At 37.5% G+C, this 130,736-nt stretch overlaps 3 protein-coding genes and 1 pseudogene across 3 annotated transcripts; 3 read left to right on the top strand and 1 right to left on the bottom strand.

Moving 5' to 3' along the window:
* Positions 1 to 3,029: 3,029 nt before the first annotated feature.
* LOC148203594 (uncharacterized) lies at positions 3,030 to 21,237 on the bottom strand. The gene is made up of 10 exons (XM_088107671.1): positions 21,051 to 21,237; positions 20,794 to 20,979; positions 17,908 to 20,370; positions 17,267 to 17,817; positions 12,055 to 12,360; positions 11,130 to 11,804; positions 10,383 to 11,012; positions 9,989 to 10,280; positions 8,425 to 9,754; positions 3,030 to 3,078 (listed from the first exon to the last, which is right to left on the bottom strand). Exons 1-10 carry the CDS (start codon positions 21,235 to 21,237, stop codon positions 3,030 to 3,032), a joined length of 6,669 nt encoding a protein of 2,222 aa, XP_087963797.1.
* An 11,684-nt stretch (positions 21,238 to 32,921) lies between these two features.
* LOC124841530 (F-box protein At5g39450-like) lies at positions 32,922 to 36,562 on the top strand. The gene is made up of 2 exons (XM_047317820.2): positions 32,922 to 35,244; positions 36,263 to 36,562. The coding sequence occupies exons 1-2, from the start codon at positions 33,371 to 33,373 to the stop codon at positions 36,270 to 36,272; spliced, it is 1,884 nt and encodes a 627-aa protein (XP_047173776.1). The 5' UTR covers positions 32,922 to 33,370; the 3' UTR covers positions 36,273 to 36,562.
* Positions 36,563 to 49,672: 13,110 nt separating this feature from the next.
* TOP3A (topoisomerase 3alpha) lies at positions 49,673 to 113,637 on the top strand. The gene is made up of 24 exons (XM_088106409.1): positions 49,673 to 50,095; positions 50,186 to 50,364; positions 50,449 to 50,521; positions 50,694 to 50,816; positions 50,909 to 51,030; positions 51,125 to 51,197; positions 51,280 to 51,396; positions 51,905 to 51,988; positions 71,090 to 71,269; positions 71,355 to 71,483; positions 77,997 to 78,071; positions 79,256 to 79,345; positions 79,470 to 79,574; positions 80,377 to 80,411; positions 83,666 to 83,795; positions 89,949 to 90,001; positions 90,074 to 90,170; positions 90,853 to 90,891; positions 91,827 to 91,905; positions 110,936 to 111,007; positions 111,182 to 111,253; positions 111,671 to 111,826; positions 112,749 to 112,869; positions 113,193 to 113,637. Exons 1-24 carry the CDS (start codon positions 49,820 to 49,822, stop codon positions 113,434 to 113,436), a joined length of 2,724 nt encoding a protein of 907 aa, XP_087962535.1. The 5' UTR covers positions 49,673 to 49,819; the 3' UTR covers positions 113,437 to 113,637.
* A 15,616-nt stretch (positions 113,638 to 129,253) lies between these two features.
* LOC148203593 (cytochrome P450 94A1 pseudogene) lies at positions 129,254 to 130,024 on the top strand (annotated as a pseudogene).
* Positions 130,025 to 130,736: the final 712 nt, after the last annotated feature.

Genomic DNA, 130,736 nt, shown 5'->3' with positions numbered 1-130,736 from the left:
TATTTATTATTAAATTTTTTTAGAAGAGAAGAAGAAAAGGTTCTAACACAAGGACGATGCGTGCGATCACACATGTGTCTAAACCTTTAAAACATTTATTATAAAATTTTTTAGAAGAGAAGAATAAAAGGTTCTAACACAAGGACGATGTGTGCGATCACACATCTGTCTAAACCTTTAAAATATTTTATTATTATTTTTTTGAAGAGAAGAAGAAAATGTTCTAACACAAGGACGATGCGTGCGATCACGCGTGTGTTTAAACCTTTAAAACATTTATTATTATTTTTTAGAAGAGAAGAAGAAAAGGTTCTAACACAAGGACGATGCGTGCGATCACACATGTGTTTAAACCTTTAAAACATTTATTATTAAAATTTTTTAGAAGAGAAGAAGAAAAAGTTCTGACACAAGGACGATGCGTGCGATCACACGTGTGTCTAAACCTTTAAAACATCTTTTATCGTTTCTTATAAAAGTGCATTTAAAAAAAATAGATAAATGTTTAAAATGGGAACAAAAGAGAGAAAATAAAATAAAATAAAATAAAATAAAAGGATAAATAAATAAATAATGAAAATAAAGTAAAAAGTAAAAGGATAAAATAAAAGTAAAATACTAGGTAAATGAAATAAAATAAAATAAAAAGTGTAGAGGTGCCAAATAAGAAAAAGGGGTGTTTAAACAAAAAAAGCAAAACTGGGCCAAAGCCCAAGCGGGGAGGGGTGCGAAAAAGAGAATAAGGGGTGCAGGAAATAAATTCGTTTTTTGGTCCTTGGGAACAGAACGGGCCTGAGCCAAAGCAAGGAATGGACGTAGGGGTGTAAAGGTGAGAAATGGGGGGTGCGCCTAGGAGAGAATAGATTTTATTTTATTTATTTTTTTTATCAGAAGGCCCAAGGCCCTTTTCACTTCTCAGGTCTGGAAAACCCTAGGGTTTCTCACATCCTAACTCATTTCCAACACACCCAGAGGCTCGAGTTCCTCTCCTTCTTCTCCGTCTACGGCTGCTTCCGCCAAACCGGCCACTGCGAGACGCGACCCAGGGCGTCGCCAACACCGCCGCTCGCCGTCAGGATCGTCGCCGGCCCCGGAATCCGGTTCCTCTCTTCTCGCGCGCAAGAGAGACTATCTTCTTTTTGGTGAATCGCCTCTTGGGCGAGCTCGACCACCGCGTCGGCCAGGGCTCCGCTAGCGTCACCGGTCGTCGCCAGAGACGCCTCCGGTCACCACGTCAACATCCTCCTTCCCTTCTCGCTTGCAAACAGAGGAAGCCCTTTCCCTCTTCTTTTCGCGGCTGCCATCGCCAACAACCCTTTCGAACCACGCCTAGGTTCTCTTCTTCATCTTCTCACTGTAATGGGTCCACTGTAATGGGTTCGGTTGTGATGAAGGAATGAGTTCCTTGTCTCTTACAGATGAATGGTGGCTGTAGCAACATGGATGGATGACGGTTGAAGATTGGGTGAAGGGATGTGCGTGGCGGAGAAATTGACTTAGGTGGGTATGGTTCTATTGAGTGAATGGAAGTCGTGAGAGGCGAAGGATGAGTCCTGTGTTAAGTGTTCAACGTATACGAAAGGGAGACCTTCGTTTTTGTGGTTGGATGAAACGAAGATGGTGACTAACTTGAGAGGCTTTGCATCGCCGACACAAGGAGAGGTGGTGTGTTTCTGAACGTGAGGAGTGAATAGTCATGGCCATTTTGAGTTAACTTGATGAATGTTGCAGTATAACAGTATTGAGAGAGGGGCTGACCGGATGGGTGTTTTGTGTTACAGGCCGAAGGTAGCAGAAATTTAGCGTTTGGTACTGAGGTCATGGGACTTGAGGATGTTGAACTATGCAGTCCGAAGTGTCAATTTGCCATCCTTGTTTGAATGTGTTGTATCCCTGTTTGCTTTTTATCACATGTTTTCTGGGTGCTAAAGGGTATTGAAGCTTTGATATTGGGGAGTATATGCTTATTTTCTATTGTTAACAAAATAGATGAAGTTTGCAGGCACTGAAACTGCATTTTGGGTGCAGTTCGAATGAATAGGGGTTTTGTTATTGTTAACAATATGCATTGATTGAACGCAATTTCATTCGTCTTTCAGCAGGCATAAAGCAGACATACATAGAGCATAGAAACGAACATGACCAAAAGAGGTTGGATGTCTGAAGAATTACCTTCGCAGCTTCAAGAGAAGATAAAACTTTCCTTTTTGTTTTAGTCTCCTTTTCTTTACTGGATTCAATCTCCTTTGCTCCCCTCCGCCGAACTTCTCCTTCAGTAACCAAAATGATCTTGCAGGCAGGCACTGGAAAGTGAAGTGGAGTGGACTGCTAGGTTCCTCCAACACTCGTTGCTTCTCCTCCTTTTTCCCTCCGTCCCCGGTTTCTCCTTTTTCCTTTTTATGAACGTGATGAAAAACCCATACTTCTCTCTGTCCTCCATCCTGTGAGCTCTGGAATATCTTCTGGCATGGGATTTCTCTTTTGTTTTTTTCTTTATTTGATGTTCACTGTATCGGCTATCAGTTGGCAGAAGTTTGCCTTTCAAAAAAAATCATTCTCCTTTTATGTATACTTGCAGTCGTAAGTAGGGAATTATAGGAAGAAGAATCTCTGTCTTTTGTTGCTGCCATTGTAAATGAACATTTCGAGCATTGCTTTTTGCCTGAACACTGCTTACTGCTGTTTTATGTTACAGGAAGGGTTGACCTCGGGTTTTCTCTTTTTCTTTTCCTTTTTTTTTTCGTTTTCTTACAAATAAAATGAAATAACTAATATATATATATATATATATATATATATACATAATAATAATAATAAAATAAATAAATAAGAAGGTAAAAATAAAATATAAACTAAAAATAAAAATGAAAGAAAATAACATAAAGTAAAATAATAAATAAATAAGAAGGTAAGAATAAAGTATAAATTAAAAAATAAAAATGAAAGAAAATAACATAAAATAAAATAAACCTATTATAGTCAATCCGGACGAAATTGGGTGTCGACAGCTGCCCCTCTTTACTTAGATATTACTGGATAATATGAAAATTTGATATTTTCATATTATTGAAGTAAAAGCTAAGTAAAGAAAGAAACACTAATTTCGTTCGGATTTCAAAATGAACAAGAAACAACAGGGAATTCTGAGGGCGTCACGACCCTATGGATAAGGAATGAGGTGTAACAACCTCATGGAGGGTGTAACAACCCTATGGATAAGAAATGAGGTGTAACAACCTCGTGGAGGGTGCAACAACCCTATGGATAAGAAATGAGGTGTAACAACCTCGTGGAGGGTGTAACAACCCTATGGACAAGTGAATGAATGAGGTGTAACAACCTCGTGGAGGGTGTAACAACCCTATGGACAAGAAATGAGGTGTAATAACCTCGTGGAGGGTGTAACAACCCTATGGATAAGGAATGAGGTGTAACAACCTCGCGGAGGGTGTAACAACCCTGTGGATAAGTGAATGAGGTGTAACAACCTCGTGGAGGGTGTAACAACCTCATGGATAAGAAATGAAGTGTGTCGCAACCGGAATCGCGATGGGACGACGATCCAAAAAAGAGAAACGGGGTTTTAGAAAAAAGATTTTGGAGTCGCCACCATAGTTTATTATGGGAAACTACGGGAAAACCATAAAACGATAAAACACAGTCCGCGAAAACCAGATTCTGGGTTCGGGAGTCGGTTACGCGTGGGGAAGGTGTTAGCACCCCACAACGCCTGCCCTAAGGCAGTACCTTTAACTAAATGCACGAATATGATGTGGTTTTCAAAATGTTTAACTATCCCCTAAAATAAAAATTCTGAATAAACAAAACATATTTTTTTATTTTTTTGGGCCCGACAAGGATTGACCTTGCTCCTACGTATTCTCATTCAAAATGAGAAATCAGGGTGACGTAGTTCTTTTTGAAAAAGTTTGAGAGATTTGTTTGAGAAATTGATTGAAAGATTTGTTTGAGAAAATGATTGAAAGATTTATTTGAGAAAATGATTACGGATAAATTTGGATTTTTGGGAAAGTGAACCTGACAAGGGCTAGCCTTGCTCCTACGTATCTCCACTTTCGATGGAGAATCAAGGGTTACGTAGTTCTGGGTAGCAAGACTATTTGTTGTTTAAAATTGTTGATGTTTTCGGGGTTTTTGAAGATTTTATACCTTTTTTTGTATTTTGTTTAAGAAAGAGAAAAGGTTGTTAGCACAAGGACGATGCGTGCGATCACACATGTGCATAAACCTTTAAAACATATTTTTTTGGTTAATTTTACTTAAGGAAAAGAAAAGGTTTTTAGCACAAGGACGATGCGTGCGATCACACATGTGCCTAAACCTTTAAAACATATTCTTTGTAATTTTAATTAAGAAAGCGAAAAGGTTTTTAGCACAAGGACGATGCGTGCGATCACACATGTGCCTAAACCTTTAAAACATTTTTTTGTAATTTCAATTAAGTTGGAAGAGAGACTCTAGGTTTTGCGCTTGAATGAGAAGGTGAGAATCCTGTTCTGAGAAAAAGAAATGGACCTGGGGCCCGGCGTGGGCTGCTTCTTTCTTCCTGCCACCTGCATTCCATTCCCACCCCCATCTCGTTCGGGCTTAAGCCCACTCTTTTTATAAGAAAAAAGGAAAATTGAATCTGGGCAAACATTTCGGGATGCACTCCAAATTTCATGTTTACACCCCTAGCAGATCCAAAGTTGAAGAAGAAGAGTTTTGGGCTCAAACCAAAGAGCTTCATTTCTTTCCACACCTCTGGTTTTTATCTCTACACTTTTATGCTTATTGGTTGCTTTGTTTTATGCTCTTTAATGTTTTTTTGCTTTTACTTGATTGTTTTCTTTTCATATTATTGTATGTGACTATGTATGCATCTTATGTTTTGCCGGGTTTGTTCATAAAAAAATCTAATAAATATAAAAAAAATTAATTAAAATTAAAAGACAAAACAAAAAGGAAAATACAAAATAAAAATAAAAATTAAAAATTACAAAAAATATGTTTTAAAGGGGTTAGGCACATGTGTGATCGCACGCATCGTCCTTGTGCTAAAACCTGTTCTTCTTCTTTTCTCAAATAATAATAAAATATGTTTAAAGGGTTTAGGCACATGTGTGATCGCACGCATCGTCCTTGTGCTAAAAACCTTTTCTCTTTCTTAATTAAAATTACAAAAAAAATATGTTTTAAAGGTTTAGGCACATGTGTGATCGCACGCATCGTCCTTGTGTTAAAAACATTTTCTCTTTCTTTATAATAAAATTACAAAAATATGTTTTAAAGGTTTAGGCACATGTGTGATCGCACGCATCGTCCTTGTGCTAAAAACCTTTTCTCTTTCTTAAATAAAATTACAAAATATGTTTTATAGGTTAAGCACATGTGTGATCGCACGCATCGTCCTTGTGCTAAAAACCTTTTCTCTTTCCTAAATACAAAAAATTCAAAAAATATAAAATCTTCAAAGACTGAAAAAAAACATCCATACGTTCAAACAACAAACAATCTTCCTACCCAGAACTACGTGATCCTTGATTCTCCATCAAAAGTGGAGATACGTAGGAGCAAGGCTAGACCTTGTCAGGTTCACTTTCCCAAAAATCCAAATTTATCCGTAATCATTTTCTCAAACAAATCTTTCAATCATTTTCTCAAACAAATCTTTCAATCAATTTCTCAAACAAATCTCTCAAACTTTTTCAAAAACAACTACGTAACCCTGATTTCTCATTTTGAATGAGAATACGTAGGAGCAAGGTCAATCCTTGTCGGGCCCAAAAAACTAAAAAATATGTTTTGTTTATTTTAGAATTTTATTTTAGGGGATAGTTAAACATTTTGGAAATCACATCATATTCGTGCATTTAGTTAAAGGTACTGCCTTAGGGCAGGCGTTGTGGGGTGCTAACACCTTCCCCACGCGTAACCGACTCCCGAACCCAATCTTTGGTTTTCATGGACCGTGCTTTATCGTTTTATGGTTTTTCCGTAGTTTTTCCAGAATAAACTATGGTGGCGACTCCAAATCTCTTTTTCAAAACCCGCGTTTCTTTTTGGATCGTCGTCCCGTCGCGATTCCGGTTGCGACAAGGTGTAATAACCTCGTGGAGGGTGTAACAACCCTATGGAATAGGAATGAGGTGTAACAACCTCGCGGAGGGTGTAACAACCCTGTGGATAAGTGAATGAGGTGTAACAACCTCGTGGAGGGTGTAACAACCCTATGGATAAGAAATGAGGTGTAATAACCTCGTGGAGGGTGTAACAACCCTATGGATAAGGAATAAGGTGTAACAACCTCGCGGAGGGTGTAACAACCCTGTGGATGAATGAATGAGGTGTAATAACCTCTTTGAGGGTGTAACAACCCTATGGATAAATGAATGAAAGTGATCATAGGTTCGACGATTGTCCTACAGAGGAGCGCCGTCGTAGAAGGAAAACTTGTATTCAAATTTTTGAAACATTGGTAGATACTGATACGAACATTGAAGAGACTTAGAAGCAAAGGTTGTGTTAAACTTTTCACAACTTCTCTTTCCCCTTAAGGATTTTTCAAACATTTTTCCTTGCTTCTCATGAAATGTATGATGTAATGTCACGAGGGTGCACGAATGCATAAACACATGAGACCTTTTATTTCGTTCTCTTCTCTTGCCCTCCTCCTTCTTTTCTTTCTTTCCGTTTTTTCATTATTTGTTATTATTTTTTTGAAAATTCCATGTTTGGAACCCGTTGTCAATATTGTCATCAAACTCGATGTACATTCAAAATGCATTCATTGAAAATAATGTCGAGAAATGGTGAGCCCTTTGATGAAAAGGAAAAGAGTGTAACTATTGGTTCAAATTCCCTTTATCGCTTTTTGCAATCCAAACTAGCTTGAACCCGAGAAAGTGTGAGAAATGGTTATGAAAAGTGGATGGCTGAATGACGGTTTGTGAATGATGGTTTTGTGGATGATGGTTTTGTGGATGTCGTTAATATTTCAACAATCAAGGCTTACAAGTCTGCCCCAACTTTGCTGTGCACAATAAGTGTGATTTGGAGAGGTGGACAGGTCTGGGTAGGGAGGAATGCCCTAGTTTGACGATTCTCTCTTGACGGGAAGACTTCACATTATATTTTTTCATTTTTCCTTTATGCTGCTTTTCTCTTCTTCTAGTGATCGTGTCATTCACCACATCATTTCGTTCCAGAGTTAAGTTCATGAGAAAAATCAGGACAAACATTCTTCAGTCGGCGTGGACTTTAATTGGCTTGTACCGTGGCTAAAGGTCAAAGGGTTTTGAAAGAAACGGATAATGAAGGCCCAAATAAGTGTTTGACGGTCGAATTATCTTAACAAGAATCATCTGCAATGTGTCGAGTCAACTGTCTCTAGGAGTTTGGAACTTCGGACGTCCTTTTATTTTTCATCATTTTTGTTTTGTTTTTTGTTTTTGTTGTTTTTTTTTTCTTCTTCCTTTTTCTTTGGCTTTCTTTTCTTTTCTTTTTTTTTTCTTTTTTTTTCTTCATTCGTCTCGTCGCCTCTACTGTGACCCTTTTTGAAACTTTTCTTTTTTCATTTCTCTTTTTCCACAAATCTTCTCCTTGACTTGGATGCCCCTGACGTTCCTTTGGATTGACATCGATATGCTAATGATTCTTGTTGAGGGTGATGAAGAAAAACAATTATAACTTACGGCTCAAAGGGGGTGCAACTGGATAAATTTCTTTTATCACTTGAGTGAAGAAAAATGGCCACACGTCATTCTGAAGCTTGCTTGCCTTACTTCCCCCAACCTTAAACCTGAAGTGAAACTCTGCAGCGATTGACACATCAACTAATTTTTTTCTTTTTTTTTTTGTCTTTTTTTTTTCTCCCCGATCGACGGATCATTGGGTACGCGTATCCTGATGAAAACTGCCCCAGTATTATATTCATGACAATCCTCTATTTTAAAGGGGAACGAGAAAGCTAGGGGTTCAAGTAGTATGAATGCAGATGCTTCAGTAGGAAAAGAACACTAGTTACTATGAATCAGGAAAAGACTCAACACTAGCATTTTTCAAAACTTTGTTTGCTTTTGCTTTCCGAAAGTACTATGCCCTCGGCAGACTTTATTGACAACGAATTCAACATGTGTCTTTTTTTTATTATTATTTTTTTTTTTACGACATCCCTCAAGAACGAGTTTGTGCTCGATGGATATACCTATGATGCTTTAATTATTATCATTTTCTTTTTTCCTTACTTTACTTTAAAACCCAGTGCGACATGAATCGTGTCGAAAGAAAAATCGTAAAAGTTGAATAATGGATAAAACTGTATGGTATTTATTGAATGAAGTAACACAGAATACAACATAATTCAAAAACAGTGTTAATATCCCTTAGTGGCATCCCCTATCGCGGAATCATCATGCGTAAAACTTTTTTACCGCATCAGAATTAACCGGTAAAGGTAACTCCTCTCCATCCATCCTTGTGAGGATCAGTGCCCCTCTAGAGAATGCCTTTTTTACTACAAATGGTCCTTCATAATTTGGGGTCCACTTGCCTCTGTGATCCTTTTGTATAGGCAAAATCTTCTTTAACACCAGTTCGCCTTCGTGGAACTCCCTTGGGCGGACCTTTTTGTCGAAAGCCTTTTTCATTCTTCTTTGGTACAATTGTCCGTGGCACACCGCTGTTAGTCTCTTTTCTTCGATGAGATTGAGCTGGTCAAACCGAGTTTGAACCCACTCAGCTTCCTCCAATTGGGTTTCCATTAAAACTCGTAGAGATGGGATTTCCACCTCAAACGGAAGTACCGCTTCCATGCCATACACAAGCGAGAAAGGTGTTGCCCCAGTTGACGTTCGTACTGATGTACGATATCCATGCAAAGCAAAAGGAAGCATTTCGTGCCAATCTTTATAGGTGACTACCATCTTTTGCACAATTTTCTTGATATTCTTATTAGCAGCCTCTACTGCCCCATTCATCTTTGGACGGTAAGGGGAAGAATTGAGATGATGAATTTTGAACTCCTCACATAACTCCGCCATCATCTGGTTGTTTAGGTTGGTGGCATTATCAGTGATAATCTGGTTAGGTAACCCGTATCTGCAAATCAACTCCTTTTTTATGAATTTGGTCACCACTTTTCTAGTCACGTTGGCATAAGAAGCAGCCTCAACCCACTTGGTGAAGTAATCGATCGCGACTAGTATGAAACGGTGTCCATTTGACGCTTTTGGCTCTATAGCTCCGATAACATCTATTCCCCACATTGAAAATGGCCACGGTGCAGACAACACGTTCAAGGTCGTGGGCTGCACATTGATATTGTCTGCATACATTTGACATTTCTCGCACTTCCTCACGTGTGTACAACAATCATTTTCCATGGTCAACCAGAAGTAACCAGCTCTCAAGATCTTCCTGGCCATTGAATGCCCATTCATATGTGTGCCAAAGGTACCTTCGTGCACTTCTTTCAGTATCATCTCGGCTTCCTTTGCATCCATGCATCTGAGGAGAACCATGTCATGATTTCTCTTGTATAAAATATCCCCATTTAAAATAAAGCTGCCAGCCAACCTCCTTAACGACCTTTTATCGTTTTCAGATGCCTTCTCAGGATATTCTCGGGTCTTAAGATAGTGCTTGATATCAAAATACCAAGGTTTACCATCTACCTCCTCCTCGATGAAATGGCAATATGCTGGCTCTGCATGGCACTTCATTTCAATCATTGGTAATTCTGCATCTTGGTCAACTTCAAACATCGAAGACAAAGTAGCCAAAGCGTCTGCTAATTGATTATCTTCTCGCGGTATGTGGTTAAATGTGATGGCGACGAAATACTCCATTAATCCCCTGATGTAAGCTTGGTAAGGAATTAATTTCGAATCCCTAGTTTCCCACTCTCCCTTTAACTGGTGGATGACTAAGGCTGAATCTCCATATACATCCAAAATTTTCACTTTGGACTCTATTGCCGCCCGAATACCCATAGCGCAGGCCTCATATTCTGCAATGTTATTTGTGCAATTAAAGCATAATCTTGCCGTCATAGGTATGTACTGATGCTCTGGAGAGATGAGAACTGCCCCTATGCCATGCCCCATCACATTCGAGGCTCCGTCGAATAATAACACCCACGTTTCTTCGTCTCGGTTTTTTCTGCCTTCTTCGAATAGAGCCATGATATCTTCATCGGGAAATTCGGGTTGCATTGGCTGATAATCGCCGATGGGCTGATGAGCCAGGTATTCCGCTAACGCACTACCCTTGACGGATTTCTGAGTAATATACACAATGTCATATTCTGACAATAGCATCTGCCACCGAGCTATCCTTCCAGTAAGAGCAGGCTTTTCAAAAATGAACTTGATAGGGTCCACCTTGGATATCAACCAGGTTGAGTGACTCAACATGTATTGCCTTAAGCGATGAGCAGCCAACGCCAATGCACAACAAGTTCGTTCTAACGACGAATATCTTTGTTCGCAGTCTGTGAATTTCTTGCTCAAGTAGTATATGGCGTGCTCTTTTTTCCCAGCTTCATCGTGTTGACCCAACACACAACCCATCGACTTATCCAACACAGTCAAATACAAAATAAGTGGTCTTCCTGGCTCAGGTGGACGTAATACGGGAGGGTCTTGCAGGTATCGTTTGATTTTTTCAAAAGCGACTTGACAGTCCTCGTTCCAAACCACAGCTTGATCCTTTCGTAACAACTTGAACATTGGTTCACACGTAGCGGTTAATTGGGAGATGAATCTAGCAATGTAGTTCAGTCTACCCAAAAAACGTCGAACCTCCTTTTCTGTTCTAGGCGCGGGCATTTCTATTATCGCTCGCGCCTTATCAGGATCCACTTCTATCCCCTTTTGGCTAACCACAAAACCCAACAATTTCCCAGATTTCACTCCAAAAGTGCATTTGGCGGGGTTTAACCTGAGTTTATACTTTCTCAATCTCTCAAATAATTTCTTCAAGTTGAGAACGTGCTCTTCTTCCGATTCAGACTTTGCAATCATGTCATCCACGTAAACTTCAATTTCCTTGTGCATCATGTCATGAAAAAGTGCCACCATCGCCCTTTGATATGTTGCCCCGGCATTCTTGAGCCCAAAGGACATCACCTTATAACAAAAAGTTCCCCACAGCGTGATAAAGGTTGTCTTTTCCATATCTTCTGGCGCCATTTTGATCTGATTATATCCTGAGAAACCATCCATGAATGAAAATAGCGAAAACTTGGCTGTATTATCGACTAGAGTGTCGATGTGCGGTAGTGGGAAATTGTCTTTTGGACTTGCACGATTCAAATCACGGTAGTCAACGCACATTCGAACTTTACCATCTTTCTTGGGTACTGGTACGATATTCGCCACCCATTGCGGGTATTTCGCCACAGCCAAAAATCCTGCATCAAATTGTTTCTGCACCTCTTCCTTGATTTTCAAAGACATCTCAGGCTTCATTCTCCTTAGTTTCTGTTTGACCGGGAGGCATTCCGGCTTAAGAGGGAGTTTATGCTGCACAATATCGGTATCCAAACCGGGCATATCATTGTACGACCAAGCAAACACGTCCTTAAATTCCTTCAATAGGACACGCAACCTTTCTCTTACTTCCTCTTTCATGGTTGTGCCGATCTTGACTTCTTTTATCTCGTCTTTCTCACCCAAGTTAAGTATTTCGACATCTTCCTGATCGGGTTTTATTTCTTTAGACTCTTGTTCCACTAACCTCATTAGTTCTGGAGAGGGTTCCGAACCATCTTCATAATCATCTTCCGTATCATCGACAGGGTGCTCCAGATTAGGGATACCGACATTGTTATTTTCAAAATATTCATTGTCATATCTGCATTATTTAAGTTTTTGAAAAAAGAATAAATAAACAAAAAAAAACGATGGAGGAGGCTAAATGAGGATAAACACGATTCAAATATCACACTGAAAGCAAAATAAAAGCATCAACCCGTAAGTCATGAATCCTAAAGCTCCGGGTAAAGCGATAGGATCAATTAATATATTACATTTCGTTCGAATTAAACATCACAGGTAAATCCACAGTCTTCCAATTGCTGAGCCGCGCATCTGGTGAGCAAGCCCACACGAAGTTTGAGCTTTCAGATCCAGCTTCCTCTTCCAAGACCGCTATAAGGCTAGTGTTCACCCATCCAGCGCCGCGAAAACTCTCCTTGATATCACAAATGTGAATCTTCCTCGTCCTTGGTTCCCGTCGTTCTATCCGAGCCAGACTACGCTCCCTCCTTTCCTCGATCAGCCTCTTCTTATCCCCCTTGCTGGGCTTGTACCCTAGGCCATACCTGCTTTTGTTCTCGACCACCTCCAATGGGAATGTCTGTTAGCAAAATGATGAAGATGAAGTTTTGATGATGTCCAAATCAAGTCAAGAGAAATCAAGATTCAAGATGTTATGAAGACTTGTATTGCTATGGAAAGCTTTTGTAATAATTGTAGTTTAGTGTCTAGGACTTAGATTTTTAGTGGTTTTGATTCCATGTAATTTTATATTATATAATTAATGTCCAGAGTCAAAATCGCACTGTATTAATCGATTAAAACAAGTATTAATCGATTAAAACAGAGGCTGGCCCTGAAAACCCAAGTGCCACTAGAATAATCGATTAAAGTGTATAATAATCGATTAGCTAATCGATTAATCTTGAGAATAATCGATTAACACTGACCGTTGGGGCTTTCAGATTTGAAAAACTAGCCGTTGTACTCATTTTAATCGATTAGTACTTATGTTAATCGATTAAATGCGTTAGATGGCCCGTTTTCGAAGAATGGAAGGGCATTAGGCTGAGTCTATAAATTGGCTCACTATTTCTCTCAAAAGCAACTCTTCCCTTGTGCTCTAGTACTCAGAAATCATTGAGACTTGTGTGTTCTTGTTCGGCTTGTGAAACTCGTGTCTGTGGAGCTAGTGAAGTGCTGCTACGGTGACAGAGGAAATAGCCGGTTCATCCTTGGTGTGTCTGAGGAGGTGTTCGGAAGAGGAAGTTCATCCTTCGTGAAGTATTCGGAGGAGGTGTTCATCCTTGGTGTGTCCGAGGAAGTGCGTGGAAGAGAATCATCCTTCGTGAAGCATTCGAAGGAGGTGGTCATCCTTTGTGAAGATTCAAAGGAAGTGTAAGTTCGTCTCTTGTGGTTTCAAGAGAGGTGGTATCATCCTTTGTGAAGATTCAAAGGAGGTGTAGGTTCATCTCTTGTGGTTTCAAGAGAGGTGGTATTTCTAAACTCTTACAAATTGTTTTTCTTTGTGACTAATATTTGTAAGTGTTTTGTGTTAGTGAAAAAGGTTTATCTTGTTTGAGATAAGCGACTGGACGTAGGATCCTAGTGATCTGAACCAGGATAAAATCATCTGTGCAAATTTCTCTCAACCTTACTCTCTTTATTTGTCTCTATTATTTGCTTGGTAAGTTTAATTGAGTAGAAATTAAAAGGCACACGTTCGTATTAAAAACCCCCCTCTTGGTTTGTTACCACGCTAATAATTCTGCTGCAGCGATTCTAACAATTGGTATCAGAGCTTGCTTTGATAGTCATTCAAATGGCAAGATCACATCAAACCTTTGCAGAGGGTGCATCAATCAATAGACCCCCACTATTCACAGGTGAGAACTATGCATTCTGGAAGGTAAGAATGCAAATATTTATTGAATCTATTGATTGTGAAATTTGGGATGTTATTGCGTCTGGTTCTTCTGTTCCTACTAACAATATACAGGAACCAAAGCCCCGTGGTCAATGGACCATTGAAGAAAAGAAAAGATGTCAGAATGACGTAAAAGCTCGGAATATCATTGCATCAGCATTGACTGTTGATGAGTTCTACAGGGTTTCTGTCTGCAAAACTGCTCAAGAAATGTGGGATGTGCTCAGAGTGACACATGAAGGAACAGATGACGTAAAGAGGGCAAGAAAGAATTCCCTGATTCAAGAGTATGAAATGTTCCGGATGAAGCAAGGAGAAACAATTTCCGACGTTCAAAAACGCTTCACCAACATTGTCAATCATCTCATTGGACTAGGTAAGTCATTTGATACTGATGAATTAAACATTAAAATCTTGAAGTCTTTAGACAGGTCGTGGCAACCTAAGGTGACTGCAATCTCGGAGTCACAAAATCTCAACACCATGACTATGGCGGCACTTTTTGGAAAGTTGAGGGAACATGAACTTGACCTCGGAAGACTAGATGAAGAAGAAGCAAAAGCAAAAACCAAGAAAAAGAGTCTAGCCTTGAAATCTGAGGTAGAAAGGAGCAAGAGCAAAATGGAAGATGAAGATTCAGAAGATGAAGAAAATTTGAGACTCATGATAAAAAGGCTCAACAGGTTCATGAAATCAAAAGACAAAGGAAGATTAAAATTCGAAAAGAAAGAAAATCAAGGATCTTCCTCACACTATAAATGTTATGGTTGCGGAGAAATGGGGCACTTAAAAGCGGACTGCCCAAATCAAAAAAAGAATGAAGAAATAAAGGAAAAGAAAAACTTCAAGAAAAAGAAAGCCTACATCGCATGGGACGATGACAACGAAACAATTTCCGATTTGAGCGAATCTGATGAAGAAGCAAACATTTGTCTAGTGGTGAACGACGAAGCTGGAAGCCAAGTAAGTACATCTAGCGATTCTGATAATTATAGTCAAATTAGTGAAGATGAATTGCATGAAACTTATGCTGCTTTAATAGTAGAATCTGAAAAATTAGATAAAGCTCATAAGAAATTGAAAAAGGATTTCAAAAATTTGAAATCAGACTTTGAAAATATTCTTGAAGAAAATAAAAATTTAAAATTAGATTTTGAAAATATTTTTGAAGAAAATAAAGATTTGAAAAATAAAGTTTTATTTTTTGAAAAGGGTAAATTTACTAGTAGTGATGAATGTGCTTCTTGTGAAAATTTTAAGAAACTACTAGAACACACAACCTTAGGAGAATGTAGTAAAAATAACGAAAATAAGGTTGTTAAAAATAAGTATGTTCCTAAAATTAAAAATAAACATAATAATAGAACCCGTAGAACATGGGTAGAAAAAGGAACAACTTATAGGAACACAAACTTTGTATCATGCTTTTATTGTATGAAAAAGGGTCATACTTCAAATAAATGTAAAATTAAGCATTATGGTGTTCCAAGTGGTAGATATGTTTGGGTTGTAAAATGATTTTTTTTTTTCTAAATCTAACCCAAAGGACCCATACAAGTAGTTGGGTACCTATTGTTTAATATTTAGAATTTCTTTAAAACAAAGAAAATTTTATTCCAAGGCCGATGAAACTATTTTTTTGGATATCTTCTAATATACAAAGCATATATAGTTTTCAATCGGAAAAATTTTTATGTGTGCATGTTGTCTTTGATGAAATTGTAGACCTTGAGGCAAAACCTCTTGAGTCAGTTGAATTACATGCAGGCAATGATGAAAATTTGTAGAAGACAACAAATGAAGCAAAGAATGATGACAATCCTCAAAATGAAGATCTAAACAAAATGTGGAAACAACCTAGAGGATTATCATTACGAAGTTGGAGGCATATCTACAGGGGTAAACATTAGAAGAGATCTAGGAATTTTTTAGAAATATCTTAGGATTGTTTTTTTTTAAAAAAAAATTCCTATCTTATATAATTCAATATATGATTAAACAATGTTTTATAAGTTCTTTATCCTAAAAATATTTGCTTTATATATCCTTTTGTGCATGTTTGAATGAATCTTTAAATTTAAAATATTTTTAGCTCATATGCATACTTGCTTTTATTAAGGGGGAGTATTATCTTAGGAGGAGAACATCAAACACAACTTTTTAATTATGATCAAAAAGGGGGAGAAAATGTTTAAAGCTTATTTGCCTATTTGTGCTATTTGTGCTTATTCACTAATGCACTTTTTCTTCCGTAAGTTGTGTTTTATCCAGATTATTACTAAAAGCTTTAAATCAAAGGAGTTTTTGATCATCATCAAAAAGGGGGAGAATGTTAGCAAAATGATGAAGATGAAGTTTTGATGATGTCCAAATCAAGTCAAGAGAAATCAAGATTCAAGATGTTATGAAGACTTGTATTGCTATGGAAAGCTTTTGTAATAATTGTAGTTTAGTGTCTAGGACTTAGATTTTTAGTGGTTTTGATTCCATGTAATTTTATATTATATAATTAATGTCCAGAGTCAAAATCGCACTGTATTAATCGATTAAAACAAGTATTAATCGATTAAAACAGAGGCTGGCCCTGAAAACCCAAGTGCCACTAGAATAATCGATTAAAGTGTATAATAATCGATTAGCTAATCGATTAATCTTGAGAATAATCGATTAACACTGACCGTTGGGGCTTTCAGATTTGAAAAACTAGCCGTTGTACTCATTTTAATCGATTAGTACTTATGTTAATCGATTAAATGCGTTAGATGGCCCGTTTTCGAAGAATGGAAGGGCATTAGGCTGAGTCTATAAATTGGCTCACTATTTCTCTCAAAAGCAACTCTTCCCTTGTGCTCTAGTACTCAGAAATCATTGAGACTTGTGTGTTCTTGTTCGGCTTGTGAAACTCGTGTCTGTGGAGCTGGTGAAGTGCTGCTACGGTGACAGAGGAAATAGCCGGTTCATCCTTGGTGTGTCTGAGGAGGTGTTCGGAAGAGGAAGTTCATCCTTCGTGAAGTATTCGGAGGAGGTGTTCATCCTTGGTGTGTCCGAGGAAGTGCGTGGAAGAGAATCATCCTTCGTGAAGCATTCGAAGGAGGTGGTCATCCTTTGTGAAGATTCAAAGGAAGTGTAAGTTCGTCTCTTGTGGTTTCAAGAGAGGTGGTATCATCCTTTGTGAAGATTCAAAGGAGGTGTAGGTTCATCTCTTGTGGTTTCAAGAGAGGTGGTATTTCTAAACTCTTACAAATTGTTTTTCTTTGTGACTAATATTTGTAAGTGTTTTGTGTTAGTGAAAAAGGTTTATCTTGTTTGAGATAAGCGACTGGACGTAGGATCCTAGTGATCTGAACCAGGATAAAATCATCTGTGCAAATTTCTCTCAACCTTACTCTCTTTATTTGTCTCTATTATTTGCTTGGTAAGTTTAATTGAGTAGAAATTAAAAGGCACACGTTCGTATTAAAAACCCCCCTCTTGGTTTGTTACCACGCTAATAATTCCGCTGCAGCGATTCTAACAATGTCCGCCCCTGTCCGTGCTTGCCTAAACCGCTCCCGTACTTATAGCCTTCTTTCAGCATGACCTTGGCCGCCATGATAGAGGCACATGACAGATATGGGTTTACTGGAAATGGTTCCACATAGGTGTTTCCCACGATCTCCAATGATTGGAAAGCTGTCTCGAGAGCTTCCTCGGCTGCCTCTATATAACGGGCAGAGGATGGCCCACTCACAAGGAGATCCTCCTCTCCAGAAACTATCACTAGCTTATCTCCCATGACATATTTCAGTTTCTGGTGTAGTGTGGAAGGTACAACTCCCGCAGAATGGATCCACGGGCGACCCAATAAACAACTATAGGCTGGGAGGATATCCATGACCTGGAAGGTTATTTGAAACACACATGGGCCAATCTGGACCGGCAACTCTATTTCGCCCATGACTTCCCTCTTGCTGCCGTTAAACGCCCTCACAATCATTGAGCTTGGCCTCATATGCATTCCGTCACAGGGTAGCTTCTCCAATGTTGACTTTGGCATGACGTTCAAAGAGGAGCCATTGTCCACCAAGACACGCGCTATGACGTGATCCAGGCATTTCACAGAGACATGAAGAGCCTTGTTATGCCCTCTGCCTTCAGTAGGTATCTCCTCATCGGTAAAGGTGAGGTAATTATTAGCAACGATATTGCCAACAATGCCCTCAAACTTGTTCAGAGAAATACCTTGCTCCACATGGGCCTCACTAAGTATCTTCATTAACAACTTCCTGTGAGATGCAGAATGCATGAGCAGTTCTAGCAAGGAGATCCGGGCAGGCATGCGGTTTAGCTGTTCCACCACCTTGTACTCGCTCTGTTGTATGAACTTTAAAAACTCGCAAGCCTCTTCTTCGGATATCTCTCTCTTCTCTCCTTCGTCAGGGGTCTCTTTTTCTTGTACACCCTTCCCTTTCAAGAACTCCTTAGCTTTTGCGGCCATTGTTGCTTCCTTATTGTTGGCTCCCTCTCTTGTCAGCTCTGGTGGTGTAAAGATTCGACCACTTCTCGTCATTCCCCCGATGCCTGATATGTTTTCAATGGCCGGGTCAGCACCCTTTCCTTCTCCTAACGCAAATGCCCCATATCTCCAAGGGACAGCTTTCTCATTTTTGTAAGGAAAGGGGGATGGGACACAGATAACCACAGACGGTTTTTCTTCAGTCATCGGTGCAGGAGTGGTTCTAGTGAAACGTATCACCAGCGGTTCCGGTAGAGTTACATCAGATTCCCCACCAGTTTGTGCAAACACTTCTTCCTCTTTATCCTCGCGGCATACTTGCATCAAACTTCTGTCAAGCAGGTCTTGCAGAATATCTTCTAATTCAACACACTCTTCAATAGAGTGCTCAGCATCTGGATGAAGTGCACATGATGTACCCATATCATAATCACCTTGCACTAGGCCCACTTTTAACAACGCCTCGAAAATAAACCTCCTAGAACTCCGGATTTCACTCACATCCCTTATCAACTCCTGTTTTTCGACCTCGATGGCGTTCGTCGAGGTACTCCCATGCCCGGACAATGGGTTATCCTCGATGCTAGGCTTATCTTCTTGAAACTTTAGCCAACCAGAGTCGATTAGAGCCTGTATCTTATACTTGAAAGCCACACATCGCTCGGTTGAGTGACCAATGCCTCCTCCATGGTAACTACACTTGGCATCTGCATCATAACCCCTTGGGTATGGAGGTTGTACAGGCTTCATCGGGCAAATGGCAACCAAACCCTTTTTTACAAGTTGAGGCAACAACTCCGTGTAAGTCATAGGGATGGGGGTGAAATTAACAAATTGATTCCTTCTCGGGTTGGTGTTTTGACCCGCATTGATATTTGGATCCGCGTTTGCCCCGGCCCTCCACGCTTCAGTTGGGACTCGCGGTGGTTGATAATACCCTTGTTGTTGTTGTGGCCTAGTTTGATGATCGAACGAGGCGTTAGCTGCATAGGGGGGTTGGCCTAAGTATGGTCGATAACTATGAGTGGGAGCCTGACCTCTCCACGCAGGCATTATCGAGGCTGCATGCACCTCCCCTTCCTTCTTCTTTCCCGGATTGAAACCGGGTTTTTTGTAGTTTGTAGCTGCGGGCGGGCCATACACAATTTTCCCGTTTTTCAGCCCAATTTCTATCCTTTCGCCAATTATGATGACATCCGCGAAATTGACGGACACGTTCCCCACCATATGTTCATAAAACGGCGGCTGAAGAGTATTTACAAACATTGCCACCATCTCTCTGTCAAACAAAGGTGGCTCAACTTGCGCGGCCAATTCTCTCCACCGTTGGGCATATTCCTTGAAAGTTTCATTGTCTCTCTTCCCCATATTTTGCAACTGCAGACGGTCCGGTGCAACATGCGTGTTGTATACGTATTGTTTCACAAAAGCGTCAGCTAGATCCGTCCAACAACGAATTCTAGAGGGCTCTAAATGGGTATACCAGTTTAACGCCACCCCAGCCAAACTGTCTTGGAAAACGTGGATGAGTAGCGGGTCATCATAGGCGTACGCAGCCATCTTTCTACAATACATGGTCAGATGGCTTTTAGGGCATGTACTACCCTTGTACTTCTCAAACTCCGGCGCCTTGAACTTATGCGGTATTTTCACACCAGGGGCCAAGCTTAGTCTTGCAACATCTCCAAAGTCGTAGCTTTCCACCCCTTCAATGGCCCTCAATCTTTCCTCAAGAATCTCCAGCCTGCCTTTAGCTCCTTCAAGGTCACTGATTCTCCCATGCACTGTGGTTTGCGATGCGGCCCTAGCTGAAGATTCATGATTAGCGACCACGTACGGCATTGCAGTTACTCGTGTCCCTTCAACTGTGTTTGTTTCGTTCCCCTGTGCACTCACCATGGGAGCTGACACGGAGACGGGTCCCAAAGTGCCGATTGGCGGTACATTGACAGTTGTGGGAAAGGAGAAAGATGCATGCTCTGTTTCTAAGTACTCTCCTACGGGAGGAGTGTAACCTGGGGGTAACCCATATGGCGGGAAAGGTATCGATTGGCTGGCGGTGTTCAACAACGGGGGATAAAAATGGGCATTTCCTCCGATCTGTGCGGACGACGACTCTGCAGTAGTCTTCAAGGATTCAAGGGCAGCCAAGATCTGGCCAACCTGGTCTTTCAACTGGCTAACTTCGGCTTTGATGGATTCTTGCGACTCCTCTCAGCTTTCCATGATCCTTGAATTGGCTCGAGTCCTGTAGGGATGTCGCGGAAAATTGGCCGTTGTTTTCCTCACTTGTACTGTTTTATTATTTGATTAACTTTAAATTAGATGAGAACGAAATAAAGAAAACATGATGCATGTTGGTAACAGGTGGAAATCACAAGATCACGATGACATTACTGATGGAAATCAATACAAGTTGATACCAGACAAACCTTCCATATCTTTCATTAAAATACTCAGTTCAATACATCGCATAAAGAAAACGAGACACAAGGATCTCAAAATACATCACGCTCGAGCTCGAGCGATAAAGGATTTCATCTCGCCTACCAACCATTTACAATGATTAATAAAAAGTTTTATCTCTTCCGGCGGGCTATAAAAATGAATACTCGCTTCGGCGTCCAACACCATCTTGGGGATGTCTTCAATTGCTTCGTTTGCCAAGGCTGCCAATCGGGAGAAACTTTCCTTCCAATGTCTCACAACCACTTCCTGCTCGGCGATGTGATCCTCCATTCGCTTTACCAAAGCTGATGCCTTTCTTCGAACTCCGTCGACCTCCACCTTTCCTCTTGCTCCTCAATGTACTCCTCCATTTGTTTTATCATGGTTCGATGCTCTTCTTCTGCTTCTGTTAGCTTCCAACGCTCCTGGCTCATTTCTGACTCAAAAGACACGGCCATTTCTTTCATCTCGTGCCCCACTTTTTCTACCTGAACCTGCGCTTCTCTTAGTCTTTTCAGGGCCTCTCGCTTATCTCTTTTGGCTTCTTCGTAGAGGTGCTTCCACTGTTTTCCCTCTTCTAACGCCGCATTCTTCTCCTTCACTTTCATGGCGAGCTCCTTGCTTGCAGCTGCAAGATCTTATTTCAGTCGGAATGTATAATCTCTTTCGGCTTTCTGACTTCTGACAATTTCTTCATAGGCCTGTGCTTTTTCTTCTTTACCATTCCTCATATCAACGAAATCATTGCGCACAGCTTGTAATTCCTTTCTCAACCTAGCATTCTTCTCCCTCAGTTTTTCCATCTCTAGTTTCAACCCCTTCACCTCTCCGCTCTCTAGGTCTTGGGAGGACCCTTCATTAACCGGCTGATCGCTGATTGGCTTGAAAGGCAGTTTGACTTCCTTTACCCTTTCCAGGATCCAGGTATGATAACTAACTTTGCCATCCACCACTCCCAACCTTAAATCCTTTTCAGCTCGCATAACGTTTTCCCAAGCACTTCTAACTTTTCCTCAACGTTTCGGTGAGGTGCCCATCCTCATAATAGACGAACAATGTCGTAAGGTAGTCCGGTGAAGGTGCCCCTTTCATGGGATTTCCGAATTGCCTTTGAACCAAGACGGGGTTATAATTGATGCAATATCGGGTACCTATGAGGGGTACATTGGGAAAGTTGCCACAATGATGGATGGAGGGCTTAATCCCAAGCCAAGGAAGACGCCATTTTACTTTTCCACCATTCAAGCCAGCAAAGAATTGGGCCCACTCGTTTCCTCCTTTGTCCTTGGGCCCTTGGTGTGAAGGATCTCCAAATAGACACCTGACACTAACCGCCCCCTTACATACGCGCGCAGTCATCCACTCATACAGTGCCGGCAAACAACAAAGAATTTTCTTCCCCTTTCTTTCATGGCAAAAACTCATGGTCCCATAAACATCTGCGAGGACTGCCGTCACAGGGTTTTCTGATCTTGTCTTTCTTGCCACGAAGACATCTATCGCGGCATAATCCACAAAGTCCTCTACTTTGGGAAACAACATGACGCCATACACGGTAAGGGCTAACACGTCCATAAAAGTCTCCCACTCTTCCCCATCAGCTAAATGGTGCAAGTACTGTTCCAAATATCCTTGCGTCAGTCCGCGCACTTGATTCCTAGTTACCAACCTGTCTTCAAGTTCCTTGGGATGTACCTTCATTATGGCGGCGATGGTAGGGATGGAGGCCTGATGCTCCAAGTGTTGATACGGAGTGGTACCCTCTAGCGGCAATCCCAAGATGTGCTCAAACTCCTCTATAGTTAGCGCCAGTTGGAAATCTTGAAAGGTGAAGCATCTTAGCGGAGAGTCGTAATACTGTGCCAGGGCTGTGATAGCAGGCAACTGTACTTCTACCTCCATTAAATCCAACAGATTCCCATACTTCTTCTTGAAGTTTTCTCTCTTTATGGTCTTTAACCTTTTGCCTAAGTCTATCAACCCTGTCAAGTTCCCACTATGAGTCCTCAGGCGAGATTTTTTTCTTAACACGGCAGAGTCGGTCTGTTGTGTAGCACCAGATCTTGCATCAACTTCCATCTTGTACGAGATCAAGCGAATGCCTGTGATTTCCCCCTAAAACCAACATGTTACCAAATGACGAATGAACATGATGCATGAAAATATAATGAAGTAAAACAACATGACCAACAAAAATGTATGCATGGTATGAGAATGCAAAGTCATTATTTTCAAAAAAAGAACAAACAGAGTGAGGGTTACAGGAATGCACATTTCTCCCTTTGTGCCCTAATAAAGGTTCAGCGCTTCAGATTGAAAGTCAAGTACATGCAACCTCACAAGGATGGCTCTCTGAACCTAAAGGTCGATGGTCACTAGAGCTATGGCCCTTTTCATTGCTTCTCCACAACAGTCAGAGTAATCAACTAGATGTGGAGACACAAATGAAGAGAACAGACTCTAGCTGGAGTTCTCACGATAGCCAGACAGGAAGTACATCCCAGAATGACACCGCTACACAACTCCTCTAATTCTAAGTTACGCTCAGACCCGGGTATAGGGCCCCACTCATGACATGCACAAAGTGTGTGTGAAGGGAGAATGCAATGCATACCTAAACCCTCACCTGCAAAACAACCAGAAAAATTCCCAGGCAGATATAAACATGTTTTCTACCCTAGGGTTCCATGTTCAACAATTCACATGCAGTTATTCCAACTATCAAACACAGATAAAGAAAAAAAAACAGGGAAACAAAAACATAAAGAAAACATGTCAAATTCGCGCATCTAATTAAATGGCCTGACTCTCGACGTCCCCAGCGGAGTCGCCATCTGTCGCAACCGGAATCGCGACGGGACGACGATCCAAAAAGAAACGGGTTTTGAAAAGAGATTTGGAGTCACCACCATAGTTTATTATGGAAAACTACGGAAAAACCTCAAAACGATAAAGCACGGTCCACGAAAACCAAAGATTGGGTTCGGGAGTCGGTTACGCGTGGGGAAGGTGTTAGCACCCCACAACGCCTGCCCTAAGGCAGTACCTTTAACTAAATGCACGAATATGATGTGGTTTTCAAAATGTTTAACTATCCCCTAAAAAAAATTCTAAATAAACAAAATATATTTTTTAGTTTTTTGAGCCCGACAAGGATTAACCTTGCTCCTACGTATTCTCATTCAAAATGAGAAATCAGGGTTACGTAGTTCTTTTGAATCTGTTTGAGAAATTTGTTTGGAAATTGTTTGAAAATTTGTTTTGAAAATGATTTTGGATAAATTTGGATCTTTGGGGAAGTGAAAGAGGAGAGGTTTTTGGCACAAGGACGATGCGTGCGATCACACATATGCCTAAACCTTTAAAACATTTTTATTATTTTTTAGAAGAGAAGAAGAAGAGGTTCTAACACAAGGACGATGCGTGGGATCACACATGTGTCTAAACCTTTAAAATATTTATTATTAAATTGTTTTAGAAGAGAAGAAGAAAAGGTTCTAACACAAGGACGATGCGTGCGATCACACATGTGTCTAAACCTTTAAAACATTTATTATAAAATTTTTTAGAAGAGAAGAATAAAAGGTTCTAACACAAGGACGATGCGTGCGATCACACATCTGTCTAAACCTTTAAAATATTTTATTATTATTTTTTTGAAGAGAAGAAGAAAAGGTTCTAACACAAGGACGATGCGTGCGATCACACATGTGTTTAAACCTTTAAAACATTTATTATTATTTTTTAGAAGAGAAGAAGAAAAGGTTCTAACACAAGGACGATGCGTGCGATCACACATGTGTTTAAACCTTTAAAACATTTATTATTAAAATTTTTTAGAAGAGAAGAAGAAAAAGTTCTGACACAAGGACGATGCGTGCGATCACACGTGTGTCTAAACCTTTAAAACATCTTTTATCGTTTCTTATAAAAGTGCATTTTAAAAAATAGATAAATGTTTAAAATGGGAACAAATGAGAGAAAATAAAATAAAATAAAATAAAATAAAAGGATGAATAAATAAATAATGAAAATAAAGTAAAAAGTAAAAGGATAAAATAAAAGTAAAATACTAGGTAAATGAAATAAAATAAAAAAAAAAGTGTAGAGGTGCCAAATAAGAAAAAGGGGTGTTTAAACAAAAAAAGCAAAACTGGGCCAAAGCCCAAGCGGGGAGGGGTGCGAAAATGAGAATAAGGGGCGCAGGAAATAAATTCGTTTTTTGGTCCTTGGGAACAGAACGGGCCTGAGCCAAAGCAAGGAATGGACGTAGGGGTGTAAAGGTGAGAAATGGGGGGTGCGCGTAGGAGAGAATAGATTTTATTTTATTTATTTTTTTTATCAGAAGGCCCAAGGCCCTTTTCACTTCTCAGGTCTGGAAAACCCTAGGGGTTCTCACATCCTAACTCATTTCCAACACACCCAGAGGCTCGAGTTCCTCTCCTTCTTCTCCGTCTACGGCTGCTTCCGCCAAACCGGCCACTGCGAGACGCGACCCAGGGCGTCGCCAGCACCGCCGCTCGCCGTCAGGATCGTCGCCGGCCCCGGAATCCGGTTCCTCTCTTCTCGCGCGCAAGAGAGACTATCTTCTCTTTCGTGAATCGCCTCTTGGGCGAGCTCGACCACCGCGTCGGCCAGGGCTCCGCTAGCGTCACCGGTCGTCGCCAGAGACGCCTCCGGTCACCACGTCAACATCCTCCTTCCCTCCTCGCTTGCAAACAGAGGAAGCTCTTTCCCTCTTCTTTTCGCGGCTGCCATCGCCAACAACCCTTTCGAACCACGCCTAGGTTCTCTTCTTCATCTTCTCACTGTAATGGGTCCACTGTAATGGGTTCGGTTGTGATGAAGGAATGAGTTCCTTGTCTCTTACAGATGAATGGTGGCTGTAGCAACATGGATGGATGACGGTTGAAGATTGGGTGAAGGGATGTGCGTGGCGGAGAAATTGACTTAGGTGGGTATGGTTCTATTGAGTGAATGGAAGTCGTGAGAGGCGAAGGATGAGTCCTGTGTTAAGTGTTCAACGTATACGAAAGGGAGACCTTCGTTTTTGTGGTTGGATGAAACGAAGATGGTGACTAACTTTAGAGGCTTTGCATCGCCGACACAAGGAGAGGTGGTGTGTTTCTGAACGTGAGGAGTGAATAGTCATGGCCATTTTGAGTTAACTTGATGAATGTTGCAGCATAACAGTATTGAGAGAGGGGCTGACCGGATGGGTGTTTTGTGTTACAGGCCGAAGGTAGCAGAAATTTAGCGTTTGGTACTGAGGTCATGGGACTTGAGGATGTTGAACTATGCAGTCCGAAGTGTCAATTTGCCATCCTTGTTTGAATGTGTTGTATCCCTGTTTGCTTTTTATCACATGTTTTCTGGGTGCTAAAGGGTATTGAAGCTTTGATATTGGGGAGTATATGCTTATTTTCTATTGTTAACAAAATAGATGAAGTTTGCAGGCACTGAAATTGCATTTTGGGTCCAGTTCGAATGAACAGGGGTTTTGTTATTGTTAACAATATGCATTGATTGAACGCAATTTCATTCGTCTTTCAGCAGGCATAAAGCAGACATACATAGAGCATATAAACGAACATGACCAAAAGAGGTTGGATGTCTGAAGAATTACCTTCGCAGCTTCAAGAGAAGATAAAACTTTCCTTTTTGTTTTAGTCTCCTTTTCTTTACTGGATTCAATCTCCTTTGCTCCCCTCCGCCGAACTTCTCCTTCAGTAACCAAAATGATCTTGCAGGCAGGCACTGGAAAGTGAAGTGGAGTGGACTGCTAGGTTCCTCCAACACTCGTTGCTTCTCCTCCTTTTTCCCTCCGTCCCCGGTTTCTCCTTTTTTCCTTTTTATGACCGTGATGAAAAACCCAAACTTCTCTCTGTCCTCCATCCTGTGAGCTCTGGAATATCTTCTGTCATGGGATTTCTCTTTTGTTTTTTTCTTTATTTGATGTTCACTGTATCGGCTATCAGTTGGCAGAAGTTTGCCTTTCAAAAAAAATCATTCTCCTTTTATGTATACTTGCAGTCGTAAGTAGGGAATTATAGGAAGAAGAGTCTCTGCCTTTTGTTGCTGCCATTGTAAATGAACATTTCGAGCATTGCTTTTTGCCTGAACACTGCTTACTGCTGTTTTATGTTAAGGAAGGGTTGACCTCGGGTTTTCTCTTTTTCTTTTCCTTTTTTTTCGTTTTCTTACAAATAAAATGAAATAACTAATATATATATATATATATATATATATATATATATATATATATATATATATATACATAATAATAATAAAATAAATAAATAAGAAGGTAAAAATAAAATATAAACTAAAAATAAAAATGAAAGAAAATAACATAAAGTAAAATAATAAATAAATAAGAAGGTAAGAATAAAGTATAAATTAAAAAATAAAAATGAAAGAAAATAACATAAAATAAAATAAACCTATTATAGTCAATCCGGACGAAATTGGGTGTCGACAACAGTCAACAACAAATCTTTCAAAATTGGTTTTCAGGGAAGAAGTTGGTGCGGTCTTCATTTAGTGTAGGTGTGCTTCCAGAACTTTGAACCATATTCTCTTCATCCTTGAAGCACCATCCCTTTGTGGTCTTACAAGGCCAATGGAAGTCAAGGTGTTTTGATTTATCACATTTGAGCAGTTACAAGAGCATTTCTTTTCACCACTAACATTCACACCTTCAAGGATCAGGATTTTGCTGATAAACACAACATATGGTAGATGTCGTGCATGTTTGGTTCATGCATCAATCATATGATCTTTTATTACTTCCACCCAATTGGTAGGAACATCATTCTTGATGGCATACAGCAGGAAAACATCTTCAATTATCATTCTGTCTTGTCCAGGTCTAGCAGGTAAAATCACCCAAGCAAGAATGTGTGTTGTTATCTGTTCTTCTTTATTCATTCCCTCATGCACATATAATCTTTCAATTGTGTATCTCCAGGAAACCTTAACCAGTTATTGTACACGTCCTTTTTCTTCAACCATCTGTTTGTTTCTAAGTACCGTAAGTGCGAGAATAACCCTTCGGCTTTTAATCCTGCAACTTGAAACCATACATCATTGTTAATGTGAACATTTACTCCTTTTACTCGAGAATGAAGGACACCATCTATGTTTCTCATATTATTGTAGAAGACCCTTACTAAGTCAGGGTATCAATCACCCTTCATCTGGACAAGTGTAGAGAGACCTTCAGTTTCAATCCATTCCTGGAAGTGAAATCCCTCTTTTTCAAATAAGTCGAGGTTCAGATATTTGTGACAAACAATATGTTTAGACTTCTCATCCATATTTATCCTCCCTTGGTCTTGGCCCCATTACATCCATAAAAGACCTTTTGATTTGAACATGCATATGTTTTTTAGTGTTGATATTAGAGGCTTGCCAAGTCTGTGTGTGCTTGCTTTCTTGAGTGCATCGAGTTGGCATTATTTACCCTAGACACTTGAGAGATACAGTGATAGTTCATCTGTGAGGTTCTGTTGCTTTTGATTCACCTCTTGAACTGATTGATCATTTTACCATGCTTGAAATTGCTTGGATGATTTCATAAGTATCTGCTTTCTCATATTCATTATGTGTTGGATATTGTCTACTTCTTTTCTTTGTCGAGATTCCTTGAGGACTGTGTAATTCTGTTTATGTCCTTGTTAGTCTTTGTTTTCTGTGTGTTGAGTTTGTGTCGTACCCTTGATGTCCTCTGAACTATTCCTTGATCTGTGTCTTGATTTTGCCCAGGAGTGCAAAAGACTAAGTGTGGTCTATTTTGATGAGTCAATATTTTCTTCACTTCACTTAGCTTATTGTGCTAGATTTAATTAGGGAATTGTGCTTGAATGTTCATTATTTTCCCATTTTTCTTAATTGTGCTTAATTCGATCAGAAATTCTTATTTTAATTAATTTGAATTATCTGAGGCTAATTATTTGCATTATTAATTGCAGGAAAATTGTTGGATAATATTTTGGAACATTTGGAGGGCTGTCACATATTTCTAAAGTCTCCACAAAAGCAGTATGCACAGTAAAGAGTGCACTTTTGGGCTTATGAGAAAGGGGTGCACACGGAGGGTTGGAATGGTATAACCGCCAGGGAGATAGTAATTTCTAAATTCAATTGGAAATGAAGTGTGAAAGGCTCATATGGATTTTTAAGGGGTTATGTGCTGCAAGATGTTGTGTTTAAATTGGAAGAAGTGGACTGCCACGTTTTTGAAGGCTAGAGCAGCATGTCACGGCCCACAAAATAAAAGGTTTTTTGGTTTCTTTATTGGATGCAAGTAGGGACATCCAGGGGTGCTTTAAGAAGTGCAGCAGCCGTCCAACATTTCATTAATTTGGGCTGCATTCACACGGCCTGTCACGTCCCGCAAAATTGGAGAGGCATCTTTCTATTTCTTCTAGACAGAAGCACACGTCGGCCCAGCAGCTTGGAAGAAAGTTCAGCGCGTCCAGTAGGGGAATGGGAAGCACACACGCAGCAGCCATGAGAGGGTGATTCATTCACTTTAGAAAGCTTGGTAACAGCAGCAGTGGCACACGTGAAGGAAGCGCTGAATCACTTGGGCTAGAGGAAAAAGGCTTTAATTGGAAGATCCACGTTGCCTTGGTCCAGCAAGTAGGTCCAGCAGGTGTGTGTTTGGAGAGAATGGAAGGTGCACACGGAAGAAAGCAGAGGCTGCTGGCTGGAAGGAAGGAAAAGCACGTGGAAGTGAAGCTCACGGCCTGCACCACAGCAGGAACACGCGTCCAAGGAGGGCCCAATAGACTGCTTGCACACGGAGGGCTTCACCACGGTCCAGCAAGCAAAGAGAGGGTTGTGTCCAACAAGAAGTGAAGCAGCGTGCACAAAAGCGAATCACGTAGCATCATCTAGGGAGAAGGTTCAGCCGCCACTTGGGAAAGGAGGGAGAGAGGTGCTTCATTTTTGGCTTTGATTCTCGGCTACAGTAGCAAGCAATGTAGTGTACGGTTCTTCTTCCTTCTTAAGTGGGGGGGGGGGGGGGGGGGCAGCTGCACGGTATTGGATGAAGCGGAGCAGTGTTGGGAAGCACACGTTTCTTTTCATTTTATTCCACCAGCAGGATGCTTTCAACTTTCTTTCTAGGCGCAAACGGTGATTAATGATGATGGAATTGCATTCAGCAGCTAGTGTCCCAGGAGGTGCACAAAGATCGAGAAAGAAGTGGTGATTTATTTTAGAAGAGCACGGAGATTGATTTTTCTTTAATTGGGTGCAACACAGATTTCTTGCTTGCTTTCTTAGTTGTTCCGAATTTCATTTATTAGATAAGGCATAGCTTCTTTTATTCCAGTAGTAATGATGCATTTGGTCATTTATTTATTGCATTTCCACTTGTCACACACTTTGGCATTTCGTTTATATCCGCTACATTTCAATTAGTTCCAACCCTTTTAAATTGAATTTTTATTAGCTTAAGTGTAGCAATTGTTTATTCCAAGATGCAATGTGTGTTTTCTGATGTATCAATTTTTATTCAAGTGAGTCAAGCAAGTTATCCTTAATTTAGTTGTGATGTTAGTTTAAGTTAGTTGGAAAATTTGTGTTGGAAAAGACGCTAGAGTAGCACTTGATTTTGTTAATCTATGATTGAAGGTATTGTAATTGAGTTAATGACCAACCGTTTTTATTTTGTGTTTACATCCGTGTTTATATTCGGGTTTTAATTTAGTTCATTTGCATTTACAAAACTCTTCACCAACCCCCCCCCCCCCCCACTACGTGTCTGACCTATTACCTGAACCACATTTGGTCCTTGAGAGACGACCTAGGAGTCACTTCCTAGCACTATACTGCATTCTTTAATGCACATCAAATTTGATGGGCCGCGACAGCCGCATCACCAACCCCAGCTAGTTCGACGTTCTATATTGTTTTAAACGTCGACCCCATAAAGTGTGGGACGTTCTGTTTGGTTTATAAGAGAAAAGAAATAAAGAATAAAAAAGGGATTACCTCTTTGGCTTCATGCTGGCATATAAAACGTCAAATATTTGTCATGGTTGACATCAAATGTGGGTAGGAATAATAATGCTGGAAGCAAACCACTATTTCGTTATTTTTTTATTTTAAATTGAACGTTAGATGTTTCTTAAGTTGACGTTATGAGATTCTAAGGTCATTGTTTTACGTCGATCTGGGCCTTATTTGACGTTAATACATTTTAGATTACGTCGATATGCTTCTTGTTTGACGTTCATACATTTTAGTCAGCGCACTATTTTATTAATTAACGTGGAGCGATTCAATTTATTTACGAAAATGCCACTAGTCATTTTTAACGTTGGATATTGAGTGCTACGACGTTGAATACGTGACGTTATACGTTGTTTTTCCACTAGTGTATCCTCATTTAGTCTTTAATATAAAATTCTTAATTGATTTTTGTGTTTTAAAATATTATTTTAAGGCTTAATACCCTATTTTGTCCCCAGTTTCGCTCAACAATGTCAAATTAGTCCATTTTTTAAAACGTGCGTCAATTACGTCCCTACTTAATAAAATTTATATCAATGAAATCCCTTCCGTTAAATTCGTACAAACGGCACATTGATATAAATTTTATTAAGTAAGGACGTAATTGACGCACGTTTTAAAGGATGGACTAATTTGACATTGTCGAGCGAAACTGGAGACAAAATAGGGTATTAAGCCTTATTTTAATTAAGATGTACTAGAATTGAGTTTATTGATAATAAAATATATTGAACATGAGATACAAAGTCATATTAAAAATAAATTTTTAATTGAATAAATATTTTTTTGTATATTTTGAGTTATTTTAATGCAGTTGTGTCATTGATGAATATGTAAAAATAAATTAACTAAAGTTTCATGACACGTTAAAACTAAATCAAAGAATAACAAATAATCAAAATCACAAAAATTAAAGTCAAACATTACATAAAAAAATAAAAGAAAATATGAAAAAATGAAGAAATTTCATAGTCAAGAATAAAAAACAAACATCAAAATCGAGCTTTCTCTATCTTTTCTTTTTCAATAAAAGGCTTCGATAATTCAAAAACCTTTATGATAAATGATAATTTGGGACAAATATATTTTTAAATATTTTATATGATATTTTTAAATAATTATTTTATTTAATTATATCAGTAAATATTAAAGATAATATTTGTAAAAAAATTTAATATTGTAAAGTCTTCTCAAAATTTTGTAGATTTTTACAAAAATCAAATATATTTTAAATTTATGTTATTATTTAGAAAATAATGGAAGAATATTACATTATCAAAAAAAAGTATTACAACAATATAAAAAATTCTAAAATAAAATCTAATCTAACTTTTATAAAAAAACCTTACACATTAGTAAAACTTAAGAATCCTTTATAGAAACCTAATTTCATCCAATTTTTCATCTTTCACACTCTCCATCCTCTTTTATCTTTTGTATTTTTTTCGCAGATGGGGGGCAATAATGGATTGTTTGGGGAATTATGTTATCTTTTAAATATTAGTAGGTGGGGCTCACATATTTTTTTTTGCTAAGATAGAATTATAGAAATTGAAGAGAAAATTAGTTAAAATATTGTGTTATCATGTTACTCTTCCTATTCTGGTAACCCTTTCGTTTATGTGTGAGGTATCATTTATTCTCAAAACCAATTTCTGAAAAGAACGAACCATAACTTTGTTTGACATTGTTATTATTCTTCAAGGAGCTATCCTTGTGTTTGTCTAAGTCAAAATCAATTTTAATAAAGAGAACCTGTTGAAATAAATTATCAATTGGAGAAATGAAAGAATATATCATGGATTTAATTATTTATAAATCGTAATTTATACTTCAAGTCATAATATTTATTTGCAATTTTGTATTTGATTGTTATGAATATGACGTTAATATTTGATTAGAATTAATTATTATTATATTTGAAATACTTTTTTCTTTAAATATCAGATGATTTTGTTCTCAAAAAAATTGAAAGGTAAAAAAATATTTAAATTATTTGTAGTTTTGATTATGAAATGATGTAGATGGTTATATATATGAGAAGAACTTACGTGATAAAGAAAGAAGAAAAATAAGTATAGGTGGAATAAAAGGTAAAATAAAATATTATTATTTTCTTTCAAACTAGCTACGTTCTGGTTTTGTTATCTTAGGTAATGGTAAATAGTCTCTATTTTCACTTTCAATTTTTTTTTTTTTTTTTTACTTTCTTCCTTCATTCTCTCCCTGTATTTATTCTCCGCTGCCAAACATTGCGTATGCTTGGTTTTGTTTTGAACATTGAAGGAAGAAAGAAACCGAAAAAAGACAAGACAACGAAGCAATCAAGGCTTTCTCTCTTGGACTCTTCCTCTCTTCCACTCCTTTGTATTTACCATCATCTTCATTGGAGAATCCAAAACACCAACAACCTTCCTTGCTTTTTCACTCCCCAATTTCGACCGTCTCTTTTTCACTCTCTCCATTTCTGTCAAACTGTCTCTGTCACAGACTCAATAATTGAACCCAACCTACCAAACCCTTCTCAATCACCGAACAGGAAGAATCACAGTACACCTATCAAGTGCAGGGTTCTTCCACGTGCTGCCTGAAAAAAAATACCAATTTTCAGGGTTTGTTCTTCGTTCACCCCAACCCTGTAGTTTTGTTCGCTATTTTGATTTTTGGGCATGCGCTGAAGCGTGCAAGTTTTGATTTTTATTTTGTCGGATCGGCATGGAACCCGAACATTCTGATTCGAACTTGCTGTTGTTTCTGCCGGACGATGTTTTCGCCGTTGTTTCTCGCTTCCTGTCGCCGAGAGACGTGTGCAATCTGTGTCTGTGTTGCAAGAGTTTGAACGCTCTTGTGGCCTCTGAGAAACTATGGCTCACGCAATGTGACGATTTGGGCATAGTGACCCACAAGGATCTTGTGGAATGGAGAAAGGGTGTGGCTTCTTACAAGGCGCTTTGTCGGTTTCTGGTGGGTGTGAAACCATTGATTGGAATATGGGTTCACCAGAATCCTGAGCTTGGGAACGTGGTGTATGTGATGCCTGGTTTCGTCTCTGTTGTTGGGTGCAGGATAATTCCCCAGGAGCTTGGTCCTTTGGGGATTGAAGAGGGTCCCATACTGTGGGCTTCTGTGTTTGAGGTTGTTAGTGATTATGATGGTTCCATGATGTTTTTTCTTCATGGGAGGGAGAAGGGGGTGAATTATGTTTATCCCGGTTCGGTCAAGCTTACAGATAAGTCCTGTAATGTACTGTTGCTTGAGGTTGAACCTGGGGGGTGTGGCAGTGTTAGTGCTTTGTTGCAGAGTAAGAGCTTTGTGCATTACTCGGGCTTGGAGTCTTCATCGTCGAGGAAGGTTTGTAGGTCAATTAGCGATGTTTCTAGTTCACAAAGGGTGGTTGGAAATGCTGAAGGGATGGTTGGTTTTGGGAAGTTAGCTTTTAGTGATAGGAGAAAGTTGCTTGAGGTTACTACTAGCCATGTTCGACAAAAGGTTCCGGATAAGATGATTGGGCCGTTGTTTCCTAGGTTGAGGGATGATGAGGAGAATTTTCAGAAGGATTTGGCGCTTTTGTGGGAAAGAAGATCACTCCTTTGTCAAATGTATAAGGCTGGTAGTGGTGAGGTTGATGAGTATAATAAGTTGAGTTCTCAAGAGGCAGTTGATCCAACCCAGTTGGAATTGGGTGATGTTAGGGCGAGATTTGACCTAAGGTCTATCTCTCATCCTCTGCCCGAGGAGGATGGTAACACCCAGTGCATCAAGAGGAAAGGCCTTAGGGGATATTTCTGGAATGGCATTAAGCAAATGCTTGGAAGATCAAATTCAATGAATGGCAATCATTCAGTTTCCAAGAAGAAGCTTATGTCAAGCGGTGAGATTAGGCATGCACGGCTTCAAGAATTCCTTAGATCGAGTGACACAGTAAGGCTAACGTTAAAAGCATCAACTGTGAAGCTATCTTCTTACCGGGCATGGCCAAATATGCACGACAGTAGGTTTGCGCTTTACAAGTTGCCATTGCGAGTTCCTAGAGATGACCAAGAATATGCTGGTTTATGGGGAGGAACTTTTGGTTGGCCTCCTGGAAAACCTTCTGAAGACAAACCTGGAAAGGCTTTGTTCTTTCTCCTGCTCTCTTATGAGGAGTTCCAGGGACAACAGCTTCTCATTGCAACCAAGATTTTGGAAGGCACACACTATGTTTTGCATCCTAATGGTTCAGCAATGTTCACAGCAAATATCAATGAACCTTCGTCCGAACCCTTTCCCTGGGATACCGATGCAGATTTGGTTCCTGTGAATGTCGACCATGCTTTTGTGGGAGAGGGTATTGCAAGTGGTTATGGGTTCAGATACCCTGGATCAAAGCCTGGTTCCCTCTTTGTGTTTCAAAATGGCATCCTTGCTTTCATGTGGAAGGAGTCAAGAGTTGTTTTGACCTTGCAAAGACTTAACTTACAAGAACTTTTGAAGAAGGGTGAAAGGGTATCTTCTCTGCCTCCGGTTACCAATTTTTCATATCTGACAAAGTCCTACTCGAATGTGTTTGCTGGCCTCCCCAGCTCTTCCAATTTTTTGTCTTCACCAAGGTTTGCCTTAACCCTGACATTTCACCTTTTATTTAAACTTTCCCCTCAATCCGGCGTATCGTATTAATTTGTGTGGTTTGCTAATATTTTTTGGAATTTGGAATTTTTTGGACTTGTCATTTGAAGTATTGATAGGATGCCATTATACTTCCTTGTCTTCTGAGTATCATTCTTAAAGTTGGTAAAATTTAATATACTAATACCTGTCATCTGTTCTATTGTTATTATATTGATCTTGAAAAAGGACTTGTTCTGAAATTTTATTAAATTTATGTTGGCTTTTGGGCTTACAAGAAAATCAGAAGTCTGTTGATGATTCTGGCAAAATATTAAAAGAACTGTTGTCAACAGACTCCTTGCCTTAGTTCACTACAGGCATATATTATCCTGCTTTGGTAGCATGATCATATTGTCCAGAGTTGCGAATGGATTATCAATTCATTAGTTCGCTTTTTGGATGTGACACTATTTTAAGGTGTGTTGTTGTCTTGTTGATTAATATATATGCAGTAATCTTCATAATCTAGGAATGTTAGTAGAATAGGGATCCACAAATTACTAAAACTATTGAAGTTTAGAAACGTATCAGCGCAGCAACAATTTTGGAATCTTAGTTTATATGTCTACATCAATACGATCAATCTGGTAAGGAAAGAATGATGTCCACAAAATCTGACGGCAGGGTCAGCACCAATATACCGTTCCCTCATTCAATGTAATGAATGCACTGTAACATTACTACTTAGTATTAGAAAAATGCAACTATTGTATCTCGATTAGAGATAGTGTCTCGCAAAACAGAAGCTAGAAGATCATTACATATCTATGCCTCTTTTGTTATAAGATCGCCCTAGTTTGGTTCACTGTTTTGTTATCTCCCTTTATAGTGCTAGAAAATCTGAGATGTATGCAATTGAAATAATTGGAAAACTGATCCTAAATGGTAGTTACAATTTACCAGTTCACACCATTCCCTTTTTAACATAAATCTAAGCCATGATTTCATGTTTCTGTACAGGAATGGATAGTAGTATTAAGGACCCTTTTGATGTGGGACCAGATCATGATTAACAATGAATATATTCTACAAGCTTCCTAGCTGTTGGTGACTGAGGGAATTACATTGCTTGTGGATGTCACAGAGTAAATTTTCCCTGCTATGATGTTTTCATGTTACTGCTTCTTGTGATTTGACAAGTAATGTATTATGAATGGCTTTTGTTGTGAGTTAGCATCCCATGTTCTATAGGAATATCAGGCTGTTTATTGTGCTATATACTGAAGAATGAAATGAGGATCTTCATAGTCTTTCTCTCTACACATGATGTTGAACACCCATGGTTGCATATCCTGTCATCATGCAAAACATAATTTTACCAATTAGCTTTAAAACATTTTTTTCTTTAATTCTAATTTGTAAATTATGAAAACTAAACTGATTTCATATCAGTTTGCAGATAGCCCCAGTTTTTTTAGTTATTTTTTACTGCACTGGGTAACTAGTTTCACGAATTCTAATGAAATTTATTATATGAGAGCTTATTTATAATTTCACCTAAAAGTTTACCAACATTGGATGAAAGAAATTTGATAACTCTTTCTGAAATATATTGAAAAAAAAAACATTAATATAAAGTTGTTATTGAATTCTCAGTCAATGGTCGTAGTGAGAAGCAAAACAACTTTAGTGGCTTCACCAATATAAAGATAACTCAGAAAAATGAGCAAAGGATAAATTTATGCTATCTTCAATTTTTCCCGTTAATCCCAAAAAGAAAAAAAAAAAAGTAGTTAGTAATTTATTAAGTATTATAATTTACAGCAAAAAATTATAAATTTCTTAAGCATTATTATTTACAGCAAAATACTATAAGCAGTTAACTAGTCATAGTTTGATAACTTTTTTACATAAATTTTTAACTAAATTCGATTTCATGTTTTTTAAAGTAATTTTATCTGCAGAACAGAATATATTTTTGTATGGAAGTAAAATGCAATGATCCAATTATAATAGATAATTTTACCAAATAGGTTACCACATTATTTGTATCAAGAGCACAATTCAAATAGTATAATATTATGTCATGTACAATCCTCAATTACAAAGTATATTTATATAAACATAGACTATACACTAGCTCCACACACTCTAATGTATTATTTTATGTGAAATATACTGTCATCCCAAATGGATAGCTACAACCAAACACTAAGATAGAATGAATTTAAATCATATTACTTCGAAATTAACATCAACATATGAGAATCATTCATCCTTTCATAAATCACATATCATATTCAAAATATCAAATGTCTAAAGCATTTCACACTAACAAAGTCCTCATGACTCATTTATAGACGATAAAGACACCTAACTCTACCTCATTACTCACTTTTGATTCTTCTAGTAAAGATACTCTATTGAGATTACTCCAGACTTTTCTCCTTCAAAAGTCACGGCCAAAGAGAGAGTGCAACCTCCTCTAGCGACCTTCCCTAGCTAGGCATCTTACTAGGAATTGAAATCACATCATACACCAACAGATGATAAATAGGCCACATAAGGATTTGCGAATCTTATTTTAGGCCATATGAGGATTTGCGAAGACGACTACGAGGAAAGGAACTACGAATATGTTTTCCTAATTAACACGACTTATAAACCAAATTGGACAACTTGGATAAGATAGGAACAAGTTGTTGCAATTTGGCAAGACTGGGATGACCTAACTGAGCATGAAGAAGAGATGGAGACTCCATAACTGCACCAATATGTGTAGAGGGACGAAGATGATAAAGACTATGAGGCTCATATCTGATGTCAATCACCTGTCACGAACTCCGGTCGTATAAACAAACAGAATCTTTGTTAAAAGAAATATAACAATCAAGAGAACGAGTTAGATAATTAACAGCTAATAAGTTAAAAGGAGACCTAGGGACATAAAGAACACTATCAATGGATAAAAAAGGAAAAATGTTAACAGTCCCAACACCATGAGCAAAAACTCTAGATCCATCAGTCATTGTAACAGAAGATAAAGGATTCATAGAGGACAAAGAGGCTAACAAAGATTTGTTACTAATAATGTGATTTATGGCTCCCGAGTCAAGAATCCAAGAGCCAAGAGAAGAAGATGGAGTCAGACAATAAAAGATATATTTGTGCGTGCTACAGATGCAGTGAAACTAGAAGGTTGTTGATCCTTCTACCATTTGATAATAATAGAGTCACCAATATTATCAAATGAAGGAGGATTCTTAGTAGGTGATTGTGACGGAGAAGTAGTCTGAACAATAGCAGCAGATCTACGAGGCCGACCATGTAATGCATAACACTTGTCAATCATGTGGCCTAGCTTGCCACAATGGTTACACTTGAGATGTCATTTTCCTGGTTTGCGAGAGTGATTGTGATCATGACGTTTGATAACAGTTGAAAATATCGTTATCTGTGATATAATTTTGATACTAAATGTACCCTTTTTGACTTAGAAACTTGCTTTAACTCATGTTTTTTCTTTAGTTTTGTGAATAAGAGAGTTGAGGTTATACTTGATAATTTTATTACTAAATTCCTTTGATTTTGTAGGCTATTGGAATGATTTGAAAGAATAGTTAAAGTACCAAATAGTTGGAATGCAGAAAAGTCAACCAGAATGTAGAAAAGTCAACCAGAATGTAGAAAAGTCAACCAGAATGTAGAAAAGTCAACCAGAATGTAGAAAAGTCAACCAGAGTATATTATAAATGCTTTACTTCATTAATTGTTAGGGTTTTTCCTCTACGCTTTATGCATGCTTTGTTTAACTCATTCAATTGCATGAGTACTGATGTTGTCGATATGGAAACATATGGGGAAATCTAGAACTGGGGAAATTCTCCCAAAAGCAATATTACCTAGACATAAGGATAGGAGGGTTGGTTACCTTTAAGCTTCTGTGAGAATGTAATGCATAATTAATTGTTGGGGATACAAGATATTGTGATCTAGTAATTAAGAGTAAACTTTCTTCACCGAGACATAGGGTTTAAGGTAAATTAGAAAGTGGCATTAACATTAATGAAGAAGATGAATTCATAAATACATGAGAGTGGATAGGATAAGTCGGAAACCCCAACAACATAATCATTCCATATTTTATACACCAATCACCTGTGGATTCTTCAAGTCAATTGATCAACACTTGCATTCATATTTATTTTCTGTATTATAAACACCATGATTTTGTTTACAAGTCTTAATTAATCAAGAAACCACATGAATGTCTAAGCAGTGAGTCTCTTGGGAAACGATACTTGATCTTACCATTTATTATTACTTGATACAATTCGGTACACTTGCTGGAGTGTTAACAATAGCAACAGATCTTGGAGGACGACCATGTAATGCATAACACTTGTCAATCATGTGGCCTAGCTTGCCACAATGGTTACACTTGAGACGTCATTTTCCTGGTTTGCAAGAGTGATTGCGATCATGACATTGAAATGCCAACATAGAGAAAACATATGTATCATTGATGGGTTTACTAGGTACATGCGAAAGAGTGACACAAGTAGAAGTCAAAGTGGGAACAATAGGTGAACCCAAAATCTGATCACGAATATGAGAATACTCATCAACAAGGCCATGCAATGCTAGTAGCATGAAGAGCTTTGACCGTTGATCTATTTCTTTGGCAAGAGTAGAGGCAGGAGGCAATAATTCATTAAATTCATGAAAAGGAACATGAATTTTACCCATATAATTAGTCATAGAATCCTGATGCTGAGGAGCAAGAACATTGAGAAGATCATGACAAACACCATAAGGACATTGAGTATTGATGAGTCAATATTTTCTTCACTTCACTTAGTTTATTGTACTAGAATTAATCGGGGAATTGTGCTTAAATGTCTAGTATTTTCCCATTTTTCTTAATTGTGCTTAATTCGATCAGAAATTCTTGTTTTAATTAATTTGAATTATCTGAGACTAATTATTTACATTACTGAGTGCAGGGAAATTATTGGAGAATATTTTGGGAATAAAAGAGAAATTTTTCATTAATTAAATTTTAAATTAAAATGAGAAACGAAAGTGAAAATTCATTTCCATTTAGCTGGATATGCACACGGGAATAGCTCATGAGAACCGTCCAACGAGTTATGCTACATCCACATAGAAAAGCTTTTAAAAAAAATATATATTTTGGTTGGAATGTTGCAGTGCTGTTTTCAATTTGGGAAAATGATTTTATGTGGTAGAATAAAAGAGAAAGTGGGCTGCCACAATTTCCAAGTAAATGTCACGACCTATGGGGTCCATCCACCACCAACAAAGTCATTTCTTTATCTGGAAAAGAGAAGCATATTCACGGTGAAGGCTGGAAGCTTAGAGGCGCTGGTTCCATTTGAAGAGAGTGGTGTGCACGGTGACATGGCTGGCTGGAAGAAAAGTGAGGTGCTGCACGTAGATGGAAAAGAAGCTCACGGTCCAGCTGGAGGTGCACAAAGGCAGCAGCCACCATATATAAGGAGGGGCTCTCACGGAAGAAGCAAGGGGCTGGAACGTGTGAAAGGAGTCACGGTCAGCAAGCTTCGTCCAGCAGCAGAGAAGATGGCAGCAAGGGACTGGTCCACGTAAAGGGTGAGTGGTGCTCTTGGACGGCTGGAAGAAGATCCCGCATAGAGACAAACACGGCTGAATAGAATGGAGAAGAGTAGCAAGCAGCTGAACTGCAAAAAGCACAAGCTGCACTGATTTACTTTTGGAAGCAGAGAGGAGAACACGATGATTATTCTGGAGAAAAGAAAGCAAGACATGGAGGGCCCAACAACACAACAACACGTCCACGTAAAAGACCCCATGCTGGTCCAACACGTGAAGAGTTGCAGCCATTTATTTTCATACGATCCAGCAGCAGAAGAAAGGGGTGACGACAGCATGTGGTGGCAACAAAAGAAGTTGTCCAGCAAAGAAGTGTTGATCCACTTGGGGCTGAATGAAAGCAAGCAGGTGGCAAAAAGTAGAAGCGGTCCAGCACACGCATTATACTTGGAGAGGTCTCTCGGTCCAGCACACGTTCGCACGAAGAAGGGGCAGTAGGCCCAACTATCTTCATTCATGCAATGGAGGGTGTTTCGGCTTGGAGCTGGTGGTGACGTCTAGCAATAGGAAGCCCTCAGATCCAACATTCCAGCTTAGAAGCACAGAGGCATACACGTCCAGCAACACGGCCCAACTAGTCCAGCAGAGGTGACGTACAACAGCAAAGCCTTGGAGCTCCCGTCCAGCAACACCACGTCAGCAGCGGATGTGCACAAAGAAGCCACGACCCAAATGGGGAGCGTCTAGTAGCCTTCAAGCATCCAACAGCTTGGAGAGATGTGCGTCCAGCAGCAAGCGGTGCATCCAGCAGCTAAGGGGTGCACATCCAGCATCCAACACGCAAGAGCAATGGGCTGATTCAACTGGGGGCTTCATGCGGAGAATGGGAAGCACAGAGGAGGGCGTTCAACAATTCCTTTGGCTACAACATCCAGCTTGGATTTTAGGGAGGTTACGGATGGAGAGGTGTCGAAAGCAAAGCGGTCCAGCATCCAAGGGGCAGCTCCCATCCAGCTCAGCAGCAACGTGAACCAGGTCCAGAGGCACACAGCTGAAGGGATTTGAGGGGGTGGATTTAAAGCTCCAGCCGCCACTTGTTTCAAGGGGAGAGTTTTTATTGGCTTAGAAGAATGTATGGGGATAGACGAGTGTCTCGGCCTGGACCTGGTGCAGCCACCATCCTCACGTAGTTTATTTTGCTGGGAACGTTTTTATTTAGGAAAAAATGTGAACGCTGGTTTTCATTGCTGATTTTACACACTGCCATTTTCATTTGGTTGCATTTCTTTCCACCCCTTTCATTTTCGGAACAACATTTGAGATCTTTTTTTTTATTTTAAATATAGTGCTTTTCATTTTGAGAGGTAACGCTGTTACAGGGGGACATCTTTTCTTTTCTTTTTGAGAATGAAGCGGATTGATAACTTTGCCTTCTTTTAGATATGTCTGGATGATAATTTTATTTTAGAAATGTTGATTCATTTTGCTGGAAGCTAGCACACAGCTCACGGATGGAGAAAAGGTGTGCACGCTGTGGATGGTGCTTTATTATTGGTAGCATAGATTTGTTTTTGGCTGGGAAGAACACGCTGCCACGGCTTGTGAGAGGTCACACGTGGAGTAATTCTGGAACGCTGCTAAGGGGAGATGGTGATTGATTTTATTCCAGCACACGGGTGAAATTTTTATTCAATTAGAATAGGCATTCGGTTATGTCCAGGGAAGGAAAGAAAGTTCCAAAGGTTTTCTCTTTACACTGTGTTGATGCTTGAACCGGTGGTGGTTTTGTTTTACAATTTTCATACTTTATTCCAATGTGCATTTAATGTGTTAGCTCAATATTGCAATTTAATTTAAGAGCATTGAATGAGTTTTTTTTATTTATTTATTGCATTGCACTTAGTTCACGCACTTTGACATTGAATGTTTTATTTTAGTGCTTTCATTTAATTTAGTTGTAATGTTAACTTTAGTGATCAACCGTTTTAATTCTCTATTTACATTTGTGTTTATATTCGTGTTTTAATTTAGTTCATTTGCATTCACAAACTCTTTCACAACGCCCCCCCCACTTCGTGTTTGACTTAAGCCACGAACCACATTTGGTCCTTGAGAGACGACCTAGGAGTCACTTCCTAGCATTGTACTGCATTCTTTTATGCAATCAATTTTTGTGTGAGGTGCGACCCTCTCAACAAGTATCATTGGTGCATAATAATTTAGCGTGTTCCTAGATTTCAAAACATGTTTCATATGAATGAAAAATTTGTTTTAAAGAGGAATGAAGGGTACCCTTGAGAATAATGCATAACTAAGCATCAAATTTCAAGCAATGGGTAAGTACAGCGGAATCAATAGTTGTCACGTTCTGGAGATATCAAGACTAAGTTCGTCAATTCAAGTGATAAATTAACATATATGTTCACTAAGTCTTTACAAGGACCGAGAATTTATTATATTTGTAACAAGCTTGGTACCTACGAGTTATATGCATGAACTTTAGGGGGAGTGTTAGATAAATTATTTTTATTTTATATTTATCTTTTATCTTTAGTTAGTTTGTTATTATTTCTTATTTGTATTTTGAGCTTAGCCCATATTTCTTCTGTTATAAATAAAGGGCCCTATGTGTATATTCAACACAAGGGAGATTAATATCATATATAGTTTTTCACTATATTTAACATGGTACCAGAACTATGGTTAGAGTCTATCCTAGCGATATTTGTTGTTTGTTGGGCATGTTGTTTCACCCGTTACCGGGTCGTTATCGAACCACCTATTAATGTCTAGTCTCATGCTCGAGATGATGTCTACACCTCGGTGTGAGAGAATGTGTTGGAAGTCTCATATCCACTAGAGATAAGACCAATTTAAATTATACAAGTGGATGCAAACCTCACCTTAAAAATCAATTTTGTGGATTGAATAGGCTTAAAGTAAGAATTAGAAATTTCTATTGAAATTAATACCTCTTTTCTATAATTTCTTTTTTACTCAAATGTTGGTTGAAGCAATCATCTACTTTATTAAGATTTAAAACAATATTTTATTGTAATAATCTTAACATTTGTTTTCCAATAAATGTTTGAGAAAGTTTCTTTCATATTAAAGTTAGATAGTTTTTATTTTTCGAATTATATCATTCAGATGGTTTTATTCTATGGTAAAAAAAATATTTAACAGCTAAAATTAATCAAGATTTTTAGTTGATGTTAACAATGTTTTAAGTACAATGTCAAACAAAATTTACTCAATGTGTGTGTAAACTAAAATTGTTTTTAATGAATGTCAGTATAAGCTTTTTAACCTATATCAATCAAAAGTTATTTCCTTTTAGAACATTAATTAATATTATTTAAAAATTTCATAATCAATATTGAGAATATCACTTCTTGGCAGATGTTCACTATATTGTTACTCTGGACAATTATTATTTTTGGTTCAGTTAAAATTTTATGAATTTATATAAAAGAAAATTACTTTTCATTATCTATATGTATATACAAAAGATTTTTTTTTAATGTTCATATTTATTTTTCAATTTTATCATTTAAATACAAATTTTTAACTAAACTAATTATTTTATTAATTTTACTTTTTTTAATAGTCGTTTCCCTTTATTTAATATTTTTTAAAACTTAACATTTTTTAAATTGTAAAACTATTTACAATGTAAAATAGAATTACAAAAGTTATTTTAATTTTATAATTATAATAATAATAATTTTATTATTTTGTATTATCTTAAAATATATATATATATATATGAGTTTTCACTAATATATAAATTAGATTTTTTTAAATATTTATTGAAAGTATTTTTGTAGGTTAAATATGTTTTTAGTCCCTAAACTATTGGTCGTTTCTGATTTTCGTCCATCTTTCAAAGTAAGGTACAATTTGGTCCTCATTCTTTTCGGAACGTTCGTTTTAGTCCTCGGAATTTTGGTTTTAGTCCTCATTTGTTGCTAAATGAGGACCAAATTTTTAAACAGTATTTAGTTTTCGAGGACTAAAACGAACGTTTCGAAAAGAATGAGGACCAAATTGTACCTTACTTTGAAAGAGGGACGAAAACCAGAAACGGCCAATAGTTTAGGGACTAAAAACATATTTAACCCTATTTTTGTTAGTGTTCATAATTTTTTTTTACAATATCAATGTTATTGTTTCACTTTGATTTTTTTTAGGAAAACTTTTAATTCATGTCAATGAATAATTATAACACCATTTAATAATGTAAAATTACTAAATAAAATATTATAATATGATAATCAATAAACGAAGAAGACTAACATATAATTGTTATATTAAAGTCATTTATATAAATATGTATTATATATAGATAGCCATGTTACTAAACTAACATAAGTATAATTTTGTCAAAGAAAGAGATTATACAAAACAAGACTATCTTAAAATTATCATCCTCGTTTTATATTACATCAATTGCAGCATCTTGATATGCTTACATTATTAAGGAGATCACTACAAACAAAAAGAACAAATAGACAAAACAAACACAAAAGAAAAGATAAGCTAATGTGAAAAAGAGAAATCATAGAATAGTCTAGAGATATTATTACATATAAATCATTCATAACCACAAACATATCACATACAAAAGACTCATATAGACTCGACAATCGAGACACATGTAATGATATCAGACTTTGGCGAGTTTTTGTAGTGATTTTTACTGCTCTATAGAGTCATTACCAATGATTTTCATCCTATCACATCCATTAACATCTTTGGCCAACATAAAGCCCTTAGAGTAGGACCTTATACATCTCTCACCACATACCCCATCATTCTCTATTTGAGATTGGCTGGCTATTAGAGTGATAGGATAACTCCTAATATGAAATCCACCAGATATATTATTTTAACCACTACTAATCCTCTTTGGATTAGTACTAACCATTATAAAATTACATTATAAACCAATCATCATTTTAACATCCACAAAATATTACACACATTTAAACATACCATAAGAGACATATGAAAATGTTAGTTAAACTCTGATGCTTTCGCTCAGTGAGAATATCTACTTGCTTGACGAGTAGTGCCTGAAAGCATACTTGCCCAATGACCAGATAGCTCATCTAACGAGAGTATCACTTAAATTTATAAACATAAATTCTCACAAAAGTTGCCCAAGGAGACTTCTCACCCAATTATTGTCAAGTTAGTGAATTCTATGACTTTGGTTGCATTTAATGACATTATTCTTACCTAAGGACTACCAAGTCAATAAATATCTAACTTTAACCTTACTCAGTAAGTATATTCTCGCCTATCGACTATCAATCAGATAACTCTTTGATTTTGGTTCTGCCTAGCAAGATTGTTCTCGTCCAATAACCACCAAGTTAGTAAGTCTCTAACTTTAACATCGCCCGAGTATGAATAATTTTGTAGAACATAATTCTACAAATTTATGTCATTCCAACCCTACAATTCAGTCCAACAACAATCACAAAAGCCAAAACATACCAACTATCAAGTTATACACAACTCACTAACTCAATTAATCTCAATTGCAATATCAACCATACAACATACCAAATTTCAAAGTACAATTCATGTGAGCCAAATTGAATCCTAACTCAACTCCACCCATCATATTTCATCAGATCACACAAACCAAATATCATACAATCATGATGTACGACTCGAGAAACATGTAGTAATTAGGGAATAAAGTGGTTTTGAGACTTTAGTATTATTGTTTGATAATTGGTGTTTAATGTTTAGATGTTTCTTAGAATTATAATTGTTATGTTAATTATTTAGTGTTATTATTGATAAAGTGCAATACATGTTTGTATGTTATTAATTTGGTGATTTGGTGATTTGTGTGTGTGTGGCATTACCATTGTGATGTGTTGGTTTGTTGGTAGAGATGTTGTTTAAGAATGAATGGATGAGGGTTCAATTCTTAGGGAGAAGAGTTTAATAGAAATTTAGATTTTAATTATATTTTTGGCCTAGGGACAAAAGGTTCTTTTTATCTTTATTAAATGCTGCAAAAATTATCTTAGGGGATAGAAAGTAAAAGGACACAAATAATAGAAAATCTAAAACGTAAATGAGAGATAAAAAAGGATATGAAGAAAAAGGTGTTGCACATTGGTACCCTAATTCTAAAATGAAAAAGAGAGAGAGGGAGAGAGAGGCATTTCTGGGAGAGAAAAGAAAGAGCTATAGAAAACCTTAGTACAAGGAAAGATTTGTGGTGTTTTGGAGTTGTAGATAAAGCCTTAGGTTTGGCTAAGGTATGGGGAAGCTTACCTTTGTTTGCTTGTTGTTGTATGTTATATGTTCTTGATTATCTTGATTGATAATCCTTGTTTTGATGCATGTTGCACATGATTTTGGTTATAGTTATATGTGGTTATTGTTGTGTAAGGGTTTGTGTATGCATGAGGATATGGTTTATGTAATATTTGTGTTGAGTTTTTCCTATGAAAGTATGAATGGTTTTGTTGGATTGTCCCATAATAGGTATTGATGCAAAGGGGGAACAAAGCTATGATGCTTGGGGGTTTACCATCCAAATATATGTTATAAAGATGCTATGATAATCTGTATGTAAAATATTGGGTTGTTTTCGTTATAATATGTGTAATGATGAGTTTTGGATGATTCAAGTGATGTAATGAATGTATTAGGGTCTGTTCATAAGGGTATATGAGGTCTGAATACGTGCATAATGTATTGGTGTTTGCTCGTGGTTTAGAGTTGATGTATGTGTGTTTTGAACACTTGAATTATGTCCAGGATGTGTTTCGATTCGGCAATAATCGATTATTACTAGTTATAATCAATTATTTGCGCATTGGTTTAGAGTTTTGTTTCGAGAATAATCGATTATCTGAGATTTTGGATGGTATTGTGGATGCTCATGGTAATGCTCATGTTAGGATTAATCATGATGGTGGTACATGTGTTAATGATCGTAATGCTTCAGAGGATGTTATGTTGATAGTGATGGTATCACGTGGAGTAGTTAGCATAGGTGTTAATGTATAGATAAACCGGTAGTCTAGGCTTAGCATCGTGGATTAAGAATCAAGTAATTTATTATGATTGAATTGTTATGTTAAAGGATTATAAACTCTATTGTTACTATTGTGTATGAGGTGATTGTTTATGGTTATAATCCGTATGTTTATAGCTTGTTATTATAATTGTTTATTGGTAGCTTACCCCATACATTTTTGTGTTGTGTGTTTATGAACGAAATTATCAACGATGATCATATAATGTATCATACATGAATAGATGATGTTGTAGATGTTCCAGATGTTGCTAAGGCATGATAAAATCGAGATATGATGGGGGAACAAACTTGAGACTTTTATTTAAAGTTATTTCATTTGTTATTTTCATTATCTTGAATAATGTAATTGGACAAGTCTTTTGGAACTCATAAGCTTTGAATAAAGTATGCATGCTTAAATGATAAGATTTTGAAAAATACGTTTCCGTGCTATGATAGAAAGTTGAAATTTTTGGATTTTTGAATAATTTGTGACACCCTAAAATTTGGGGCGTTACACATGCAATTAGTAATTACAAGTTGTCTATCACAATGCAATTAACTTCCCTTGCTTGAAAGATAAACCAAATTGTTCAAAAATCTTATAAACATCTCCAAATGCATAGAAAGCTCTTTTTGCCCCTATGAACAACACAAACATGATCAAGACACACCATTATGATTAATGATCAACAAAGACTTTTATAGAAGACTCATACACAACATGCAAACCAAGATTGTCCACGTGCACAAAAAGAACATACCAATCAAGAAAATGGACAGAAAACCAACTTACTCTATTTGAGAAATTTATCCGACAGAAGTGGAGAGTTCACCTCAAAGATTACCCTAGTAATCTCCGATCTTCAAACATATGAACTTACATTAAGAAAACCTAAAGAGAAGAGAAAAAGTTTTAGAAGAAAAGAGTTTAAAAATGACATACTTTTAAAATAATGAAACTCGTTCATAAGTGTTCTATTTATGTTTTAAATTTTTATTATTAAAATAATTGAGTTTATAATTTGAAAAATACTATCAATTTTAAAACATGATTTTATAGACTCTTACAATAATCCAAAAAAAATTAGACAATTCCAATAAAAATCTTTTAAAAAATTTCATATAAAACAATATAAACTAATATTCACTAAAAATATATTAAATATTAATATTTTAAAATTTAAATAATGATTTAAATTTTACATACATTTATTGAAATGTTTTGTAAGCGAGAATTTAATATTTAAAATTAACAAATTTGAAGTATTTAATCTAGATAAAACATTTTAAAAACAAAATAATTACAAATAATATCAACTTAAATTTAGTATAAGTAAATATTTTAAAATTTTTATAAATTCTTACCACCTAGAAGTTAAAGTTGTTATCATTAACATTTGGTTTCTTAAAAACTTTTTTATGCAGGTATTTTAATTGTAATACATGTTACAATTTTCAAAATATTTATTGATTATAAACTAAAATTATATAAAATAAATATTTATTGTGTATAATACGCAATCTAAAATATTTGTTATTCCTGTAATAATTCACACACATAATTTTGTTTGCATATAATTTTTCTAATACAGTTAAAGTTTGGTTTTCATGGTCGAAAAATAAAATAAAAGATTAGTATTTTGTCTTAATTTTTCTAATACGGTTAAAAGTTTGGTTTTCATGGTGGAAAAATAAAAATGATTAGCACTTTATCTTGACAGAACAAATGACCAACAATAAACAATTAATTACTATTGTTATTTATTTTATATTTTTTCCCGCTAACCCAGAATCATTCTGAAGAAACTTCAAAATGTGACCTCTCCTCGCCGGAGCTCGCACTAGCTGGTAACACTTATTCATCGGGGCGTAACCGCCGAAACCCTAATATTCTTTTCACGAACCAACCCGTGGGTGAGCGCAGCATGAACGTTCTGAACGTGGCGGAGAAGCCCTCTGTGGCGAAGTCCGTATCCACCATCCTCTCCCGGAACCAGGGCATGAGAATGCGGGAGGGGCGTTCCCGCTACAATAAGATCTTTGAGTTCAACTACACCATTCGCGGCCAACCCTGCCACATGCTCTTCACCTCCGTCACCGGCCATCTCATGGAGCTCGAGTTCGACGAGCGTTACCGCAAGTGGCACGCGTGTAATCCCGCCGACCTCTTCCGCGCCCCTGTCCATAAATCCGTCCCGGAGGTTCGCATCGAAGAACAGCGTTGCTCTTTATCTTTCTATGTTTTGGGCGTTTAATTTTCCGTTGCAATTTGTTTGCGTTGTTTACCCTAGGACAAAAAGGATATCAAGAGGACGCTGGAGGAGGAAGCGAGGAGGTGCCAGTGGCTTGTTTTGTGGCTCGATTGCGATAGAGAGGGTGAGAACATTGCGTTTGAAGTGATTGACGTCTGTACTGCGGTGAATCCTCATCTTACTATAAAACGGGCTCGGTTTTCTGCATTGATTGAGAGGTTCAGCTTTGCTTTGTGTCCTGTTGTAGTGGTTGTATTTTTCTTTTATTTTTGTTGTTGTTTGATTGCTGCTGCTTTTCATAGAGAGATCCATCTTTCTGTTCAGAATCTTGAGGAGCCCAAGAAAAGTCTTGCTGATGCCGTCGATGCTAGGCAGGTGAATAGTCACTCTTTTCTGACTTAGAAGGAGCTGATTTTATCGTGGATATGTTTGTTTCAAATTAAAACTAGGGTTTGACGCTATTGCCTTTTTGTTTTATATATTAACTATTACACGATTTTTCTATTTTGTGGGTGGTGAGGATGATTGTCTAGCTTTTTTTTTGTAGGAAATAGATCTCCGTATAGGCGCTTCTTTCACGAGGTTCCAGACCATGTTGATGAAAGATGCTTTTGCCATTGACACTGCTACAGATGGCAGAAATCTTGTCCTAAGTTACGGCCCTTGCCAGGTATGCTTCTATTGAAAATAGCACCGAGATTTTTGTGCTTAAAACGTTATTGATTCGTATTGTAAATTTTAGCTGTATTTTTTTTACTACAGTTTCCTACACTTGGATTTGTCGTGGAAAGATATTGGGAGATACAAGCACATGAGCCAGAAGAGTTTTGGTCTATCAACTGCGCTCATGATTCGGATGGACGCATTGCTAAGTTCAGCTGGATGTAAGATACGAAAGCTTTAAGGTTTTGATATATTCATGGTTCTTGTTGTTTCACTGACTGCAGGCTAAGATTTAATCTAAAATTCATTTGGCAGGCGGGGCCACTTGTTTGATTATACATGTGCAGTTATAATATATGAGATGTGTGTTGAGGAACTGACAGCAACAGTGAGTCTTTTTTAAAACATCTGGTGGGGCATATGCTGAATGCAGAGTAATTCTTTCATTACACGTATTGATTACCTTTCAGGTGACAAACGTTAGACAACAGGAAAAACTGAAGTATCCTCCACATCCTTTGAATACCATTGAGCTAGAAAAACGTGCTTCAAGATACTTCAGGATGAGTTCTGAGCACACAATGAAGGTGACCGGAGATTACCATTTGTTTGTGTGCTTTCAAGCTGTCAGCTTTATAAAAAATGATTTGTAATAAGTAGTAATTGTTGTGTATAAAAGAAGAAACAGTATACTTCTAGATGATGCCAAGTAAAACATAAAAGACTTTCACATCAATGGGAAGAAGTTTAACTATCAAACATTTTATCCATAATTCTCTATACATATCATCATATGTGATATTTATGTGTGCATGCTATGCCATTCAAAGGCATGTGCTGTTTGCTAGTGTTCCTAAAAGCTTTTGTGCTGGTGTCATTGTTATCTGGAGTTCTGAATAATATCTCACCATTTATGTGTATGTCTGATTGTATAGTGACGGCGATGAATTAAAAGATTTACATAAACAACTATTTTGTAGACAAGTTCAAAGTGGCAAATACTTGTTATTTTATTCCAATTCTATTTTTGCATAGATTTACAGATTTTTTGTTTTTATATGCAACTATGCTTACAACTTATTTAAATATTTATAGGTGGCGGAAGAACTTTACCAAGCTGGTTTCATCAGTTACCCCCGTACAGAGACTGATAGCTTTTCTTCAAGGACTGACTTGCATGTGGGTTGGCTTTTCATCTATCTAAACATGAATAATTATCACAGTTGTGGTCTACTGGATAGTTGGGCTTCAAAGATACAAGAATTTTGCTAATTTGCATGTGATAATACTTGAGATTAAACAGAATATATTTCTAGAGGGCTTAGTTGATCGCTTTCACAATCTTCTATTTATAATAAAGAACTGATACAAGAGTACATGGAAGATTAAGGGACTGCTCTAGACACTTAGGTGCAAAACTAGGTACTACTATAGATACAACTCATAAAAGCTAGCACACTACACCCTAAGTAGGCTTAATGATGATATATAGATGTAATTATCCTAACAATAATCAACCTGAATTGTGATTTTAGAAGCTACTATAGATACAACTCATAAAAGCTAGCACACTACATCCTAAGTAGGCTTAATGATGATATATAGATGTAATTATCCTAACAATAATCAACCTGAATTGTGATTTTAGAAGGGGAGGCCTTCACTTTTATGGTTATGGAGAACATGCTATTTGGCATGGATGCTGTTTGATTCTTTTTTATTTTTGTAAGAAAATATTGTATGCATCACTTGAGAATTTTAATTGTTTTACATAGATGTAGTTATATGCATGTTTTTTGGTGTCTTATAATACACAAAAAGGAAAGGGACTTAGTGTTGACATTTTGGCATAGATTGAACCATGGAGGAAATTAAATATAGTATACTTGAGAAAGATACAAAGGAATTAGAATGAATTTGAGAGTGTGTTTCCCTCCCTTAGGATTTCATATTTATAATCATTTTGGATACATTAGATACAATGTATAGAGTGAAGAGAGGAGAATTCCAAGAGATACATTTAGGATATAGGTTCAACATAAAGCACACATTATCTTATAATAACTCCTTTTTGAGACTATTTATTCTAATACCTCCTCTAGCTGGATCATACAAATTGTACGTGCCAAGCTTAAAACAAATAAATTCAATCCAAGGACCTCTTAAGGATTTTATTAAAACATCTTTAAGTTGATTATTTGATCTGACAAACTCAATGCAAATTTTGTTGGACAACAACTTTTCTTGAATTAAACGACAATCAATTTCAATGTGTTTGGTTCTCTCATGGAATATGGATTGGAAGCAATGTGGAGAACAACTTGATTATCACAATACATCGTCAGGTTGAATGTCACAAAAACCTAATTCTTGTAGGAATGGTTTTACCCATATGAGCTCACGAGTAAGGGATGCCATTGTTGTATACTCATTGCTTTATGCTCAACTTCAATAGATGATTTGACAACAACATTTTGCTTATTTCTTTTCAACGAGATAATATTTCTTCCAAAAAAAAAACACAATATCTAGTAGTAAAGCGTTTATCCAAAGGAAAACTAGCTCAATCAACATCACTATCCAAAAATTTGGGTATTCCCTTTATTTTTATAAAGTAGTGTTAGGTTCCTAGATAGAGGAACCCAAGAACACCACTACAAAGCACCTAAAGTCATTGAAAAGATCTTGTATTATTGATTCTAGGCACAAAGAACAACAAGAATGCCTCCAAGGGACAGTGTTCCCTTCGCATAAGATGCCAATGATCCTGTCAACAATTTTCTGAAACATCTAGAACATCCCTGACCGTTAGGTTTCTTGGTGACAAGGAACTTATATTCTATCTCAAAATGAACAATCTCAACTGATAAATGAATCCTCATTGTGATGAAAACAACTTTATTGAAGGGAAAACACTGAAAACAATCAATTGCAATAAAGGGAAAATATTCCCTTTCATAGGACAAACCTTGTTTTTCTAATAAAACACTCAATACCCACCCAAATATACGCCCCCCTCCTTAAAAGACATAAATGAAATAGATCATCAAAGGAAACTGTCAACTATCAATGGAAACTACGCATAGTTGCTGTGAGAAATAGAGAAGATTGGGAGAAAATATCCCTTGTGTCTTTTGCATACACATAGGGTAGTTTATTTATAATATAAGATATGGGCCAATGCCCTTAATACAGAATGGGCCGAGTCCAATTAACAGAAACACACATCTTAACATCTAACACTCCCCCTCAAGCTGGAGCATATAAATCATATGTTCCAAGCTTGTTACAAAGATAATCAATTCTAGGTCCTCGTAAGGACTTAGTGAATATGTCTGCCAACTAGTTGCTTGAGTTAACAAACTTAGTCTTGATATCTCCGGATATGATTTTTTCTCGAATAAAATGACAATCAACTTCAATGTGTTTGGTTCTCTCATGGAAGACAGGTTAGAGCTAATATGGAGAGCAGCTTGATTATCACATATAAGTGTCATGTGAGTGACATCTCCAAATTTCAATTCACTAAGTAATTGTTTAAGCCACACAAGCTCGTAAGTAGCTGATGCCATAGCTCTATATTCTGCTTCTGCGCTGGACCTTGCCACAACACTTTGCTTCTTACTTTTCCAAGATATTAGGTTGCCACCAATAGAGACACAATATCTAGAAGTAGACCTCCTATCAGAAGGGGAACCAGCCCAATCAGCATCTGAATAGCAAACAATTTTTGTATCATTGTTAGGATCATATAGCAAACCTTTTCCAGGTGATCCTTTAATATACTTCAGTACGCGAACAACTGCATCCCAATGGTCTTCACATGGGGAGTTTAGGAATTGACTCACCACGCTAACTGCGAAGGAAATATCGGTGTTGGATTGTGCTACTTCAATACCCAAAAAGTATCGGAGTTTGCCAAGATCTTTGGTTTGAAAATGATGACAAAGGTGTTGTTTCATCTGAGAGATGCTAAGATAGTCGCTTCCTATGAGAACAATATCATCGACATACACTATTAAGTAGATACATCCAACACTTGAGTGACGATAGAACACTGAATGATCCGCTTCATTGCGAGACATACCAAATTGTTGAACACCACAGTTGAATTTACCAAACCAGGCCCAAGGAGACTGTTTTAGGCCATATAAGGATTTGCGAAGACGACATACCAATCCAGATGAATCCCTCTGAGCAACAAAGCCAGGCGGTTGCTCCATATAAATTTCTTCATGCAAATCACCTTTAAGGAAAGCATTTTTGACATCAAGTTGGTAAAGAGGCCATTGTCGAAGAGCGGCCATGGCAATGAATAGGCGAAACAGAGGTCATTTTTGCCACTGGAGAAAAAGTATCACCATAATCCAAACCAAAAATCTGTGTGTAGCCTTTGGCAACCAGTCGAGCTTTCAGACGATCAATTGTGCCATCAGGGCCAACCTTGATAGCATACACCCACTTGCAACCAACAACAAACTTTCCAGATGGTAATTGGACAAGCTCCCAAGTTCCACTTTTCTGTAAAGCACTTAATTCATCCAGCATAGCTTGACGCCAGCCAGGATGAGCTAAGGCATCACCCACAAACTTGGGAATTGACACAGAAGAAATGGAGAAGAGACATGTGTAAAAAAATGGAGATAATCTGTGGTAACTAAGAACACTATAATGGGGGGAAGGGTTACGGGTAGAGCGTATACCTTTACGGAGGGCAATAGGCAAGTCAGACTCATTTGCTAGAGCCGGAGGAGACACAGGAGGCGGCACTGGAAGTGAGTCATGAGGGAGACAATTGCGACGACTATAAACCTGAAGGGGTGGTGGTGAAGGACGATCCTGTGGTGAATGAGAGTCTAAAGAAGGAGGAGACAAAACTAGAAGATAGATGTGAAAAGTAAAAAGAAGATTCATCAAAAGTGACATCAGTAGAGATAAAATGACGATTGAGGGTAGGGGAAAAACACTTATAACCCTTTTGTGACCGTGGAAATCTTAAGAAGACACATTTGTGAGACCTAGGAGATAACTTATCAAGACTAGGACTAAAATCATGAACAAAACATGTAGACCCAAAAACTCTAAGAGGTAATGGATGTAGAGGGTCTTGAAGAAATAAGATAGAATGAGGTATTTGTTATCTAGGACGAAAGATGACATGCAGTTTATAAGATAACATGCCGTGAGAACTGCATCACCCCTAAAACGTGAGGGTACTTGACCATGAATTAGAAGTGTAGGAGTTGTTTCAATAAGGTGTCTATTGTTGCGCTCAGCCACTCCATTTTGTTGAGGGGTATAAGCACATGAGGTTTGGTGAAGAAGGCCATGAGAAGCCATAAAATGTTTAAATGGTTGAGAAAGGTATTCACGACTATTATCACTGCGTAAATTTCGAATAGAAACCCCAAACTGTGTTTTTATTTCATCGAAAAATGATTGGAAAATAGGAAATAACTCAGAACGATTCTTCATTAAAATCAATCAAGTACATCTGGAATAGTCATCAATAAAGGTAACAAAATACTAAAAACCTAAAGTGGACTTAACACGACTAGGTCCCCAAATGTCAGAATGAACCAATGAAAAGGGGGACGACGCCCGTTGTGAGACACTACGAGGAAAGGAACTACCAGTATGCTTTCCTAACTGACAAGACTCACACGACAAACTTGATAATTTTGACAACCTCGGGACAAGTTGTTGCAGTTCGGCAAGACTAGAATGACTTAACTGAGCATGAAGAAGGGATGGTGACTCCATGATTACGCCAACATGTGAAGAAGGGCGGAGATGGTATTGGCCATGAGACTCACATCCTGTGCCAATCATGTGTTTCGAACTCCGGTCCTCTAACCAAACAAAATCTTTAGTAAATGAAATAACACAATTAAGGGTACGAGTTAGACGACTTATGGACAATAAGTTGAAGGGAGACCAAGGGACATAAAGTACATGATCAATGGATATGGACGGAAAAATATGAACAGTACCAACACCATGAGATGAGACTCTAGACCCATCAGCCATTGTTACCGAGGGTAAATTATCTGGACATGACAAGGAAGAAAACAAGGACTTGTTACCAGTGATATGATCGGTGGCGCCTGAGTCAAGGATCCAAGGTTCGAGGGAGTGAAAGTGAGTCAGACCAACAAAAGGTGTACCTATACGTGCAACAAATGCAGATGTAGTGGAACTAGAGTGCTGACAATCCTCATACCATCTGAGAAATTCGTTAAAGATTGCAGGTTTTTCTACGGTATTAGATGAAGTAGGATGGTCTGCAGACGGTGATCGGGGAGGTGAATCAGAATTAGCCATTGCTACAGGTCGAGGAGGACGCCCATGAAGCGCATAACATCTATCAATTTTGTGGCCTAACTTGCCACAGTGGTCACATTTTGGACGTCCTTTACTTGGCTTGAGAGACCGGCTTCGATCATCACGTTGGGCAGGCATAACTGAGGAATCATCAGTATGAGGAGATGTCTCAGTGACTGGTTTGGTCGATATACGCAAAAGAGCAGAACAAGTAGAAGTAAAGTTGGGTATGACAGGAGAACCCAAAATCTGATCACGGACATGAGAGACATCATCAGAGAGTCCGTATAATGCCAACAACATGAAGAACTTTGATCGTTGTTCCAGTTCTTCAACAGGAGTGGAAGCAAGAGGTAATATATCATTAAAATCATGAAGAAGGGCATGAATTTTACCCAAATATTCTGCCATGGGACCATGATTGCGCGGACCAATAACAGTTAATAGGTCCTGACAAACACCATAAAGACGCTGAGTGTCATTTGTGTATAACAACTTCGCTTGTGCCAATACTTCTGAACATGTTTCATGTGATCGAAACATTTGTTTCAGTGAGGAGTGAATGGTGGACTTTATAACAATGCATAACTGAGCATCAATTTTTCATCCAGTGGGAAGTGTCATCTGTGGTAGCAGTAGTCACATTTTGAGTAAGGTGATCTAAGTACCCCTGACTCTTCAACCAAAGTTTGATGTCGGACGCCCGTGTTGCATAATTTGGCCATCTAACTTGTCAATGGACAAGTGTACATTCACATAATTGGTGTATATTGAGGGATCAGAAGATGAGCCACCAACAGACGTGTTTGTAAACGAGGAAGACGCCATGGAGAGGGAGAAACCCTAAAAATCCAAAGTGCTCCGATTGACGCAACGACCACAGATCCAAAAAGAGGACGAGGAGGCGATCACGACGGTTCTGATAGGCGGCGGAACTCTCCGGCGACGCGCCGGTACGCGCGGCAGGAAGCGGCGGCGCGTGGAGGCGCGTGGGTGGTTCGTTTGCCGCGATCTTTGTACCACGGTGGTCGCCGGGCCGAGACGATTCCGATGGTGTGGTCGTCGGTCGATTCTGGAACTCCAGCGACGGTGGTGGCGATGGTGGTGGCGATGGCGGCAGCGACGAAGGCAACAACAACGGTGATGTGTGCCGGAGACCGTGGAGTTGGCTGAAACTAATCCTATGCTGTAGATACCATGTGAGCAATAGAGAAGATTGGGAGAAAATATCCCTTGTGTCTTTTGCATACACATAGGGTAGTTTATTTATAATATATGGGCCAATGCCCTTAATACAGAATGGGCTGAGTCCAATTAACAGAAACACACATCTTAACATCTAACAGTTGCTATTAAACTCCTGCTAACTCCCCTAACTACCACATTTTAACTTCTATGTTTATTTTTCCTAACGTTAACCTTCCAAGACCTATCACCTGCCTATAAAGACCCCCCCACTATATAAAGGAAGTCTCACTCAAACAAACAACTAATTTTTAATCTATTTCCTCTTGTCATACACATTATATCCTATCATTACACGCTACTGCTAAAGAACATCCTTGTCCTCAAGGTTGGAATAGTGAAGCTTGATCCCATGGCTCATTTTCATCAATGTGTTATCATAGGAAGGGAACCCACTGGCTACTGCCTGCCAATTCAGGTTTGGAGAGGCTTGGGTGGTGGTTGATATGAGAGAATTGTTGACTCATTATGTTCCATTAATGATGTTAGATGTTAAGTTGTGTGTTTCTGTTAATTGGGCGTAGCCCATTTTGTATTTAGGGTTTAACCCTTATCTTACATTATAAATAAACTACCCTATGTGTATGCTAAACACATAAGGGGGATTTCTCCTAATCTTCTTCACTATATTCAATATGGTATCTAGAGCACAGGAATAGTTCCAGTCAACTCCACGGTCTCCGGCACTCATCACTGTCGCCGTTGTTGCAGTCGCCGTCGCCGTCGCCGCTGGAGTTCCAGAATCGACCGGCGACCACACCATCGGAATCGTCTCGACCGGGCGACCACCGTGGTACGAAGATCGCGGCGAACGGACCACCCACGCGTCGCGGCAAGAGTCACCGCTGCCGCCGCGCGTGCCGGCGCGTCGCCAGAGCTTTCCGCCGCCGATCAGCACCGCCGTGATCGCCTCCTCGCCCTCTTTCTGGATCTGTGGTCGTTGCGTCAATTGGAGCACTTTGAATTTTTAGGGTTTCTCCCTCTCCATGGCTGCCCAACTTGATGATCGGAGTCGGTCTCGCCAACCAGGTAAAAGACGTCCAAAATGTGACCACTGTGGCAAGCTAGGCCACAAAATTGATAGATGTTATGCACTTCATGGACGTCCTCCTCGACCTATAGTAATGGCTAATTCTGATCCACCTCCCCGATCACCGTCTGCAGACCATCCTACTTCATCAAATACCATAAATAACCCTTTACTCTTTCAGGAATTTCTCAAATGGTATGAGGACCGTCAGCACTCTAGTTCCACTACATCTGCTTCTGTTATATGCACAGGTACTCCTTTTGTTGGTTTGACTCACTCTCTCGGATCTTGGGTCCTTGACTCAGGTGCCACCGATCATATCACTGGTAACAAGTCCTTGTTTTCTTCCTTGTCATGTCTGGTTAATTTACCCTCGATAACGATGGCTGATGGGTCTAGAGTCTCATCTCATGGTATTGGTACTGTTCATATTTTTCCATCCATATCCATTGATAATGTACTTTATGTCCCTGGGTCTCCTTTTAACTTATTGTCTGTAAGTCGTCTAACTCGTTCCCTTAATTGTGTTATTTCATTTACCAAAGATTCTGTTTGGTTGCAGGACCGGAGTTCGAAACACATGATTGGCACAGGATGTGAGTCTCATGGCCTATATCATCCCAGTCTTGCCAAACTGCAGCAACTTGTTCCGACTCTGTCCAAATTATCAAGTTTGTCGTTTGAGTCTTGTCAGTTAGGTAAACATACTCGTAGTTCCTTTCCTCGTAGTGCTTCACAACGAGCGTCATCCCCCTTTTCATTGGTTCATTCTGATATTTGGGGACCTAGTCGTGTTAAGTCAACTTTAGGATTTCAGTATTTTGTTACCTTTATTGATGACTATTCCAGGTGTACTTGGTTGTTTCTCATGAAGAATCGTTCTGAGTTGTTTTCTATTTTTCAAACTTTTTTCAATGAAATAAAAACTCAGTTTGGGGTTTCTATTTGCACTTTACGTAGTGATAATGGCCGTGAATACCTTTCTCAACAGTTTAAACATTTTATGGCTTCTCATGACATTCTTCACCAAACCTCATGTGCTTATACCCCTCAACAAAATGGGGTGGCTGAGCGCAAGAATAGACATCTTATTGAAACAACTCGTACCCTTCTCATTCATGGTCAAGTACCCTCACGTTTTTGGGGTGATGCTGTTCTCACGGCATGTTATCTTATCAACCGCATGCCATCTTCCGTCCTAGCGAACAAAATCCCTCATTCTATCTTATTTCCTCAAGACCCTCTACATCCATTACCTCTTAGAGTTTTTAGGTCTACATGTTTTGTTCATGATTTTAGTCCTGGTCTTGATAAGTTATCTCCTAGGTCTCACAAATGTGTCTTCTTAGGATTTCCACGGTCACAAAAGGGCTATAAGTGTTTTTCCCCTTCCCTCAATCGTCATTTTATCTCTGCTGATGTCACTTTTGATGAATCTTCTTTTTACTTTACACATTTATCTTCTAGTTCTGTACCTCTCCCTGTTACTGTTGATATTCCTCTTCTCTGTGATCCTCCTGGTGATGCTCCACCCATTTTGTCTCCTCCTTTAGACTCTCATTCACCACAGGATCGTCCTTCACCACCACCCCTTCAGGTTTATAGTCGCCGCAATTGTCTCCCTCATGACTCACTTCTAGTGCTGCCTCCTGTGTCTCCTCCGGCTCCAGCAAATGAGTCTGACTTGCCTATTGCCCTCCGTAAAGGTATACGCTCTACCCGTAACCCTTCCCCCCATTATACTATTCTTAGTTACCACAAATTATCTCCATCTTTTTACACTTGTCTCTCATCCATTTCTTCTGTGTCAATTCCTAAATCTGTGGGTGATGCCTTAACTCATCCTGGCTGGCGTCAGGCTATGCTGGATGAATTAAGTGCTTTACAGAAAAGTGGAACTTGGGAGCTTGTCCAATTACCATCTGGAAAGTCTGTTGTTGGTTGCAGGTGGGTGTATGCTATCAAGGTTGGCCCTGATGGCACAATTGATCGTCTGAAAGCTCGACTGGTTGCCAAAGGCTACACACAGATTTTTGGTTTGAATTATGGTGATACTTTTTCTCTAGTAGCAAAAATGACCTCTGTTCGGCTATTCATTGCCATGGCCGCTCTTCGACAATGGCCTCTTTACCAACTTGATGTCAAAAATGCTTTCCTAAATGGTGATTTGCATGAAGAAATTTATATGGAGCAACCGCCTGGCTTTGTTGCTCAGGGGGAGTCATCTGGATTGGTATGTCGTCTTCGCAAATCCTTATATGGCCTAAAACAATATCCTCGGGCCTGGTTTGGTAAATTCAGCTGTGTTGTTCAACAATTTGGTATGTCTCGTAGTGAAGCGGATCATTCAGTGTTCTATCGCCACTCAAGTGCTGAATGTATTTACTTAATAGTGTATGTTGATGATATTGTTCTCACAGGAAGTGACTATCTCGGCATCTCTCAGATGAAACAACACCTTTGTCATCATTTTCAAACCAAAGATCTTGGCAAACTCCGGTACTTTTTGGGTATTGAAGTAGCACAATCCAATGATGGTATTGTCATATCTCAGAGGAAGTATGCGTTAGACATTTGGAAGAAACAGGGTTAATGAACTGTAAATCTGTTGAGACACCTATGGACCCTAACATCAAACTCTTACCAAATCAGGGGGAGCCTTTCTCAGATCCTGAACGATACAGAAGATTAGTTGGTAAATTAAACTATCTTACTGTTACGCGTCCTGACATTTCCTTCGCAGTTAGTGTGATGAGTCGGTTTCTAAACTCCCCATGTGAAGACCATTGGGATGTAGTTGTTCGCATTCTGAAGTATATTAAAGGATCACTTGGAAAAGGTTTGCTATATGGCCCTAACAATAATACATAAATCGTTTGCTATTCAGATGCTGATTGGGCTGGTTCCCCTTCTAATAGGAGGTCTACTTCTGGATATTGTGTCTCTATTGGTGGCAACCTGATATCTTGGAAAAGTAAGAAGCAAAGTGTTGTGGCAAGGTCCAGCGCAGAAGCAGAATATAGAGCTATGGCATCTGCTACTTGCGAGCTTGTGTGGCTTAAACAATTACTTAATGAATTGAAATTTGGAGATGCCACTCACATGACACTTATATGTGATAATCAAGCTGCTCTTCATATTAGCTCTAACCCTGTCTTCCATGAGAGAACCAAGCACATTGAAGTTGATTGTCATTTTATTAGAGAAAAAATCATATCCGGAGATATCAAGACTGAGTTCGTTAACTCAAACAACTAGTTGGCAGACATATTCACCAAGTCCTTACGAGGACCTAGAATTGACTATCTTTGTAACAAGCTTGGAACATATGATTTATATGCTCCAGCTTGAGGGGGAGTGTTAGATGTTAAGTTGTGTGTTTCTGTTAATTGGGCTTAGCCCATTCTGTATTTAGGGTTTAACCCTTATCTTACATTATAAATAAACTACCCTATGTGTATGCTAAACACATAAGGGAGATTTCTCCTAATCTTCTTTACTATATTCAATAAATGATAAGAACTGCTTCAAACCAAAAGACCTGGAAAACCAATGACTTTTTGCACAACTCAAATTCTATAGCATATCTTCCCGACAATTGCCGTTTTCTCATTTCTACTTCTAGTTCTTCCAAAATTACTTGGCCATCCCCATCCCTATCCAACTCCTCAAAGTACCTCCTCCCTTTAGCTTCTGTGTATCTAAAAAAATCATGCACCGAAATGAGTTTCTTCTTATCAGGATGGTCTTTAGAAGTTTTTCCTAGTTGTGGTAATAGTTCAACTAATTCTGTTAATGAAATTGTGAACTTCTTGCAAGAACTCGTCTTATCTTCATCACACACTTTATGACACTTCTTCACCTCCTAAATCTGAAATTCACTACCTTCCCAGACAATCAGCAAACACCCTTGACCTTGTTCTTTGGAGCTGCCAAACAATGCTCAAGATCCTTCGCCTCCTTCCAAAATCCCTCTTCCAGTGGCAACAACGATTCATTCACAACCTGAACAAAATCTAGATATTGAACCATGGACTTCACCGGTGAAAGGGTCTTTTGGAACCTTGCTTCACTTTATTTCTTTCCTTCCTTGAGAAAATCATAATCATCCTCTTTCTTAGCAGCCGTACTCATTTTTCCCTCTTTATTTCCTTTCATGACAAATTTCTCACTTCCTTCCACCTGAGCCCCAGATAGGATATAATATGATAGGTTATAATGGGTAATAGGTGCAGGACAGAGAAAACAGTTTAGGAATTAATTGTTGTTGGGTAGTTAGAAGAGGGTTGCCTTTATATGAAGGCAAAGGGGGGGTCTGGTAGAGGAGAGCTTTTTGATATTTAGTGTATTGACAGGAGGTTGTTCCTGTGGAAGGGAGAGTGCTCCCTTGGGTAAAGATTGTAAAAACTTGGCTTAATACCCTCTTTGGTCCCCAATTTCAGTGGTTAATGTCAATTAAGTCCCCATTTTTTAAAGTGTTTTGAATATGTCAAAAGTTATTCAAAATTGTGTCAAATTTGTCCCTTCCGTTAACTAGTAGCAAACGGAGTTAATGCGTTGATGATGTGGCAGTAATTATTGGCAACGTGTGAATAGATTGTTGTGTGCATGGTGACGTGTATCTTAGTAATAGCAGAAACGGTGTTGTAATAAAGATTGGGTAGGGCACTGATTTAGGGCACAGAAAAAACCAAAAAGGGTCTTCTTCTCCATTACGGCACAAGTACAGTGGTAGATCTTGTTCTTCAAATTTGTCTTCTTCTACTCTGTTTTATCTTCTCAACATATTTCTCAGACCATTAAGGAAAATGAAGCATAAAATATGATGATTATCAACATTAGAATGCTTTTCCCTTACAGAATCACATATACAATTATGTCACAGGGGCACACTTGGGCCCTCATGTCTTGATCTGAGTAAAACATTTAGAAATTTATTAATCTTTTCCAAACCGAACCCTCACTTTGCAGTGCCACAAACTAGAAGACTGTCAATACAAGATGAAAAATCATGTACTCTGATTATTCTATGCTTTTTTCTCACACGGTCAAGTTTTCACAGTTTCAACAATATTTTCCTCTTCTGCAACACATCCACTGGGAGAATTCAGACACTTTCAATGTTAAACAACAGAAAACCTCCGATGCAGAAAAATATAGGTCGCATTCAATGAGGTTGGAACAGTTAAAAAGATGTCAGGAGCAAGAGGAGGAAGTTGGAAGAAAAGTGACAACCAAAAGGTTCATGCTCAAGGAACAAAGTTATTGGCTAATCATGTCACACCTACAATTTTACTTGCTCCACACCCTAGCTCTGATGCACATTTCTAAGACTTCACATTCCCAAAAGCCCCAACATCCTCAAAACACAAAACATAAACCCCAAAACAAGGTTTCAAAATCACCACTTGAACTGCATCTAGAGGACTTCGAAAGGAAAAAAAACAAACGGAAATGAAATTCTAACGACCCAAATCATTAATCGATAATGAAAGCACCAACCCACAGGCATAACATCACACAAGCACCAACCACAGACCCCCACAATAGGATCTGAACAGAAAGTATTGAAATTGAGAAGAATTCACATAAAGATCTGTTTTGTTTAAGATAAAATTCCCAATTGTCGAACTCCCAATTCGCGCAGAACAGAAATGAATGCTTACCATGTGGTAGCCCTTCCCCACCCAAAAATTAGGGTTTCAGATTGGGGAACAGTGGCACGAGGTGATGGCGGTGGTGAGGTCGCACTTGGGTTCGCGATCTTGTAGGGAGAGGTTCGCTCTGCGGCAGCGGCGACATGACAATTTAGGGTTTTGCTTGGTGTGGTGAGTGGGTACTGTGAGGAGTGAAAGATTGGTTTCTCCCTCTTTCTTGATGTCTAGCAAACTATCTTGCACAACATTTTTAAACATTGAATGACTTTATTTTCAAAACTGATGCTTTTGCTTGATGCTTTTGTTGATCATGTTAGCTCATCCTTTTATTTTGGTGGATAGAATTAGAATCTTGTGTAGCATGAGGGAATAAAGGAGTTGGTTGAAAAAAAGTGACATTGGTAGACATGTGTTAGTTCTTGAGAGTAATATCAATATCTTTTTTAAGTTGAGAATAGCCTAAGAAGACAACTTGATGACTCTAATTGAGAGTTTATGTAAAATTGGAGATATATCATGGGCCAAACATACACAATCAAAAACCCATGGAGCAATATGAAACAGAGTTCTTTTGGAAATAGAATGGAGTAAAGAACTTTATTTTGAAGAGAAGACAATTTGTTAATGAGGTAAAAGGAATTCAGGATAGCATCATCCCAATATTGAACAAACATATTTGCACCAAACTATAAGGTATGAGTAGTTTCAATCATATGTCTATTTTTCCTTATTGCTATTCCATTTTGCTTAGGTGTATAAGGACAAGTAGACTAATGCAAAATGATGTGAGTTTAGAAGTTTGGATAATTAAGAGGGAAAATGTCTTTTAGCATTATAGCATCTTAAGATTTTGATTAATGGTAGGTTGTCGTTGAAGCTATCAAATTAATACTACTTTTCAAGGAAACTTCAGTATTGCCGAGTAGTATTCAAGAAAGTAGATAGGATTAAAGTAATCCTAAGTCGTCTCCCAATGAATACGGAATTGTTTTTCAATATTTGACTCTTATAAATGTTATGCAATGCTCAAGAATAAAAGTGAGAAACTATGCTAATGAAGTTAATGTATGAAGCATGTTTGAAGAACAAATAGGAAACTTAGAAACAATTATGATGAAATAGTCTAATTCACTACTTTTCCAAGATAGATTCATCATTGACTATCCACAGATCATTGTTCAATTGATTATTGTTCAAGTTTCAAATTTATTAAAGTACATTTTTAATTAATTTGAGGGTGATCAGGTAGTTAACCAAAGTAGATTCTCAATCAAATGCAAAACCTTTCTAGATTATTTACAATGAATTCAACCAAAGTATATTCTCAATCAAATCCTATTGTGTTTAATCATGTCTATTTTTAAATCTCCTAACCAAATTAAAAGCTAATTAATCAAAGTAAATTCTCAATTAATTATAGTTGAAATTATTACCACCAATCAAAGTACATTCTCAAGTGATAGCAAAATTTCATTTAATCATATGAAAGTTCCTAAATTCAATTAAAGTAGATTCTCAATCAAACCTAGAAACCCTTGAACTCATATGATTAATATGCATGTAGATTCAAACACCTTATGATGCAAAAATCATTGCTTTTAATATGATTGAGAGATGAAAGACATAAAAGAAGAATAACGCAAATCAATAATCAAAAGAAACAAATGCATTAATTCAACTTAACCTCAGAATCCATAATGAAATTACAGTGGAAAAAAATTCATTAATTCAACTTAACCTCATAATCCATAATGAGATTACAGTGGAATAGTCTTAGAAGCTTAGCCCTTCATGAATGTAGTGAAACACATGGTAAAATAAAAGTGAGAGGAGTGGTGGATGATGGCTTCCAGTGGAGAAGTCTGAGAGAATGAATGAGTTATGATTTCTACCTCCCCTGAGCCTCTTTATATAAGCTTGATTGGGCTTCAACTCTGAATCTTCTGTTGATAAGATCTTTTATCTTATATCTAATATCTTCCAAATATTCAACAAATTTAATTGGTTTTTGAGAATATTTGATAATATGTTTTCTAGATTCAAAAAGATTTGGCAAATATTATCTTTTGATATTTATTGATATAGTTAAATAAGGTAATTATTTAACAATATCAAATAAAATATCTTAAGATATATTTTCTCCAAATTATCTTAAAAATATCTAATAGATTTAAACTTGTCCAAAATTATATTTCAACCCTTTTTATTTTATTCAAAATTGCACATAAGTCTAGAAATTTCCTTTAATTGCACTTTAGCCTTTTCTTTCTTTTCAAAATTGCAATTCAAACTTTAGTTCCAGCTCTATCAACAAATATTAGACTATCCAAAATAATTCATGCAACTAAAATCACATTTTAAACCTCTTTAATTCCCAAACCCGATAAAGTCAATAATTACAAATCTTATTCAAATCAATCATTTAAGCACAATTATTCCACTAAAATTTTGAAATTAAATCTAAAATATAGGCATAAATTTGCCCTCATCAATTACTTTTCCAAATTGATTATTGATTTCATTAAAGAAAGACAAGAAATTTGATAGAAGTTCAGAATGATCTTTCATTAGATAAACCTAATTACATGTAGAAAAGTCATCAATAAAAGTAACAAAATATGTAAAACCACAAGATGACATACTACTTAGTTTCCAAATGTCAGAATGGGTAATGGAAAAAGCATAGTCACTTTTAGATTCAAAATGATTAGGAAAATAATACCTAACCATTTTTCCTAATTGATATGATTCACATTCCAAAGTTTGGAGACTATTAAGTTTAGGCACTATCTTTAGTTTGTACAAAGAAGGAGAAAGAGCAACTTGAACAACCAATTCCTCTGGAAGTTACTTTAGATCTATTGGCAATGGTTATGAAATGAGATATTATAGGTATGGAGAGACAAGAGAAAGAAAAGATATTACCAAAAATATGATTAGATGCATCTGAGTCAACAATCCATGGATTTTGACTCTCGATTGTAAAGTGCAAGTTATTGACAAATTGGGAGATGTAGATGATTGGGCTTGGTTGTTAGATTTCAACCTTAAATATTCCTGATATTTTTCATTAAAGAACTTTGGTTCAAAACCTTTAGATTTGGAAATATCGGTTAGGGAAGCCATGTAATAAGTGACAATTATCTTGGGTGTAACCCACTCTTTTACAATATGTGCATTGATGACGTCTTCTACCACCACGCCGTCCTCTAGATGACTTCCTTTTCCTCAAGTAGAAACCATGGTAGAAGACTTAACAAATTCTTGAATATTTCTATTCTTAAGTGTTGGAACACGAAAGAGCCATGTTATCAAGTTTTTCATTGAAGGAACTTCTTGACCAATCAAAGTTTGATCTCTAACATGATCAAATCTGGATTCATTGCTTAGAGGATCTGTATAAAATTTTGCCAATTTCTTTCTTTGTTTTTTTATCTCATCTAGTGAATCAACTTCCAAGAACATCTTTAATTCCTTAACTTTTGATTGAGCTTCAACAATAAAAGTCATCATGTCATTATTGGGCTACTTGAGAGAAGCCAATTAATAGTCTAATTGTAGAGGTCTTGGGTATAGTTCACAAAAACATTTTGGGCTTTATTTTTGAAAAAAATTACATGTTTTGAGGGATATGAGAGTACTCAAAATATTTGGCTCTACTAATTGCCAAAGTAGAGCACAAAGCTATTGAATTTGATTCGGAGGTACCAAACTCATCTTCTTCCAAGTGATCAGGGAAACCTTGGCCAAGGAACCAAAGTTCCACTTAGGCAGACCATGACAACTAATTTTCCAAAAGTTATGGAAGGAGTCTCGAAAAAAAGATGATATAGCTCTTGAAGATATGATGAGCATCATGAAGGCAAAGATATAGTCTAGTAATACAATAGAGAAAAACAAAATGTAACTAGGGTTTCAGGATAGGAAAACCTAGGGTTTCAGGGGAGATAATTCTAGAAGACCCATCAATTGATCCTGAAACAAGGAACATAGGGTGGAAAAAGGCTTAGGCTACTTTGATGAGCATAACAATGGTGGTCCACAAAGATTCTAACCATTGGAAGGTGTCGTGTGAGACACATACGCATAGGGCAGTAGTGGCTTGCGTAACCATTGGGATTGGGTTGCACTCTTCTAGGCACCTCAGACCCAAGTGTTTGAAGAGGAAACTTTGGTGACTGACGATTGCGATGGTAGCTGATAACAAGGACAATGACCAAATGACATTCCTTTAACAAATTGAGATCAGCTGAGCAAGGTTGACTTGTTGTGATACCAACTTGAGAAATATATAGAGGAATTGGAATGAATTTGAGAGAGGGTATTTCCCTCTCTTAGGATTTCATATTTATAATAGTTTTGAATATATTAGATATTATTAGAAGTCCTACATTGATTAGAGATAAGGCCAATTTAGTGTATATAAGTGGGTGCAAACCTCATCTTACAAGTCAGGTTTGTGGGGTTGATTTAGGCTTAAAGTCCACTTCTTAATATGGTATCAGGGCTATGGTTAGAGCCTATCTTAGCGATATATGTTGTTTGTTGGGCATGTTGTTCTACCCGCTATCGGGCCGTTATCGGATCACTCGTTAATGTTTAGTCTCATGCTCGAGAAGATGTCTATACCTCGGCGTGAGGGGGATATATTGGAAGTTCCACATCGACTAGAGATAAGGCCAATTTAGTGTATATAAGTGGGTGCAAACCTTACCTTATAAGCCGGTTTTGTAGGGTTGAGTTAGGCTTAAAGTCCACTTCTTAACAGATATAATTATGAGAAGGAAGTGAAAGGAATTTGATCAGATACATCTAGTAACTAGGTTTATGACAAAACACAAATCATCTTACAGGAAGTCCTATTTAACACTATTTATTCTAAAAGTTATACTTATTGATTTGAATGTTATTGGAAGTGTTGGGTTTGTTATAACTTTAATGTATTAGCGGTTGTGGCTAGTTAATATACTAGCCTTTGGAGTCTAGGTAGTTAATGAGTTAGTCGCTTTTAGTCGCTCTTTTTTGTTGAGTACAACAATCATAAAATTGTAGGTCTATAAATTGTATTGTTGATTGCATGAATAATACAAGAGGTGAATCAAGTTTTTTCACAAGAGAGGTTTGTTTTCTTCAAAGTAGTATTAAGAGTCAATGACCTTGATTGTTTGAGTGAAAAAAAGAGAAAGCTAGAGAGCTTAAGTGTTTGAAAAAGAAGAGAGAGTGAGATGGTCAGTTTTATAAACAGTGTGTCCCTGTCTAAGTTGACAAAGACGGTCCAATCTCTTAAAATGAGTTGGACCTTTTGACAAAAACTTAGTTAATGACAAGTTGGCCATAGAGATAAAAATGAACCCAATTAAGGACAAGTCGGCCATGAAGAAAGGTAAGAACCCAATTATTTATGAAATGAGCAAACATGGTGTGAAAGGAGTTAATGCACGTGGAAAGCCGGGATGAAGAATAAAAAAATGGAGATAAAGAATAAAAGAAACATTTAAGTTTATAGGAGAGTTTTGTTTGGTTTTTTATGAACTTGTATTAGCTGGGTAATTAGCCATTATGGGTAGTTAATGTACTAGCTGTTGGAGTCTAGGCAGTTAATGAGCTAGCCGTTTATAGCCGTTTTTGTCTGTTTTGAGTACAATAGTAAAAAAATTGTAGGTCTATAAATTGTATTGTTGATTGCATGAATAATACAATAACAAGAGGTGAATCAAGTTTTTTATAAAGGAGGTTTGTTGTCTACAGGAAGCACTTAACATTTTAATATATGGTGATGTTATGCACGTCAGGTACTTTTCTTTTGTAATATATGGTAGTAGAGATTAAAATATATTCTTTTATGCAGGTAAAGAAGATCTGGCTTTTACAGCCACCATACTAAATTATTGTGCTTAAAGATTTTGACTTGTGTTTTTCAACCTGTCTTGTTTTAACAATATTGTTGTTTCACCCTTAATCCTTGGTAAAGCTTTTTTCCTGAATGACTGATCTTTCATTTTTCTTTTTTATTTCCAATTGTAGACAATTGTGCAAGAACAACAAGGGCATCCAGAGTGGGGAGTATATGCGCAACGGTTGTTGGACCCTGGGACAGGGCTTTGGAGAAACCCTAGAGGTGGTGGACATGATGACAAGGCTCATCCACCCATTCACCCAACAAAATTTTCTACTGGAGAATCTGGATGGAGCCAAGACCACCGTGTCAGACATGATTCCAATACCACTCTTTTTACTTTAAGAATTGCATTTTGCTTGGACATTCATATTATTTCTTAAATTGACACAGAAACTGTATGAGCTGGTTGTTCGCCACTTTTTGGCGTGTGTCTCAAAGCCTGCTGTAGGAGCTGAAACCACCGTTGAAATTGGTATTGCTGGTGAACTATTTTCTGCATGTGGGAGGGTGATTCTAGAGGTGAGATGTTTGTTGTGCATGATGCGGATGGCCCATATTGGGATGTAAGACAAATATTGGATCTATTTTGAAGCATTTGGATTATGAGGAAGGATGAATATATATTTTCTGATCAGTCGAACTATAAAGATTACTATTTATACAACTTTCATTGTAATGCTAGAATTATGGACATCAAATCATACCTGATAATTACAAATTAGGAAACCTTCATCAATCAATACTAACAAACGAATAAATCTAATTATATCTGATAGGTACCCAAAATTGAAAACAGACAAAAGAGTAATATTCTTTATTGTATAGACGGTAAAAAACACAAAGAATAGGAGAGCACTCTTTCCTCCAAGGGTTTGCCCTTCACAAAGAGCCAAAGCTCAATCTACAAGATTATCCAATAGTGTCCTGACACAAGAGCTCCCTGCCTTCTTATAAAGGTCCCCCAACCAACTAACCAAACTCACAACTAATTCCTAAGCTGTTTCCTTTTATTCTGCACACATTATCCATTATAACCTATAACATTATATCCTATCATTACACCCTGCTGCTAAATAACCTTGTCCTCAAGGTTGGAATCATGAAACTTGATCTCATGGGTCATCTTCATCAACTTTTATCATATGAAGGGAACCCACTGGCTACTGCTTGCAAGATCTTGAGGCTTGGGTGGTGGTTGATATGAGAGTGGTTTTTGCATACCAAGTCTGAACCCAGTAATTTGGAATCCCAAAATTCCAATGTCATCGATTGTTGCTTGGTTGCATCTCCACCTTCAGCTCTCTTTATTGTTGCATCCCCTTCCTCCTCCATCATACTATATTTTTATGTTCCCAATTTCCCTTCTGTTTTGGTTTTTTCTTCCCTACATAGAGTGTGATTCTTCATTGCTGGCCTTTCTCCCACAATTAGAGCACTTTGTGAATCTCTCATCAAGTTCTTTAGATCCTGTTGCGGCAACCAATTGTGAATGTTAGATTGCAGCCCTGCAAAGAAAAATTTCTGCAATTGATCTTCTGGTGTTTTACTTGCTTGTGACACCAATATCTTAAATTCTTGGATGAATTTTTCCCCACTCCCAGACCATGTTACTGCTGCCAAACTCTCAAGTAAAACTCTCCGTGCATTTTCCCCTACCTCCTCAAGAATGCCAATATCTTTATGGATATAAAGAATATCCATATCCCATAAACCATGATGTTGCGTATTATTACTAGGCAGCACATCAATAGCATAATAAAATTCACTCCTATTGTTTTTTTCCTCTTCAAAATCTTGAATGTAATCTTCCACCCCGTTCTTGTTTAATTGTTGCCCATTTTCCAGCAATAGCACTCTGTTTTCTACTCTCACACTTTTCAAAAGTGTTGCTGCATTCTCTGCCCCTGCAACTCCTACAGAGGCCTTTTGGAAGATCTTCCCAAGAAAGGTTCTTGGATTTTTGTTGCTCGGTCTTGAACCCTTGGACTGCATTTTCTTCCATGTTATTACTGTTGGGTGTACTTTTGGTGATCCTTTGATGTTCTCAACTTCAAAAACATACTTTGCCCTTGTTGTTTGACCCTGGGTGCCATTCCTTTCAATTTTGGACAACTCCACTCCTTCAACCCATGGGTCATCTTCATCATTAGCCAAGTACTCTCCTTCTTTAGGAATTTCTTGCCTTTCTTGATGTTTTGCAGACTGCCTTTCACAACATCCCTACTTGTTTTTCCCTCTTTCTTTCCTTTCAAGACATCTTGAAGAAATTCCTCTCTCTTTCCTATATTTCCTCCGTTAACAGAATCTTGATCTCCATCTACAGACCCTGGACTGCCTTCTAATCCTTTTTCCTAGTTACGTGCCCTTTGTTACGTATCCGTGTAGGAAACGTAATTAAATACGATCACAATAGGTAGAAAAGACAATGAACGAATGATAATTGGATGAATGAATCTCTTTTATTGATGGTAATATCTGAATAAACAAAGGTAAACAAAGATAATTGGGAGCATAACCTCCCTCATAGGACTCTAGCTGCCTGTTAACAAAACTCAATAATCAAAAGAATGCCTTCAATGATAGCGTCTAGGCTTTATTTATATTAATTATTTCCCTAGAATATAGTTCTATTTACTATAATTAACTTGTGCTGAATATTTCCCTAGGATATTGCTCTAATTGCTGTAATTAACTTGTACTGAATATTTCCCTAGGATATAGCTCTAATTACCGTAATTATCTTGTTCCCTAGGCAATTCTACTTTTTTCATCCACCCCCGCTGGTTTTCTCTTTTTTCTTCCTCCCATTTTTCATCCACCTCTTCTCTTCTTCCTACTCTATCCCCATTTACAAAATCTTTGATTCCTTCAGAACCCTTTTCAATATTCTTAAGTCTGCACATCACATCCTCCATGATCTTGCCAAGCCTTTGAAAATTGGCTTTGGATTCTTCCCTCGTCTCCTCCATTGTCCTCTCTAAAATATGTTCATTCTACGCTCCATGATTCTCTCGGTGTTGTTGGATCTGGCAGGTCGGACCAAATTGATAGGTTTCTTGGAAACAAGAAATCAGTTTTCTGATCTAATATAAGAATTAAACACTCAGATGTTACAATGCAACTTAAATTAACACTTGAATTAAGGAAATACGAAACTGAGAAAGTATTCAATAGCATCCAAGGGAAGTAAATCCCTTTCTACAAGAAACACCATGTCCAAAATAACCAAATTACCCACACTGCCAGCAGAAACCCATACTACATAAAAACTACCTTACTAACCACTCCCCTAAACCGTCCAACCCATCTTAATTGTCATGTAACTTCTTATTTTAATTCTTCCTCTTAACATAAACCTTTAAAGTCCTATCACCATAGCATATCTATTTTTACTTAAAAGTGTAGTACCCTAAGCGTGATGATTCAATTATGACTTATGTAATGAGACAACTAATCCAACTCAACAATCTTACCGTCAACAATTCTCTTGCTGAGGATTGAACTTGTGACTTTGATTTTGATACCAATTGTTGGACAGAGTGCTTACCTTTAAGCTAAAAGCTATAATTAGAGATTATATTGGTCTGAGGAGCCATTAGACCAATACATAAGTGTTTTGGATATTTAGCAATCTTTATCTTAAGGTAATAAGCAAGTCACGAGGAATAAATATCAATATGAGCGCTTGTCTCTAGCTCAGATGATTCAGGATATTTTAGGTCAGGTCTTATTGATTACATTCTGAATTTGTTCAAAGGCTTTTGATTTGGTGTGAGCGATAGTTTCAAAGCAAAATGTTATTTTTGGGCAAGGAAGAGAGACAAAGGTAAGAGGAAATTACTCACTGGACTTAGGATTCAATTAGAGACTCAACTTCTATATATCCCTTCCATTTGCAACTGAGCTATAGTTTTCTGAAACTATCATTTCTAATGACTTACCCTGCAACCCCTCCTCCCATTTGGCTAGGCTGGTACTTTCAACTATAACATACTAATTGATTCCTACAATGTATTCAATTCTCTAACTTCTTGGGTCCTACATATTATAATACTTTATGGTGGAATTTTCTTGCTACCAATTTGAAGCCATCTTTCTATCTTCCTTCCTATTCCTTCTCAAGCTTAAAATTTTGTTTCCTAAACATGGCATGTTGAAATTGTTGGAGATTCCACATTGACTCTTAGAGATAATAATGATTTATTGTGTATAAGTGGGTGTAAACCTTATCTAACAAGTTGGTGTTGTAGAGTTGAGTTAGACTTATAATCCACTTTTAAAGATGGTATCATAACTATGTAAGTCTATCATAGCAAGATTTGTTGTTTGTTAAGCCTACTGTGTCATCTGTTTTCGGACCTCTCTCAAATATCTAGAGTCTTTCTACAATGAAATTAAAACTCAATTTGGAGTTTCTTTTTGAACTTTTTGAAGTGATAATGCTTGCGAGTATCTTTCTCCTTCCTTTTAAAATTTTATGGTTTCTCACGACATTTTTCATGAAACCTCATGTGCACTTATGCATCTCAACAAAATGAGGCGATTGAGTGCAAGAATAGACATCTCGGTGAATCAACTTGCACAATTTTAGTACATGATGAGGTCCCTCAACGTTTTTGTGGTATTTTTTAGTGAATGTTATCTCATTAATTGTATGCCATCTTTGATTTTAGATAATAAAATTTGTCATTTTATTTGATTTCCTCATGAACTGCTACATCCCTTACCACTTAGTATTTGGGTCCACATGCTTTGTTTACAATCTTGGTCTTAGTCTGAGAAATTATCTACTACATTGCATAAATGTGTCTTTTTTTTAGGATTTACCAGATCACAATAAGGGTATAAATGTTTCTCTCCTTCTCTTAATTTAGTAGATGTCACCTTTATTGAGTCTTCCCTCTACTTTAGGTCTAATCTTTCTCTTGCTGTGTCTCCATTTGATCAAGTCATTATCCCAATTGTTTGTGATCCTCCTATCGTGTCAAGTGTATCTCCAGATCCCCCACCTCCACCAGCTCTTCGGGTGTATTGTCACCATCAGAGTACCCATTGTCCATTAGATGACTCTCTTCTAGTGCCAACTACTTCATTCCCTTTGGCTTTAACAATTGAATCTAATCTTCTCATTGTCCATTAAATGACTCTCTTATAGTGCCAACTACTTCATTCCCTTTGGCTTTAACAATTGAATCTAATCTTCTCAGTGTCCTCCGTAAAGGTATACACTCTACTTGTAACCCATCCCTCATTGTATTGCTTTGAGTTATCATAGGTTATCTTCCTCACTTCATACTTGTCTTTTTATCTATTTCTTTTATGTCAATTCCATAATTTGTAGGTGAGGTCTTAGTCTGTCCTAGTTGGGGTCAAGCCATTCTTTATGAAATAGTACTCTTTGGAGTAGTGAAACTTGGGAACTTGTTACTTTACCTGGGAAATCTGTTGGTGGTTGAGGTGGATTTTTGTTATCAAAGTTGGTCTTGATGATACTATTGATTGTCTCAAACCATATCTTACAAGTTAGTTTTGTAGGTTGAGTTAAACTTAAAGTCCATTGTATCAGAGCCGTTTAGAGTCTAAACTTAAAGTCCATTGTATCAGGCCTCCAAAAAATATATAGTTTCATGCTTGAGATGTAGATGCCTTGACATGAGGTTTGTGTTGGATATCCCTTATAGAATCTTAGATATAAGGACAATTTATTGTATAAGTGGATGCACTTGAAGAGTTGAGAGAAGATGAAGAGTCTTATATTTTTCACTTAGAAAGCCTAATACAACTTATTACTGTATTTATAGGAGACAATAGTTCTGAAAAGTAAAAGGGCAGGAAACCCCTAACAAAGCCCTAACAAAGCCCTAACATAAATATTAATAATAATAAAGGCACTATACTTCAACACTCCCCCTCAAGCTAGAGCATATAGATCATATGCACCAAGCTTGGAACATATAAATTGAATTCTAGGCCCCCTTGTAGGATTGAATTAAGTTTAAAATCTACTTGTTAAAAAATGGACTTTAAGCCTAACTCAACCTCACAAAACCGGCTTGTAAGGTGAGGTTTGCACCTACTTATATATTATAAATTGACCTTATCTCTAGTCGATGTGGGACTTCCAACACACCTCGTCAAGTCGAGGTATAGACATCATCACAGGCATGAGACTAGACATTAATAGGTAGTCCGATAACAGCCCGATAGCGGGTGGAACAACATGTCCAACAAACAATAAATATCGATAGGATAAGCTCTAACCATAACTCTGATAGCATATTAAGAAGTTGACTTTAAGCCTAATTCAACCCCACAAAACTGGCTTGTAAGGTGAGATTTACACCCACTTATATATTATAAATTGGGCTTATCTCTAGTCGATGTGGGACTTCCAACACTACTTAAGAGAAATAAAGTATTAAGAATAAATTTTTTTCCTTAAAATTAAAGTGAGTAAATTGCTGACTAATCAGCAATAGTGACGGTGCAGATTGAAAAAATCTCCTTAAAGCTACAACGAGCTTACTGCACTTTGATTTTATTCTGTACAGCCTATTTAGGAATAGTTCTTGCTGGTTGTTTTCAACCTTACTGCTGTTTGAATTATTCAAAATTCTTTTTCAACTCTTAAAGGTACAACGAGCTTACTGCACTTTGATTTTATTCTGTACAGCCTATTTAGGAATAGTTCTGGTTGTTTTCAACTTTACTGCTGTTTGAAATCATTCAAAATTCTTTTTCAACTCTTAATCATTAACAAAAACTGCCTATTCATGCTCCCTTAATCATATTTTGAACCTCCTTGATTATTTATTGCTGTATGAACTATCAAACTAACACTTTTTTCCTTTTTACGAACTCAAATCTCTAGTGATAACTTCAGCATTGAATTAGTTTTTGGAATTACTAAAACTCGTGTGGTGCATGTCCATCCATTAATGTTTTTAATTTTATTTACTAAGCATTTCATATATGTTAGGGGCAAGTTGCAAATTTTCTGATTATGTTATTGTCTTATTGTAATCTGATCAGAAAAACTACTTGGATGTTTATCACTACGAATCATGGGGTGGATCACTGATTCCAACATATACTATTGGTCAACAGGTTTTGCTTTGAATTATTGCATCAGATTTTATAAATCCTTCTTGTACTAGTCATTGGTGACTTTGTTGTATATTTTTTGTCTTGTCGTGTCATATCTGGCATTTGGCATTTTCCTCACATGCTGTTCATTGTCATAATTGTCAGTTTCCTGATGAAATTTCAACACAACAAATCTCAGTACGGCACATTTTGATAAATTACTTATTCTTGTGCAAGCTCCTGTGTGGTATTTAGTTCCATATTAGAGGCTGAATATTTAGGAATTTGACAAATTTTGTTTTTATGGCAATGTTACCAAAACATAAGATTTTTCATGTATTACCTCAAGTATCTATTTAATGTGCTAATAACCATGAGTGAGTTGACCTTTTTGTTGCAGCAGAGCTCTGTGTGAAGCTCCACTTGCCATTTTCCTCATTAGTTGGGCATGCTAGACATCAATGGACCAACATGTGGGGACGGGGTTTTATTCTCCTTTATTTATTATGTAATGAGGGTGTTTATAATTTCTATTAATAGTCTTTTCCTACATGGCTGTAATGTAATTTTGATCAATGTAGGATAATAAAAATCGTATTCTTCTCCCAAAATTACACTTTATAATAAAACTTTTGTGATCCTTTTCCTCTACAGATAAATTTCGGTATTGACCTAGACTATGCTTATTTCTAATATGGCATTTAAAACCTATCCAATATTGATGTTGGTAGCGTTATGGCATTGTAGATGCCCAATCATGCAACTTCACACTTCCAATTTCCAACCTTAGTGGTGAGGGTCTCGGTCTAAGATGTTACACATTCACTTGGATTATGGTTCATGTAGCCTTTGTAATCCTAGACTCAATTTTTTGATACTTTTTCTGCATATTATAGATGTAATATTTGGGTTCATGTTTCCATGTATGCTATTTGCATCCTAGCTGAAGATGCTAGAGTAAGGTAGGACAGGGGTGGTGGCCTTATTCTGAGCCTGCTGGAGTGTATGTTTTCCTTTCTGTCAGTTGACTGTTAGGTTTGTCTAACAGATCAGCTCCAGTTGAACCCTTGTCATATTTTCCTTTATAGACTCTTGTGTTACAGTGTATCAAAGCATCCAGTAATACATTTTTACCTTTCTTCAATCCTTTCTCATCTTCTGAAAAATCTAAGAATAAATATTCACCAGTGCTATTGATATTGCAGTTCATTCCATCAACATTTATCCTTGATTCAGGAGTAACCCGCCCACCACCACTTTTAAGTGAAGCTGATTTGCTGAGTTGTATGGACAAGGTAAGAATTATTTAGAATCTGATTGACTAGAAATTTGATCCTTTGTTGTGCACAAGTCCAATTATGTGCCATTAGATTTAGATATTAACAATTGTATACCTATTGTTTTTATTTGTTCTCTTAGGAGGGTATTGGTACAGATGCTACAATGCATGATCACATCAAGAAGCTACTTGATCGATTTTATGCAACTAAGGATGCTAACACTCGTTTCACACCAACTAATCTTGTAAGTTCATACTGTTAATTTGCTGTTGCAGTAGAAAATTGTGACTAATCTCTATCTCTTGTCATATTTTTCTTGGGCTGTCTTGACTTTTGTTTAGAAGAGTTACTATATAAGATTATTGGGCTAGAAGAGGATGCCGTGAACAATAGATAGGTCATTACGTGAATATTTCATATAATAAAATCAATTCTGTCTACACTGTTGTAGTATTATTCTAAAATTGAATATGCTGACCACTGAATGTGTATATTAAGTTGTCAACCATCTGGCTTAATTGACAGTTATGTGAGTGAGGCTTTACACTGAACATTGAGAAGTTGACCGTGCCCGTACATATATGTGAACTAATTAATACATTTACAAACTTACTAGTGATTAGAATTTCTATGTGTTCCTGCATTTAATTTTACAACAATATACAGTAACATGAACAAAGAGTAAATAATCTATCATGGAGTCTACTTAAAAGATTCTTTCACCATAGCATGACATTAAGTCTTGCTATTGTCTATTGTTATTAATTTTATTATCTATAGAGCATTAGAGCTGCACAACAGAGTGATGTGGGATTTGACATGATTATTAATTTCATAGATTTGACATGATTATTACTTGTAGATCAATATAACAAAAAATTGACTGTATTTTCATGAATATTTTCATTGAAGAATCATTTTTTTAATAGCTTAGTTATCATCTATCTAATTCTCAAAGATGCACTTGCACTGGCATAAACAAAAAAAAATTATGGTATTTTTTTTGTATCACATTGTTATTAATGACGAGCTTGATATTATTGCAGGGTGAGGCACTTGTCATGGGCTATGATGACATGGGGTATGTAATTCTATTGATTTTAAAAGTGTCTCTAATCTCATTTTATATTATTAATATATTCTTGACCTAACTTGAGTGGAATTCTATTTTGTCAGTTAGATTGTTAGGTATCTGAGTTAAAGACCTAACACTCTCTCACCAGTAAGCTCCAAGAAACGCAAAACAAGAATGAGTAAAAAGAAACGTATTGTATTCACAAGCAATGAACAAAGAATACAATTAAGAATCCGGGAGCTTAACCTCCCTCACCAAGTTTACAACCGGTTTGTACAATGAATGTAGTCACTAACCCCCTGAAACTACAAAAGAGGTCTCTTATATAGACACCTTTCCCGCCCCATTTTACTACTCAGTAGTTAGGTACTCTCCCTTATTTTTCTACTCTCTTTCTCCTTTCATATACTTTCCAAGTCCTAACATTACTCCCCGCTGCCGAACAACCTTGTCCTCAAGGTTGAAACCGGGAAGCTTGATCTCATGGCTCCTCTTCATTCTCATGTTATCATATGAAGGAACCCCACTAGCTATTGCCTTCCAATTCAGGTCTGGCGGCTTGGGTGGTGGCAATTCCTCCTCCAAGGACTTCCATTCTTCCTGCCTTTTATTAGCTTCCAGCATTATGGTCACCGCTTTAGCCAATGCTGGATCCCCTTGGATCACCACCTCCTTTTCTCCCTGCCTGAAGGCATTGGTGAGGTTCCCCCAGTTGGTCGTTACTTCCCCCAATTTCGTTAGCCAATCCACCCCTAATATTGCCTCTACTCCGCCTAGTTCGAAAAGATAAAACTGTTCTTCAACCTCAACCTTCCCCATTTTCAATATTACCCCCCTACATAGCCCCTGGGTCCTCCTCTTCTGTCCATCCCCTAGGCTTACGTGGTACGGCTTGGTCGCCTCTACCTCCAAACCCAACTCCTCGACCACCCCTTGTCATATAAACTTGTGGCTTGCGCCACTGTCGATCAATACGAGCACGGTTCTCCCCTTTATCTTCCCTTGCAACTTCATCTTCCTGGGCTATGTTAATCCTCCTGCAGAGAATAAGGAAAGTTCCATCTGCCTCTGGTCCATGTCCGCGTCAGTCTCTTCCATATCCTCCTCTTCATCCTCGCCCCATATCACCACTCGCAAGCTTCGTCTCTTCAAGAACTCCGGGTATGGTAAGTTTCTGACGCCCCTCCCCTTGTTGTCCCTACCCCTGGTCATCCCGGTCCTGTCTGGCGTCCCGCCCTGGGGTCCTTCCCTCTTGACTGACCCGACGCTCTTCGTTCCCCCTGTCTTTCCCACACTACTCCGATTTGGTTCGACTCTCGCCACTGCACCTCCTCCGCCTACACTCCGCCCCCACGTTGATGGATTTTTATTTCCATTTCAGCCCCCATCCTTATTTCCCTTGCGAGCTTCCTCCACGTCCCTGGCGATTTGCTTGGCGGCCATCAGTGCTCGAGGATCTTGTATTCGAACTTGATTTCGTATATCCTCATGCAAGCCCGCGAGGAAATACCCCAGTAGTTGTTTGTTTGGCAACCCCTTCGTGTGCCCTGCCAAAACCTCGAATTCTTGGACGAGCTCATCCACTGTCCCCATTTGTTTAGTTGCTGCTAATCGCTCAAAGATTGACCCTCTCTTTCGACCCCCAAACCTCATTACCAGCGCATCCTTCAGCCCTTCCCAGGATTGGTTCCTGGCCTTTGTTCTCCAAGCCCGGATCCAGTATCCTGTACTCCCTTTCATACTAATGTATGCTAATCGCACTTTCTCCTCCTCCGAGACGCCTTGCACTTTGAAAATTTTTTCCGCGTGATTGATCCAATTTAGCAGATTAAAACCCTCGAAAAGGGGCAATTCTACCCGTTTTCGCCACCCGCCGTGACTTTCGCCACGCTCTCCGTCTCTCTCTCCCTCCACATTGTCCCTCCGACCCCCTCTGTTGGCCATTGACCAACCCTTGGTTCCTATTCTCTTCTGTCTGTTTTTTTCGCGCACCTATGATCCTCATCAGTTCTTGGATATCTTTGCGCATCGCAATAGAATCTTGACGATTCGCCGCTGATTCCGCCTTCAAACCGTCCACGGTCATTTTGATATGCTCCAACCGTCCTTCCACCCCGTTCATTCTTCCTTCAATTCAGTTCTCCAATGCATGTAACTTCCCTTCCATCTTGCTCTCCCTCGGATTTGGATTTGGCATGTTGGACCACTTTGTTAGGTATCTGAGTTAGAGACCTAACACTCTCTCACCAGTAAGTTCCAAGAATCGCAAAACAAGAATGAGTAAAAAGAAACGTATTGTATTCACAACCAATGAACAAAGAATACAATCAAGAATCCGGAGCTTAACCTTCCTCACCAGGTTTACAACCGGTTTGTACAATGAATCACTAACCCCCTGAAACTACAAAAGAGGTCTCTTATATAGACACCTTTCCCGCCCCATTTTACTACTCAGCAGTTAGGTACTCTCCCTTATTTTTCTATTCTCTTTCTCCTTTCATATACTTTCCAAGTCCTAACATAGATGCAATCATTTCTTTTTTGAAAACAATTAGGAAAAAAAAAGATGAAGCATCAATGAAGTTATTTCTAGTTTAAGGACAATTAACCATTCAGCTAAAGGTGTTGAATGTATGGTTCATCCTAATAATTATTCAGATGATTGATGGTGTTCAAAGAGTAGTTAATACTTTTTCCAACTGTTGACTCAATTATTTTGGTTGTTAATTATTGCTAAAGCTGAAATCATTTGTCAAATATTTTAGTTTTTATAATTTATAATCCAGCTTAATACCCTATTTTGTCCCCACTTTCGCTCGACAATGTCAAATTAGTCCATCCTTTAAAACGTGCGTCAATTACGTTTCTACTTAATAAAATTTATATCAATGAAATCCCTTCCGTTAAATCCGTACAAACGGCGTTAATTATTTTTCTCTCTCTTCTATTAACGCCGTTTGTACGGATTTAACGGAAGGGATTTCATTGATATAAATTTTATTAAGTAGGGACGTAATTGACGCACGTTTTAAAGGATGGACTAATTTGACAATATCGAGCGAAACTGGGGACAAAATAGGGTATTAAGCCTTTATAATCCATGTTTGTGGTTGAATCCAAAAAGTGATTTTCACATTTAATGCTTCATCCTTTTCTTTACCGAGCATGTTGCTTTCCATATCTGCATTCTACCTTGTGACACCGTTAACCTAACGTAGACTTTGTTGTGCCTTTGCCTTTTGTTACCGTTGAGGTTTTAGGTACAAACTATGGAAACCTTATCTTAGAGCAGTTATGGAACGTGACATGAAATTTGTTAGTGAAGGAAATAAAAGCAAAGTTGACGTTTTGGCAACTAGCTTGCAACTGATGGAGGCTTGTTTCCTAGATGTAAGCAATTATTTGTTTCTTGCTCAGTTGCTTTTAAGTTATTACTTGTTACCTATGTTTGATTATTCAGAAGTTCTGTAGTCCCATGAAATTATGTTAAAATTGCAACTTTTTGAATTGTTATTTCAAATTTTTCTTTACCATTGAGGTTGCAAACTATTTTAGGTTTCTTGTCATACAATAGTCACCCGTCTAGATAGTAATAATCATTGGTTGTTTGTATTGAATATAGGGAAGAAGATTAGGAGAAATCTCCCTTATGTGTTTAGCATACACATAGGGTAGTTTATTTATAATGTAAGATAAGGGTTAAACCCTAAATACAGAATGGGCTAAGCCCAATTAATGGAAACACACAACTTAACATCTAACACTCCCCCTCAAGCTGGAGCATATAAATCATAAGTTCCAAGCTTGTTACAAAGATAGTCAATTCTAGGTCCTTGTAAGGACTTGGTGAATATGTTTGCCAACTGGTTGCTTGAGTTAACGAACTCAGTCTTGATATCTCCAGATATGATTTTTTCTCTAATAAAATGACAATCAACTTCAATGTGCTTGGTTCTCTCATGGAAGACAGGGTCAGAGCTAATATGAAGAGCAGCTTGATTATCACATATAAGTGTCATGTGAGTGACATCTCCAAATTTTAATTCATTAAGTAATTGTTTAAGCCACACAAGCTCACAAGTAGCAGATGCCATAGCTCTATATTCTGCTTCTACGCTGGACCTTGCCACAACACTTTGCTTCTTACTTTTCCAAGATATCAGGTTGCCACCAATAGAGACACAATATCCAGAAGTAGACCTCCTATCAGAAGGGGAACCAGCCCAATCAGCATCTGAATAGCAAACGATTTTTGTATCGTTGTTAGGGCCATATAGCAAACCTTTTCCAGGTGATCCTTTAATATACTTCAGTATGCGAACAACTGCATCCCAATGGTCTTCACATGGGGAGTTTAGAAATTGACTCACCACACTAACTGCGAAGGAAATGTCAGGACACGTAACAGTAAGATAGTTTAATTTACCAACTAATCTTTTGTACCGTTCAGGATCTGAGAAAGGCTCCCCCTGATTTGGTAGGAGTTTGAGTTTAGGGTCCATAGGTGTCTCAACAGATTTACAGTTCATTAACCCTGTTTCCTCCAAGATGTCTAACGCATACTTCCTCTGAGATATGACAATACCATCATTGGATTGTGCTACTTCAATACCCAAAAAGTACCGGAGTTTGCCAAGATCTTTGGTTTGAAAATGATGACAAAGGTGTTGTTTCATCTGAGAGATGCCTAGATAGTCACTTCCTGTGAGAATAATATCATCAACATACACTATTAAGTAAATACATCCAGCACTTGAGTGGCGATCGAACACTGAATGATCCGCTTCACTGCGAGACATACCAAATTATTGAACAACACAGCTGAATTTACCAAACCAGGCCCGAGGAGATTGTTTTAGGCCATATAAGGATTTGCGAAGACGACATACCAATCTAGATGACTCCCCCTGAGCAACAAAGCCAGGCGGTTGCTCCACATAAATTTCTTCTTGCAAATCACCATTTAGGAAAGCATTTTTGATATCAAGTTGGTAAAGAGGCCATTGTCGAAGAGCGGCCATGGCAATGAATAGGCGAACAGAGGTCATTTTTGCCACTGGAGAAAAAGTATCACCATAATCCAAACCAAAAATCTGTGTGTAGCCTTTGGCAACCAGTCGAGCTTTCAGACGATCAATTGTGCCATCAGGGCCAACCTTGATAGCATACACCCACCTGCAACCAACAACAGACTTTCCAGATGGTAATTGGACAAGCTCCCAAGTTCCACTTTTCTGTAAAGCACTTAATTCATCCAGCATAGCTTGACGCCAGCCAGGATGAGTTAAGGCATCACCCACAAATTTAGGAATTGACACAGAAGAAATGGATGAGAGACAAGTGTAAAAAGATGGAGGTAATATGTGGTAACTAAGAACAATATAATGGGGAGAAGGGTTACGGGTAGAGCGTATACCTTTACGGAGGGCAATTGGCAAGTCAGACTCATTTGCTGGAGCCGGAGGAGACACAGGAGGCGGCACTGGAAGTGAGTCATGAGGGAGACAATTGCGGCAACTATAAACCTGAAGGGGTGGTGGTGAAGGACGATCCTGTGGTGAATGAGAGTCTAAAGATGGAGGAGACAAAATGGGTGGAGCATCACCAGGAGGATCACAGATAAGAGGAATATCAACAGTAACAGGGAGAGGTACAAAACTAGAAGATAGATGTGTAAGGTAAAAAGAAGATTCATCAAAAGTGACATCAGCAAAGATAAAATGACGATTGAGGGAAGGGGAAAAACACTTATAGCCCTTTTGTGACCGTGGAAATCCTAAGAAGACACATTTGTGAGACCTAGGAGATAACTTATCAAGACCAGGACTAAAATCATGAACAAAACATGTAGACCCAAAAACTCTAAGAGGTAATGGATGTAGAGGGTCTTGAGGAAATAAGATAGAACGAGGGATTTTGTTCGCTAGGATGGAAGATGGCATGCGGTTGATAAGATAACATGCCGTGAGAACAGCATCACCCCAAAAACGTGAGGGTACTTGACCATGAATGAGAAGGGTACGAGTTGTTTCAATAAGGTGTCTATTCTTGCGCTCAGCCACCCCATTTTGTTGAGGGGTATAAGCACATGAGGTTTGGTGAAGAATGCCATGAGAAGCCATGAAATGTTTAAACTGTTGAGAAAGGTATTCACGGCTATTATCACTGTGTAAAGTGCGAATAGAAACCCCAAACTGAGTTTTTATTTCATTGAAAAAAGTTTGAAAAATAGAAAACAACTCAGAACGATTCCTCATGAGAAACAACCAAGTACATCTGGAATAGTCATCAATAAAGGTAACAAAATACTGAAATCCTAAAGTTGACTTAACACGACTAGGTTCCCAAATATCAGAATGAACCAATGAAAAGGGGGATGACGCTCGTTGTGAAACACTACGAGGAAAGGAACTACGAGTATGTTTACCTAACTGACAAGACTCACACGACAAACTTGATAATTTGGACAGACTCGGAACAAGTTGCTGCAGTTTGGCAAGACTGGGATGACCTAACTGAGCATGAAGAAGGGATGGTGACTCCATGATTTCGCCAACATGTGGAGAAGGGCTGAGATGATATAGGCCATGAGACTCACATCCTGTGCCAATCATGTGTTTTGAACTCCGGTCCTGCAACCACACAGAATCTTTGGTAAATGAAATAACACAATTAAGGGAACGAGTTAGACGACTTACGGACAATAAGTTAAAAGGAGACCCAGGGACATAAAGTACATTATCAATGGATATGGACGGAAAAATATGAACAGTACCAATACCATGAGATGAGACTCTAGACCCATCAGCCATCGTTACCGAGGGTAAATTAATCGGACATGACAAGGAAGAAAACAAGGACTTGTTACCAGTGATATGACCGGTGGCGCCTGAGTCAAGGACCCAAGATCCGAGAGAGTGCGTCAGACCGACAAAAGGAGTACCTGTGCGTATAACAGAAGCAGATGTAGTGGAACTAGAGTGCTGACGGTCCTCATACCATCTGAGAAATTCCTGAAAGAGTAAAGGGTTATTTATGGTATTTGATGAAGTAGGATGGTCTGCAGACGGTGATCGGGGTGGATCAGAATTAGCCATTGCTATAGGTCGAGGAGGACGTCCATGAAGTGCATAACATCTATCAATTTTGTGGCCTAGCTTGCCACAGTGGTCACATTTTGGACGTCCTTTACCTGGTTGGCGAGACCGACTCTGATCATCAAGTTGGGCAGCCATGGAGAGGGAGAAACCCTAAAAAAATCCAAAGTGCTCCGATTGACACAACGACCACAGATCCAGAAAGAGGGCGAGGAGGCGATCACGGCGGTTCTGATCGGTGGCAGAACTCTCTGGCGACGCGCCGGCACGCGCGACGGGAAGCGGCGACAGCAGTGACTGTTGAGGCGGCGCGTGGGAGGTCCGTTCGCCGCGATCTTTGTTCCACGGTGGTCGCCCGGCCGAGACGATTCCGATGGTGTGGTCGTCGGTCGACTCTGGAACTCCGGTGGCGACGACGACGGCGACGGCAACGGCGGCGACTGCAGCGACAGCGGCGGTGATGGGTACCGGAGATCGTGGAGTTGGCGGGAACTATTCCTGTGCTCTAGATACCATATTGAATATAGTGAAGAAGATTAGGAGAAATCTCCCTTATGTGTTTAGCATACACATAGGGTAGTTTATTTATAATGTAAGATAAGGGTTAAACCCTAAATACAGAATGGGCTAAGCCCAATTAACGGAAACACACAACTTAACATCTAACAGTTTGTTTTATAATGGTTAAATTGATATGTTTCTCTTAACATTTTGAGACTTTTAATAAGTTCCCTGCTAGGATTCTGCAAACTACATGGACTTATTTGCAAAGTTTCAAATAGTTTAGGGACCAGTTTTCTTGTTCAAATATTTTCTAGGTCCTTGAAGTATTTGAGAATTTACTACAGGTACCTGTATGTACCTTTATGGAACCCTAGTGAGGGACCTGTGAAGGACTTCATTTACAAACTTCTATATGGACTTGTGTCCAATGCCGTGTGCAGGGAGCTCAGTGACGAGTCCATGTTTGTGGGTTGGGTTATATTGGAAATTTCATATCGACAGGAGATAAAGGTAAATTATAGTATATAAGTGGAGAGAATCCTTTCTTATAAGCCAATTTTTGTGAGGATAAGTTAAGCTTAAACCTACTTTCAAATAGGTTGTACTTTTCTAATAGCTTAAACCTGTGGAGGACTTCATTTACAAAATTCTATATGGACTTGTGTCCATGCCTTGTGCAGGGAGCTCAGTGACGAGTCCATGTTTGTGGGTTCGGTTATGTTGAAAATCTCATATCAACTAGAAATAAAGTCAAAAGTATAATATATAAGTGGGGTCAATCTTCATTTTATAAGCCAATTTTATTGAGGATAAGTTAAGCTTAAACCTACTTTCTAATAGGCTGTACTATTTTTCGTTTGTGGTTTAAGTCCTTACATCTTATAAAACAAAAATTTTGGTCTAATTCTTAATGTTGTATGTGTTTTTTTTTTCTGATTATTTTTATTCAACTGAATCAAATCAAATATATTCATTTAGAGTACTACTAAGAATAGATTTAATTATTAAAATGCAAAGTGTAAAATAAAGAAACATTTACAAACTTGAATATTTGATCAAAATTGTGGAATTCTGAAATAGGGTACTAAAAACATTGGAATAAAATAGGGAGATTAAACTTGGGAATCAGGAATTAAAGGAAGATTAAAATTGTACTTTGGCCCTTTTTGTGTCTAATGACTCCATGGAATCAATCCTGAATGCCAGTTGATTGGCGTCTTCCCTATCCTTTGACAATGAGAGCAACTTAGCTTTGGATTTGAAGCTAAAACTGTAGGGAATATAGTGGAGGGTTGAGGATAATATTTATGTAAGCAAGAAATTTCTATAGATGGGATAATTGTTACAAGTGATGTATCTATTGAGTTAAGTATAACAGAAATGCATTACTAATTGTGCATTTAATCATTTCTGAACTATAAAAACTCCGTTAGAGCAACTTAGCTTTGGATTTGAAGCTAAAACTGTAGGGAATATAGTGGAGGGTTGAGGATAATAGTTATGTAAGCAAGAAATTTCTATAGATGGGATAATTGTTACAAGTGATGTATCTATTGAGTTAAGTATAACAGAAATGCATTACTAATTGTGCATTTAATCATTTCTGAACTATAAAAACTCCCTTAGATGTCATTTTGTCGGGTCAGATGTGCTCTATGATCATATAAAATTTATTGGTACAGCAGTCTAACTTTCCTGATGCTTGTTGCCTCGAATTTAGTTTATGTCTTTTCAACACACTTCATGGACTTTTTGTGGGGGAATCATGAGCAAAATTAGAATTTTCGATTTGTTGGCATCTATTGCCTTCAATTGCAATTTTTTTGGTAACAGTTTTTCGATTCAATCTGCCTTTTCAATTATTTGAAATCTTTCATAACCAAGTTTATTCAGTTATGTAGATTTTGAACTTCAATGTCTGATAATCTGTAAATATATGCAGGCAAGATTGAATAAAGGAAAACTTTTAGAAGCCATGGCAATATTTTTTGAAAGGTATCTTTCATCCTTCAGTCATATGGACTCCTTATGCAAAATGCTAATAGGTATCTTCAATTGCTATTGCAGATCTAGTAGATCTGCCAATGATGAGCTACATGCAATGGGGGTTGTTCGACGATGCGGACTTTGTCAAGAATCAGACATGGTGCTAAGGAAAAATCGAGTATGTGTTTTCGGTAGTTGTGATTCCCTTCCAAGGGAATGGTTACATTTAATAAACAGAGTTTGGAGCTTTAGTGTAATTTTTTTATTCTTTTCATGTGATTTATTAGGTGGTGACATTTTTGGGAATTAAATAAATGGCTCAATCATGTGCATTTCATGTTCAATTCCATTCCATTATATAGTGGTTAATCAATGACATGAGACTACGAGTCTACGTGGAATTTAGGTTGTTGGTAGTAGTAAATAATTTTATGCCTGGAACGTAAAACACTATATAAAAGACAGTAGGATTTATCTGGCTGATTTACTTTAATTTAGGTTTTAAGTAATAAATGTTTTATCATATCTTCTTGAATGCAGCTGCATATTTTCTTATGTGTATACTTGCTGAATTTCGTTGCTAATGTGTATGAGGGCTTCCGTAATCATAATATTCACAGTGGCCTTTTGTTTTATGGTATTTATAGTTTTGAAAGGTGTTAGATATTGTTAGTTACAATACTATGTATATTTGAGCGTAGTCCATATTTTTCAGTATTACTCTTTATTATAAATATGTTACCCAACGTGTATTTTATACACCAGGGGAATTAATCCTATACTTCGTTTTTCTTTATTTTCACAAATGGAATAGAGGCATAACCTTTTATCTGATTAGTTTTAATATTATCATTTACCAGGATGGCAATTTTATGGTTGGATGCTTGGGTTACCCTCAGGTTGGTTTTTTCTTTTTCTTTTTCCAGGTATCTGTTAATTGCTCTTTTAAAAGTTACAACATATTTTACTGTGCCCTCCGGGTCATAAGAAAGAAACACGTAAATAAAAGTAAAATTAAATTTTAATTGCTCATCATTTTGTAACGAACTGGTATGCAAGGCCGTTTCAACTTGGTGGGTAATGAGTACTCCTGCTTCAGACAATGTGGATAATTCCCCCATGAACTTGTCATTGTGTAAAATGAGTCAAACCCCATACAGCTGAGTTACTTTTAGATTTCAGTTTAAAACCAAGTGGTAGGTGACGAGACTTCCCAACATTCCCCCTCCACAGTTGCCTGCTGAACTAGACGATTACCAAGATGAACTATAGGCTTTTGTATGTTAGATTTTAGCTTAAAAATTAAGTGAAATTATCTAACAGACATATAAGCCCACTCCAAGACTTGGGGCGGGGGATGTGACACTTTCCAACAGTTACATGTATGTACGTCTCAACAGTAACTGCTATTTATAACTTGGTTGCATGAAAAAGAGTAATCTGTTGCTGTACAAAAATGTAAAGTAACAGGAGTAAAACACTCATTAACTCTGTAAGATAGATAACAGGGACTATATATGCACCAATAAGTTGGGACATGTAAACAAATTAAATTTCAATAGTTTATACTTAAGATGCATAGTCCTGTGAATGCCTCTTCATATTGATGATAATATTTTGAAAATAGTTTCCTGCACAGTGTGCTATTTTTAAATGTATTGTTGTAGTAGGCATCGTTAAAAATCTGATAGATATCTGATTTTTATCCTCTCCAAATTCATATTAACTGATTTGTGAAAGTTGTGGTTTTCCTCCCTTGTTGCCTGTGTCTATTTCTTCAGATCACAACTGACAGATGCTAATATAAATTTGATGTCTACAAATAAATGAACAGTGTAGGAATGCTGTCTGGCTCCCTGGATCACTGTCAGAAGCGGTTGTGACCACCAATACGTGCAATATTTGTACTCCTGGTTTGTGACTTAATTTAATCAAAGATACTAATGTGGGATTCTGGCCTTTTCCCACTTTTTCTTAATAGAATAATAAAGTCTTGAATTTAAAGACTATAAGCACTTAAGTTGAAAGAAATCTAGGGATTTAAGTGAGATAAGAAAGAAATAGAAATTTCGAACAATATTATTTCCTTGAATATGATAATACTTGAAAAAGAGAATGACTTTATTATTTTCATTCATATCAATTACATTCTCCTTACCTCTATTTGTAGCAATCTATTTTTCTTAAAAACGGAAACAATATACTGAAAAATAATCTAGAAGATCCTACAAATATTTTTTCTAATTACGAATATTCTATAGATATTTTTTCTAATTAAGAAGATTCTCTATAGATATTTCCTCTAATTACAATATTCCTCCTCAAGTTGGTAAATGAATATCAATCATTCTCAACTTACCTACAAGATCTTGAAATCTAATCGGAGGGAGCCCTTTTTAACAATATATGCCATCTGAAGTTGTTAAGAATCCAGAACTGAAAAGAGAAAGAAGAGTAATATTCTTTATTGTATAAACTGAGAAGAACACAAAATAGGAGAGCACTCTCTCCTCCGAGGAGGGTTTCCCCTTGTAATTTGAGATAATATCTTTAGAATCTTCCTAATTAAAGGAAATAGATATATAATCTTTTATTTTATTTTACTTTCCTAGTTTCCCTATTTCCCTTTCTAGGAGAATTAGATTATTACAAATAGAGAGTATCAGAATGTATTTTTTATGATTGAGAATAATAAATCACTCTTATTTTCAACTTGGTATCAGAGCTTGTCTGATATGCTTCCGCTGTCTTTGTTGTCTGTCGGTGGCTGGTTGCCATGGCCGCTGGCGGCCCCTTTAAAGTCTCTTCTTTAACATGTGTTTTTAACGGGCTTCAATTGCCCTAGTCAAGTTCTACCTTAGAATTCTGGCCTTTTTTTTTCCAGTATTACCAAATAGAGAGTTCTTGTTTCTTTTCTTCTCCCTGACTTCATATCTCTCTTCGCACATATCAGTCAACCACGTGCCAGGGCTCACCAAAAGTAAGCTCCTTTGGATGAGTTTCGCCCTTTTTTTTGGGTCGCTGAGGAAGCTTGCACCCCTTCATGGCCAGAAAATCTTCCTCTTTCTCCTTGCTTGAAAGAGTGATGTAAAGCTTCAGCCACACTAGGGCTCGTTCCTCGCCGTTGTTACCGTCGCTGGCGACTTTTCCGCTCTCCTCAGCCTAACCCCTTGTCGTGTAGTACAGGTCCTCCTTCTCTAGCGACGCTGATTTCCTGGTCTCGCCAACCAACAACTGGATCTCTCCGCTGCGCACCACTGCTCTTCACCGTCGACCACTGTCTGCCGCCAGCCACTGTCGCACTTTCGTCCGATGACTAGCGGATCTGGACCGCCTCCTTGAGCGACGGCCAATCCCGCAGGAGTCAGGACCAGACTCCACCCAACGCACCGCCTTTCTTAAGCTGGTCTCGGGTGCGTGTTTCTCACGCGCCGCCTTCTCGGTGTCGGAATCGCAACGCGTCGCTACCGGTCGTGTCGCCGGATCGCCATATCTCTAATATGACCCTCCATAGCTACCATGGCTGCCATCTTCGTTGTCTTCACAGCATCTTTGTCCTCTCGAAGCACACTTCCGCATCGCCGGACCTCCTCTCGTTTCTGTGTTCTGGTTTGGTCTTTCATCCTACCCTTTGTTGTCCTCTCTACTGCTTTGATGTAGCTGATGCCACAGTCGGCGCCGACGCAATCAACCGCCGCTGCAGTTAGTCGTTGCTGCCACATACAGTGGTCGCATCGCTTTGAGAGCTATTGTCAATCTCTCTGCAACCCTTGACCAATCTTTTGATCTTCGGGTGTTCCACCTCCAATCCAACTTGGAGGAGTTGGAATCCATGTACGCTCCTTCTTGGGACCAAGCGATCGCTCTTCCTTTCCTTGCTGCTTTGTTGATTCAACTTGTGAGCCACTAATGTGTCTCCACCATTTGGTTACCGTGATTCTCTCTTGCAAGTGTTCTCCTATCACAGGAAAACAGACCCGGCCGTTTACTGTCTGCACCACTTAATTCACTTTCTTACCGAGTTGACGTGTTCAAGGTTGGGGGATCTCATTAGACCCCGGACTCTTTTGACGCCACTGCCTCACTTCATTGGTCTTTTGATCCATAATAAGTTCTAAGTGTTTTGATTTATGCCATGTGAAAGGATCTTTGCACCGTTAATGCCTTGTTGTAACAACTCACTAAGAGTTGTTCTATGAGACCACCTGCTGATTTGACTTGTTCGATGTTAGGGGTTTCAAATTTGTCCCCAAGAAGTACGGATCGGTTCTCACCAGTTCTTCCACTTACACGTTCTGTTGTTCAGTCGTGAGGAGGAAAAAGTTCCAGCCGCTGCAGGGTAGTGTAGTCTCTGCAGGTCTGTTGTTGTTAGCCTCTGTTGAAATATGTTGTATTGTATAATTGGACTTTTAGGTTTGGGCTTTTAGGTGCTGGTCCATTGTTCCTTATATAGGACATCCTTGTGTAATAGAAACTAGACACAAGTAATATTTTCATCATTAGATTTTCTCTCCTAAACTTTAACATGGTATCCATAGCAGGTTAGGGTTTGCCGTTAGCACCGTCGCTTCCGCCGCCGTCTTCGCCGCCGTCACCACCGTCGCAGCCTTTTCTCCGGCGAAGTTATGGGTTCGGTGCGCCTCGACGAGCGCGACCCATCCCTAGCGGTCGCCGCCTCATCCCTCTCTCGACGCGCCGTCACGTGTCGTTTCTTTCCGACCTCTCTTGGGCGCGTGTGCTTCACGCGCCGCCTCTCCTGTGTCGAATCTTCACTGCGCCACTGCCGGTCGTTTCGCCTTCGTCTCCTGAGTGTATTGTAGAGTCTGATTGCTGTTCCATTGAGGGTTGCTTCGTTTAGGGTTTCTTCCCACAATCCTTTTTCCCCTCTTTTCTTGTTTGGCTTTTTAATGGCTAGTCTTGGAACACCATCTCTCTCTGCTACTCCAACCATTACTTCTGCAAAACTCAATTGGAAAAACTATCTATCTTGGTCTTCTTCCATGGAGTTATGGTTTCTTGGTCAAGGATACCATGATCATCTTGAACAAGATGTTTCCATCGTTCCTGAAGAAGAGAAATCTCAATGGCAGAAGCTTGATTTTCAACTATGTGTTGTCCTATGGCAATCTGTTGAACAAGAAGTCTTAGAAATTGAGACCTTACAAAACATGCTCCTCTTTTTGGAGAAAAGCTCAGGATATCTTTGCTAACGATGTGCAACGCCTCTTTGATGCAACTCAAAGAGTGACTTCCCTCAAACAAAACAATCATGATATGGTTACTTACATAGGAACGGCCCGTACTGCTGTAGAAGAATTGAAGAATTTCTTTGTGGCTGATTCTTTAGAAGGCCTAAACAAGAAGCTTGATAAGTTTTACATGGTCTTAATTTTAAGAGGTCTACATTCAGATTTTGGTCATGTTCGTGATCAAATGTTAGCTGGTGATCAAGTTCCATCAATGGACAGCTTAGTTACTCGACTTCTTCGGGTACCTTCATTAGTTAAAGACGAAAGTTCAATTGGTGGTATTGAAACATAGCTATGGTAGCACCACAAGGAAGAGGAGGAGGCAGAGGCAACCGAGGAGGACGTGGTATGCCTCCTCAGTGCACATATTGTAAGAGGATAGGCCATACTCGAGAGAAATGTTATGCCTTACATGGATATACAGACAAAGTCGCTCATGTTTCGAAATCTGATGATCTCGGACCCAAAATTTCAAATGAAGAATACCAAGAATTTTTGAAGTATAAGTCTGGAAAATCTTCTAATCCTGACCAATCATCTTCCATGTCCAATGTGCCAACTGCCTGTATATCTCAATCTGTGGAAGGTCACAATCCATGGATCCTTGACTCAGGTGCCTCAGACCATATCTCTGGTACTATTTCTTCATTTTCTTCCATGTCCTCTCAGAAAATCCCTCATTTCATTACTATTGCCAATGGATCCAAAGTTGCATCTCAGGGAATTGGCAGAGTTTCCTTATCCCCTTCGCTAAATTTAAATTCTGTTTTGTATATTCCTCATTCTCCTTACAATTTAATCTCCTTGAGCCAATTGACTCGTTCCTTAAATTGTTCTGTAACCTTTACTGCCAATTCCTTTGTTATACAGGAACATGGTACAGGTCGCCTGATTGGAGAAGGACATGAGTCTCGAGGACTTTATTTTTTGAAACATAGCTCATCAGTTTCCTGTTTTACCACTTCATCCCCAAAACTTTTGCATGATCGGTTGGGCCATCCAAGTTTATCCAAATTGAAGATGATGGTTCCAAGTCTCAAGAACATTCAAGTCTTAGATTGTGAGTCTTGTCAATTAGGAAAACATGTTAGATCTTCTCATCCTAAAAAGTCTGAGACACTATGTAATTCTCCTTTCTCAACTATTCACTCTGATATTTGGGGACCAAGTCGTGTTACTTCTTTTGGTTTTAACTATTTTGTAACCTTCATTGATGAATTCTCTCAATGTACTTGGATTTATTTAATGAAAGAGAGATATGAACTTTTGCCCATATTTGTGTCCTTTATTAATGAAATTAAGAACCAATTTGGGAAGACAATTAAAATCCTTCGTAGTGATAATGCTAAAGAATATTTTTCTTCAGCGTTTTCTTCATTCTTATCTTCCCAACGAATTTTACATCAATCAACATGTCCTCACATTCCACAACAAAAAGGTATTGCAGAGAGGAAGAATAGACATCTCATTGAAATTGCACGCTCCTTGATGTTGAATACTAATATTCCTGTACATCACTGGGGCGATGCAGTCCTCACTGCCTGTTTTATAATCAATAGGATGCCTTCTTCCTCTCTTGAGAATAAAATTCCTCATTTTGTCATTTTTCCAAATGACACTCTATATCATATCTCCCCACGTGTATTTGGGTGTACATGTTTTGTCCATAATGTTTCTCCAGGTCTTGATAAGCTATCCGCAAAGGCTATTAAGTGTGTCTTCTTGGGATATTCTCGTCTTCAGAAAGGGTATAAATTTATTCTCCCTCTACCAAGAGATATTATATGTCTGTTGATGTCACATTCTTTGAGGATACACCGTTTTTCTCATCCTCTGTGGAGGATCGTTCATCTGTTCAACAAATGTTTCCTCTACCATCGTGTGATCCCTTGGTTATTCCTGCTTCTATTCCTCAAACTCAAAATGTGAATGACATTGTTCCTCCACCTCTTCTCACATATCAGCGTAGAAGACAATCTCAAGCTTAGAACAATGAAGATCCTCTAGACTCATCTCCTCCATCAGCTCACCAGACCATGGATCCTTCATCCTCCTCGTCTTCTAATGACTCAGATGATAATTTGCCCATTGCCCTTCGGAAAGGTATTCGTTCTACTCGTAATCCATATCCTATTTATAATTTTTTGAGTTATCATCGTTTGTCTTCTACCTATTTCTCTTTTGTTTTCTCCTTATCCTCCCTTAAGACTCCTAATAATATTTATGAGGCACTTGATAATCCTGGATGGCGTCAAGCCATGGTTGATGAAATGCAGGCACTTGACCACAATGAAACTTGGGACTTTGTTCCTCTTCCTCTTGGTAAGAAGCCTGTTGGCTGCCGATGGGTTTATGCTATTAAGGTTGGTCCTACTGGTGAAATTGATCGTCTAAAAGCTCGTCTAGTAGCTAAGGGATATACTCAAGTTTATGGCATTGATTATTGTGATACCTTTTCTCCTGTGGCTAAAACCAGTACAGTTCGTATTTTACTTGGTATGGCTGCCATTCGTCATTGGCCACTTTACCAGTTAGACATTAAAAATGCCTTTCTTCATGGTGATCTGGAAGAGGAGATATACATGGAGCAACCTCCTGGGTTTGTTGCTCAGGGGGAGTCTGGGTTAGTTTGTAAATTACGTCGTTCCCTCTATGGCTTGAAACAATCACCTTGTGCTTGGTTTGGTAAATTTAGTCGGGTTGTGCAAAATTTTGGATTGAAACAATGTGAGGCGGATCACTCAGTGTTTTATGGTCATTTTTCTCCTGACAAATGTGTTTATCTCATGGTGTATGTTGATGATATTGTTATTACAGGGAATGACAACACTACAATTATTCAATTAAAGAATTATTTGTTCAACCACTTTCAGACTAAAGATTTGAGTCGTCTAAAATACTTCCTTGGTATTGAAGTGGCGCAGTCAAAAGAAGGTGTCATCATTTCACAAAGGAAATATGCTCTTGATATTTTAGAGGAAACAAGCTTAACAAATTGCAAGCCTATTGATAGTCCTATGGACTCAAATCAAAAGCTAATGAGAGATCAAGGTGAACCTTTCTCAGATCCAGAGAGATATAGAAGGCTGGTTGGAAAACTCATATATCTTACAATAACAAGACCTGATCTTTCTTATCCAGTGGGAGTTGTGAGTCAATTTATGTAGAATCCACATGTTGACCACTCGAATGCAGTGATTCGAATTCTCAGATACATAAAAGGAAATCCAGGACAGGGATTGTTGTATGAGGACAAGGGAAGCACTCAGATTGAAGGATATTGTGATGTAGATTGGGCTGGTTCTCCAATTGATCGAAGATCTACTACAGGATATTGTGTTCTACTTGGAGGGAACCTTATATCTTGGAAAAGTAAGAAACAAAGTGTTGTTGCTAGATCTAGTGCTGAAGCTGAATACCGATCTATGGCTTTGACTACATGTGAACTTGTGTGGATCAAGCAACTTCTCCAAGAGTTGAAATTTTATGGAAATGAGTCGTTGAAACTGTACTGTGACAACCAAGCAGCGCTTCATATTGCCTTCAATCCAATGAGATAACAAAACATATAGAAATTGATTGTCATTTTATTAGAGAGAAGTTGTTGACTAAGGAACTTGTTACTGAGTTTGTCAATTCTAATGAACAACTCGGAGACATTATGACCAAATCTCTAAGGGGGCCTAGGATTCAATTTATATGTTCCAAGCTTGGTGCATATGATCTATATGCTTCAGCTTGAGGGGGAGTGTTGAAATATGTTGTATTGTATAATTGGACTTTTAGGTTTGGGCTTTTAGGTGCTGGTCCATTGTTCCTTATATAGGACATCCTTGTGTAATAGAAACTAGACACAAGTAATAATATTTTCATCATTAGATTTTCTCTCCTAAACTTTAACAGCCTCTGCAGGACAGATGTTTCCTGAAGGCTTGCTGTTGTTCAGGGCAGTTAAGTCCTTGAAGGTTTGTTGTTGTTTAGGGTAGTTAAGTCCCTACAGGTTTGTGGCTGTTAGCCTTTTAGTTCCAGCCGCTGCAGGGTAGTGTAGTCCCTGCAGGTCTGTTGCTGTTAGCTTCTGCAGGACAGTTGTTTCCTGAAGGCTTGTTGTTGTTCAGGGCAGTTAAGTCCCTGAAGGTTTGTTGTTGTTTAGGGTAGTTAAGTCTCTAAAGGTTCGTTGTTGTTAGCCTTTGAAGGCCTCCCATATGTGTTACTCATGGAAATCAAGTTCTTGAAGCTTTGTTGTTGTTCGCCACTATTGATGGCAATCTAGTCCCTGTAGTTTGTTGCGATTCACCACTACAAGCCTTCATCCATTCTTGCAGTTTGCTGCTGCAAGTCATCATCCATTGTTAATGGAAATCTCTCTTGTCCATTGCTGTCCAAGTTGAAGTTTCATGGTGCAAGTTCACGGTTGTCCATTATTCTCCATATGATGCTAAGGAGTCTCTTGGGCTACATTTGTTTGTGTGTGCAATTTGGTTTATTGACATTATCTCTGATTGGGTTTGTCTATTCCAAGCTTGGTTCATACAATCTTGTATAATCCAGCTTGAGGAGGAGTGTTGTAATTTGAGATAATATCTTTAGAATCTTCCTAATTAGAGGAAATAGATATATAATCTTTTATTTTATTTTACTTTCCTAGTTTCCCTATTTCCCTTTTTTGGATAATTAAATTATTACAAATAGAGAGTATCAGAATGTATTTTTATGATTTTTATGATTGAGAATAATAAATCACTCTTATTTTCAACTCCCCTTCACAAAGAGCTAAAGCTCAATCTGCAAAATTATCCAAAAGTGCCCTCCATATTAGGACCCTCACCCCCCCCCCCCCCCGCCCCCCCCCCAACTATATAAAGGAAACCTCACTCACCCTAACAACCTAACTCACAACTACTTAATATGTTTCCTCCTGTCATACACATTATATCCTATCATTACACATCGTTGCAAAACAACCTTGTCCTCAAGGTTGGAACACTGAAGCTTGATCCCATGGTAGTGTGATATTGTCTTATCATCAGAAGGGAGCCCATTGGCTATTGCTTGCAATATTAGATCTGGAGGCTTGGATGGTGGTCTATATGAAGTGTGATATTGTCTTATAATCAGAAGGGAGCCCATTGGCTATTGCTTGCAATATTAGATCTGGAGGCTTGCATGGTGGTCTATATGAGAGTGGTTTTTACACATTGTATTCTATCATTACACGCTGCTGCAAAACAACCTTGTCCTCAAGGCTGGAACACTGAAGCTTGATCCCATGGTAGTGTGATATTGTCTTATCATCAGAAGGGAGCCCATTGGCTATTGCCTGCAATTTTAGATCTGGAGGCTTGGATGGTGGTCGATATGAGAGTGGTTTTTGTATACCAGATTCTGAACCCAATAATTTGGAATCCCAAAATTCTAATGTCATTGATGTTCCAATCATTATCACATCTAAGTTCAACCATGAATTTGATAGAGTATTAAAGGTATATGAAATAAAGAAGAGGAAAAGAGTGCAGGGTAAGGAGATTAGAAAGCGAGAAAGGTTGTTGACCGTTAGTCAGGAAGTGTGAAGGGGAAAAATACTATAAATAAAGGATGTACTGTACAGGGAGTTAGTTAGTTCTTTTGTACAATTGGGTATAGACTGGATATTTGTTCCAGTGGAGGGAGAAAGGGCTTCCCTGGTGTGATTCTTTGTACATTGATTCATTCATGTAGCAATAATATACATACTATTTTGTTTCCTTTCGTGTGTGGTTGAGATGAGGGGACTGTTAGATCGACTTCTTGATAAAAAAAGCCTATTAGAATTCTTATTCATATTACGTGAATCTGATTTTGGTAAAAATTGTTGCTTGGCTGCATCTCCACCTTCAACTCTCTTTATTGTTGCATCCCCTTCCTCCTCCATCATACTATATTTTTATGTTACAAGTCTCCCTTTTGTTTTGTTTTTTTCTTTCCTACAGAGGGTGTGATAGGGTTCTGGTCAAGAAACCTATAGAAACTCCCACTAACATGCCCAAACAACTCAACAGAAATACTGCATAACCTCTCTTTGTATTATCAACAGCAAAGAATACAAAGTACAACGAATGATGAGAGCTTAACCTCCCCCCTTACAGGATTAAAGAATTCCTGTCAAACTAATACTTGATCCAAAAAGACCCCCTTACAATTATAAGAGACCTATTTATACAACCCCTTCCTGCCTTTTTGGACAGGGCGTCAACATCCTTGTTGGAACTCCCTATCTTATATACAATTTCAAAGTCATAGCCCATTAGCCTGGCTATCCAATTTTGTTGACTGTAGGTTGTGATCCTCTGCTCCAGTAGATACTTCAAACTGCGTTGGTCAATATGTACCACAAACCTCTTTCCCAACAAGTAGGGTCTCCAATGTTGGATGGCCAGAACCAAAGACATTAACTCCTTTTCAGAGATAGATTTACTCAGGGAACCCTCTGATAGGGCTTTGCTGAAAAAGGAAATAGGTTTCCTGTTCTAAGTCAGCACGACCCCCACCCCTCCTCCTGAAGCATCGCATTCCACATGGAATATCTGATTAAAATCAGGCAAAGTCAACACTGGCGCAGAGGTGACAACGGTCTTCAGTGCTGCCATCGCAGTTCTAGCTTGTTCACACCACACAAATTTACCCTTCTTCAGCAACTCCGTTAAGGGCTTTGCTAGCTTCCCATATCCTTGCACAAATCGCTTGTAATACCCTGTTAGACCGAGGAAACCCCTCAAGGCTTTCAGGGTCTTTGGTTCTTCCCATTCTAAGACCGCTTTGATCTTCTCCCTATCCATTTCGACTCCTCCCTCTGACATTTGATGTCCCAGGTATGTTATTTGCTTTTTCCCAAATTCACACTTCTTTCCATTAGCTACCTAGTCATTTTGTTCTAACACTCCTAGCACCAGATCCACATGCCTAAGATGCTCCTCCCAACTGTATACTCAAATGTCATAAAAAAAACCAGTAGAAACTTCCTTAGGTACTGCTGCTGCAGGAGACCATTCATCGCGCTTTGGAACGTGGATGGCGCATTAGTGAGGCCAAAGGGCATCACTAAATATTCGTAGTGGCCCTGATGTGTCAAAAAAGCTGTCTTCTGTACATCCTCCTTCCCCATTCTAATCTGATGATAGCCCGCTTTTAAGTCTATCTTCGAAAAATAGGTAGCTCTTCTCAACTCATCCAAGAGCTCTTCGATTACAGGGATAGGGAATTTTTCCGGTATTGTGGCTCTGTTTAAAGCCCTGTAATCAACACAAACTCCAATTGTTGTCCTTCTTCTTCACTAAGATAACCGAACTAGAATAGGGGCTTGTGCTTGGTCTGATTATTCCTGCTTTCATCATATCAGCCACCTACTGCACAATTTCTCCCTTCATAAGGTGTGGGTACCTGTAGGGATGCACATTCACAGGATTCTTCCCTTCAGTGGAATTCGGTGCTCCATATCACGAGATGGTGGTAAGCCCTGCACCTCCTGAACCTGCAGCATTGCCTCCAACTCTGCTTTCTGCTCACCTGTCAAGTCAACTAGTCCCTCACCGTCCACCTCTTTCTCCACTCGGCCCAGATCCCAAACCATTACCCATGACTCAACATCTGTCAGCTTTAATAAAGCCTGAGGTTCAACCAGCTGTCGTGACAAAGCTGGGTCACCTTGTATCATCACCTTCTTACCCTCCAGGTTATACCCCATGGTCATTTCTTTCCAATTTATCATCACCTCCCCTAGTTTAGCTAGCCATTCAACCCCCAAGATGACATCTACACCGCCCAGTTCGAATAAATGGAGCCTTTCCTCAACCGCTGTCTCTGCCAGAATAATTGCTACCTTCTCACAACACCCTCTCGTCTCCCTTCTCTGCCCATCCCAAACTCACCTGATAAGGGGGCATGTCGTCAATGGGTAGCCTCAGCTCTTCCGCCAGCCTCCGGCTAATAAAGTTGTGATTGGCCCCGCTGTCGATAAGGACCAGCACCTCCCTGTCGCCAATCTTTCCCTTCAACTTCATCGTTTTAGGTTGGGTTAACCCTCCTGCGGAACAAGTCGATAATTCCATAGACTTCGGATTTTGGTTTATTTCCTCATCTGCGTTGTACTCCTCATCCTCCGCCAGCAACAACACTCGCAGACTCTTCTCCGAGCAGCAATGGCTGGGTGCAAATAGACCCCCACATCGGAAACATCGTCCCTCTTCTCTCCTTTTAAGAAATTTAAGGTACGACAAGTTTCGCACCGTCCTTCCCCGATTGTCGTTCCCTCCGATCACACTCCCTCTCGCGCTGCTCGCCGGTATGACTCCATCTCTCCTCCACTGATCCGTCTTGCCGCAGTGTCGCAAGCTGCTCAAATACCGTTCCCCTGAACCCCCCTCCAAACCGACTAATTAACGTTTTCTTCAAGGCCGTCCAAGAACGAATCCTGGCTTTTTCCTTCCAAAATTTAAACCAATAACTCGCACTGCCCTCCATACTAATATATGCAAGCTCCACCTTGTCCTCCTCCGCCACCTTTTGAATGTCAAAGAAACGTTTTGCCAGATTAATCCAGCTTTGAGGTTCCAAACCTTCGAACGATGGTAGATCCACCCGTTTTCGCCAATTTTGCTATATCCCCAAATTATCGTGTCTTCCCTCATTATCATTCACCGAACTATCGCTCCTGTCAGCGTTTCCGTCGTGATTGTTCGTTTTCGCCCCCATCATCCGCATCATCTGTTGCAGATCTCGTCGCATGGCGGTGGATTCCGCCTTCGTCCCCTCCATTGTGATTTCCAGTGCCTCTAGTCTTTCTCCATGGTTTCGTCCTTCTTCTTCGCACATCCTCTTGATCCGGCAGGTCGGACCAATTGATAGGTTTCTGGTCAAGAAACCATAGAAACTCCCGCTAACACACCCAAACAACTCAAGAGAAATACTGTATAACCTCTCTTTGTATTATCAACAACAAAGAATACAAAGTACAACGAATGATGAGAGCTTAACCTCCCCCCTACAGGATTAAAGAATTCTTGTCAGACTAATACTTGATCCAAAAAGACCCCCCTTACAATTATACAAGACCTATTTATACAACCCCTTCCCGCCTTTCCTAACTGCCAAGGCAGTTAGGCTAACTAATGTTTCTTTCTTCTTTCATACACTCTTAACCTCCTAACAGGGTGTGATTCTTCATTGCTGGCCTTTCTCCCACAATTGGAGCACTTTGCAAATATCTGTCTAGATTATCATTGATGAAATGTCTGTCAATCTCAATGTGTTTGGTCTTGTCATGTACTGGATTATGGGCAATGCTCATGGCAGACTTATTGTCACAGTGTAGTTACACAGGGTTGTCCACCTTGACTGTTAAGGTCATTCAAAATGATTTCATCTAGATCCCTTCACACATTCCTTGAGCAAGAGCTCGAAATTCTGCTTCTGCACTAGAACAAGATACTCTATCTTGCTTTTTGCTCCTCCATGTTACCAAACTATCTCCAAGAAACACACAATACCCAGAAGTAGATTTTTTGTCAATAATAGAACCTGCATAATCAACATCAGTATATATTTTCATAGTCAATGTGTCTTCCCTTTTAAATAATAGCCCCTTTCTTGGACTTGACTTCAAGTATTGGAGAATTGTGTCAACTGCTTGCAAGTATCTCTCTCTTGGATCATGCATACATTGGCTCACTACACTAATTGAAAAAGCAGTGTCTGGTCTTGTGTGTGATAGATAAATCAAGTACATATTTTCTTTGGGAGATAACAATTTCGTTCTTGGAGTAAGCAACCTCTGTTTCAAGAAAATATTTGAGTTTTCCTAAGTCTCTCATTTCAAATTGGGCTGTTAATTTTTCTTTTACGCCAATTTTTTTGTTTCATCATCTCCTGTAATAATCATATCATCCACATAGAAAAGTGAGTTTACCAGTAGAAAAGTTCTTTATATATAGAGTATGATCTCCTTGGCTTTGTCTATATCCCAAGGAAACCATTGCTTTTGTAAATCTTCCAAACCATGCTCTAGGGGATTGCTTAAGACCATACAATGCTTTCTTTAGGAGGCATACCCATTTTTTTTTTTTCATTTTTCACTTCAAAACCTGGGGGAATCTCTGTGTACACTTCCTCTTCTAGATTTCCATGACGAAAGACATTTTTCACATCCAACTGGTGTAAGTTCCATCCAAAGCGAGAACAACTCGAACTGTATTCATCTTTCCCATTGGGGCTATGAGAAATAGAGAAGATTGGGAGAGAATATCCCCTTGTGTTAAATACACACATAGGGTTATCTATTTATAATAAAAGAAATATGGGCTAAGTCCAAAATACAAATGAGAAAATAATAACTACAGAACTAAAAGATATAATATATCTAACACTCCCCCTCAAGCTGGAGCATATAAATCATATGTTCCAAGCTTGTTACAAAGATAATCAATTCTAGGTCCTCGTAAGGACTTAGTGAATATGTCTGCCAACTGGTTGCTTGAGTTAACAAACTCAGTCTTGATATCTCCGGATATGATTTTTTCTCGAATGAAATGACAATCAACTTCAATGTGTTTGGTTCTCTCATGGAAGACAGGGTTAGAGCTAATATGGAGAGCAGCTTGATTATCACATATAAGTATCATGTGAGTGACATCTCCAAATTTCAATTCACTAAGCAATTGTTTAAGCCACACAAGCTCGCAAGTAGCTGATGCCATAGCTCTATATTCTGCTTCTGCACTGGACCTTGCCACAACACTTTACTTCTTACTTTTCCAAGATATCAGGTTGCTACCAATAGAGACACAATATCCAGAAGTAGACCTCCTATCAGAAGGGGAACCAGCCCAATCAGCATCTGAATAACAAACAATTTTTGTATCTTTGTTAGGGCCATATAGCAAACCTTTTCCAGGTGATCTTTTAATATACTTCAGTATGCGAACAACTGCATCCCAATGGTCTTCACATGGGGAGTTTAGAAATTGACTCACCACACTAACTGCGAAGGAAATGTCAGGACGCGTAACAGTAAGATAGTTTAATTTACCAACTAGTCTTCTGTACCGTTCAGGATCTGAGAAAGGCTCCCCCTGATTTGGTAGGAGTTTGATGTTAGGGTCCATAGGTGTCTCAACAGATTTACAATTCATTAACCCTGTTTCCTCCAAGATGTCTAACGCATACTTCCTCTGAGATATGACAATACCATCATTGGATTGTGCTACTTCAATACCCAAAAAATACCTGAGTTTGCCAAGATCTTTGGTTTGAAAATGATGACAAAGGTGTTGTTTCATCTGAGAGATGCCAAGATAGTCGCTTCCTGTGAGAACAATATCATCGACATACACTATTAAGTAGATACATCCAGCACTCGAGTGGCGATAGAACACTGAATGATCCACTTCACTGCGAGACATACCAAATTGTTGAACAACACCACTGAATTTACCAAACCAGGCCCGAGGAGACTGTTTTAGGCCATATAAGGATTTGCGAAGACGACATACCAATCCAGATGACTCCCCCTGAGCAACAAAGCCAGGCGGTTGCTCCATATAAATTTCTTCATGCAAATCACCATTGAGGAAAGCATTTTTGACATCAAGTTGGTAAAGAGGCCATTGTCGAAGAGCGGTCATGGCAATGAAGAGGCGAACAGAGGTCATTTTTGCCACTGGAGAAAAAGTATCACCATAATCCAAACCAAAAATCTGTGTGTAGCCTTTGGCAACCAGTCGAGCTTTCAGACGATCAATCGTGCCATCAGGACCAACCTTGATAGCATACACCCACCTGCAACCAACAACAGACTTACCAGATGGTAATTGGACCAGCTCCCAAGTTCCATTTTCCTGTAAAGCACTTAATTCATCCAGCATAGCTTGACGCCAACCAGGATGAGTTAAGGCATCACTCACAGATTTGGGAATTGACACAGAAGAAATGGATGAGAGACAAGTATAAAAAGATGGAGATAATCTGTGGTAATTAAGAACAGTATAATGGGGGGAAGGGTTACGGGTAGAGCGTATACCTTTACGGAGGGCAATAGGCAAGTCAGACTCAGTTGCTGGAGCCGGAGGAGACACATGAGGCGGCACCGGAAGTGAGTCATGAGGGAGACGATTACGGCGACTATAAACCTGAAGGGGTGGAGGTGAAGGATGATCCTGTGGTGAATGAGAGTCTAAAGAAGGAGAAGACAAAATGGGTGGAGCATCACCAGGAGGATCACATATAAGAGGGATATCAACAGTAGCAGGGAGAGGTACAGAACTAGAAGATAGATGTGAAAAGTAAAAAGAAGACTCATCAAAAGTGACATCAGTAAAGATAAAATGACGATTGAGGGAAGGGGAAAAACACTTATAGCCCTTTTGTGACCATGGAAATCCTAAGAAGACACATTTGTGAGACCTAGGAGATAACTTATCAAGACCACGACTAAAATCATGAACAAAACATGTAGACCCAAAAACTCGAAGAGGTAATGGATGCAGAGGATCTTGAGGAAATAAGATAGAATGAGGGATTTTGTTATCTAGGACGGAAGATGGCATGCGGTTGATAAGATAACATGCTGTGAGAACTGCATCACCCCAAAAACGTGAGGGTACTTGACCATGAATAAGAAGTGTACGAGTTGTTTCAATAAGGTGTCTATTCTTGCGCTCAGCCACCCCATTTTGTTGAGGGGTATAAGCACATGAGGTTTGGTGAAGAATGCCATGAGAAGCCATAAACTGTTTAAACGGTTGAGAAAGGTATTCACGGCCATTATCACTACGTAAATTTCGAATAGAAACCCCAAACTGTGTTTTTATTTCATTAAAAAAAGATTGAAAAATAGAAAACAACTCAGAACGATTCTTCATTAAAAACAACCAAGTACATCTGGAATAGTCATCAATAAAGGTAACAAAATACTGAAAACCTAAAATGGACTTAACACGACTAGGTCCCCAAATGTCAGAATGAACCAATGAAAAAGGAGACGACGCCCGTTGTGAGACACTACGAGGAAAGGAACTACCAGTATGCTTCCCTAACTGACAAGACTCACACGACAAACTTGATAATGTGGACAACCTCGGGACAAGTTGTAGTTTGGCAAGACTGGGATGACCGAACTGAGCATGAAGAAGGGATGGTGACTCCATGACAACGCCAACATGTGGAGAAGGGCGGAGATGATAAAGGCCATGAGACTCACATCCTGTGCCAATCATGTGTTTCGAACTCCGGTCCTGCAACCAAACAGAATCTTTAGTAAATGAAATAACACAATTAAGAGTACGAGTTAAACGACTAATGGACAATAAGTTGAAGGGAGACCCAGGGACATAAAGTACATGATCAATGGATATGGATGGAAAAATATTAACAGTACCAATACCATGAGATGAGACTCTAGACCCATCAGCCATTGTTACTGAGGGTAAATTATTCGGACATGACAAGGAAGAAAACAAGGACTTGTTACCAGTGATATGATCGGTGGCGCCTGAGTCAAGGACCCAAGGTCCGAGGGAGTGAGTTAGACCAACAAAAGGTGTACCTGTACGTGCAACAGATGCAGAGGTAGTGGAACCAGAGTGCTGATGATCCTCATACCATTTGAGAAATTCGTTGAAGATTGCAGGTTTGTCTACGATATTAGATGAAGTAGGATGGTCTGCAGACGGTGATCGGGGAGGTGGATCAGAATTTGCCATTGCTACAGGTCGAGGAGGACGTCCATGGAGAGCATAACATCTATCAATTTTGTGGCCTAACTTGCCACAATGGTCACATTTTAGACGTCCTTTACTTGGCTTGCGAGACCGACTTCGATCATCACGTTGAGTAGCCATAACAGAGGAATCATCAGTATGAGGGGATGTCTCAATGACGGGTTTGCTCGGTATACGCAAAAGAGCAGAACAAGTAGAAGTAAAGTTGGGTATAACAGGAGAACCCAAAATCTGATCACGGACATGAGAAACATCATCAGAGAGTCCGTATAATGCCAGCAACATGAAGAACTTTGATCGTTGTTCCAATTCTTCACGGACATTTTTATTAGAAGGATACCTAATAAAGACACATTTAAGAGCTCTGGGATCTAATCTATTACGGATAGGATGATGTGAGTGAACAAAAACAATACATCCAAAGACTCGACTTGGTAGACTCGTTATTGGGGGGAAGAAGGAAGAAAAGACAATAGAGATTCTATAGGACTAATGTCATTTAAGATACTAGTGGGTAACCTGTTGATGAGATATGTGGCAGTTAACACAACTTTTCCCCAATAATTTTTTGGAACAAACATTTGAAAAGGAAGAGCTCTAGTTAGTTCAAGATGTTAGTTCATGTACAATACCATTATGAGACAAAAAATTGAAAAATTCATGAATCACATATTCAGTACCATTATTAGACCTGATTCTTTTTATATTTTTCCAAATTGATTTTGGACAAGCAGAAAAAATTAACAAAGATTTGGAAAACTTCTGATGTATTTTTCATATGATATGTCCACGTGACACAGGTACAATCGTCAATAAAGGTAACAAACCATTTGGCTCCAGAAATAGATTCTATAACAGGTCCCCAAACGTTAAAATGAATTAAATCTAACAATATTGAGACAAATCTTACCTTTCATGGACATAGTTCATGATTCAGACGACTTACTCATTGATTCAACCATTGCTTTCAAGCGCTCGAGTTCCTCTTTGTAAGCTTTCATATCAAGAGTCATAAATGATAGGATATTGGACAATGATGACGGTGGGTACTATTGCAGTTGAAATGGAGCTCCCAAGATCTGGAGCTCTGATACCAAATTGAAAAAGAGACTGACTTTATTATTTTCATTCATCTCAATTACATTCTCCTTACTTCTATTTGTAGCAATCAAATCTTCTAAAAAAGGGAAATAAGGAAACAATATACTAAAAAATGTTCTAGAAGATCCTACATATATTTTCTCTAATTAGGAAGATTCTATAGATATTTTCTCTAATTACAACAGACTTTCAACACACACCCCTCACATCGAGGTATATATATCTTGAGTGTGAAGCTAGACATTAATGGGCGGTCCGATAGCGGATGCAACAATATCGCTAGAATAGGCTCTAACAAAGCTTTGATACCATGTTAAGAAGTGGACTTTTTGTCTAACTCAACCCCACAAAACCAGCATATAAGATGAGGTTTGCACCTACTTATATATTATAAATTAGCTTTATCGCTAGTTGATGTGGGGCTTCCAACAATAATGTATTGGAAGTAATAATGTGCAGTGCTTTGAAGAAAAATATTTTAGGAAATTTGTGATTTACACAGATTTGTGAGGTTAGAAATATTCCATGAATCAAGGTATCTTAGAGTAGGTAGGGAGATGTTTTGTTTCCTAGAATACCAAAATAGCTTTGAAGAGTGTAGTTTTATCGTGTTGTACTGTATTTTTTCAATACTTTGTACTGCAGTAGATCTCATACAGTTGTAATTCTAACTAAGCTAAGTGCTAGTTAGAATTAGTTAGCTGTACAGGCACATATAAATGCCTGCTGTATTGAATTCATTTTCACAAATACTAATTTCTCTCTAATTTATTTATGTTTTAGTGATCTGAACCCTGCGTCTTATTTTGGATATTTTTGTCATATCTGATTGCATACAAATACTATAGGTCCTGTTTACTTAATTCAGTTCAAGTTTAGGCAGCTGGAAATTCCACCAAACTACAGTGTCAACCATTTGGGTAGGTGCACGTCTGCAAGATCAATTTCTTTTCACCTGATTTCACCTTTTGATATCTGCCAAAAGTGAAAAATTAGTCTCAATATGGAAAAATTTGTTTGTTCATTCAAAAATATGACTCAAACCCCTTTTTTAGTCAAAATGTTTTTGTTTGATTAATGCATGTGATATGTAGGATGCATTGGTGGCTGTGACGAGATTCTTTCACAGGTGACAGAAATATGTGGCAGGGGATCTCGCATGCCAGGTCTGTTTAAATGACTCAGTAATTGTTGGAAACTCTATTAAAAGTATTGCTGGATTATATCAATGTAGGCGGATGTTGTGTAGGACAAGAGTTATAAGCATTTAAGGTGAACATACTTTTGAAATAACCAATGTGCATATGGCATTTTTCAATACAAAATTTGAGTGGATTAATGTCATCCAAACATTTTTAGGGGACAATAGCATTCATTTCGTGGATATTGTTAAAACCCTTTTGCTAGATTTTACCTTTTGTTTTTCTTTTAATCTTCAGCGTTGAGTATGTTTTATAATTGTGGTCACAAGCCAGTGACTGGGAACAGGATAGAATACATGTTTTAATCTGTTTGCTGCTATTCCCAATGTTTCCATGAATAAATATTGGAATCCTCACAATATACCTTATCATGTTTTCCAGCAAGACCTCGAGGACCAACTGCACCACCTAGCAATGCCCATCATACTAACCCACGACAAAGACCTTGTATGAACTGTCAAGAAACAGGACATTCTTCTAATGATTGTCCTTTACGCTCTAGGAATGTCGGACATCGTGGAAGAAGTGAACATAACGGTAAGGTTTCTGTGGATTTTAAAATCCTATGCAAGTTTAGACAGTTTTGAGAAATAAATAAATGTATTTCTTGGGTATCTAGTATTGTCACAGGGATATGAGCAAATGCTTACAGTGAATCATGATTCATGAATACTGACATTGATTTTGGAATATGTGGAGATGGATTATTGAGGAATTTACTATAAAATAGTTTGTATTAATTCTAAGGGCTTGGTCTGACATGTGATACAAATTTATTTGCTCTCGTGATATGCATTGCATTACACGGTGATCATTGTGTATTGGGAAGGCCAGGAAGCTATTCACTGTAATCTTTCATTGATAATTTCTGTTATTCTCAGTCCATGTTGGTCTACGATTTACTGTAGCTGTTGGTCTGACCACATAAAGCGTGAAGCCACAATTTCTAACCACATATAAAGCTTTGGTTCTGAAATCTTTTTATTATATTTTTCAATTTTGACGTATGTCTTCATATTTCAGGCATTTAATAGACACTACTGCAACATACTTTGTCCTTTTCACCTCTTTCTCTATTTTTTTTCCTTAATTTGTTTTTATTCCGGATTGCCCTACAATGTTTTTGTTATCAACCTTCCATGCCCTAGGAAAGAATTTGTCTGGTCCATGGCAACCTATGTTATAGATAATTAGTGTTAAATTTTAATGTTTTACTAGTTTTTGTGTGTCCTCATCACTCAAGCTCTCGAGTTATGGTTTGTGGTCATAACTTGGGTATATTTTTCAGTGGGATGTTAAAAAGTGAAAACTGACTTATTTTCCAAAAAGTAATCTTCTCAGCTTGTTGCATCATGTTGGGAAATCTTGTTCTTCTTTTATCATGCTTTTTGCAGTCATTTAGCAGCTGTCAAATTTGAAATTTAAAGCTTTTCCTTTTATAAACCATTAAACAATGCAGGGGAAGCTTCTGTTTCATGCAGTTCGTGTAGGACACCATGTATCTTGAGAACTGCAAATACAGCAAATAACAGGGGAAGGAAGTTCTACGCATGTCAATCGCAGGAATGCAACTTCTTTGTGTACGTGAATTCTTGAATTTTATTTTTTTTGTATGATTATATTTCAGTCTTTTCTGATATATTTACTCCTGGTGTCTGAAATACAATTTTTGTTTACTGGCTGGTGTTCCAATTTTATGTAACTGTCTCATCTTTGGCACTTAATAGTATCTGTCTCTTAACAACTGAATGATGAACCTGCCAACCTCTTTCTCTTAAGGCTGCTTGCCATCCACCCAAATAGCTCAAACTAACATTATGTTTTGAACAGTTTATAGAAATGGGACCATATTGCATGGTTTTGAGATAGTTATGTTTTTATAAGCCTCATCATCCTGCCACAGATGGGAGGATAGCCTCAATGACGGAACTGGAGCCAGAAGTACCACACGTTCAAATAGTATTCCATCCTCCAATCCGGGGCGAACTGGTGGACGTGGATCTCGTGGTAGAGGTGGCCAGACTGGAGCTCATACTGCTGCCACAACATTTGTTTCAGCCACCGGAGATCCTATTTCTGGTAGAAGGTGCTTTAGGTGTGGTGATCCATCTCACTTTGCAAATCTCTGCCCCAATCGTGGTGTCTGATCTCTTCTCATTTATTCACCTTGACTGTATATAGAAGGAAAGGTTGGCCATCAAGAACCTTTGTGTTTTCATTTTCTATTATTATGCATGTGCTTGAATAAACACTGGAATAGTGTGTCAATCTTTTTGAGCATTCATGAACAAGACTTGTACTGGTTCTAATATGCCAATGCTAATTGTCAAATCTTTTTTATTCATTCATCCACTCTCTTGTATAAAGGAACTTGTAGCATTAGCTTAACTTAAAATAACTGAAGAATCTATTTTAATTGGATCTCCTTTGCTTATGGAGATGTTGTAGTTCCCGAATTCCATGGATTTTGGAATACATTTTTGCCCTTGAACCCTTTTGATACAGGGTATTGAGACGGTATTGTTATGATCTTTTATTGGTTGGGTGATGAGTAAAACTCGCCCTCATGGAATCCAGCTGAAATAGATCTCAAACTTTGTTCCCATGAAAAAAATGTTTTGTAATACTGCATGTTCATATTTATTTATTCATTCAAATGTGAATGAGAACTGCGTATGCTCTACAATGACATAAATTATAGACATTTATGTTTTATTTCCATCACACAGTGTGTACTATTCAGTAATATTGAAATAAGTCCAATCCTTTTCAAATCCTGAAAATTTGGTCACACCGTCTGTTTGTCGAGCACATGGTGGGTATGCTGTCACGAAACAATCCCTTTGCCAAATGTGGAGGACCATGTGCGTGGGCGAGATCATAACAATTATGTTACTGCAGCTAAGGAGGGGACATTAAATTCATACTTAGTAACGAAGGCATAAATCATGTCTCAATTTTCTGTCTGTCTAATTTATCGTGTTTAACCAAATATATAAGTGGAGTGGCACGGAAATTTAATCTGTATTGTAAGCTTAATTTAATAATGCAAAGCCATCGAATTACTTTTTCTGTATGAATTTCTTTTGGAGTTATTCTAGCCTCTAGTAAGCTTGTTGTTAATGTCCAAATCATGTGCGTATGGGCTTCAACAATTTGCACAGAATAAAGACACGTCATCTTTGGCTACATAAACATGTTGCTGATTTTTCTCATCGCAAGCAAGCAGAGAGATTCACTTGTTCGCAATATATTTAGGTGGAGAAATAGGAAGATCTCTCTTTAACAACTTGTTTTGACAACTTTTTTACAACAACTTATATAGTAGTTTGTGATTGGTCCGTTTTAAATATACGAACCAATAAAATAGTAATACATAGTCTGTTGTAAAAAATTGTTAAAAAAAGTTGTTAAAATATCATGATCCGGAGAAATAATGTTGGCAATAACTTTTACTTTTTGTTTTTGTTTATCTGCCTTATATATCATGCACAATATTTTGTAGTATAGTTCTAAATGATTGGCATTCCTCGAGGGTTTGACGCTTCGCCGGACGGATGCTGTTTGAAGAGAATATTAATTTCCAGCCAAATTAAAGCATCAAATGTAATTAGCTCTTTCTTTTCAGCCCCATTACTCATGCAAAGAGTTTGGTGAAAATAGAGTTTTTCACTTAAAATAATTCTTAGCCAATGGAATTTTTTCACATTATATTTTCCATTCTCTTCATCTAAAGGTTAGAAGTAAACAAAACTTTCTAGAGTCATTTATACGTCGACTACTCCGTTGATCAGTTTTCAAAACTCTCCGTACTAATTTTCTAGAATTGCTAGTTTTCTAAATACTATTTTGAATAGAAGCAAGTGAATTAGGGCAACTAGGGAATAGAACGACAACTTGGATTTTTGTTTAGGTTTACAAATATGCGGCAAGTTAATTACGCCCAATGGTTATGCGGACAACAATCTTTTACCAATCTCTCTAATTAATTATTCATATATTAATTTTATATGTTTTGTGCAATATTCTTTTCCTTTCTTTCCCATCTTAACCCATTTGTATTTTAGATATAACTTTAGTGCAAGTTCTTTTTGTTAATTGAATATCTTCTCCTGAAAGTAGGTAACCGAGAAAAGAGGATTAAATCATAGTTGATGGCCAGAGTTGTCCTTCGGCTTCGAGGAGTGCAGTGGGTAGCATAATTTTCAACCAGAAAGATGAAAAGTCTTTCACATATGCTCTTTTTAGAATATTATAAATGTCCCTTTACCTTTTTGTATTCTCTGCCATTAAAGGCTCACTTGCTTTTTATTACTATTAATTATTATTTTAAACTTAACTTCAATAGTGGAACATGGAATTTGAAGGTAGGGAAAAGGCAGCAAATGAAACCCACCGGTACCCCCAAGGTTAGGTGCATATATAGATGTTGAGGGTTTAGCCATATTCGTAGAGGACAAATAATATCTGCTGAGTGTGCGCACTTCTAACACGTGAAATAAATAAACACGCACCTTTCCATGTTAAGAATAATAAAATTAGCCACTTTAGTTCTCACTCGGAAATTTTTTCTTTAAACTTTTCTATCAATAATTACCGGAGAAAAAAAATAATTATTGTGCTTCATTTTATAAAACTAAAATACTTACAAGCATAATTCTTCTCACTAGTATATAGATCGAGGAACCGTTCCAATGTTAATGCAACGACTTTGAGAGTGAGTTTGACTCACAACAACTTGAAGTTATTATCTCTTCACACGATTAAATAAAAATGATAACACAATTTTTTTATTATATTTCAGAGTCAGATAGTCTTTGCTGAAGAAAAGGAGTACGTTTCAATTTAACTATCTAATAATATTGATGTAAATATATAATAAGGCATGATGTAAATAAAATATTTTTCTTTTCATAATTCGGTTCCTTATTTTATGAAAAAACTGTGCATGATGCAGACTTATATATCTTGTATTTATATAAATTTATTTTAAACTAATTTAGTAATCATATTTAGTATCATTGTAGTAATTTGAATTTTGACTTATAATACAGTTTTTATGTGTACAATAGCTATAATAAAATTAAATATAACATTTTATGATATGAATATAAACACTCTAATAATTCATAATAAATCATCGTCAGGAATGTCCAAGTGTCCGGTTGTAGTGTTAAAAGTCATAATACATGAACAATTACTGAGTAATTTTCTAACGTAGCAAGGCTTATGTATCGACAGATTTAACAAGTGTACGAAATATCAAATCTATTATTTTCATTATGTAGTAAGTTTTCAGAAATATTTCGTCAAATACTTTATCAGTAACCATACAAAATTTAATTAAATTTTCATTAATGTTTGGTTGATGCAAACCGTCGCAAACCTCTTTTGTTTTAGGCTTGACGTTAAGTAAATGCAATAGTTTAATTTGATAATAAAGCTATTAAGATATTTTACCTAATTCTCTTTCTTGGCTTCCACTGTAACGAAAAAAAAGGCATGAAATCCTCCGCTGGAGATCCTATGATGATATAAATAATTTAGCTTTCGATACTTCCTAACGTTACTGCGATTATTTTTATTAGAAAAAATATAATTTGTTACAATAGCTTTTAAATAAACGTTACTAAATCATTTTTCAAAGATAACGAGTAATGGTTGAAGTTAGCCTTTATGTTATTTTTTATTTATATAAAGAAGAATTCAATACTATTTCAAACTTACAAGAAAATAAATTAATGTAACAATATTTGAAATTAATGTAATCATATAATGGACATTTTAAAAACTAGTTGAAGTGTTTACTTATTTTTATTAAGTTAAACAAATAAATTAATCTCCATGCAGGCGTGAAGGATTTCTCAAATTAATGTTATATGTACGATTTATTGAATTAGTTTTGTGTGTAGTAGACATTACTGGGCTAGTCTTATTTTATAATTATTGCTGATTCGTAGGCATGGAGATCAAATTAAAAATGCGTCAATGAAATCATCAATATACAATAATAACAACTACGTTAGAAAGCTTATATATATATATATATATATATATATATATATATATATATATATATATATATATATATATATATATATATATATATATATATATACTTCTTTTCCTTTTGATTATTACTTGAGATGGCATCAACATAGACTATGATGATGATTTCAAAGGAACGGATTATGAAGAGTTATATTCATTTACTTTTAATAGCTTTTGTCTTCCATTATTTTATTGTTGGACACACTTTTATATTTTGATAATAAAATATTATTGTGAGATGGTAGTAAATTCCGAAGAATTGTTAAATTTGCATTAAAACTGAAAGATTATTGCTGAAGTGGGGAAAAGAATAAAGTGTATATTTTGAAGGTATCTCTGACTTCGTAAGCAACATTTCATTGTCTTTGGTTTACTTTTAAATGGGTCCCTTCTACTAAAAAAATTGACCTTCATCACTTTCCTTTACGATCACATCTACTTCTATTCAAATTTATATTTTTCATCACCATAAATTAAGACTTAATAATAAAATAAAAAGAAAACAAAACTTTAATTTCCTTTATTAATATTTTAAAAATATAAAGTAAGTTTAGTGAATTTGAAAAAATTATAATAGAGGTTATAAGTTCATTTCATCCCACTAACAAATTATTAACAATTAACCTTTATCTATAAAAGAGACATCCTCATAAATTAATTAAAGGTTAATGAAAATGAAGATATAATTCCTAAAAAATTATTAATATTATCTTAAAATTCGACTCTACAAATTCATCTTTAAAAATAAGGTTTATTTGAAATTAATTGTATACATATTATACGATTAAAATTTATGAGTAATTTAATAATAATCTAATAATGGATAGCACAATAGAATTAATAAATAATAAATTTTGGTTAAATTAAAATTTAACTTTAATATCATCTTAAATAATAAATTTAAAATCTAAATTAGACCTATAAAACTAATCTATAAAATAAAATTAATAATTTTTATTTATTTATATATTATAAATTTATACCAACATTAATTTTAAAACACACGAAATTGCCTAATTTTATAAATCGGTAGTTTAATGGACTAAACTGTAATTCTGCTCTAAAATTTGCTTTATGTAGAATTATAATAATGTTGTTTTCTATTGAATGATTGATACTGCATTTAATGGTGAAAGAAGTAATCCACAAATCATGGCTCATGCTAAATATCTTAGTCATAAATATTGTTATATAACTTTTTAAATAAATTTATCTTGTGGCTTTGGGAAACACGAAGGTTATGTGAGGACACGTGGCTGACAACAATTGATACTATGAAAATGAGAATAAATTGGATCATTTAAGTTCGGTTTGATATTAGGTCCGTCATAAATAAGTCAGGTTGATTTATTAATTAAAAGTATAATGAATTTTATAATTTAATTAGACTTGTTAGATTAATTCGGTTATTTTTTTTATCATTAAAACAGATTCATGATGAGGTTAATGATAAACTATTAAGATAATTTCATATGTTGAAAAGGATTGTCGTTCAATTTCAAATCTTAGTCGATATTTTATCAAATTTTGATCGAAATGTATCATATTTTGGTCATATTGTCATACTATGTTAATATAGTATTGCAACACAAATTTTCTTTTTTAATAAAATTAAAGTGTCAAATTTAACCATTTTTGTCATTATATGAGAAGAAGTAAATGATTATTCTTGAAATATTAACAATTATTTAGAGTTATCGAAGGTATAAAATTGGTAACTTTTATTTTCTTTCATGCGGATGGATTCTACCTATAGATTATTTTATATAATTCTCTGAAAAAAAAAAGTAACTGTTTTATATTTGTTTAGTTATCTAAAAATGCATATATTTTATTATTTTTTATATATTTTGATCTTAAACATTAAAAAGTAAATTAGTATAGTCTTTTAATTGTATTACATTAAGATGATATTTAAACTATTTATATTAAGATAATATTTAAATTATTTATATTGATATATTCAAACTTAAATGTTAGTTTCACTTTTTAACAAATCTTAAAAAATTAATATCATTAAATTAAAAATATTATATTTATTTATTTTTAAAATTTAAGAATCAAAATATATTAAATTGAGAAATTTAAATTTCGTATTCAAATTTAAAAACGAAATTTATTTTTAACCTTTTGTTTTATTATTTTTTATGTGAGGTTGAGGCAATGACTAAATATTTGAGACTTACTTTTCCATCTCTCTAAAAGACACATTAATAAAGACATAATTTTTACTGTATAAGTGTTCTTATATACATGTATGATGAATTCCTTATCTTGTTGCCATGGAATTTATAGTGACGATGTAACTAAAACGTTTACAACACCAATCATTTCACATATTAGGATATTGTATAAAATGATATTTTAAACTTTTAATTAATGTGTTTCTATATGGTACACTCAGAGGTCGTATTTTTATTTCATTTCATGTTTCTAATGATCATTATTACAAAAAATATACAAAATAATTTGCTATTGTTGAATTGTCATAAATAAATAAATAAGTATTTATATTAATTGTCCATGTAGTTTCTAATTTTGTAATTATTTTAAAAAGTATTTCTTACCATCTTAATGTTTACAAACTTACAAATCTATCATAATTTTTACATTTTTACAAAATATAATGTGAAATTATAAATAGGGAAAATCTAATATTAAGAATTAACTGACAAGTTACATCATATTTTAATTAATATAAAAAATTCTAAAATATTTTCCCAAAATAAATAAATATATATATATATAAAGTTATATATATATATATATATATATATATATATATATATATATATATATATATAAAGTATTTTATTTATAATAAAAGAAATAAAAATTAAATCCAAAATATAAATAAGAAATAATAACAAAGTAAAAAAACATAAAAAATAATGATAAGATAACGATAATATATCTAATACTCTCCCTCAAGCTGGTACATACAAACGAGATAATATATGTTTCTGTCATCGAGTGACATCAAATTGTTAATGATTTGCGAAGACGACATAGAAGACAAAATATCAAACAAAAAAGTCCTCCTGAGCAACAAATCTGGGAGATTGCTCCATATAAATCTCTTTTTGCAAATCGTCGTTGAGGAATGCATTGTTGACATCTCGTGGATAAAAATGTCATTCTTGAAGAGCCACCACAACTATAAATAACCTAACAAAAGTCATCTTTGCCACTGAGAAAAATAATATATGGACAAGTCAAACACAATGGTGACAAAAGGGAGGTAAGAAGAAACAACAATGGAAGGAGCCATTGATGAACAAGAGAGAGAAATCCTAAAAAATATGGAGAATAATATTGGATAGCGGTGGACAACTGTGAAACTTCAACTAAGATGACTTTGACAAAGGAGATTACGTATCAGTACTGACGACGGTCAATAGTGATTGAAAGTGACAAACTATGGCAGACTAGATTACCATTAACAACGAATGACGACTTGTAGTGGTGGACGACAATAGACTACGAGGACTAGATTGTCATCAGTAACAGATAAGGCCTGTAGTGGCAGACAACGACAGACTATACGGACTAGATTGAACCATATAGAAATAAACTCTCCCTAAAAAAACAACGAAAATTACGATGCGATGATGACAAACAGTGAAGGTGGAAGATCTAGCTCTTTTAAAGGTCTCCTTTATTCATCAAAGTACTTATAAAAAAATTGGGGAACAACGATGGATTGAGGCAACGGTGACAACAATGAAGAAGACACTGTAGAGAACTAAAATTTAGAGAGCAAGATTGAGGTGCTCAAACATAGATACTGAAATACAAAACTCTTAAGACGGTAGACGATGCTGTTGGAAGTCCCACATCGACTAGAGATAATGTCAAATTATAATATATAAGTGAGGTGCAAACCTCACCTTACAAGCCGGTTTTGTGGGGTTGAGTTAGGCTTAAAACCTACTTTCTAATATGGTATCAAAGCCAGGTTAGAGCCTATCCTAGCAAGTTCTAAGTGGGCATTCTATTCTTCTATTCCACCCGCTATCGGACCGTTATCGGACCACCCAATTTCTACTATCACGCATGAGATGTCTATACCTCGACATGAAGAGGGTGTGTTGGAAGTCCCAGGTAACAATATAATGTTGTTGCATGTTTTCTTCCTTGTGTGTTGGGATTAAATTTAACATGTTGAGGTATGTACTTTTCTTTTTGGTTGTAAGTTTTATGAGTTTTTGGGTATAACACGTAGAAGCTAAAAATGAACTTTTGTGATTTTTTCCAGATTTATTTGAGACCTTTCCTAAAGTCCAAAATAGTCGTATGAGTAGTCAAATTAAAGATAATTGAGTCTAGTTCCCAAAAAATCAAGAATCAACTCAATTGGAGTTCGGTAGAGAGAGTAATGAGCAAAATAGTCATCAAAGGTCAAAGCTGAGCATACTAGAGTGTGATTAAATTTTTCGATTTTTAATGATTTTACTGCAGCTAGCCCTGTAGTCCAAAAATTTCGAGTTTTATTTCCAAAGAAAGATATTTGAGTCTAGTTTCCAGCAAAGCAATAATAAACTCAATTGGAGTTTGGTAGAGAGATTAATGAACAAAACAATCAACAAAGGTCAAAGCTAAGAATACTAGAGCAAGATTAAATTTCCGATTTTAATAATTTTACTGCAGCTAGCCCTGTTGTCCAAAAATTTCGAGTTTGGTGTCCAAAGAAATATTTTTGAGTCTAGTTTCCAATAAAAAAAAGAAATCAACTCATTTGGAGTTATGTACAAAGATTTATGAGTAAAATAACAAGCAAAAGTCAGTGTGGATAGCATTCAATTTTACTCGTTGGGAACACTTATCTACACTCTTTAACCAAGAGTGTGGGTAAGAGGGTATTGAGAATTCTCTTCCATTGTTGGAAGAGGAAAGAATGAGTTATGAGAATGAGAGGAGTGAAAGAGATGTTTGGTGAGTTGGGGTACATGTGTTTGATGAAAAACAGTGAAGAAGAATGAAAGTTTGATGTCTTGGGTAGAAGAAGAACATGACGGAAGTGTGAAATTAGTAATTTCAGAGGGGTGCGGCAGTAGGATAAATAATTAAATTAAGTGATTTAATTATTTGTTAGTCAATGAATTTAGTTGACTTTATATATGATGGTGATGGTTGTGATGGTAAAATTGTGAAAGCAAGTGTTCTGTCATTTTCCTAGAATGTTGTTGAATCGATGGTGTTCGTATTGCGATACGATAGTGTGTTGAGTCTCTGCGGAGACTGAGGTTCGAGTGTGATGGTTGTGATGGTAAAATTGTGAGAGCAAACGTTCTGTCATTTTCTCAAAATTTTTGTCGAATTGATGGTGTTCGTATTGCGATACGATCGTGTGTTGAGTCTCTGTGGAGGCTGAGGTTCGAGTGACACCCTTTCCTCATGCGTGGGGACTAGAGAGGGTTGGATGTTTCACCCAATGACTTCGGCTCGTGTGAGTATATTGCTCGATGGGTGCGCCTAACCGAAGTTTTTACTTGTAATTCCTTGAGGAGTCGGGGAGATAGGTCTGAAGTTGCGATGGAAGACGGCTCGAATCGCCCTGTTTTGCGAAACAGGTTTGGTACGAAAAAATTCAAGGAAACAACAGAAGCTAGTGTCAATGATTTGAGTTGTGAGTTTAATACTGTGATGTATTGTGATGTTGTGACTTTGATAGTCTGGGTGGTGATGATCTAAGTTATGAGTTGAATATTGTGTTGTATTGTAAGGTTGTGACTAGGATAATCTAAGTTATGATATTTTGATATTGAAATTATATGCTATGTTAGGTTCTTAGTTACTCACCCTTTCATTTTGTGGTTGTCGTTCCACCTACGATGATCGTACTTGTACGGGAGTAGATGGCGTTGCAGATGAGGCAGAGATGGAGTAGCCCGATGAGAGTTATGAGAATAACTATGGGGGATTTATCATGTTTTAAAGAAATTTTATGTCTTTGAATAACGAATTTGATATTTGTAAGATTTTAACCTTATGTTGTAAGACACCTAGACTTTTGATGTTTAGTTCGGCGATGTTAATTTTCAAAAAAAAAAAAACTAGTGTAAGATTTTGGATTTTTGGGGTGTTACACAAACCTCACCTTACACGCCGGTTTTGTGGGGTTGAGTTAGGCTTAAAACTTACTTTCTAATATGGTATCAAAGCTAGGTTAGAGCCTATCCTAGCAAGTTCTAAGTGGGCATTCTATTCTTCTATTCCACCCGCTATCAGGCCGTTTTCGGACCACCCAATTTCTACTATCACGCACGAGATGTCTATACCGCGGCGTGAAGGGGGTGTGTTGGAAGTCCCTCATCGACTAGAGATAAGGTTAAATTATAATATATAAGTGAGGTGCAAACCTCACCTTACAAGCCGGTTTTGTGGGGTTGAGTTAGGCGTAAAACCTACTTTCTAATATGGTATCAAAGCCAGGTTAGAGCCTATCCTAGCAAGTTCTAAGTGGGCATTCTATTCTTCTATTCCACCCGCTATCGGACCGTTATCGAACCACCCAATTTCTACTATCACGCACGAGATGTCTATACCTCGGCGTGAAGGGGGTGTGTTGGAAGTCTCATATCGACTAGAGATAAGGTCAAATTATAATATATAAGTGAGGTGCAAACCTCACCTTACAAGCCGGTTTTGTGGGGTTGAGTTAGGCGTAAAACCTACTTTCTAATATGGTATCAAAGCCAGGTTAGAGCCTATCCTAGCAAGTTATAAGTGGGCATTCTATTCTTCTATTCCACCCGCTATCGGACCGTTATCGGACCATCCAATTTCTACTATCACGCACGAGATGTCTATACCTCGACGTGAAGGGGGTGTGTTGGAAGTCCCACATCGACTAGAGATAAGGTCAAATTATAATATATAAGTGAGGTGCAAACCTCACCTTACAAGCCGGTTTTGTGGGGTTGAGTTAGGCTTAAAACTTACTTTCTAATATGGTATCAAAGCTAGGTTAGAGCCTATCCTAGCAAGTCCTAAGTGGGCATTTTATTCTTCTATTCCACCCACTATCGGGCCGTTATCGGACCACCCAATTTCTACTATCACGAACGAGATGTCTATACCCCAGCGTGAAGGGGGTGTGTTGGAAGTCCGACATCGACTAGAGATAAGGTCAAATTATAATATATAAGTGAGGTGCAAACCTCACCTTACAAGCCGGTTTTGTGGGGTTGAGTTAGGCTTAAAACCTACTTTCTAATATGGTATCAAAGCCAGGTTAGAGCCTATCCTAGCAAGTTCTAAGTGGGCATTCTAGTCTTCTATTCCACCCGCTATCGGGCCGTTATCGGACCACCCAATTTATACTATCACGCACGAGATGTCTATACCTCGGCGTGTAGGGGGTGTGTTGGAAGTCCCACATCGACTAGAGATAAGGTCAAATTATAATATATAAGTGAGGTGCAACCCTCACCTTACAAGCCGGTTTTGTGGGGTTGAGTTAGACTTAAAACTCACTTTCTAATAGATGTTGCCGACGACAGTCGTGGGTGTAGTGATAGAGGCAACAAAAAAATTTATACAAAAAAACATAGTTTTGATACTATATTAAATATAGTAAAAACTATGTATTAAATTAATCTATCGTATTTTTAATATATATATATATATATATATATATATATATATATATATATATATATATATATATATATATATAGGTTTAATGTCTCAATAACTCCCTATTTTCACTCAGAATTTCAAATAGGTCCCTTTCTTTTTTGGCATCTCAATTGAGTCCTTATTTTTGTAAAATTGAATCAAACAGGACCTTTCCGTCAAATTGATATGACGCCATTAAGAAGAATATGCTTTATTTCTGGGTGAAAATAATGACGGCGTCATTTCAATTTGCATGCATGGTCTCATTTGCATTGCATTGACACCTTTGAATCCTTCATTAAGCATCTCATCACTTTTGTTTGTTTGTGTAATGTTTTGCCTAAAGCAGTGCCACTTCAGCTTCTCGAATGAACTCATATTCCAAGGAGTTGAGAAGCAGATAAAGAAGTGATTATGAGAGGAAATGACAGTGTAACTAATAAGGAGGATATATATATAAATCGTATTTTAAAAAGGAAAAAATGACAGTTAAGATAGTTATATTATAATGAAATTTGTGACAATTTTATAGAACAACCATATTGAAACTCCCCTTTATTATGTCTTTTTAAGTCACTTCATAAAAATTTACTAAAATTGAGAATATACATATAACATCTTCAATCTACAAAATGTTAAGGTAGTGATAATTTTAATCAAAACTCTTTGATATTTCTACATCTTATATATTTAAACAACCAATGAAGAAAAAATGTTTGCTTTCAATTTTTTTTAAGGCAAAATAAATATAATATCAATTAAATGTAGAATGCAAAAAAAAAATTAATATAAAAATTTCTTGTTTTAGTAATAATGATATATCTTATATTTGTTATTAAATAATATTATTTGATATTCTTAAAATACAAAATAGAGACATAGACTGAATTTCTAATGTATATATAAAATAGACATAAGATTATACATTTATAAATTAGAAAATATAAAAAAGATTGACCAAATAGTATTACATATATATCTCTGGTGCATATAAATAATATATACTAAATTGGTTATAAATATAATCCATTATAGAACTTATAATTATTTTGTAAAAATATTTATTAAGTGAAAATAAAAATTAACAAACTCAAATTATATTTTCATATATAATTTTTTAATGAATAAAATGAAAAGTAATTACAATATATTTAGTCATTTCTTAAAAGCCAATTGAGATAATATAAAAAACAATTTCATTCTCACTGTGTCACCTTTCCAAATTGTAATTCTTATGATAATTATTAAGTCAAATAAGTTCATAAGTAACTAAGTTATGAAATAACAGGAAAACACTAAAAGGGGAGAGAAGTGGAATAGTGTTATGGAAAAACCTTTTCATAAATGGATGTTTAACAACCTTGGTGACACTTAGACGGTTTATTCAGGTTGTTAGACGCTGATTTACAAAGCACTATTTAAACCACAACGTTCATAGATAACATGTTTTTCAAGCATTTAGCAAAACTACTACATCATTTAAGAAAGATAACTCTTAAGAATGACAAGAGTGTTTATCAATTATTAGCTTTATAAGAAATTATAGTGTTTATAAATAAGATAAATAAGATGTTTTGTAAAGCTAAAACAATAAACACACAATTATTTTAGGTTAAACCCTTTTAGTTGTCCCTATTTTTGTGGGTTTTTCCCAGTTTGATCCTCGTTTTATTAAAATTCCCAATTTAGTCTTAAAAAATGCTAGTTTGAGTCAATTGGGCCCCTGCCGTTAAATTGACTTAATGGGGTTAATTTTTTTATGAGATAAGACGTTGACATGGGCCATTTTTTGAAACGTGGCATTCTCATACCTTATACGTGGAATATATAATTTAAAAAAATTCTTATTAAAATACTCAGGAACTTTGCTTTGCACTGTCAATTTCTGATTAAGAAACTCCGACATCTGCAACTCAAAAACCGCTTTAATGGTAACTCCTCTAGTTCTAGGAATCAAGATATCCCTCTTGTTATGTTCATCAAGCACAACTAACCTCTCTCCACGAATCTCCTTTGCAAACCTCAACCGAAAATCATTGGTCATATCGAACCATTTCCCTAGACACTCCAATGCCACCATTTCAACACTCTGGGAGAGGTTTGGAACAAGTGGAGTGTGCCTCTGGGTTCGTTGAATTTAGGGTTGTTGGATTGGGAATGAGATCGGAAGTGAACCCTAGATTAGTTTCCTGATAGACTATTCATGCAACTCAGATTTTATTTTCCCCCAAATCTTTGAGTTCCTCTCCCGCGGACAATAAGTTCTCTTCCTCTCGTGGCGACGACGAGACTGAAGCGTGCGAATGCCGACATCCCGGTTTCAGGCAGTGGCGTTCGCAACAACATTAGGTTGTTGGTTTGTCACCTGCTGTAGGCGAGAAGAGGGTGACCAGGTTCTTCACGGCTTTCGCCACGACGTCTTGGGTTTCATGGCGGCTCGCATCTGTTCACGCAACAACGTTGATGAGACGGTGGAGGGTTGTGTTGGTCCTTATTCGTAGGTTCAGATATGCAGAAGTTGAGTTACGACGGCGCTACATCACTGTAGTCCTCATTCTCGCAATGGCAGAGGCACAATCAGTGGTGACCTTCGTTTTGTTTTTTCTGGTTTCCTACAGGTTGAATGTGTGACTAACATTGGGTTTGGTGGTGGTTTCTACCACCAATGGTGACTTGCGAACGAGGGAGAAGAGGTTTAGGTTTTTCGGTTCAGATCTGGTCTTCTCTTGCTTTTGGTTGGTCTGATGATGCTCGCACTTGGCCGCGATGTGGTTTCTGTTCTGATTTGGTTCTCTTGCAGATCTGGGGTTTGATTTTGGATGTTACGGGATGTCGGCATTCGGTGGCTGAAGGCTTTGCAGGTGGCGACGACGAGACTAAAGGCTTCGCAACGACTTTACGACGGTGACACTAGGGTTTGCCCGCGGCAGCTAGGGTTTTACTCTTGAGGGAAATTAGGGTTTCTATTGTTGGGGAAGATGACATTGACGTGGCAAGAGTGATGTGGCAAAATCTGGCCACCTCAACATCCTATCTCCTAAAAAACTTAACCTCGTTAAGCCAATTTAACGGCAAGGGCCCAATTGACTCAAATTAGCATTTTTTAGGACTAAATTGGGAATTTTAATAAAACGGGGATCAAACTAAGAAAAACCCACAAAAATAGGGACAACTAAAGGGGTTTAACCATTATTTTATATTGGTTTACTCAACTAAGCATGTCTAGTTATCCTCTAAGACCTCTTAGAGGGTTCTATTATAATCTCAACTAGATTACAATTGAGTATTAGTATCACTCTTAGTTACATAATCAATCCTGGTAACATTTGTAAACTAAAACTAAGTATTAACATCACTCCTGGTTACACTAGTCAATCTTGATAACTCCTGTTACGCTCGTGGTTTTCCCTAAACGACTAGTATGCGTTTAACTCAACTGAACTAACCACCAAATATTTGAATCTTTTTCAAAATGTACAATCAATCAAATTCTTTACATGTCTTAGATGATAACTCTTATTGAGAGAATATGTTTTCAATACAACTTAATCTAAAAGACCTTGTAAGATTTTCTCTCTTCTTATATATGTAAGCTTATGAGTCTATAAAGCTTCATAGTGTATACTCATAATTTTTGTTCTTACATGAGTGTGAGTTTTGCTTTCAAAATCAAATAACAATAAAATAAAGCATAATAAAATAAAATAAAAAATAAGATAAAAAGATAAAATAAAACAAAATTAAATTAAATTAAATAATATAAGATAAAATAAAAAAATAATTTCTCAACTTAACAAACATATTTTGTTTTCTATCTTTTTTTTGTAAATTATAATTTTGTTTTATCATTATTATTATTTTGAAGAAATTAGATATTAACAAGTACATAAAAGAAAAATATATAAACTAAATCTCATACACACAAATACACTTTTATATATATATATATATATATATATATATATATATATATATATATAATAAAGGTTTAATAGGTTCGGAGGTCCCTATATTTGCTGGTTCGTTTCAATTGGGTCCTCCAATTTTGGAAGTGATCAATTGGGTCTCTAATTTGGTCAATTTGATTCAATAATAGCATTTTCGTTAAATGCAGTTAACGACGTTAACTTTTTTAACTTTTTTAACAAGTGGCAAGCTGAGGCATGCAAGTGGTACCGTTTGTACTGTCCAACGTATCATTCTCTCTATATACACAAATTTTCCTTCATGACCAACATATCCAACAACATATACCAAATTCCGATTCCTCAATTGCTAACACATAGGAAAATGATTGAAATTCTTACGAATATTCAGTTGATAGCTCCTCTCTTCCTCTTCCTTTCCCTCCTCCTTCCCCTCATCATCTTCTTCTACTCCTCACGTTTCAACAACAAACAGGCTGCTCCAAATAAACAAACCGTTACTATCCCATCATATCCACTCATTGGCTCCTACTTAGCCCTTAAACGCACCGGCAACCGTTGTCTTCAATGGGAATCTGATATAGTCCAAATCTCACTCGCCAACACCATCACCTTCCACCGCCCACTGGGTCACCTCCAAGTCTTCACTGGCAACCCTGCCAACGTCGAGCACATTCTCAAGACCCGCTTCTCCAACTACCAAAAGGGCAATACCGTCATTAGTACGCTCTCCGACTTCCTCGGCACGGGGATATTCAACTCCGATGGCAACACATGGAAGTTCCAAAAACAACTCGCAAGCCACGAATTCAATACAAAGTCTCTCCGCAAGTTTGTGGAGCAAGTGGTGGATGCCAAACTCTCCCACCACCTCATCCCCATCATGGCTTCAGCGGCACAACAAGACCAGATCCTCGATTTCCAAGACATCTTCCAACGCTTCGCCTTCGATAGCATCTGCAAAATCGCCTTTGGATTCGATGCAAACTACCTGACGCCATTGGTTGAACGGAGCAAGTTCGCGGTGGCATACAAAGAAGCGTTGCAAGTTCTCGATTTCCAAGACATCCTCCCAGCCGCGTCGCAGAACTACAAGCTCGACCTCCTATCACACACTTTTAATTTAGGGATTTGACCTTCAAATACAAGGACGAGCCCTAATTTCTCTAATTTCACAGATTTCGCAGATTTCCCCAATTTTGTAGACACTAGCTACCTGAGCCCAAAATAGGAAACATTGTTTTGGTTTAATGAGTTATAACTGCATTTAACAAAAATGCTATTATTGAATCAAATTGACCAAATTAGGAATCCAATTAATCACTTTCAAAGGGACCTCCGAACCTATTAAACCTAAAATAAATTATGCAGCTACAAATAAAAAATACTATGAAATAATCTAAATATGTGACATCTAACAAATATATAAAGGTAATGAGACGTCACTATTTCTTAGAGCTTTATTACAATATCCTTAATCATATTTATAATAAACAATATTCACATTTAAACTTATTTAAAGGTGATTTCAATAAAACATAATAAAATTAAATTGTTTAAAGTTTATTTATATTTTAGTCACGCGTGAAAACATTAGATAGGTAACTAATGGTTAATTATTGATCTGTCAACAAAATAACCCATACTATTAGTAAACTACAATTTTATATTTCTAATGGGCATACAACAATACTCCATAATAATAATAAAGAAAAAAAAAAGCTTTGTTTAACCATTTTACATTCGCAGATCATCATATCAGGATGTGATTTATGGAAAAGAAAGCAGAATAATTCTTAATAAAAGTGGATCCCACGTTAAAGTTTGCTTTAAATGATTTGACCTCT

This window comes from Vigna umbellata, chromosome 2 (genome assembly GCF_029865625.1).
Source record: "Vigna umbellata cultivar VRB3 chromosome 2, Vumbellata_1.0, whole genome shotgun sequence".
In the NCBI taxonomy this organism is placed as follows: Eukaryota; Viridiplantae; Streptophyta; class Magnoliopsida; order Fabales; family Fabaceae; genus Vigna; species Vigna umbellata.
Note: the sequence above shows the minus strand (reverse complement) of the source record. Positions and strands in the feature narration are given on the sequence as shown.

What these genes read in the sequence shown, in the direction of transcription:
- LOC124841530 (XM_047317820.2), top strand. Translation starts at nt 33,371, where the DNA reads ATGGAACCCGAACATTCTGATTCGAACTTGCTGTTGTTTCTGCCGGAC.
- TOP3A (XM_088106409.1), top strand. Translation starts at nt 49,820, where the DNA reads ATGAACGTTCTGAACGTGGCGGAGAAGCCCTCTGTGGCGAAGTCCGTA. An exon ending in GTTCTGAGCACACAATGAAG is followed by an intron (nt 51,397 to 51,904) that starts GTGACCGGAGAT and finishes AAATATTTATAG; the next exon opens with GTGGCGGAAGAACTTTACCA. An exon ending in CTACAGTGTCAACCATTTGG is followed by an intron (nt 111,008 to 111,181) that starts GTAGGTGCACGT and finishes TGTGATATGTAG; the next exon opens with GATGCATTGGTGGCTGTGAC.
- LOC148203594 (XM_088107671.1), bottom strand. Translation starts at nt 21,237, where the DNA reads ATGAAAGTGAAGGAGAAGAATGCGGCGTTAGAAGAGGGAAAACAGTGG. An exon ending in CCTCTATCATGGCGGCCAAG is followed by an intron (nt 12,361 to 17,266) that starts GTCATGCTGAAA and finishes TTTTGCTAACAG; the next exon opens with ACATTCCCATTGGAGGTGGT. An exon ending in CAACCTGGTTGATATCCAAG is followed by an intron (nt 10,281 to 10,382) that starts GTGGACCCTATC and finishes TATATTACTCAG; the next exon opens with AAATCCGTCAAGGGTAGTGC.